The sequence below is a fragment of the Anabrus simplex genome, chromosome 14 (genome assembly GCF_040414725.1).
Source record: "Anabrus simplex isolate iqAnaSimp1 chromosome 14, ASM4041472v1, whole genome shotgun sequence".
Taxonomy (NCBI): Eukaryota; Metazoa; Arthropoda; class Insecta; order Orthoptera; family Tettigoniidae; genus Anabrus; species Anabrus simplex.
Genome location: NC_090278.1, coordinates 3,834,901 through 3,964,894, shown reverse-complemented (window position 1 = coordinate 3,964,894; position 129,994 = coordinate 3,834,901). Strand labels below are relative to the sequence as shown.

General features: G+C 40.8%; 1 protein-coding gene across 1 annotated transcript; it reads left to right on the top strand.

Annotated features, from left to right (window-relative positions):
- The first annotated feature begins 29,371 nt into the window (after positions 1-29,371).
- Positions 29,372-80,192, top strand: LOC136885464 (protein takeout). The gene is made up of 6 exons (XM_067158026.2): positions 29,372-29,471; positions 46,525-46,620; positions 49,421-49,568; positions 65,462-65,604; positions 69,671-69,820; positions 79,829-80,192. The coding sequence occupies exons 1-6, from the start codon at positions 29,396-29,398 to the stop codon at positions 79,981-79,983; spliced, it is 768 nt and encodes a 255-aa protein (XP_067014127.2). The 5' UTR covers positions 29,372-29,395; the 3' UTR covers positions 79,984-80,192.
- The last annotated feature ends 49,802 nt before the right edge of the window (positions 80,193-129,994 follow it).

Genomic DNA, 129,994 nt, shown 5'->3' with positions numbered 1-129,994 from the left:
CCATCCAAAGCGATATTTTTATCTGTGCGCGTCATGCTCATGCTTAGCCATATTTGAGTAATGTTTAAGAAGACGGCAGCTGACTTACGTTTGGCGTACGGACTGACGAATTTCATTGGTTGCGACAAGCAAAGAGTTGCGTGGCAGATACTTCTACTTCCATTTTTGAACCAATATTGAAAACTTAAACCATGTCTAGCTAAACACCGGCTGAATATTGTTTATGAAATGGGAGATCATGATCGACTTAGACGTTGTTTAGGTAGACGTTGTCTAAGGCTTAAAACTAGTCATTGTTTCTGCAATCGGCCCAAAGTCTTCAATATCAAACAAAACTGGATCAGATTAAGGTAATTACACCTCCTATTCTTTGGGCCGATTGACGACACGATGACTACCTAAACAACGTCTAAATCGAGCACGATCTTCCAATGCATCAACAATGTTCAACCGGTGTTCAACTAGACATCGTTTAAAGTTTCAATATTGGTTTGAAAATGGAGATAGAAGTATCTTTCTTATAAATCTTTTCTTGTCGTAACCAATGAAATTGGTCGGTGCGAGCGCCGAACGCCACTCAGCTGTTTGTCTTCCTGCTCAAATATATGGCTAAGCATGAACATGACTTGCTCACAGATAAGAAGATGGATTTCTGTGGAAATTAAATCTCATAATAATATCGAAATTAACACGCCACCGTACGGGGAAGTGTAGCTTTAATTATAGCGTTGTTACGGAGTGTAACCTACTCGTAAATAGCTTCGACGAAGGGAAGATGAAACAATAGTAATGTGTAACCGAATGTGTTGTACGGGCAATAGACGTAGCTTGTATTCTGGAGATCGTAGGCTCGAAACGCATCATTGGCAGCCCTGAAGATTGTTTTCCGTAGTTTCCATATTTTTACACCAGGCAAATACTAGAGCTGTTATTATGGCCACGGCTCTTCTTCGCCAGTTCTCCTCTTTAAACAATAATCACCATCATCACCACCACTTGCATTTTCCTATCTCACAGTTGCCAGAAACTTGTCTGAATTAGCGCGACGATTATACTGTACACTGTATATAAAAACCACATACAATACTTTTTAGTTTTCACCATTATGTGTGCTTGCTTGACAGTATATATAAATGAATCCCTCCCAGTTGATGTATGTGACAGCCCTCTGACGATTGGGACAAGTAATTCTGACATGTATGTAGTCGAAGTGATCTATAATTCCATGGAAATTACTTCATGTATAATCAAATACATCGGTTGCCAAGAATTGACAGTTACCGGACTGTCCCTTTGTCAGTCTCAAGAAACAAGTCTCTTGAGAAGCGAAATCTTATTTTAAGCTCTACCTCCCCGCACATTTCAAATGAATGGCTGCGATTTCGCAGCGGGCGACCCGCAGAGAGGCCGTCGGACTAACCTTCCTTCCCGGAAGCGTCTCAACATGATAATACAAATAACATGTTTCATGGTACATAACCTCTGAGTGTGATTCACTCCTCACATTTGAAGTTAAACAGTGTTCTCGGCAGTGTTTAAACATGGCAGTTTGAACATCGGTTTTAGACAGTGTCTAAATGGCAAATAATGTCTCTGCACAGCGGCAGCCATACTTAGACATTGTTTAACCGTAGACATCGTCTAAACACCGTTTCTTCCTTCCAATAGAACACTCCCATCTCCTGGAACTGAGAAGAGAGTAATAATTTATTGCAATTCATATTATTCTGTCCGGCTCCATGGCTAAATGGTTAGCGTACTGACCTTTGGCCACAGGTGTCCGGGGTTCGATTCCCGACAGGGTCTGGAATTTTAACCATAATTGGTTAATTTCACTGGCACGGGGACTGGGTGTATGTGTCGTCTTCATCATCATTTCATCCTCATCACGACACGCAGGCCGCCAACGGGAGTCAAATCGAAAGACCTGCATCTGGCAAGCCGATCTTGTCCTCGGACACTCCGCCACTAAAAGCCATACGCCATTTCCATTTCAGTAGAATCGATTTGAAGTTCTCTGGTGGCACATGAATTTTCGTATAAAGCTCATTTACACCCAACTCGTTAGTCAATAAATACTTACTGTAAGGGACAGTATATCAGTTGATACCTTGTCCTTTAATTTAATGAAGATAATATAATCTTCATTCACAAATATAATAGCTTCATCACCTATTATAACCTCAAAAGATATAGTAGTTGGGAAATGGATAGGCACCAACTCAGAGCTTTGGCGTTATTCGGATACATAACTACCAAGTACACTGAAAATATCCTCTCTAATGAAAAATTTACCCTGGAATGTTTAATGCACCCTAATTAATTAGCTGTAACAACCAAATCATCACGATGAGTGCACTTGATTTGAATGTGAGTGCGTCTTCTTTACTGGTTATGTAGACCAAAGGTATCGGCGGAATATCACTGTAATATTTGTCCCAAATGGAATATAATAATTCATTTTACTCAAATAAGTGTAAAATCTGCAGTAAATTAAGAAATAGTACGAAATATTTTACTTGCAGTGAATAATTTTTTCTGCTACGTCGCAGCGCTTCCGTATGTGTTTTGTTTGTCTAACACTTACGTGTGTGATGTATTTGCTCACTGAAGTTGTTTGAATTAATTAGGTGTCGTTTTCTTCGTGTTGCTCATTCCGCTGCTCGTGCCGTCTTTTGTTTCTTTCTTGTCCAGGACTTGCACCGACGAATGGGAGTGCTATGTCTGTGAATTGTCATTATCTTTGTCCATATGACTAGCGCGGGAAGTATAAACAGCAGAATATCATGATACGTGTGATCCGTGGACCAATAAATAATATATTGCTTTAGAGGCGGCAAACTATCGATAGTAATCGCCACCGATATTTTCCGATATTATGAGCTCTACTATCGATAGTTTTCAAAACATGGAACGAATCATATCATTATGCCCGAAAACATTGAACACAGTCCACAAAAAATCAGTAGAAAGCACAACTATTTCATGCTACGTAATTTCTGAAATTCAAATCGGAATCACTCATAATCTCATAAATATCTTCAGTGGCACGTCCGAGACATTCTCGGGCTGCACGCGCTTGCCAATAACATGACCGCTGCAGTGCTCATTTTGCGATCGCCCGACATTTTCTCGGGTATTGTAATATCTTTGGAAAATGTTTTACAGAGTTCTCAACAGATGGCAGGAGAGTTTTCAGTTGCTTTCATGAAGTCTTTAACCTAAGATGTGCCTTATCTTCTTTCGCCTACATACAGTAACTGACAACATATAAATCTCATTGTTTGTCCCGTATTGGCATCAACTCAACTAAGGTTAGGTTGAATGGAGAATTCCACCTTCCAAAATGCTAAATAGTCTTTCTGCCGGCACTGAAGTCGCAGGTACACAGAGATACTTCAATGCACACCTATGAATTGGAACAAACTCCTTACCAGTTAACTGCAAACAGCTGTACAATTTCTGTTAGCGCGAAAAATAAGCCAATGAGAGGGGAAAAAGAAAACCTATCGTTGACTATCAATAACAGGCAACTGACTATCGATGTATGACGATAGTGGTCGCTATCGATAACTATTGATAGTTTTCCGCCTCTATATTGCTTGTTTGTTGAAAGGAAAATAGCATGATCCCTGGACCAATAAATATATCACTTAATGAATGAGTTAAGGCATTATTAAACTAAGATTTCCTAATCAAACCAAACCCAACAGAAGAAACTAAACTGATGCTCCCCAAAGTCCGGCCATGATGCTTTGCACAAGCTCATGTTTACATTTGAACAAACCGAACGCGGCGCCATTTTAGCCAATGTCGATGGCTGCATTTAAGGTCTGATATATCAAGACCGACTCCAAACCTCAGACGCTAATGCTACTCTCGATCATTCAAAGATGGCGAATCGAGTAGCCGGAATTGTTGGAAATGTGGGTTTGTTTTGGTTTGTGTTATCGTATGTAGTCGGTGTAATTTTATGAAAGTTGACGATAAGTGTTAGTGTCTTTGTAGAATATTAGTGTGCGAGTGTATTTATATGAGTCAGTGCACACATAGGATCTGCAATTATACGCAGTAATGTGAGAATGTGCTTGTTTTGATCGTGATTTTACCCATTAAAGAATATCAGTGCACTAGGTGGACCAGGATTTAGTCTAACAATGGCAATGCCTCTCATACAGCTATTCTTAGGTTTCCTACGGAATACAACATTAAGAGAGAAATGGATTAGGAATATACATCGTGATTATTTTGAAGTCCATGACGAAACTGTAGCGTGCATACATCATTTTGAGAATAATTCTGAGGTTAGGGAGGACATTTCTCTATTTCCAAACTATTCGTGTTCCTCGAAAATATTAATTTAGATAGAACGTAATTGATACTGTGATATTCCGTCAGTGTCTATGTACTTCAAATTGTCGAGTGATTTAGATGCAAGTGCATTTTACAATAATCTGCGCTTTGCCTGCGGAAATGTTTGGCTCGATCTTAGAGTATATCAAAACTTATAAGTGTGACAGATGGAACAATCTGTATACTGTTATACAGAATAAATAGTGACAGAGGGATTAGCTGGATTTGTAACGTAGGGTTTTACACTACCAACACCTTCCGATTCATGCTGTGGTTATTTGTTATCAAGCTGACTGCGCCGAACTGAAGCTCGCCCATGTGATTGTTTAGTCAATAGAGTTTTTGCACTCGTGTTCTTTAATGGGTAAAAACCTATTAGGTATAACATTTCATTACTAAGGTTATCATCATTGTATGAAGTGCTGCTATGCCATAAGTCAACATTATGTTAACATTACCAGGGCCGTTTACTGGGTTAACATAATCACTTCAGGTGTACTTGGGCCGAGTGGCTCAAACTGTTAAGTAGCTGGCCTTCTGACCCCAAGTTGGCAGATTCGATTCTAGCTCAGTCCGGAGGTAGTTGAAGGTGCTCAAATACGTCAGCCTCGTGTCGGTAGATTTACTAGCACGTAAAAGAACTATTGCAGGACTAAATTCCGGTACTTCGACGTCTCCAAAAACCGTAAAAAATGTAGTTATAAAGCCAATAACATTATTATTTCGGGTGTATTTCCCTTTCATTGGTTGCTGAATTTAAGAAATTATCCACCACTTCAAAACTAAGGCAAACACATTATGTTTCATAGTTCTCATGAGAGCGAATAAATCGAGGAATTTCGCACCTTAATTTATTTTGAAACATTCAAAATGATGTTAGTAATATCATTTTAACAGTTTCATCGTGTATTTTCATCTATCCAGCGAAGTGAAATCTAAGAGGAAACGTTATTTGACGAATTGAAATGTCTAAATAATCAGCTTGTTGGTCTCTTTTCTAATAGAATATGTGATTCTAGTTTATTATATGTGGTGCGTACTTGTTGGCGAAGCGTTTTCATACGTGTAAAGTGATTTTCGCTGAGACGTTACATATATCATGTTAAATTACCGTCGTTTATATAATATGTACCGGTACGTGATATTTTCGTGTTAGCCAATACCAGCAATCCGGCTACTTCGGCCGCCATGTTTTTCTTATATTACGGTCTGAGGATTGGAGTCGGTCTTGGATATATGTACGGCTAGAATCAGGCAAACAACAGCTGCACAATATGCAATCTGAGAAGCAGGCAATCTACGTTCCATTATCCAATTATATCATGGAAGAATATCATGTGAACTCCGTCAGTCTATGGGTGCAAGAAATACATAACGGGGATGATGGCCGACTCGTGGAAGAGGTTTGTTTTCAAGGAAAGCTACCTAGCGTGGGTCCGTGCTTCTTTTATGGAATCATTTATATTAAAAAACATAAAAAAAATGTACAACACGGTGTCTTATGGTAAACCCCTTGAACGTCAGTTTCCCAAATAAAGGATTGTTTATAATGTAGGTGAACTACAAATTCTTCATTCTGTTTCATATCCTAGTTAATTGTGAAGTTTTATGGCTCAAGGAACCGAAACATGTACCACAGTTATGTAAAATAATCTAAGGGATATAAAATAAGAGTTTTGTTTGTTTATTGCTCAGAATTTAAAAATAATGTTATTTCTGTATCGGTCATGTCCTCAGTAACAAGGAAATGTACTTTTTTTTTTACTTTTCCGTAATTTCTGTCTGTCTGTCTGTCTATCTGTCTGTATGTATGTATGTGTGTAGGTATGTATGTGCGCATATCACGAGAACACGGCTGAAGAGAATTTAATTAAAATTGGTATGAAAAGTCGGAGAATGAGCCACTACAACCTAGGCTTTAAATTATTTTATTCACGCTGAGTGAAATGCTAGTTTAGGGGAAGGGCTAACATTTAATTCTCAAATATTTACAATATTAGTGGTCCTATCGATAAATACTACATAAATAAAGTTATATAGAATTAAATTTCCGATCATTCATGTCTTGTACATTTTCACCGTACCGGCTGTGATAACAGAGATATTCATGATTTTGTATTTTTGTTGCTAAGTCCATATCAACGCCGAGCTACGAGAAAATGGTAAAACAGAATTTAATGAAAATAGGTATATAGAGTCGGGGAATAGGAAACTACAGTCTGAGCTATAAGCAATTTTAATCACCCTGAATGAAATGGTTGTTTAAGGGAAGGCGCCTAAAATTTAATTTTTAAATTCCTGTTATTGGGCCTATCGAAAAGTATTACTTAACAAAAGTTGTAGAGAATACAATTTCCGATCATTTATGTTTTATTCAGTTTTACCGTACCGACTATGATAAGAGTGGTATTTCAGAGTCGGAAGAAAACTAAATTTGAAGGCCTACAATATCGAAAGCTCATAAAATTGATCAATGATAACATTACATTGACGATTGTTTGTTGTGATATTTTTTGTTTCTAAGTGCGGCCAATATCCAGTATTCGGGAGATAGTAGGTTCGAACCCCACTGTCGGCAGCCCTGAAGATGGTTTTCCGTGGTTTCCCATTTTCACACCAGGCAAATACTGGGGCTGTACCTTAATTAAGGCCACGGCCGCTTCCTTCCCACTCCTAGCCCTTTCCTGTCCCATCGTCGCCATAAGACCTATCTGTGTCGGTGCGACGTAAAGCAAAAAAAAAAATGTTTCTTATGCTGCCACTCAACTCCGATAGATGGGATTACTGCTGCGTACCGAGTATAACAGCCAGCCTGAATCTTGGCGGGAAATAGCTGGGGAGTTAGATAACTTTTTCTTTAGCATGCCATTCTTCTGGTTCATACGTTTTCTGATACGGCTGGGACGTAATGCACTTATTCAGCATGGTATTCCAGCTATTCGATCGCTATTTTGAGGCTCTGATTGGAATGAGCAGCGTCCACACTTGAATAATAGCAGAGGAGTGTTTACGGCTCACGGCTGTCTGCGGCCTGGTCATTCCAGCTCTGGAACTTTTGACTGTTAAATCGGCAGCGTACTACTGTTCGTTAAAAGTGAGAAATTGTGTGGTTTTTCACATTATTGAATATTTCATATCATAGCATTGCTTTTAATCGCGACATTCCTACTGGCGTCATTGTAATGACCTATATTGATATCAGTTGGGAAAACCACTAAGACAGTTTTTCTGAGGATGTAAAAAGGCAGGCGGAGAGTGAATATCTGCTATTATAATGAAAACTCCCCAACATGATCGTGACTGATGGTAGGCAAGAGGGTATAACAGTACAATGAAAATTCCCTAACCCAGTCTTCACATAAGAAAAGACGTTTTGGTGACTTCTCCGTCGCGTTTCTAGGGTAACGTTAAGAGCTATAAAATTTAATGCAATTTTACAACGTGTACACTACCTAACCTAAAATTCTGTATACAATGTAGAATTCCGTAGCGAAGCACGGGTACATCAGCTAGTATTATATTTGTATTGAGTAGGTGGACACTTAGATTCTACTTCTTTTGATCATTATAGTCAATAAAGAACCAGAAAAATGAATTTCGTAACTTGTAATACTTATTAAGAGGCAATCAATAGTTATATACACAAGGGCCACATAAAGTGATACAATTTTACGTTAGGAGTGAGATATTGAGGGCCGAGCGCATGGTGTGGCAGCGATTGCCGAGGCTAGGCAAGTAATGTGTGTGCGAGAGAAAGAGCGTGGCTACTCCTGTCTATGTGGTGCGCAAATGAGCAAACTTTTACCCCCCAACACAGATGCTAAATATACGACTGGACATCTAATTTTTCTGTAGATATGGTTGGAAAAAAAACATTCCTTCTGAAGTCGTTGTAGCATATCTCAATCAGATCGGAGACTTACAGATGGAGGGTTTCCTTGTAAGGTGAATGCCGGGACAGATCTTTCTTTTCAGGTCATGGCCGCTACCTACTCACCTTCTTCGCACCTCAAATCACCTTGGCCTGCGAGAGGGCGTTACCCTCTAGGTCCTAGGAGGCCGCCGTACGGAATGAAAACATTACTATCTGTCACTGCTAAGGGTCGTATTCAAGAACAAAACTTTGAGGTATATCGACTTTATACCTACCAAAGTCACCATTTTCCTATTCATAGTCGAGACTTTGCGGGAAGTAGACTGTGGACGAGACTTAGCTTCAAAGTCGCCGATGGCTCGTACTTTGACTTCACAAAGTCCACTCTAGAGAATAATACAATGGCGGACATTCTAAACATAATCCATTTTGTGAATGATTTTGAATACATCCAGGAGGTTATCCAAGCCGCACACACTGCTCGTAGAGTTATACGAGATGTACAAAACCCGACTGAGTTCTACACGGATAGCGAATTCAAAATTACGTTCAGATTCGATAAACGCACTCACGATATTCGAAGGTGCACTAATGAAGGAAAATCAACGAGGACTACGTTTTCCTCCAATACAAGGCTAATTGCTTTCAGATATTAGGTCAGGGAAATGTGAATTACTTGACTTATTAATTTAGTATTTATTGTAATGCTTTTACACGTAACTGATTGAGGTTATGTTAAATGAATATGCACAATGTTCTAGTTATCGGCAATTTTCAACTAGTTTCTGCTGACTTACGGAGTGTAAGCCGGTCAATTGTCAGCAGAATAATTATAAGGGCATCTGTACTGATTGCCAAGAAAAGGCCTTAGTTTGTCATGTTTTCACAAGCTGAAAATCTTTTTATTTTCTTCTATGGTTGAGAAAAGGAAAAACTCTCAATACGCTGGGCCTGATGAGAAATAACTAAACAGGCTTGACGGAAGTCGCTCTTCTCATGTTTTCTGTTATTATTACACAAATAATCGTTGCCAACCTCATAAAATCTCGACCTTGCAAAGTGCACTTCAGCTGAAGTCGACTTTGGAGAAAGTAACGTCTACGAAACAGATTTAGAGCCAAGTTATAGTTTTTTATCAAAGGAGACTTTGTAAAGTATCCACTCAAAGTCTTGTTTTTCAATACGATCCCGTAGTGTCTTGGAAAGACGTGCGTCACACACACACACACACACACACACACACACACACACACACACACACACACACACACACACACACACACACACAGCCTGATAAACCAGTCTAAAGTACTCGTCACTAAAAGGCAAATATCGCTGCCCTATTATCTTTTTTTAAGGGCTAACCACTGCTGCCAACAACATGACTAGTTATATATTGAAATCATAAGACATAACCAACAACAAACCAAGCTCACTGTAAGTATCGATAATAAAGGTTCCCTTACCCAAGTAATGATCAATCAAGATATTCATAATTAAGAGGGTTTTCAAGCTCAATGGGGATAATTTTTTGGTATTTGCTTCTTTACGTCGCACCGACACAGATAGGTCTTATGGCGACGATGGGACAGGAAAGGATGGGAAGGAAGCGGACATGGCCTGGTGTGAAAATGGAAAACCACGGAAAACCATCTTCAGGGCTGCCGACAATGTGGTTCGAACCCACTATCTCCCGGATGCGAGCTCACAGCTGCGCGCCCCTAATCGCACGGTCAACTTGCCCGGTCAATGAGGAGTTAAGGAAATAAACTATCTCTCTCCCTCACTTAGTTTAATGTTATATATTTTTGCCTTTATTTTGATATACGCATTGCAGTAAACCTATTCTTCGGAGTTTGCCTGGTGTAAATATTTCAACTCACTTCTTGTAATATGCTAATTTACTTGTCGGCTGAAGTGAAACCACGCTGTAATAATACACACTAGCAAATATATTACACTAGCAAAACCCGACAAACGTTGTCCCAATGAATGTCGTTTCTAAGATCAAAGGGTTTATGCAATCGGCCCTAGTATCAACAAATCTCACACCCACGTTCCCACATACTCATTCCATAGTCTCGTTTTAATTCCCAATTACCCTCCAGTCAGTATACAGATTTTTATTGCAAATACTTGCAGACAGAAAAAGCAAGCAAGATATTGTCTAATAAGAATAGTTATGCTACAATTATAAACTGCAGTTAAACTTATCAAACACTTGATTCTACTTACGGTGCTAATACTACATTCAATTGCTCACACATTTCGACCCGTACCCAACAAAACGTTCTTCAAGGAGTGCAAGATGTGCACTCGTCATGGCCTCTAGGAACATAGGCCGTAGCTAGGTGATTACTCTTAGAATGGAGTTTCATATCTGACGTGAGAGCCATTTTTGCGCTCACGTTATTCATCTCAGCGATCCCGTAAACTATGGATTCTACACTAATATTTCACCCCCCTTTCAACCCCACCCCTAGGGGTGCTATTCGGGATGAACTTGATTTAAACCGCATTTTGAGTGTCATAGTTCATCTCAGTGATCCCGAAAACTATGAATACGACACTAATATCGGTCGTTTTCGATTATTTTTACATTTCATCCTCTCGCATTGGGCTGGGAGGGGTGTCCTGCCCGCACACTATTTGATAAAAGCAGAAGTAAGTTTTAAGGAACACATCATAATCTTCATACACTGTTGGGTATGCAACCCGCTGATCGGACTTGTCTTGCGGTTTGCATATCTTCCCCTATTTTATTTTTCTCCCCTTGGGCCAGAGTAAAGTGTAGCTTCCACCGAAGTCCCAGTCAACATCCATGGCTGTGACAATATGGAAGCTGCTGGGGTATGAGTAGTGCTAAGTAATGACATTCAGAGCACGACTAGTGCGTCTGAGTGTTACGCAAGGTGCTGCTCATAGGATCAGTCGTGCTGCAATAGTACTTTCTGACCCAGTGAGGAAAGCAATGGCAAACTACCTTACTCCTCATCTTGCTTAGTACGCCTCATTTTGGTGCTGTCATTGGTTTTTGGGGTTTCCTTATAACCGCATAACCTTTAGTGGTGCTATTTGATGATCCAACCAGCCTCTGGGCTGATGACCTAACAGACAGACAGTGCCGAACTACCAATCAGATTTTGTTCAAACAACTTCATAATCCTTCTCAGATGTAATAAGAACAAACTGTGAACATTTCAGCGAAATCGGTCCCATAGTTTTTGAGTCTATTAGCTTCAAACATTGCAACCAGTCCCTGTTATGAATGGTGTGAAAATATTGCTCATAGGGTCGGTTGGTGCATGCATTTCAGTGGGCTTGGCAGACTGATATGTAATAGCAACTTCTGGCTCGGTGAGGAAAGCAACGGGAAACTACCTCACTCCTCATTTCCCTAGTACGCCTCTTCAGTGATGCCTAGGCCATCTATGACAGCTGATGGCGTAGCTGTTGAGGATCCAACCAGCCTTCGAGCTGAGGACTAAACAAACATACAGCTTCAAACATACCAACATCCAATTTTATATATAGATATGCATATGCCTTAAGGCTAAGTCTGCAAACCGTACCAAAGTCGTGAAAAGACAAGGTTAGGTTAAGTTATGTTGATAACGAAATTTGCTTCCATTTCTACTGAACTGATCTTTATAGAGGAGGTAATGTTACGTTCCTTTTCGGAGGAGTTCTTGCAGATTTTTCTTGCTCCTTATTCATCCTACTTGCATTCTATACATACGAACTGAACGGAATAGGACAGTATTATTAAAATGCTCCGTTCGTCATTTAACACCAACTATGTTTTTAAATCCATTATTCGAACATACCACAATTTTACTTAATTGGTATTACCCGAAGAGATTAATAATCCTACAGAAAAAGAAAATACGATGTACTTATAGTCGCAAATGTAACACTAGTGATTTTGACAATACGGCCGTGGCAAATGTAATTCTTGCAAATTACGAGAAAAACCGTGACTGTATAGCGCCAACGTCCCAGCTTAAGAGTAACTGTAAGACGTCGTGTCGGCAAGTAGGGTCCCTAAACTGTATGGTTAGCAACACTGAATCAAACACAAAAGTTGGAAAATAACCATAAATCACTGTCTTCGGTATTAACAGGGGAGAAAGAGTAAGATTGTACCCTTAGTGTATGCGCTTACATGGCAGGTAGTATATTGGTGTTATTTGTATGACAGAAAGGTTCATCAGAGGTAATTTGTTATCAGACTGTTCACTAGCGTTACCAACAGTATTTTTAGATTTCTAATTCTCACTTCAATGCGGGCGCAGCAGCGGGTATTGCTGGCGATTATTATACCTTCATTCACTTAAACATTGCTATCGGCCATGCGTTTGAACTCTCCCTTTTAACTCTTACAAATACTCCCGCATTCATTCTCGATATTGTTCCCCTTCCTCAACACAAGACCGACTCCAATCCTCAGACCTTAATGCAACTCTCGATCGTTCAAAGATGGCGAATCGAGTAGCCGGAATTGTTGGAAATGTGGGTTTGTTTTGGTTTGTTGTTATCGTATGTAGTCTGTGTAAATTTATGAACGTTGACGATAAATGTTAGTTTCTTTGTAGAATATAACTGTGCGATTGTATTTATATGAGTCAGTGGACATATAGGATCTGTAATTCTTCTTCTTCTTTTCTAGCCTATTTCAATCCACTGTTGGATATAGGCCTCTTCCATGTGCTTCCATCGTCTTCGGTCTTGAGCCACTTGGAACCAGCGTGTTCCAGCCAACAGCTTTATGTCGTCGAGCCATCTCTTCAGGGGTCTTCCAATGCCTCTCTTGTGTCCCCATGGTCTCCAGTGAACAATCCTAGAGGTCCACCTGTTGTAGTCTTGTCGAGCTACGTGTCCTACCCATTGCCATTTTAGTCTTGCTACTATCTCTAGGATGTCTGTTACATTAGTTCTTCTCCTGATGTCCTCTGAACGGATCTTATCCCTAAGGCTGATCCCTAGCATCTGTCGCTCCATGGCTCGTTGTGTTCACTGAAGCTTGCGAGCACTTTCCTTCGTCAGAGTCATCATTTCCAGACCGTAAGTTGTAACTGGCAGCACGCACGTATTATAAACCTTGGTCCTCAGGTTAATTGGAACATCCTTGTTGGTGAGAATGAATCTTAGTTTTCGGAATGCAGTCCAACTCGTACCTATTCTGCGAGGAATTTCTGCACGTTGGTTGTCTTTTCCAAGTTTTATCTTGTGTCCAAGATAGATGTACTCATCGACAGCTTCTATATATTGGTTTCCCATTTTAAGTGGTCGACTCTCTGGGCTTAGTATTTTTGTTTTATTAATGTTCATTTCCAAACCAATCTTAGCAGAAGCAGTTTTTAATTCTTGGATCATGCTTTCTAGCTCATCTAGATTTTCACTTATGAGCACAATGTCATCGGCAAAACGCAGGTGGTTCAAATATAACCCGTTTATTTTTATTCCTTTATTATCCCAATGAAGGGTTTTTAATACATCTTCCAAGGCAAGGGTAAACAGCTTTGGAGAGATTGTGTCACCTTGTCGAACTCCTTTGCCAACTGGGATTTTATTGGTGATGAGGTCTTCGTCCACTCTGACTACCATTGTTGCTTGATCATAAATGTTTTCCAGAAGCTTTATATACCTTGAGTTTATCATGGCATTTTGAAGTGCCTTCATGATTGCCCAGATCTCCACTGAGTCAAAAGCTTTTTTATAATCAATGAAGGCCAGATGAATCTTGATGTTGTACTCAGTGGTTTTCTCAAGAAGAAGACGAATAGTCTGGATGTGTTCAACAGTTGAGAAACCTTTACGAAATCCCATTAAAAATATGAGTACACTAGGTAAACCAGTTTTAGTCTAACTATGCAAATGCCTCTCAATAACTATTCTCAAGTTTCCTACGGAATAGAACATTAAGAGAGAAATGTATTAGGAATATACATCGTGATTATTTTGAAGTCCATGACAAAACTGTAGCGTGCATACATCATTTTGAGAATAAGGGAAGCCATTTCTCTACTTCCAAACTATTCGTGTTCCTCGCAAAATATTTAGATAGAATATAATTGATATTGTGTTATTCCGTCAGTGTCTATGTGCTTCAAAGTGCGAGTGATTTAGATGCAAGTGTATTTTACAATAATCCGTGCGGAAATGTTGGGCTGGATCTTGGAGTACAACAAAATTTCTAAGTATGACAGATGTAGCAATCTGTATACTGTTACACAGAAGAAACAGTGACTTAGAGGGAGGCCTAAGATTCACCGCCATCTAGCACCACGCGTGACGTCACGCAAAGCCGAACATAGCCGACTCCGCTCCGACAAGAAATACTATCTTACTCCAGCACCAGCACCCGATAGAGGCCAGAAGTTGCGCGCGCAATGGGACTCACATTAATGTCATAATTTACGAAAATACTGACATGTGCACTTTCACTATAGTACGCATTTTACAAATAATGAAATGAGATCATCCCCAGTAGTAATAATTATTGAAAATGGTTGAAAATGATTGGAAGTAAGTTATATTTTAAAATTCGAAGGTTTTTCTTCAGAAATACCTATAAATATAAAGTACGCCTACACAATATTTTGATATTACTGTAAATATCACTTTGTCAGAAACATAATGCTCAACTTCAGCGGGATAGGAAAATGGCATAAAATAATTGTATTGAGAACTGTTCTGTTAGTTTTGTGTCTTCAGTCAGAATCCTTGGAAAAATCTCTGTAAATAAAGAATATGCAAACGATATCTTTAAAATTCTGTGTAACGTTATTGTTAAAATAAAAGAAATATTCGGTTAGATATCAGTTCTCAGTAAATAATAAAACTGTACAAATAAAATTTACACAGTTTTTATTCGTGAATAGCTAGTTATCTCCCTAGAAATTATGTCTTTAATTAATCTCGGTTTCAACCCAAACTTCGTAATTATCTCTATTTCTGTTTATATCTCCATGACAATGAGAAGGTGGTGGTAATCATTGCTTTAAGAGAAAATACAACTGGGCAACCATCAACGCCTAACAAACTGATCACAGGAAGAGGTCCGACACTTCAACAAATGAAGGAATCGGTCAAAGAAAGACAAGGGTCACAAAGGGCGTGAAAATGAAATACTCCGAAGCATTCGCAGATGTAATACCGCCGGAGTCGGAAATGAACAAGAGTTGATCAAGAGAGGTTGGACGGGACTGATGGAAGTGTGGAGTCTGGCACAACAAAGTGGAAGCAATGCCAGGACTCAGCTAAGGGCCTCGTGGTCGCCAACCCACTCTTCAAAGATGAAAGCCCCAGGGACCCCTTTTAGCCGCCTCTTACGACAAGCAGGGGATACCGTGGATATTATATTCTACAGACCCCAAAATCTCAGAGGACTCCATGAAAGCTGTTACATATTACCAACAATAAGCCTATACAGTACTTCAGTGAAGCTTTAATATTAATGATTTCTAGATTGGATACTAATTCTGAATTTGACCGATGACCTAGCTGTTAGGCCCTTTTAAACAACAAAGAAACAAACAAACATTTCTGAATTTTTTAAAATAATGTGCATTGCTATAACAGATGCAATAGGAAACCAATAGTGCCATGAAATTTTTCTATTCTTCTTCCGTTTTACCCACATCTTGTGAAGTCGGGTGCCAACTGTGTAACACATGTGGACTGTAGCTGCTTTACGACTGGATGCCCTTCCTAACGCCAAATATATGTGGAGGGATGTATTCAATATTACGAGTACCGAGTTAGTTGGCCATGCGGTTAGGTTCGCGCAGCTGTTGGCTTGCATGCGGCGGATGGTGGGTTTGAAGCCCACCGTCGACAGCCCTGAAAGTGCGTTAATGCGACGTTAAACCACTAGCAAAATAATCCACCCAGTTCCCGAATTAAATTAACTAGACACAGTTAAAAAGCGACCCGGCCGGGAATCGAACCTATGACGTTCTGATATGGGGGTCTTGACGCTGACCATTAAGCTACGGAGCTAATAACAGCGTAGAATAATACGTGTTAAATAAACATTTTTATGTGTTATAGCTATGCACATTATTTTTAAAAATTCAAAATTATATATCCAATGTAGAAATCTTTAATATTCAATTTTCACTGAAGTACTGTATAGGCTTATTGTTGGTAATATACAACGTTTTCACGAAGCCCTCTGAGGTTTTTTACAACTTGCTTTACGTTGCACCGACACCGATAGGTCTTATGGTGACGATGGGATAGGAAAGGCCTAGGAATGGGAAGGAAGCGGCCGTGGCCTTAGGGTACAGCCTGATATGAAAATGGGAAACCACGGAAAACCATCTTCAGGGGTGCCGACAGTGGGGCTCGAACCCATTATCTCCCGGATGCAAGCTCACAGCTGCGCGCCCGTAACCGCACGGCTAACTCGCCCGGTACCCTCTGAGGTTGCAGGGTCTGTAGAACATAATATCCACGGCATCCCTTGCTAGTAAGTGGCGGATAAAAGGGGTGTCTGGGGCTTTCAGCTTGGGGGCATGATTGGCGACCACGATGCCCATAGCTGAGACCTGGCATTGCTTCCACTTAGATGTGCCAGGCTCCACACTTTCATCAGTTCTGTCGAACCTCTCTTAGTCAACTCTTGCTCATTTCCGACCCCGGCGGTATTACATCTGCGAATGCTACGGAGTCTTTCATTTTCACACTAATCACCACCACCTTCTCACTGTCGTGGAGTTATAAACAGAAATAGAGATAATTACGAGGTTTGGATTGAAACGGAGATTAACTAAAGACATCATTTCTAGGGAGATAACTAGCCATTCACGAATAAAAACTCGGATTGCGTGACGTCACACGTGGTGCTAGATGGCGGTGAATCTTAGGCCTCCCGTGACTTAGAGGGATTACCTGGGTTTGTAACGGAGGGTTTTACACTACCAACACCTTCTGGTTCATGCTGTGGTTATCTGTTATCAAGCAGACTGCGCCGAACTGAAGCTCATCCATGTGGTTACATATCAATGTTTAGTCAATAGAGTTTTTGCACTCATGTTCTTTAATGGGTAAAAACCTTTGCGTCAGAACGTTTCATTACTAAGGTTACTATCATTGTGTGAAGTGCTGTTATGCCATATGTCAACATTACCAGGCCGTTCATTGGGTTAACTTAATAATTTCGGGTGTACTTGGGCTGAGTGGCTTAGATGGTTAAGGCGCTGGCCTTCTGATCCCAAATAGGTAGATTCGATCCTGGCTCAGTCCGGTGGTATTTGAAAGTGCTCAAATACGTCAGCCTCGAATCGATAGATTTGCTGGCACGTTAAAGAACTCCTGGGGGACCAAATTCCGGCACTTCGGCGTCTCCGAAAACCGTAAAAAAAGTAGTTAATGGGACGTAAAGCCAATAACATTATTATTTCGGGTGCACTTCCTATTCGTTGGGTGCTGAATTTAAGAAATTGTCCACCACTTCAAAACTAAGGCAACAAATTATGTTTCACAGTTCTCATGAAAGCGAATAAATCGATGAAATTCGCACCTTAATTATTTTGTAACATTCGAAATGATGTTAGAAATATCATTTTAACAGTTTTATCATAATATTTTCATCTATCCAGTGAAGTTAAATCCAAGAGAAAACGTTATCTGACGAATTGAAATTTCTAAATAATCAGCTTGTTGGTCTCTTTTCTAGTAGAATACTGTATATGCGACTGTAGTTTATTATATGTGGTGCGTACTTGTTGGCGAAGCGTTTTCAACGTGTAAAAATGATTTTCCCTAAGATGTTACATATATCATGTTAAATTATCCCCGTTTATATAATATGTACGTGATATTTTCGTGTTAGCCAAGACCAGCAATCCGGCTACTTCGGCCGCCATGTTTTTTTAATATTACGGTCTGAGGAATGGAGTCGGTCTTGCTCAACAGTACTGTACACAGCATGCCTTTCTTGATATTAACGTGGACATGTTTTTAACGTACTCTTCCTTTACTCAACAATGGGTGCATGGAAATAAAAAAAAAATCTTTTTGTGTTTGGTTAGAACGCGTATATCACCAATGGTGTTTAATTTACGAATGTATCTATTGTCTCAGTTGACAGATAAAAGAGGAGGCTGTTGCAAATAAGAAAAAAATAATAAATACATCTGAAACGTAGATTTTATGAAATAGCGGTTTAAAGTAAGGCAACATTTGTGCTAAATATGTGACGTCACACGGATACTCTGTTATAAGATGGCGCTGTGTTGACTCGCGCGCTCATTTGGAAGTTAGCTGTCGTGAATACATCGTAGTCACTTGTATAAAATAACAAATTTAATAATAGAAAAGAAAGATTGACATCTTAAATTATGTCTTTTATTTCTCATATCACAGATCCATACTACACCGAGTTATTACCCACATTACAAGTGTAGGTCTACCACATTCTATTTAATAAAATGTATTATCCACATTATATTTGTCTTTTATTTCTAATAAGTAAGTCTGCGAAACCCGCCAATTTTTTTGGTCTATTTGGAATTTGCGTCATCATTTTCCGGACACCATTGTAACCATGGCAACCAGTTGTACACCAGGTCAGTAGTGCCATCTTCTCACTGTGCGCTTTCTTCCTGTAACTAAGAGCTTGAGAACATCTCGTATCAGTTGAACCTCGTTCTACACCTCATTCCAGAATTAAAATCCTTGCACTGGCCGGAAAACGAACCCAGGGCCTTGGATTAAGAGACAGGTACGTTACCTCTACACCACAGAGCTAGCCAATAATAATAATAATAATAATAATAATAATAATAATAATAATAATAATAATAATAATAATAATAATAATAAGTAGCAATCCAGAAAGGAGTGAGATAAGGCAGCAGTTTGTCTCCCATCTTTGAAAAAGCCTACAACCTGTTTTCCAGTCAGAGACCGAGTCAGGGATGGAATGAATGAAGCCCCATCTTCCGGCGAGGATGGAAACTGCGCCGGCTGCCGAGGCCTGTCGCACTCCTCTGTGGCAATGATTAATGACTGACAGATGAAATGAAATGACATTGGAGAATGTTGCTGGAATGAAAGATGACAGGGAAAACCGGGGTACCCGGAGAAAAACCTTTCACGCTCAAAACTCACATGGATTGACCGGGATTTGAACCACGGAACCCAGCGGTGAGAGGCCGACGCGCTCCCGCCTGAGCCACGGAGGCTCTCTCCCACCCTTATCAATGTTTATATAAAAGGGACGGTAGAGGAAATTAAACTTCCGAGATTTGCCGATGGTATTGTTATTTCATCTAAATCTGCAGAAGAACTGGGGAAATTGGTGAATATAAGTACAGAGTCTTGGACAAGGGGTATACGATGAAAATAAATAAGTCCAAACCCTTTTTTACACCGACACAGATAGATCTTATGGCAACGATGGTATAGGAAATGCCTAGGAGTGGAAAGGAAGTGGCTGTGGCCTTAATTAAGGTACAGCCTCAACATTTGCCTGGTGTGAAAATAAGAAATCACGGAAAACCACCTTTAGGGATGTTGACAGTGGAATTCGAACCCACTATCCCCCGAATTCAAGCTCAAAGCTGCGCGCCCCTAACCGCATGGCCAACTCACTGGTTAAGTTCCCAACAAAAGTAATGGAGTCTAAATAAGTCAGGCAGTGCAGGAAATACTAGATAACGAAATTACGTCTTAAAGGAAGTCGATGAATATTGTTACTTGGGTAGTAGAATAACCAACTACGGCAGAAATAAGGAGGCCAAGCAAGGCAGGCCTTTCTTAAGAAAATAAATGATATAGGAATTAGAAAGATGTTTTTGAAGGCTGTCGTCCCGAGCATGTCATTCTATGGAATTGAAACTTGGAGGATAAATAGCTCAGGAAGGAAGAATATAGAAGCTTTTGAAATGTGGTGTTACAGAAGAATGCTGAAAGTGAGATGTGTACATCGAATCACGAATGAAGAGATACTTGAATCCAATCGGTGAATGGAAATCGATTTGGCTAAATTTGACGAGAAGAAGGGATGAAATGATAGGATACATCTTAAGACTAAGGACGATTTGTAAGAAATGAACATCATAGAACAAGACATCCACAATAGAACCACATTCAGAAACAAGGTACAGATATTTGAGGGGGAACCAGGAACCAGAAACAGCGAACAAGAAGAAACAACATTTGTCGGATGAAAAGAAAGAAGCTGCAAGCAAGACGACGAAATAATACTAGCGCCAATGAAGACTGAAACCACAATGTGTTGCTATTCATGTGGCCTATGGATGGCCAAAATTGATTCAAAAGAATGCCATCACAGTGCAAATAATCACAGTTTTATTCTATTATTGCATAACGGCCTCTAGTCGTATCCAGTGACCGTACGTATATTTGACTTTATACCCCTGGCAAGACGCCTTGCATGTGCTAGAGCTCCAATGTGGTCAATCAATCAATCAATCAATCAATCAATCAATCAATCAATCAATCAATCAATCAATCAATCAATCAATCAATCAATCAATCAATCAATCAATCAATCAATCAATCAATCAATCAATCAATCAATACTGATCTGCATTTAGGGCAGATTCCCTATCAGTTGTTTACCTGGTCCTTCCTTAAATCATTACAAAGAATTTGTAAATTTATTGAACATCTCCCTTCGTAAATTATTCGAAACCCGAATGTTTCTTCCTATAAACGAATATTTGCCCCAATTTGTCCCCTTCAATTCAAATTACATCTTCACATTGTGATCTTTCCTACTTTTAAAAACACTACTCAAACGTATTCGTCTAACTATGTCATTCCATGCCATTTCTCCACTGACAGCTCGGAACATACCACTTCGTCGAACAGCTCGTCTCGTTTCTCCCAGTTCTTCCCAGCCCAAACTTTGCAACATTTTTGTAACGCTACTCTTTTGTCGGAAATCACCCAGAACAAATCGAGCTGCTTTTCTTTGGATTTTTTCCAGTTCTCGAATCAAGTAATCCTGGTGAGGGTCCCATACACTGGAACCATACTCTAGTTGGGGTCTTACCAGAGATTTACATCCCCTCTCCTTTACATCCTTACTACAACCCCTAAATACCCTCATAACCATGTGCAGAGATCTGTACCCTTTATTTACAATCCCGTTTATGTGGTTACCCCAATGAAGATCTTTACTTATATTAACACCTAGATACTTACAATGATCCCCAAAAAGGAACTTTCAGCCCATCAACGCAGTAATTACAATTATCCGCTGTCCACCTCACAACATTGTCGAGGTCATTATGCAGTCGGTCAATCGATGTATTACTCTATACAGTATAACATCATCCGCAGGTAGCCTTATCTGTTATTCCAGTTCTTTACTCATATCATCTATATATATAAAGTAACTTGTCCTGACTGACTGACTGACTGACTGACTGACTGACTGACTGACTGACTGACTGACTGACTGACTGACTGACTGACTGACTGACTCATCATCGCCAAGCCAAAACTACTGGTCATAAAGAAATGAAATTTTGGGAATATATTCATATTAACATGTAGGTGCTCGCTAAAAGTGGATTTTTGGATATTCCTTTGTTAAGGGGGTGAAATCGGGGGTGAAATTTTAAAATGAGTGCATCTATATCTCAAAACTTTAAAAGTTTACAGATGTAAAAATCGGCATTTAGAATCTTCTTTAAAAATAAGGAAACACGTATTTTTTTGTTTTCGGAAAACCCCAACAGGAGGGGTGAAAAAGCGGTGGAATTCCTTTAATGAGGATAATTATATCTCAGAAATTGAGAATAATATAGACCTCAAAGTTGGTATTTGGGACCTCCTTTAAAAATAAAGAATCACGTATTTTTTTGTTTCTCGAAAATCCACTTAAGGAGAGGGTGAAAAGGGGGGTGAATTTTTAAAATGAGTGTATCTATACCTCAAAACTTTGAAAGTTTGCAGACGTAAAAATGGGTGATTGTAATCTCCTTTAAAAATAAAGAAACAGGTATTTTTCTGTTTTCAGAAAATACCAATAGGAGGGGTGAAAAGGGGTGAAAAAGGGGTTGAATGCCTTTAATGAGGATACTCATACCTCAGAAACTGAAGATACTACGGACCTGAAAATTGATATTTGGGATCTTCTTTGAAAATAAAGAGACATTAATTTTTTGTTTTTAGAAAATACAATAATGGGGGGTGGGGGTTGAAAATGGGGTGAATTTTTAAAATGAGTGTATCTATATATCTAAACTTTAAAAGATTACAGATGTAAAAATTGGTATTTAGAATCTCCTTGAAAAATAAAGACACACTTTTTTTGTTTTGTTTTTGGAAAATCCCCATAGGAAGGGTGAAAAAGGTTGAAAAACTGTTGAATGCCTTTAATGAGGATACTTATATCTCAGAAACTGAAGATATTACAGACCTGACAATTGGTATTTGGGATCTCCTTTAAAAATAAAGAAACACGAATTTTTTGTTTTTTGGAAAATCCAATTAATGGGGGATGACAAGGGGGGGGGTGAATTTTTAAAATAAGTGTATCTGTATCTCAAAGCTTTTGAAGTGTACAGATGTAAAAATTGGTATTTAGATCCCATTTAAAAACAAACACATATTTTTTCGGAAAATCCCAATAGGAGGGGTGAAAAAGGGGTGAAAAGGGGGTTGAATGCCTTAAATGGTGATACTTATATCTCAGAAACAAAATATATTATAGTCCTGCAAGTTGGTATTTGGGATCTCCTTTAAAAATAAAGGAATGCGTGTTATTTGTTTTCGGAAATCCACGTAAAGGGAGGAGGGAAATTGAAAAAAAAGTTGAATTATTTGAATGACAATGAAAGATTTTTTCAGACGTGAAAATTGGTATTTGGAATCTGCTTTAAAATTAAACAAACACGTACTCTCGGAAATACCAATGAAGGTGGGTGGGGAGGTGAAAGAATTGAAAAATTAATTGAATTAATTGTATGAGGATACTTGCCTCTAATAAAAGCTAAAGATGTTACAGACGTGAAAATTGGTATTTGGATCTCCTTTATGAACAAAGAAAACAGCGTTTTGAGGGAAATCATCTTGGAGGGCGGGGGTGAAAAGGAGTTGAATTCCTTTTGTGAGGACATATATCTCAAAAACTGAAAATGTTAGAGCCGTAATAATTGGTATTTATAAGATTCCTTTACTATTAAATAAACAAGTATTTTAACGGGAAATTCACTTAAGGGGGAGTGTGAAACGAACATAAGGAAACACGCCTTCTTTTTTTGGGGGGGGGGGGGGCAAATGTATTTACGGCGGTGGGGTGAAAAGAGGAGTTGAGATCAATTGATTTTACTGTTCATAATGTACTTATTCTGATCATTAATCTTTCCTGGGCTTGTTTTCAGGAACTATCTTTTCCTTTGGAGAACATAAAGTTAGATTACAGTAGATTCTCCTGGCATATAAACAAAATTTAAACACATTTGAAGTAAACGATAGGAATGAAATTGACCGTGCAATTGTTCACCTCTGTAATAAGGTCAATAATGCACGGAAGTATATCATTCGTGCACTTGCCTACGCGTGACGATGGTGCTGGTCACATTGTCAGCAATGCCAATGGCTGCAGATGTAATTTACCGCCAAGTAGCGGTCTTGCATTTTGCTATGGGTTCCAGCCCATCAATAATAATAATAATAATAATAATAATAATAATAATAATAATAATAATAATAATAATAATAATAATAATAATAATAATAATATTCTGGACCGTCGTCAAAATGTGTGGATCGCGCTGGAAACGGGTCCTGGCCGGGTAAAGCAGTCCGGCCGCGGGTTCAGTACCGCCAAGGCACCCAAGACGACACCACGCCGGATCTCCTCAAGGATTTGATCCATATTAAAAATGCTTATAGAAAAAGATGGCAAAGATTTAGGGACCCTACTGACCGGGTGGAGTACCTGGACCTAGCCTGGGAAGTACGAAATCGATTGCTGGAAAGAAAGATTGAAAAGTGGGAGGAACTTTGCCGTAATCTCTCATAAAGCGAGTCAGATTACGAATTTTAGCGGATTCTCTCAGAAAACGAGTTAGATCTCGAATTTCGTCGAATTATATATAAGACGTTAAGCATTCAGTTATAAACTTCATTATAATACCGTTAGAATGAATAATCTCCAACATGGACATTACATGAGAAATGACGTATGGCGAACTCCCCGTGGTGTACCCCGTCGTGTTTCTCGGTTAACGCTAATAACATTTTACTCACGTGTATAGTATTTACCGATAATTCCGTAGCGAAGCACGGGCACATATATATAAAAGGAAGTATAAAGGTCCAATATTAGAGCCCTGTGGCAATCCCTCTTATTCGTTACAGGTTCAGTTAACACTTCAACTTTTGAGTTATATTTTCTGGTCCAGTTGCACTGTTTTTGTCAGTAGTCTCCACTCATATACCCTATCAAAAGCCTTAGATAGAGGTCAGTCGTGATACAGTCTGCGATGTGTATCGATTATCAGAATGTAATGATTATAATTTTATTTCGAGAAGTAAATTACGATTAAAAACAATCGGTAAATAGTAATTTGATTATAAGTAAAATTTACCAAAAAATTCGTCACAAGTAACTCAACAGCTTTTTTTCAATTACTTGCCAACTCTGTAGAATGTCACAGTAAACCACCGTGGTAAAATACACACATGAACTCTCACTTGAACAACTTTCTGTACTTCCTGGGAGACAATAGCAGATTACCTTGGCCGCAGGTCTGTTCACAGCTTCTGATGCAAAAACATTGTTTATTGTAATCTCGTACATCTGGAGTATGCTTCAGAATACAGAGTATTTTAGTAAGAATATGAACGGAGAGATTGCTATACACTCAGGAAAACAAAGCAAGTGACGGAACGTGAGTTCAAGTTGGAGGCACGCGCAATTCAATTACTGTATACCAATTTCTACATACATTGCAATAATATAATTCATTTAATATAATTTTAATGCGTATTAGGCCTACTCATACTCACATGAGAATAGGGAGATAAAGTTATTAGTATTTGGCGACAATATTTTGGTCTGGGGAACGAACAGTAGAGAACAAGGACAATTTGATGCACTGAATGAGAAAATTGAAAAGTATGGTGAGAGTATCAGCGCAGAATAAAGCAAGACCATTGTGATACCAAGAGGAGGAAAATTCGGTTTTCTCTGCCGTCTAGTAGGCCTGGAGTAAAACGGAAGTTGAAATTGACGTGCAAACAGCCAGACGGCATCAAATTAAAATGTCTGCACACGGTAGCTTAGGTCACACGATATTATTATTATTATTATTATTATTATTATTATTATTATTATTATTATTATTATTATTATTATTATTATTATTATTATTATTATTGTCTGTCTCTGTGGTGTAGTGGTTAGTGTGATCAGCTTCCTCACACCCGGAGGCCCAGGTTCGATTTCCGGCTCTTCCATGAAATTTGAAAAGTGGTACGAGGGCTGGAACGGGGTCCACTCAGCCTCGGGAGGTGAACTAAGTAGAGGTGGGTTCTATTCCCACCTCAGCCCCCCTGTCAGTGGTTTTGCGTGGTCTCCCACTTCTCCTCCAGGCAAATGCCCGGGGGTACCTAACTTAAGGACAAAGCTGCTTCCTTCCCTCTCCCTCGCCTATGCCTTCGGATCTTCCTATCCCCCCACAAGGCCCCCTGTTCAGTATAGCTGGTTAGGCAGCCTGGACGAGGTACTGGTCCTCCTCGACATTTGTACCCCCGACCCAAAGTCTCACGCTCCAGGAGACTGCCCTTGATGTTGTAGAGGTGGGTTCGATTCCTACCTCAGCCATCCTGGAAGTTGTTTTCCGTGGTTTCCCACTTCTCCTCCAGGAAAATGCCGGGATGGTACCTAACTTAAGGCCACGGCCGCTTCCTTCCCTCTTCCTTGTCTATCCCTTCCAATCTTCCCATCCCCCACAAGGCCCCTGTCCAGCATAGCAGGTGAGGGAGCCTGGGCGATGTGCTGGTTCTCCTCCCCAGTTGTATCCTCACCCAAATTCTCACGCTCCAGGACACTGTCCTTGAGGTGGTAGAGATGGGATCCCTCGTTCAGTCCGAGGGAAAAACCAACCCTGGAAGGTAAACAGATTAAGAAAGAAAGAAAGAGCGTCAAACTAAATATATTTTTAAACGCGTTTTAAACCGCAATGTAAAATTCGAGTGTAAAAATTAACTATAAAACATTGCATTATATTCTTACAGCCATTCAGGTGTTCAACTTGTCGGTCGAAATGTTGCCCCGTTTTGATGCCCTGCTGTGACTTTGAGATGTCTTCTTTAAGCACCAGCAATAATCCGCTAACATTGCTTCATTCAACTTGCCCTGTGTCTTAATGAAATCTTTCAAGCAATGAAATTCAAAACGTAGAAATGAATTGAGTTTCTGTCCTTGTAAGGAAAGGATGATAGGATACTTTGTTCATAATTTTTATTTCAGTTGTTTTACAATATTTTAATGATTCTATTATGTCTAAATTACCAGGTTTAACGCAAAAATAGTATAACTGAAGTAAAGATGTATATTCATTTCAGTACTTACACATTTGCATCAATTTCAAAAAGTTTTTTTTTTTTAATTTGACGTGTAGAAACGAAATTATATACAGGGTATATCCGTAATGATGTTACAAGCTTTCAAGGATAATGGAGCACGGAAAATGGATCAATTTGAGATAAGGAACCATATTCCAGAAAGGATCGAGTCAAAAATTCGCAAAATTCTACTCATTTAAGTCCGTTTACCTGCACAACTTTCACAAGCTGCTCCATTTACAACAAATATTCGAAGGGATTGTAAATAAAGGGCAGAGATCTCTGCACACGGTTAGGAGGATATTTAGGGGTTTTAGTAATGATGTAAAGGAAAGGGCACATAAATATTTGGTAAGACCCCAACTAGAGTATGGTTCCAATGTATGGGACCCTTACCAGGATTACTTGATTCAAGAACTGGAAAAAATCCGAAGGAAAGCAGCTCGATTTTCTCTTGGTGATTTCCGACAAAAGAGTAGCGTTACGATAATGTTGCGATGTTTGGGCTGGGAAGATTTGGGAGAAAGGAGACGAGCTTCTTAGCTAAGTGGTATGTTCCGAGCTGTCAGTGGAGAGATGGCGTGGAATCAGATTAGTAGACGAATAAGTATGAGCGGTGTTTTTAAAAGTAGGAAAGATCACAATATGAAGATAAAGTTGAAATTGAAGGGAACAAATCGGGGCAAACATTCGTTTCTAGGAAGAGGAGTTAGTGATTGAAATAACTTTCCAAGGGAGATGTTTAATAAATTTCCAAATTATTTGCTAAGAAAAGGCTCGGAAAACAACGAATAGGGAATCTGAACCTGGGCGACTGCTCTAAATGCAGATTAGTAGTGATTGATTGATTGATTGATTGATTGATTGATTGATTGATTGATTGCGGGCCCCTGCGTCAATTCAGCCATGGCATCGTCGCTCATAGTTTCGTCGTACCCTTTCGAATATCTCCTGTGTCGTTTGAACTGTTAAAAACTGACGATCATTAAACAACTTGGATTATTAATAACTTTTGACTAGAACGTTTCCGGACTAAATGAAATCAAAATCAAAATCTATTTATTTGCAAATGAGGTGTCAACCTCGGTGGCAAATGGTACACTAAAATACATTATTGTCAAGCACTAAATTTTAAATTAACAAGAGAAGAAGAAAATTTTCCTAGAAAACAATATTATACAATTTACACTAACAATTTTTCTATTAAACACACAGCTCATCCTTAATAAATTTATATTGTTCACAAAATTCTACTTATAATATCTCCTGTACTTACAAACATAGTCAACTCATATACAGTATGTGAAATTGCTTCTAATAATACTATACAACTGGTATAAGATTAAAATTAACATTGCATTTATTTACTTATTTATTTTTTACCCATTTTGGAACCTAAGTAGCATACCGACCTGCTGCGTCTTATCTCAAATTGACCCATTTGCTGTCCTCCATCATCTCTGAAAGTTTGTACGGAGAAACCCTGTATATCAGCTTTGTAACTACCCATAGGGGGAACAGAAAAATATGAGTTATAAAAAATGGTTGCATGTCAGTGTAATTGAAGCAATCCTTTTACATCAACTGGAAATATGTTGTTAGATGATCACTTGACTATACTCAACTGTTTTCGAGCAGTTTAATTACATTCATCTTGAGGCACGGTCTGCAAGACGTGGGTTCAATGATGAAAAGTCCGACTCGTTGGCTGAATGGTCAGCGTACTGGCCTTCGGTTCAGAGGGTCCCGGGTTCGATTCCCGGCCGGGTCGGGGATTTTAACCTTAATTGGTTAATTCCAATGGCCCGGGGGCTGGGCGTTTGTGCTGTCTCCAACATCCCTGCAACTCATACACCACACATAACACTATCCTCCACCACAATAACACGCAGTTACCTACATATGGCAGATGCCGCCCACCCTCATCGGAGGGTCTGCCTTACAAGGGCTGCACTCGGCTAGAAATAGCCACACGAAATTAAAAAATGATGAAAAACCTACAATCTGTTTTCCAGTCATTGACCGGGTCGGGGATGTAATGAATGAAGCAGTTATAGGCTATTAGTACGATGGGGTTGCCACTCCCAAAGTGATTTATTAATGACTGACAGATGCTATGAAATGAGAATGGAGAGTGTTGCTGGAATGAAAGATGGCAGGAAAAACCGGAGTACCCGGAGAAAAACCTGTCTCGCCTCCGCTTTGTCCAGCACAAATCTCACATGGAGTGACCGGGATTTGAACCATGGTATCCAGCGGTGAGAGGCCGACGCGGTGCCGTCTGAGCCACGGAGACTCTTGGTTTAATGATAAAGCACTTAATTTGCATCCAAGTACAATATTTTGTTTTTATTATAGCTACATCTCAGTTTTATGAATCTTGCCATTAAATGTACTGTGCTTGTCAACCTTCCACGAAGACATTTGACAGTTATTATCAGGGACTTTCGGAGGGAGGCGGGCCTCGGTTGTTTCATGTCCCAGTTTATGCCAACCCGCAGGACACTTTCGCACGCAACTCAAGGTGGCTTTGCCGCGTGTATAAAACAAAAGTTCAAGCGGGCAAAGGATTCAGTTTCTCTCGGCCTTCTGTATCGTTCAGTCATGCTGCGTAACGCTGTCGTTTGTTTAGTTCTCCTCGTGGCGGTATGCCAAGCTGCGCCATCTGCCTCAGCCATCGGTAATGTTGCATTATCTTATTCTATATATTAAAAAAATCTATGAAAATTAAAGTCAGTCAGTCCGGCCATTCTATCCGGTCGATTTCCTTCATTTTTTCTTTAACTGAAAGGTATCCATGCACACATTTGTCATCAGGTACTATAATTCACTTAACTTCCGCCTTCCTCAAATGATTAGAATTCTTCAATTTTTTGTCTCCTTGAAGCAATCATATCTTTGGTTCTAATTGAGGTACGGAGTTCGTTTTGGCCTAAGAACACTCAGTGGATCAAGCTCTTTCATTTCAGCTCTTAAATATTCAAATTGGTTTATTCTGAGGAAAGTTATGAGTGCACTTTCAATTTGACGTCTCATTTCTTCAACATTTTTTCTCATTTAAGCAATCATATCTTTCGTTATAATTGAGATACGCAGTTCGTTTTGGTCTAAAACACTCAGCGGATCAAGCGCTTTCTTTTGAGGTAATAACTACTTAAATTGGTAGATTCTGAGAAAAGTTATGAGTACATTTGTCTCCGTGACGAAGATTTTTGGACTTTTTAACAGTTCGGCGTGTAGTGTTTTTCCAAGGAACGCTTAATTCAATTTCTTTGTGTGATGTATTTTCAAGTGTTTTGTTGACATAATATTACATTCTATTACCACAGCAGATCATGTGCTTTATTTCATTAACTCGAAACTTTGCAAATACATCCGTGAGGATAGTAACGAACAACACCATACTTTGTACATTGCGGGCGGAGCCAGCGGGAAACTGTTAGTATTATAATATCTACATAAATAAAACCTTAACAGCCGTCTTTCTGTACCTTGACTGTTTTGGCGACATTTTCCTTCAGTTATTCGTTTCAGTTGTAGTAATGACCATCTGCATATTGTTTAGCTTTGGTGTCTGTCTGTCTATGTTCTTATAACTTGAAAACTACTGGATATATATCTACCAAACTTCATAATCCACCTGTCCTTGGGTAGGTTTTAGGGCCAACATTGTTTCTCAATCCCTGAAATGACTTGGAGGTTTATACGGAAACGAAACCGTGATAATTTTGCACTCCCACGAAATATACACAACCATACTTAATGGAAATCTACCTGCCTTATTGGAAATCAATTTCTAATTTTTTCTCATGTGCATTATTTCGACACGAGGATTAATAATGCAAGAAGCCTTCGTGGCTCAGACGGTAGCGCGCCGGCCTCTCACCGCTGGATACAGTGGTTCAAATCCCGGTCACTTCATGTGAGATTTGTGCTGGACAAAGCAGAAGCAGGACAGGTTTTTCTCCGGGTACTCCGGTCTTCCCGGTCATCTTTCATTCCTGCAACACTCTCCATTTCATTTCATTTCATCCGTCATTTATCATTGCCCCAGAGGAGTGCGACAGGCTTTGGCAGCCGGCACATTTCCTATCCTCGCCGCTAGATGGGCGCTTCATTCATTCCATTCCTGACCCGGTCAGATGACTGGAAACAGGCTGTGCATTTAATTTCTTTCATCATTAATGGACTGTTTTATAGGATGTCATCATTTCAAGGTGGATTAAAGGGTACGCCACTCCCGATTTCAGATTTCAGTAGGGAGAATTACGCACAACTTCGGACTAGGGCTGTATTGTTCAATAAATTCTGTGATCTACCCCATACTGTCTCCACTTTGTTCAGCTCTATCGTACTTCACGTTATTGCCACGGCTGCCGTAGAAGAATATCAGTTTAACAAGCCGTATTCAACGTTTGAATACAGACATGTAACTTCGCATAAATTCATTAAGGAATCGTGAATCGATTACCAATTACCGCGCGGGTTACGTGTACATGTGCCAGTATTATATTATATGCTATCTTTCTTTCTTTCTTTCTTTCTTTCTTAACCCTCAAACACACGCGTATGGGGTGGAATCCACCCCAGGTCATTTTATTTCCTAGTGAAAGGTACAAATAACTTTTCTGTGCTCTCCCCACTCTTGTACCTTCTGGCTGGATCCCTGCAGAAAGAGTCATTCGTACATAATTTATCTTAAAATCTCCAATTAATACAGTAATTCATATTTTACAATACAAAGATATGTGGGGTGGAAAGCACCCCCACGCGTGTGTCTGCGTCCTAAGATCTGGCGCATGTGCTTGAGGGTTAAAATGGATATGGTTTTTGGTCTTCTTCTTCTTAATCTGTTTACCCTCCAGGGTTGGTTTTTCTCCTCGGACTCAGCGAGGGATCCCACCTCTACCGCCTCAAGGACAGTGTCCTGGAACGTGAGACATTGGATCGCGGGATAAAACTGGGAAGGAGGACCAGTACCTCGCCCAGGTGGCCTCACAACTATGTTGAACAGGGGCATTGCGGGGGATGAGAAGATCGGAAGGGATAGACAAGGAAGAGGGAAGGAAGCGGCCGTGGCCTTAAGTTAGGTACCATTCCGGCATTTGCCTGGAGGAGAAGTGGGAAACCACGGAAAACTACTTCCAGGATGGCTGAGGTGGGAATCGAACCCACCTCTACTCAGTTGACCTTCAGAGGGTGAGTGGACCCCGTTACAGCCCTCGTAACACTTTTCAAATTTCGTGACAGAGCTGGGAATCGAACCCGGGCATCCGGGGGTCACACTAACCACTACACCACAGAGGCGGACTGCTTTTCTGTCTATCTGGTATTAGTGTCATCAACTTCCCGGTACCATTGTAACCGTGGTATTGTCATTAAATTCTCGTCCCATTGCTAATCCTTGGTTTCGAAAGCGCGGTTCCTTGACGCTCATTTTTCTCGCTATTATTCTCCTCGGAACTGTCCGGCTCTATGGCTAAATGGTTAGCTTACTGGCCTTTGGTTACAGGGGTCCCAGGTTCAATTCCCGGCAGAATCGGGAATTTTAACCATCATTGGTTAATTCCGTCGGCACTGGAGCTGGATGTATGAGCCGTCTTCATCACCATTTCATCCTCATCACGACGCGCGGGTCGCCTACTGGTGTCAAATCAAAAGACCTGCATCTGGCGAGTCGAATTTGTCCTCGGACACTCCCGGGACTAAAAGCCGTACGCCATTTCATTTCATTTTTTTTTCACCTCGGAACAAATTCAAAGTACTATACGACAGTCATGTGTTTCTAATTTATCCAATTCCCATTTGTTTATGTTTTGTCTGTAATCGTCAGGTGTCTTTTTATTTCTAGGACGAATATTATTTTACTGTTGTATAATTTTTCTCCTTGTAGCATCATTGTAGTAATTTTTATAATATCTTATATTACAGCCTTTTATTTCTAAGTTGAATTAATACCGGGCGAGTTGGCCGTGCACGTAGAGGCGCGCGGCTGTGAGCTTGCATCCGGGAGATAGTAGGTTCGAATCCCACTATCGGCAGCCCTGAGAATGGTTTTCCGTGGTTTCCCATTTTCACACCAGGCAAATGCTGGGGCTGTACCTTAATTAAGGCCACGGCCGCTTCCTTCCAACTCCTAGGCCTTTCCTATTCCATCGTCGCCATAAGACCTATCTGTGTCGGTGCGACGTAAAGCCCATAGCAAAAAAAAAAAAAAAGGTTGAATTAATTTTGTTTCGTTAGGTTAGTTTAAAGTTATCATTATCAGCCATATGGAAAAGCAAAGGCGAACAGAAACGTTTAGTGCACTTGAAACGGAAATCCTCACTGACTTAGATTACTTCTTGATGAAGTCATCTATTAATTGTAATAAGGATGCCACAGTCTCTTTCTCTGTGTTCATCATCCTCAAGATATTGTAGATATATACATGTGGTGCCAAATCCATTTTAACGTTAACATCACGGCACTTTGCATGCACTCAGTGTGAGGTTATATCGCTCACTCAAGACCGGTAAATTGTAAATCGAATCACGACACTTTTGATGCACAACTTACTAGTGACGTACGTAGGCCTCAAAGCCTCGGTTAACTGCTTTACCGCTCGCTCACGACCGGTTAACTTTTAACAGCGGAAAAACGTCACAGTCCGCCTCTGTGGTGTAGTGGTTAGTGTGATTAGCTGCCACCCCCGGAGGCCCGGGTTCAATTCCCGGCTCTGTCACGAAATTTGAAAAGTGGTACGAGGGCTGGAACGGGGTCCATTCAGCCTCGGGAGGTGAACTGAGTATAGGTCGGTTCGATACCCACCTCAGCCATCCTGGAGGTTGTTTTCCGTGGTTTCCCACTTCTCCTCCAGGCAAGTGCCGGGATGGTACCTAATTCAAGGCCACAGTCGCTTCCTTCCCTCTTCCTTGCCTATCCCTTCCAATCTTCCCATCCCCCACCAAGGCCCCTGTTCAGCATAGCAGATGAGGCTGCCTGGGCGAGGTACTGGTCATCCTCTCCAATTGTATTCCCCGGCCCAATGTCTCACGCTCCAGGACACTGCTCTTGAGGCGGTAGAGGTGGGATCCCTCGCTGAGTCCGAGGGAAAAACCAACCCTGGAGGGTAAGCAGATTAAGAAAGAGAAAAAAAATTGAGCTTTAACAATGTTGTTTGAAAAAGGAATTAGGGATCTGTAAGGTTAAAATTTAAAATTCGATCTTTTGGTAAACATTCGCAACATTTGATTCGTGACTCCACTTGAGCACACCGAACTGTAGTTTTAAGCATAGTATTATAATTCCCTCGTAACGTCACGTTATCTAGGCCGTCGTACGCTATAAGCCATGAAACACACACACGGCAAGGTCGTCATTTTTAACCAGGTTGACAGCATTACTGACCCCGTTGTACCTCAGTCCCTCGTAACTTTCTCTCGTTAACCCAGTCTCTGAGAAAAATATAGAGTAGTGCAGGAAGAAACCTTCATTGTCACATACTGTGAGTAGGCAGATCTTTTTCCTATTCATGAGCGGAAAGTTGTTAAAATCTGTACTCGGAGTTACATCTTTAACCGTTCCATGTATTTCTCTTCTGCTATGCGATAGGGTTAGCGCATCGTTAAGGGGATTCATGGTATGTTACAACTTTAAAATATAAAATAAATAAATAAATAAATAAATAAATAAATAAATAAATAAATAAATAAATAAGTAAATAAATAAATAAATAAATACTTTCACCTTAACTCTGCACGGAAAAAGGTGAGTTCACGATGTTTTTGTAGAATGGGCCGAAAGATATTGTTTTTATAGTTCATAAATAGAGGAAGTGTCAAATTATTATTATTATTATTATTATTATTATTATTATTATTATTATTATTATTATTATTATTATTATTATTATTATTATTATTATTATTTTATGCGCATTGTCCTACTAATTGGCTGACTGGTCAGCGTTGAAGCGTTCGGTTCAGAGGGACCCGGGTTCGATCTCCGGCCGGGTCGGGGATTTTAATCGCGTCTGATTAATTCTTCTGGCCCGGGGACTGGGTGTTTGTGTTTGTCCCAACACTTTCATCTTCATATTCACACACCACACTACACTACCAACCACCACGGAAACACGCAATAGTGATTACATCCCTCAATAATAATAATAATAATAATAATAATAATAATAATAATAATAATAATAATAATAATAATAATAATAATAATAATAATAATAATAATAATAATATAATGGCGTATGGCCTCCGGAGAGTCCTAGTGCAGGTCTTTTTCGAATAGACGGTCTATTACGCGACCTGCATGTCTGTGAAGATGAGGGCCGTACCTACACCCAGCCCCCGAGCCGTTGGAATTAACCAATTACCAATTACGGTTAAAATTCCCGACCCAGCCGGTAATCGAACCAGGGATCCTCTGAACCGAAGTCCAGTAAGCTGACCATTCAACCAACGAGTCGGACACATCCCTCCATATAGGGTTGGCGTCAGGAAGGGCATCCGGCCGTAGAACCGGGCCAAATCCACATGTGCGGCACAGTTCGCACCCGCGACCACACAGGTGTGGGAAAAGCGGTAGAAAAAGAAGAATTATATATGCCCATTAAGACTACGCCTTCCTTAGTGCCCATATTTCTTTCATTCTTTTACTGTGGGCTTCTTATCTGTCTATTTTTTTTTTTTTTTTGCTATTTTGCTTTACGTCACACCGACACAGATATGTCTTATGGTGACGATGGGATAGGAAATGCCTAGGAAGTGGAAGGAAGCGGCCGTGGCCTTAATTAAGGTACCGCCCCGGCATTTGCCTGGTGTGAAAATGGGAAACCACGGAAAACCATCTTCAGGGCTGCCGACAGTGGGGCTCGAACCCACTATCTCCCGATTACTGGATACTGGCTGCACTTGAGCGACTGCAGCTATCGAGCTCGGTATCTGTCTTTTCAGACCAAGCTGTTCCGGTCTTCTTTTTTGGTCTTTCCTCATGGTCAACTTGCCATTTGTGAATGTTGTATCTGAAGTTTACCCGATTCTGGACATCTGCTGGTGTAATTCCTGCTTGTTTCAGATCAGTTTTGACTTCGCCAATCCATTTCATTGTGTCTGTTTTAGCCTTATTCCTGTTTTCGTAGAATTCGACTATTTGTTTGGTAAGTGTGTCTGGGTGCATTCTTTTAATATGTCCATAGAGCCTTAACTTGCGTGTTCTAATGTCACTGAGAATATTTGTGTATTGTTTGATTTCCTGTCTGCCTCTGAGTCGGTATTGTCCGTCAGCGAGGTTTGGGCCTAGAATATTTCTTACGATTCTGTCTTCCTTTTTCCTCATTGTTTTCAATGTCTGCTTTTCTGTTCAAAATTAGCATTTCTGACCCATAAAGACACTCTGGTTTAAAGACTGTATTGTAATGTATTAGTTTACTTTTTTACTGTAGATATTTTGAGTTAGTAGGTACGCCGTTTCCATTTTTGGGCATCTAATTTCATTAGTTTTTGTTTCGAGTCCATTTTCCAGAATTGTTTCACCAAGTTATTTAAATTGTGACACTCGTTTAATTTTGCTAAATTTTGTCTCCATGACTTTTGGTGTTTATTTGTTGGAGGTTAATGTATTCTGTTTTTTTCAAAAGATATCTGAGGGCCAACTTTTTCTGCAGTTTCTTTCAGGAGTTCAATCTGGTTTTGGGCTGTTGAAATGTCTTGGGTTAAGACTGCTAGGTCGTCTGCAAATACTAAGCAATTATTATTATTATTATTATTATTATTATTATTATTATTATTATTATTATTATTATTCGATTAGGCCATCCTAGGACCACATGAAACAGTTTTCTTCTTCTTGTATTCCCAAAATTTGTGCATCCTTCTCGGTGTTGTTATTTACTGCTTAATTTCTTCTTGGCTTTCTCTGAAAATTTACCATCAAATATTGCTTTACTAAATTCTTTCCTATTTGCATGTTGAGTAGTTGCAACCGGTCTCGAAAGCCAAAAATAACGGCCGAGAGGATTCGTCGTGCTGATCACACGACACCTCGTAATCTCCAGGCCTTCGAGCTGCGCAGCAGTCGCTTGGTAGGCCAAGGCCCTTCAATCGCTGTAGTGCCATGGGGTTTGGTTTGGTTTGGAGTAGTTGCAAAATCTTCTTCGGCTTCTTTGAAAAATGCTGGTTTGGTTTCTTTATTTGCATAGCGTTAAAAATTTGTTTTGTTAATCTTTGTCCATTCTGTACAGGTGACCAAAGAACCTTAATCTTCCTTTTCTGAAAGCATGACCTATTTTTTTCTGAAGCTGTGTATAATTCTTGTTCTGGTCTCAATTTGTATATGCCATTCTCTCAAATAGGTACAATAATTTACCTTAGATTCTCTTTTCTGTTTTGCTTGCTCTTCTATCTGAGAAGGCATTTAACCACTCTGTTGCATAAGAATTATCTTATTATTATTATTATTATTATTATTATTATTATTATTATTATTATTATTATTATTATTATTATATTCGGAAGTGTTGAACGAAGAACTATAACAGTCTTTATATTGCTGCACAGGTTATTAAAAGTGTTCTCGAAATGCTCGCATGTTTTTGTTATTAACCTTGGTTTTGTGTTGTTAACCATGGTATCAAGGTCTACTTTTGAACATATACATGAGTAAATCGTTAGTGTCAGAATGTGCCTCGTTTAAACATCAAGGCCATCTGGTTTAGTTCTTTAAACCTGTTTTACTCTTCATATGACGAAAGAGAATACTCTTTCTGGATAAGTCAAGATGTAACATTTAGAAACAGTACATGCTGCCATTTTCCTCTAGAAATAATAATAATAATAATAATAATAATAATAATAATAATAATAATAATAATAATAATAATAATAATAATAATAATATTGTTGTCGTTCCTTTTAAGGCCTCTAACTGCTTATACCTATAACCTGTTTATACATACGACGTAGGAGTTATTGTTAAATTCCATGGTACCTGGGGAGTTGGCTGCGCGGTTAGGAGCGCGCAGCTGTGAGCTCGCATCCGGGAGATAGTGGGTTCAAACCCCACTGTCGGCAGCCCTGAAGATGGTTTCGTGGTTTCCCATTTTCACACCAGGCAAATGCTGGGGCAGTACCTTAATTAAGGCCACGGCCGCTTCCTTCACATTCCTAGGCCTTTCCTATCCCATCGTCGCCATAAGACCTACCTGTGTCGGTGCGACGTAAAGCAAATAGGAAATAGCAAAAAAAAAAAAAAAAAAAAAAAAATCCATGGTTTGGTGACTGTAGTAGGGGCGTAGCTAACGGGTGAGGGTTAATCCCTCCACTCCCCATGGAATTTTTACAAAATAAAATAAGCAGAAACTGACAATAAACACGCGAAAGTCGACCACCTCTCTGGTGTAGTGGTCAGTGTGATTAGCTGTCGCCCCCGGAGGCCCGGGTTCGATTCCCGGCTCTGCCACGAAATTTGAAAAGTGGTACGAGGGCTGGAATGGGGTCCACTCAGACTCGGGAGGTCAACTGAGTAGAGGTGGGTTCGATTCTCACCTCAGTCATTCTGGAAGTGGTTTTCCTTGGTTTCCCACTTCTCCTCCAGGCAAATGCCGAGATGGTACCTAACTTACGGCGACGGCCGCTTCCTTCCCTCTTCCTTGCCTATCCCTTCCAATCTTCCCATCCCCCACCAAGGCCCCTGTTCAGCATAGCAGGTGAGGCCGCCTGGGCGAGGTACTGGTCATTCTCCCGAGTTGTATCTCCCGACCCAAAGTCTCACGCTCCAGGGCACTGCCCTTGAGGCGGTAGAGGTGGGGTCCCTCGCTGAGTCCGAGTGAAAAACCAACTCTGGAGGGTAAACAGATTAAGAAGAAGAAGAAAGTCGACTGAATGGGTTGGATCTTTTGAACATTCACAGAGCTATAATTGCAAAACCAACGAATCTCTTGATCGATTTTCTACGAAACCTCAAAACATTGTTTTTATATTGTAAACTGAACATACCATTCACTGTAAAACTGTTGACCTTGCTGGTAATGTTCTTGATCTGTATTTTAATGTAAGTTTTTCTAGTGTACTGCAGTCTAAATGCCAACGGCCGTAGCCATGTTGAAACACCGGCTCCCGTGAGATCTCCAAAGTTAAGCAACATTGAGCGTGGTCAAGATTTGGATGGGTTGCCACGCGTTGTTGGGGGGTGGGGGTAAGGGAATGGAGGAGCGGAAAGGAACTGGCCACCCTAGCATACGGAAACTCTGGATCAGGCACACCTCTACGGAAGTTCGGACCTGCCTTCGGGCAGAATACACCCTTACCTTACCTTGCAATCTGAGTATCGTCATAATTGACTCGTATCAGTGTTCTTATGACACTCATACATGCGTATACCACACACCTTCATTGTGTTCTCTCCTCATTTTGTTGCTATAACCAACTCCCCCCCCCCCCCCACTCCTATCGGTCGATCCCGGCTACACTTCTGTATAGTAGTGAAAAATGTTATAATTTGCATTACGTCGCACGGACGATGGGATAGGAAAGGCTAGAAGTTAGAAAGAAACGGCCGTGGCCTTAATTTAGGTACAGTCCCAGCATTTACCTGGTATGAAAATGGGAGTGTAAAGTCTGGTGAACCCCTTTTATGTCTCAGGTAATCAGACTATCATTTCAACAAAACCTAATAATATTCAAGCCAATTTTGGTGGCCTTTTCAATGGTGAAATGACCAGTGTTTCTCCCCAGGATGGTAGCGGGCCCATCACCCGGGATTCCTCATATCAATCAATCATTCAATCAATCAATCAATCAATCAATCAATCAATCAATCAATCAATCAATCAATCAATCAATCAATCAATCAATCAATCAATCAATCAATTTACCTAGTCTTCTTTAATGATGTCAAAGAACTTGAAACATATCGATCATCTCCATTGATGTCCGCCTCCGTAGCGTTACGGTTAGTGTTATTAGCTGCCGCCCTCGGGAGCACGGGTTCGATTCCCGGTACTGCTAGAAATTTGAGAATGGTTGTAGGGCTGGTACGTGGTCGAAATGGCACCTGCAGCTCACCTGCGTTGGGGGTGGGCTTGAAAATAGCTGCTCCACCTCGGGATGAGGACACCAGTACACTTCACTTCATCCCCTTGCTAACGTGTTCCAATACCTATTTCCTCTTCCTATGAACGAATATTAACCCCAATTTGTTGTCTTAAAATCCTACTTCATTGCCATAGTGTGGTTTTGCCTACTTTTAAAACACACATCTCAAACTTATCTTCTATCATCATTCCATACTAACCCTTCACTGACAGCTCGGAACATACCACTTAGTCTAGCAGCTCTTCTCCTTACTCCCAAGTCTTCACAGGCCAAAGCTTGCAATATTTTCGTTACGCTACTCTTTTGTCTGAAATCACCCAGAAAAAGATCGTGGTGCTTTACAGTACTTTATATCTTTTCCAGTTCTCGAATCAAATAATCCCGGTGAGGGTCCCATACACTGGGACTAGACTTACCAGAGACTTATATGCTCTCTCCTTTACGTCCTTACAACAACCCCTAAATACCCTCATTACAAGGGCCCGGATTCATATGCACTAAAAACTCGGAAAATATGTATGCTCATATGCACTAAAAACTCGGAATATATGCATGCTCATATGCACTAAAAACTCGGAAAATATGCATGCTCATATGCACTAAAAACTCGGAAAATATGCATGCTCATATGCACTAAAAACTCGGAAAATACGCATGCTCATATGCACTAAAAATAAAATAAAATACAATTATTAGTCCGATTGTTTTATTTTAACTCAGTGTTAAGTTGATAAACATGTTTAATTCCTTACAAAATGATGCACGTCAGTAAGTTTCAACAGTTTTTCAATGTTTTCAGGAGTCAATGACTTTCTGTTGTCGGCCAGAATTAATTTATACCCTGAAAATGATCGTTCTACGTCGACGGACGTAAATGGGTAATACTTGAACACTGCTCGGAACATTCTTCTGGCAAAAATGTAGGCATTTTTAGAGTTTAATCAGGTGGAACACTGCAGCAGACGAAGAACAAGTTAAGAGATGAATGCACTTGTTTAAGCAAATCTCGGGAGGCTACTGTAAGGAGAAGGAAAGTGTACTGTCAGAAAGAAGGAAATAGCTATTGTGAAAAGCGTCATTATCCGTCTACCTGCTTGTATTGCGACACTGAGAGCTTTTTTCTTGATCTGGGAAGGCTTCTCATGTTGCCAAAGGATATACAACATACAAAGTTAATTAAATTTTTCATTTCGTTCAGAAATCCTAGATAATCGAGCACACATAAGAGAAAAATATGTCTTTATATGCACTGTCACTCAAAATATGCAGTGACGTTCAAAATATGCATTTGGATATGCGCAAATGCATTTTTAAAAATTCCGGGCTCTACAGTTATTACCATGTGAACAGATCTGTAATTTGTATCTACAACTTCGTTAATGTGATTACTCAAATGAAGATCTTTCCTCATAATAACACATAGGCACTTACAATGCACCTGATCTCTTGACTCAGAATTGCTGCGTTCCAGTTTGCCATAGGAATTATAATACTGCTGAGGACAATTATGTTTCTACATTCCGATCATTAGCCTAGTAATAATGAATATATGTTGGGACATTGCACGTGTTAAAAGAGTCAGTAATTATCAGCGTAAGAGGGGTGGTGATCAGATGTCGATTATTTATTTTTTCATTAATTTACCCCTAATCTGCATTTAGGGACTGTCGCCCAAGTGGCTGATCCTCTATCATTTGTTTCGCTTGTCTTTCCTTAAATGATTTCAAAGAACTTGGAAATTTATTGAACAATTCTCTTGGTAAACTATTCTAATTTGTTAAGAAGGAACCCATATTTTTCAGGGTCGAGTAAACTCAACACAACTTAAAAATTCTCGAGACTGTCGAACACACAGGTTAAATATAATTATAACATACATGTAACAAAACACACACACACACTATTAAACAAAGAATGACATGTTTCGTTCTAGCAGGACATCCTCAGATTCTATCAGATAATAAACAGTGTTTGTAAATAACGGACAAAGTTTCGGCAGATTAGACAAATACAGAAGTATTTCATTAAGTTAATACGGTGACAGTTAAATACTCGTACAACGATTATTTGTTAAAACCTGTTCAAATTTTCACCAAACTCTCAATCATTGACAAGTTTACGCTACGTAAACAATGTGCCCCAGGGACTCTGAACTTTGGAGCCTGGGTTGGCGACCAGAGGGTCCTTAGCTGAGTCCTGGCATTGCTTCCACTTACTTGTGTCAGGCTCCTCACTTTCATCTATCCTCTCCGACCTCTCTTGGTCAACTCTTATTCTTTTCCGATCCCGACGGTATTACGTATGGAGGCCTAGGGAGTCTTTCATTTTCATGCCCTTCGTGGCCCTTGTCTTCCTTTGGCCGATATCTTCATTTTTCGAAGTGTCGGATCCCTTCCATTTTTTCTCTCTGATTAGTGTGATATAGAGGGTGGTTGCCTAGTTGTACTTCCTCTTAAAACAATAATCACCACCACCACCACCACCACCACGTAAACAATGTTTGTTTGTTTATCCAACCCATGCCCCGTTTCTCTGTGGGGTGGTGGTGGTGATTATTGTTTTAAGAGGAAGTACAACTGGGCAACCATCCCCTATATAACACTAATCAGAGGGAAAAATGGAAGGGATCCGACACTTCGAAAAATGAAGATATCGGCCAAAGGAAGACAAGGGCCACGAAAGGCGTTAAAATGAAAGACTCCCTAGCCCTCGCAAACTTAATAGCGTCGGGGTCGGAAAAGAAAAGAGTTGACCAAGAGAGGTCGGATAGAATAGATGAAAGTGAGGAGCCTTGCACAAGTAAGTGGAAGCAATGCCAGGTGTCAGCTGGGGGCCCCGTGGTCGCCAACCCACGCTCCAAAGTTCAGAGCCTCTGAGGCCCCTTTTAGTCGCCTTTTACGACAGGCAGGGGATACCGTGGGTGTTATTCTACCGCCCCCACCCACAGGGGGTTTTCTCTGTGGGGTCGGGTATGGAGTGAGATGAATCTGTCGTGGCGGGTTTTTATTACCGGATGCCCTTCCTGACGTCAACCTCATCAGAGGACTTAATGAGATGAAATGAATGATGTGATATATGATAGTAGGGAGAGGGTGAAATCCGGTGCCGGCACATAGCCTACTCCTGTCGAATAGCACCAAGGGGTGTGCTCAAGGCTTAACGTCCCCATCCGACGGACGAATCTCCATCAACAGCGTCATATGACCTCACTCCATATGAGCACTGCGGAGAGGTTTGGAATTAAATCCACGCTTTTGGCATACAATCTAGTGATTAGAAATTGTATACCACCACCTCCCCTACCCTGCCGGCCAACATTCTGATGGTGAAAATGTTTTCGACCACCGCGACTCGAACCGGCTAACCTCGGCGTCAGACCGTTTAGACTTCAGCGCCTTAACGTTCATGGCCACCAGGCGGGCATGCTACGGAAACAATACTGTAGATATATACACATGATTTAAGTGATTTGATAGAGACTGAGGATGTTCTTGTGGAACGAATAGTTTAATAGTGTTTAATAGTGTGTAATTTTTTACAGGTATGTTATAGTGTAATAATTTATATTTTGTGTGTGTTTGACAGAATGCAAAGCTTTTAATACTTCTCTTGAATTCCAGTGATGATCATATGCACTTTCTAACAAATAACATGTGCAAAGTGCGTGGCTGATGACGCCAAATAGATGGATATTTCAGCTGTAATTAAAGCTCATTATACCAATTTTAGTTGCCCTTCAGCGGTAATTATATATATTTATGAGCCAATTCAGACAACGGTATAACGTTACGACAGGAAACTCGATTACTATTTAATATTATTCTATTAATTGTAGCTGTTTTCGCGTATACACTCGAGTCTCGATTAACCGGGATAATGCAAGGTTAAGGCTTCCTGGATAAGTAAAATCGCGGTTTACCAGAAAAAAAGTTTAAAATAGAACAGGTGTACTGAAAGTACAGTTAAAACGATAATAAATTATAAGTTACTACTGCGTTGTTTTTTTATTAACTTACCCAGTACGTTCCAGTAAAAGTAGCACTTAGGACAGTTAATAAATGGTAAGATAAACAGTATTCGTTGAAACTAATAAGGCAAAGAAAAATACTCAGACTACCTGACTTTACTGTTTCTCAAAATAACCAGTCATGGTCTTCTGCTTGTGTGCCAAGAAACACTTTTCCTTTATTTTGCTTCTCAAGTTTCTGAAAACAAGTTCTTCGGTGATGAGAGCATCAACCTGGCAATATTACCCCGACCCTTTGTAATTCTGTATTACTGGAACTCCTAATATTCGCGCTTTTTTAGCGTTTTTGTTATCGCGGTTAATCCGCAATGCGGTTGATCCGATTACGGTAAATCGAGAGTTGAGTGTAATTAAACATTTTTGTGGGTCTTGATGTAGAAATCTGTCAAGCACAACATGTGAACAGCAATAGGGATAGGCCTATTGGACATTTCAGACATTTTTCAAAAGCCGCGAAATCCATTTATTTGTATTTTAGGAAAATTGCAGAAAACTGTCCGAAAAACCATTATCTCGAGTAAGATAAGGTTAACGTTAAATTTTAAATTAGCCATTTAGCGTAGCATTTTAAAAATACAGAGTGTCTTTGAAATTTATTTTTGCTAGGGGCTTTACGTCGCGCCGACACAGATAGGTCTTATGGCGACGATTTGAAAACGTTTATCAGCTGACGTTTTTCGACTGCACTCCTTTTATTTTTATTTTGGACTTATTTATTTTCACCTTGTACTCCTTCTCCAAGACTGTACCCATACCATTCAGCAGTTTCTGCAGATCTTCTGCAGTCTCAGATAAAATAACAATATCATCGGCAAATCTCAGGGTTTTGATTTCCTCTCCTTGGAGTTTGAGTCCCTTTCCAAATTCCGCTCTGATACCCTTTACCGCCCGTTCTATATAAACATTGAAAAGGAGTGGGTGTAGAGTGCAACCTTGCCTCACCCCTTCCTGGATTGCTGCATCTTTATCAAAGGCCTCAACAATTATCACTGCAGACTGATTTTAATACAGATTTTAGACAAGTTTTCGTTCTCTCTATATGACCCCAATCATCTTTAGAATCTCAAATAGCTTGGTCCAATCAACTAATTGAACTAGTAACCATTAATTACGTGGTATTGAAAGTGTTGTATTACTCTTTCACCGTTACTGTATTTTCAAATCTGTCATACCTTGGTTTCAAAATATGCTACATCCCAATTTGACCATCAAAACCCGCAACATCCAAATTTCTTTAACCTTGTTTCTTAGATACAACCTGTGACAACAAACTTCGGTGAATAGTCCTGTACTATCAACATAGATGAACAATGCACGACAGTGACCTTACTGTCCTTCAAAATAGTCCCCTCCCATAACTATGCACTGCTGAGATCGGCGATACATGCCCTGGAAACTTTGCAAGAAGGCTTCCTTTGGGATGGTGTTCAAAAGTCTCGTCACGTTTCGTTGGATGTCAGGGATATCGTCAAATCTCTTTCCTTTCAAAGCGAGTTTGATGTGTGACTTTTCGGCTCTGACATTTTTCTGACGAGGGGATTCCGGAGAACCGTTTCGTTTGAGGGTCGTATCTGAGACACCAGGTTTCATCCTCAGTGACAATACAGTTCAAGAAATTTGGTGTCGCATCCGCCGTTTCGACAAGATCCTGTGAAGTCTCTAAACGTGCCTGCTTCTGATCGTCGGTCAAGTGATGTGGCACAAGACGAGAACACGTTTCCCTCTTCCCTAACTTCTGGGTAACGATTTGTCGCACGGATTCACGGTTAATCTGCAGTTCATCCGCTATTATGCGCACAGTTAATCGCCGATCGTTCGTGATTAATGTCCTCATCTTCTCAATGTTTTCGTCACTGACGGCGGTCGCCGGTCTTCCGTTACGGGGGTTGTCAGAAACATTTTCCCGGCCTCTTCGAAAATGGGCGAACCACTCCGTACACACACTTCAAGGACAGTGCTTGATCTTCATAAAATGTACCAGCATCGCTTGCGTTTCTTTCGGTGTCTTGCCAAGCTTAAAACAAATCTGTACATTAATGTTTTGGTCGTTCATGTTCCTGTTCGCGGTTCAGAAACGCACTGAACACGCACTATGTCAAAAACGGCACACACACGACGCTCAACTAAACAACGTTGGGAACAGATGGTCAAAACCTGCTGCTACGCAGGTGCAGCGTTGTGTGTCGCCAGTGTTGCCGGATCGACCGTTCTGACTTCATTCACCGGACTTTGTCACAGTTTGTATTTCAAAAACCATATTCAATAAGACTCTTATAGAGAGTGTCCTACTTTCCAATATTCTTTCAGCATTGCACTATGGTTTATTCCTCTCTCCTCAGACCAATTTGGACTGGGTTTACTTTCATTCTTCCTTGCTATCCTTCCATTCTTAAAACTTTCTTTTTGAAAGTTCCTCTTTCCATACTTTCCTCTTCTCTTATTTTATTTCTTTCTAAATCTTTCTTGACCTCTTGTATTCAGTTCGTTGTTAACTTTTTCTCCCAAAGGCACTAGAATATCTGTTGTCAATCTGTCATCATCCATTCTATAGACAGGCTATGTCCAAAACAATATCATTATTAATCATTATTAACTATTTCTGTTTCGTCTTTCTTTCTCAGGCAAGAAGCTGGGGCTATGCAGTAGACAGACACCAGACCTTGATGTTTGTCTGAAGAAGAGACTTCAGTTTGTTTTGCCAGATATATTTAGGAACGGTAAGTTCAGTGATTAAATTGTACATTCCTCTTACTGATAATATCTCAATATTTTTTCAACTCTACTACTTCTGTCACAATGACGAAAGTTTTTCTGTTGTTGTTGTTTAAATGGCCTAACATTTAGGTCATCGGCAAGGCAAAACTTTTCATTGACCTCCCGAAAGGGGAAGGGCGGACCACCTAAAGGGTAACGCCCTATCTCTGGCCAGAAGTTTTCGGTGGCCTGGTTTGAAAATAGGAAACCGACAGTGGGGTTCGAACCTACTATCTCCCGAATACTGGATACTAGCCGCACTTAAGCGACTGCAGCTATCGAGCTCGGTGGTCTTTTGATTTGACCTGCGCGATGAAATATGAAATAATGATGAAGAGGGCACATTCACCCAGTCCTCGTGCCAGGGGAATTGAACCCGGTGTCCCTGTGACCAAAGGCTAGCACGCTAACCATTTAAGCCATAAATCCAATGCCAGGACCCAGCTAAGGGACCCGTGGTCGCCAATCCACGCTGCAATGTTCAGAGCCTCTGAGGCCCCTTTTATTCGCCTCTTACGACAGGCAGGGGATAACGCGGGTGTTATTCTACCGCCCCCACTCACAAGGGGATTGGCTACCACGGGGCCCTTAGCTGAGTCCTGCATTCCTTCCACTTACTTGTGCCAGGCTCCTCACTTTCATCTATCCTATCCGACCTCTCTTGGTCAACTCTTGTTCGTTTCCGACCCTGACGCTATTAGGTTTGCGAGGGCTAGGGAGTCGTTCTTTTTCTCGCCCTTCGTGGCCCTTGCCTTCCTTTGGCCAATATCTTCATTTTTTCGAAGTGTCGGATCCCTTCCATTTTTTCCCTCTGATTAGTGTTATATAGAGGATGGTTCCTCTTAAAACAATAATTACCACCACCACCACTTGGCCGTGCGGTTAGGTGTGCGCAGCTGTGAACTTGCATGCGGGAGATGTCGGCAGCCCTGACGATGGTTTTCCGTGGTTTCTCATTTTCACACCAGGCAAATGGTGGGGCTGTATCTAAATTAAGGTTGAGGTCGTTTCCTTCCCACTCCAAGCCCTTTCCTATCCCATCGTCGCCATAAGACCTATCTGTGTCGGTGCGACGTAAGGCCAGGGCAGTAGCTTGTGAAGCAGCCTTGACAACACAACAGAGTTCTCCGTTGGCTATTGGATGCAGCCAGAGCAGCAGAACCTTCCGTACGCTTGGCAACGCTGTATCTATCTGTCAAGCGGAGGCCGAGAGAAATTTTGGATGACTTCACCCATATTCACTAGATTTATGGTAAAAATGGTAAAATGGTACTAAGAAACAAACACATCAGTAAATGCATTCACTGAAGTTAAAACATTTTACATGAATAAAAACCAAACACTTTAAGAACAGTACTCACAAGCTCAATAATTATGGAGCGTTGGCAGCTTTCTCCGCTTAGTTTTTTTATCCTCACTGCTGACATAACTCGTGTTCTTCATCCGCTTTCTGCACTTATTTAACACGACATTGGAAAATGTACACAACATACAATCTGTCGCACCATTATTGTCACGCCCAAAATGACGGCGTTCAAACCAGAACTGTTGATTGTCATCTCTTCCAGAAGCAGCTCAGGATAGAGAGAACAGAATTTTTTTCATAATTTTCACAATCCAGGTAGTCTTCGTATACCACTGTTCTGCGGACACACACAACACAATGTGATGGCACCACTAACCCACCTCTCAAGTTCTTCAAAATAGGGATCACCTGTTTCATTCTTCTGCAGGAGACTTTAACAAGTGTCACAGCTTATCCTTCTGGATTTTGTCCTTAGTGTATACCCAGAAATGTACAGCATATTGCCCTTGACATATCAAACCGACCACCAAAAAAATTAACATGATAAAAGTGAATAACTTGTTTATTACTTCCATATTGAGCCCAATGACATCTGTCTTGATGGAATCAAGACATTTATAATTGGCTATAGCCAAACTTCACTTTTCCATACAATCACCACCACCACCGCAACCCTAGAACAGCCTTAATCATAATTTTCATCTCACTTTCTAGTACAGTAACATTGTAGTTACAACCAATAAGCTATACGTACTGACTAAACATACTTTCTAAGTTATCACTTTGAAACTTTCTTAGCAGTAAATATTTTTGCTTTCACAGTTCTAAACGAAACTTTTTGACTAGGGCCTAACTCTTCTTCCTTTTGGTGCAAATAATAATAATAATGTTATTTGCTCTACGTCCCACTAACTACTTTTACGGTTTTTGGGAGACGCCGAGATGCCGGAACTTAGTCCCTCAGAAGTTGTTTTACGTGCCAGTAAATCTACCAATACGAGGCTGACGTATTAGAGCACCTTCAAATACCACCGGACTGAGCTGAGCTTAGAAAGCCAGCTCTACAGTCCAAGCTATTCAGCCGGGCTTAGCCTTCACATTATTTCGATATTAGGCTCTATGTATGCTTATTCTATCACTTACCTCGTTATATATACTCGAACCTATGCGTGAAAAATTAAACGAAACACGAGACGAAATTCACTAGACATCAACACACACGGACAGATCCCATGCTTTCACCTTGGCCTCCACTGGACGTTGCCAAATTTACATGACTCCGGCTTGTAACTGTAGTCGGCTATGGTTGCAGCTCATAACACTTGAGGCTTGACGTTCACTGAACCAAGCACAGAAAAGTCTAGTGGAAGCCCACGTCCTGATCCCAGCATACGCCACTGGCTACATCCACCCGCTTTGCATGAGCCGAATTGAAAGACAATTTAGTTTCCTTTCAGGATTTCCTGAACTTGACCTCGAGCCTTCGGACCCTGCCTACATCCGAGAGCTGTCTGCGAAGTACCTCAATGGGAACTGGAGTGCGAACATTGTTACCAAGAACACCAAAACTTGGGGCTTGTCAAGGATTCTGATCCACAACGTCAGGTAAGTCTGAACGAATATACCGAGTCCAGTGGCGTACACAGTGCGGAGGGATTTGGGGGGATAAATCCCTTCTTCCCGAAATTTTGAATTTTAAAACTTGTGATTAATTGTGGCAACCATGTAAATGAATATTTTAGGTAGCTCATTGTTTTGCCTTTAATTTGAACTACACATTTGCCAACAATATGCTGATGCATCCATTAATAAATATACACTCACTGGCAAACATGCGAAACACTACGTATTTCAGACGAAATGTAATATTAGTCCATTTGAAATGTGGTAAAAATATTGCAATGTATCATAAGTTAATTAGCCCATTTGAGAAGTTTCAGCGCAATAATTCATCAAGATTATTATCGTGACAATCACAACAGTCCACCAACACGACTTTGGAAATATCGAAATCTGGAGCTCTGCAATGTTTCGTATGCAGTCCATTTGTCCACATGTTTTGAACACATTTCCATTGCCTCAGTAGCAGGTAATACCACCTCTAGCCGCAGTTACGGCTGTGATTCGATCAGGCATGCTCAGTATGCAACCTCGAATGTTCTCTTATGGTATAAGTTCCCATTCTGCCTGGAGCGCAGCCCCAGATTGAGCCAGTGTGTCAGGGGACGACTCTTAGCGCATCTCCCAAGCATGCTCCAGACATGCTCTATGCTCTGTCGTGCTTAGGTCGGGACTACGGGCAGGCCGCACCATGCGCTCAATTTCGAGTTCATCCAGGTACTCACGTATACAAACGGCAACATGTGCGCGAACACATTCATGCATCAGGATAAAGTTCTCGCCGATGACAGGTGCAAAGAGGACTATGTGATCCACTAAAATATCCTCGATGTGTCTGTGGGCTATCAGACTTCCATTCTCGACGAATACCAGCTCCATCCACGCATCAGTTGTAACCCTAGCCCAGACCATCGCAGAGCCTCCATTGAATGGTGTCCTTGCAGAGAAAGTACAGGGTGAATAACGTTCCCCGGACCTTCTCCATGCTCTCTCCCTTCCATCCGGTGCCCTCAAACAGAATTTGGATTCATCCGTAAACACCACTGAGCTCCACTGCTTTACGGTCCAGTTTTCATGGGTGTTGGCGAATTGCATCCGAGAGGCACAGTGCTCACATGTAAGCAGAGGTCCTGCGGCGGACCTCCTGGACTTTAAATTCGCTTCATACAACCTCCTTCTTACTGTCCTTTCGCTGATGTTCGTGCCCCGTACTTGCTGCAAACGATTTTTGGTCTCCACATTTGTTGTGTGTCGATCACGAGGAACTTACATGACGAGAAGGCGATCGTCGCGTTCAGTAGTGCTTCACCCACGACAAGAACCAGGCCTCCTGGTGTAGATATAGTCCTGTCTTTACCTCATAAAGTTCTGTACACGTTATTACGTCTATTACATAGCGCGTGCTGTGCCCATCCTCCACTAATGCGACGGCCGTTCAGGCGAAAGAGCCATTATGACTTGACTTAGGAGAGAGACCAACTATTGTAGACAAGCAATAATGTCCACAAAGATACGCGGCACGAGAATTCACAGAAATAAACTTCAATACAGCTGTTTGTGGTTATTCTTGTCCAAAGGCGGGAAACGGCAATATTGGTGTTGTGATGGTCACGCCCAATAATCATAAATCAATTATTGCGATCAAACTTCTCAAATGGGCTAAATTGATACATTGCCATATTGTTGTAATGTCATAATATTTCATTTTTGCGAGGTTTCAAGTGGAATGACATTAAACTTTGTCTGAAATACGTAGCGTTTCGCTTCTTTTTGCCGGTGAGTGTATACAAGTTTTTCTTCTAAGAGCGATCATCCTGTACCAATGTATTTATTTTCTGCGCTTAACATTTTGTGACAGCGATATTTTTCTGTTCGCTGTCTTACTAGTATCCACCGCCACTCCACAATGCTCTTTCTCAAAGGTTATTTACAGAATATGCCTGTACACAAAAGATTGAATGTGTTAGTTCTTTTGTATACACATAAACATTAACATGTGAGCGTAGAAAATATAAACCATAAGCTGATAAAAAACCCTCCAGGAGACGTCTGCTGTTGTAATCATCAACATGAATACAAATGGTTCTTAATTAAATAATTGTGCTATTTTGAAAGTTATAATTTAGTGTTTATAATTTTACAATATAGACTCAACATTATTTTATATAAGTCCTCAAACTTTAATATTTAATACCTCCCCCCCCTCCTGGGAAATAATTTATGCATATGTACCTGAGATAGTCTATTCTAAAATGTCAGAATAGGTATCCTTGAAGGACGCACAGGCGAATGTGTACGTATCAGTTTGAAAACAATCGGTGAGTTCGTTGTAACTACAAAGACGCATACACGAAATGCTGACAATTGCGTACAGTTTTATTTACAAATTACACACACACACACACACACACACACACACACACACACACACACACACACACACACACACACACACACACACACACACACACACACACACACTAATAACTACCCTCTTGAACCAAACACTGCTAAGAAGAAGAAGAAGAAGAAGAAGAAGAAGAAGACTGCAACACTTGCATGTCAATCAACTCCCAAACGCAACAAAATCACAACATACTTGACTGTCGACTTCCACTACAAGTCTCGTTAAAACAACTCAACTCAACTCCCAAGACTCCTCTTCATATACATTGCCTGGCCAGGCTTCTAGAAGAATATGACACAACATGTTTTCTCGTAATTTCGAGAGTCTCCAATAGCCTGTTTACAATGAAAGGAATTGTTTACACAATTCCAGTGGTAAGATACGTTGCTCTGGGATATTACCGTGTGTGTTGCACATCGTTACGCTGGATTTATACATCATATTTACAGGTAATAATAAATTATATACTATTAATTACGCGTTCTTACATTAAATAAACTCATACTAATGTACACACAGTAGATGTATCATGACATAACCTCACAAATAATACGTCACGATTTGTACCAAATAAAGTCCGTACATAACTACGTAAATAATAGTAATACTAATAGACCTAAACCACTTTATAGCCACACCTCACAAGTAATAATAATAATAATAATAATAATAATAATAATAATAATAATAATAATAATAATAATAATAATAATAATAATCGAGCTAGATATGTCCATTATTTACCCATGGGTTAGATAATTGTTTCCAAGTTATACTAGTCTATTGCACTTGCCTGATGGACTAAAACTGTGGATTTTTCCATCAGATAGTAATGGCGCTTTCCGACTCCGTGGCTGAATTGTCAGTCTTCGGTTCAGAGGGTTTCATCTTCGATTCCTAGCCGGGTTGGGGATTTTAACCTTCATCATTAGCTTTTAGAACTCCATTACCCTTAGTGTGTGCTTTCTGCTCCACTCCTAATTAATTTCTGCACTATGAACAGCTGCAGGAAGTGAACACAACAAAACTATCCAACATTAAATATAATTCTGTTACATGTTACATACTTGCAGTTAGAACACAATATAATTAATCCTTGTAGTTTTTCATTGTGTGGTACTTTTGAAAATTGTTTTCTCGAACACGTTTTGCAGTAGTAACTGTTTCTTTTCTACCACCTTACTTGTTCCTCTTTGAACAGATAGCAATCTTTATGTTGTTTTCCAGGTAGGTTCTTCAACATCAGTTGTAGATGGTTTTCCTCGCTTTTGAACTTTGTTACGTTCTTCGCCAACCAACTCATTGATCACCTGTTTCCGGAAAGTCTTGTGCGATGGAATGTCCAGTGCAGTAATCTTCGACTATTGCCGCTTACACTTGCCAGACGTATAATTTTAAACTTTTTGCTATAAAAGCATAGCTTGTTGTGTAGAGGGCCGAACGATCAACACCTTCCATCTCTGACGTGTAGCCAATAATTACGTTCGTTTCGCTAATTGTTCAACGACAGTTTCGCTTCTTTGTGTTAATAATAATAATAATCGTATGGCCTCAGCTACCGTGTGCAGACATTTGAATTTGACGCCATCTGGCTGTCTGCTCGTCAATTTCGACGTTCTGTTTTACTCTAGGCCCACTAGATGGCAGACCGAGTAAACCAAAACTCTCTTGAGCGTCTATGGCTGAGATTTAATGGATTTTATCTGGTAAACGCCAAATGTGTCACCAGAGATCTTCTACATGCCGACATCGTACGACATGGATTGTCGAATGGACTTTCTTCCGCCCTTCAAAAATCCGACTACCTCTGCCGGGTATCTTGGAACCGGAGGCCGACACTCTACCACTGATCCACAGAGGCAGCTTTTGTGTTAATAACTGAAGTTGAATTCTTTCCAGATGTTCAAAGCATCAGTACTGTTCACTAACTGTTCTAGACTATCCATTTCCTTGAGCGAAGGTGAAGCAGAAGCCATGTGTACGTTCAGTCTACATCACTTCCTATACTGGGGAGAAGAGAGACTCACAAGAGGTTTATAAAGGAATTATGAGCGATAACGGCGTCAGGGGTGGTTTGTGAGGAAGGGCGCGATGGTCCTGGAAGCGGAATAAAGGATGAATCTATTTTGTGTAGGAAGGTGTCGAAGTTATGAAGTTCGCTGGTTGTTCGGCCATGGAGGTTTAGATCTGCGAGGAGGATGAAATGCCGGATTGAGGTATGGAGATAGGTGAAGATACTTGTTGGACGATGGATGTAAAGGGGGGCCTGTTTTGGTGTTTTTGAGAATAAATCAGCTTGGTCTTGTTAATATTCAAGGATAAACCGTAGGTTTCACTGGTCCTCACGATGTTGTTCATAATGATTTGAAGATCACTAGGCTTGCTGGCTAACACAATAGTGTCATCAGTAAATCGAATGTTATTAATGACAAAGCTATTGATCTTGATACCTAGATTAACATCTTCCATAGCCTCTCTGAACACAACTTCAGAGTAGATGTTGAAAAGGAGTGGGGACAGGACACATCCCTGGCGGACACCTCTTCGTATAGCTATGTCCTCAATAGTAGTTGCTTCTATTTTGACCTCTGCCGTTTGATTCCAGTACAGATGGGAAATGATACGAAGATCACCAACATCTACACCAGTAGATTTTTAAAATCTCAACAAGTTTTGCATGAGATACGCAATGAAATGCTTTTCGGTAGTCGATGGAACAAGCGTGCACATCTACATTCATATCTAGGCATCTCTGGGTCAAAACATTCAAGGAGAAAAGAGCCTCACGAGTACCCAGTTCATTCCTAAAGCCAAACTGAGTATGTCCAACTTGGTGTTCGCATTTGAGGTAGATTCGAGTGTGGATGATACGTAGAAATACCTATAGCACATGGGACATTAGGATGATCATACGATAATCATTACAATGTGATGCACCAGCCTTTTTAGGTATGGAAATAAATAAATAAATAAATAAATAAATAAATAAATAAATAAATAAATAAATAAATAAATAAATAAATAAATAAATAAATAAATAAATAAATAAATCAGTGTACTGTCACAAACATTCGAGAATAATAAGAGTTACAAAGTCATTACTAGAGCCCGGAAGTTCAGGCATTTATTTTTGCTAAAATAGGCAGTAAAATAATTTAAATAGGCATTTCTAATGAAAAAAATGGGCACTGAAATAAGAAATGTGCTTTAATGTAAGCTACGTAACACACATCTGCATCACGTTTTAGTACTTAATCTTGCATCCTCCTGTGGGTGGGGATGATAAAATAGCGTCAACGGTATCCCCTGTCTGTCGTATGAGGAGGTGACTTTAAGGGGAACCAGGGCCTCTCAACTTGGGAGTGTGGGTTGGCGACCACCATTCCCTTAGCTGAGTCTTATTTGCGTCAGGTTCCTCGCTCTTATCTTTCCTGTCTGACCTCCCGTGGTCAGCTCTTGTCCTTTTCCGACCCCGACGGCATTAGATTTGCGAGGCCCAGAGACTCTTTCATGTTTGCGCCCTTCGTGGCCCTTGTCTTTCTTTGACCGATACCTTCAACTGAGTAGAGGTGGGTTCAATTCCCAACTCAGCCATCCTGGAAGTGGTTTTTCCGTGGTTTCCCACTTCTCCAGGCAAATGCCGGGATGGTACCTAAATTCAGGGCACGGCCGCTTCCTTCCTCTTCCTTGTCTATCCCTTCCAATCTTCCCATCCCTCCACAAGGCCTCTGTTCAGCATAGCAGGTGAGGCCGCCTGGGCGACGTACTGGTCATCCTCCCCACTTGTATCCCGACCCAGAATCTGAAGCTCCAGGACACTGCCCTTGAGGCGGTAGAGGTGGGATCTCAGCTGAGTCGGAGGGAAAAACCGACCCTGGAGGGTAAACAGATAAGAAAAAGAAGAAGATGGAGAAGAAGAAGAAAATATCGTTTATGTAAATGCTATTTTTTTATCTATTAATTTAAATTCATTTTGTCTTTATTAGTAATAGGCTACAGTACATTGGGATTATATATTTTTTTATTTTCGTTGATTAATTTTAATACATAAATAACAGCAGAAAATACTACAACTTAAGAAAAGGCAAAACATATGTTACGGTAGCTAAAACAGGCAAAAAAAAAAATATAACTGGTCCTACCGTTCTCAAACGTACAGAAACATGTTTGTCTCTGTGTGACACTTCGATATATCCGCCCAGATAAAAAAAATGCATTTTCTCTAACTTCCGGGCTCTAGTCATTACAATTACCGCAAACTATTATTAAATAGGCACGGCCTACTTGATGCGTCGCTATAGCTAGCTCTTAGCGCAGCGAGGGATCCAGTCGGCTGTGAAATAGGGAAAGGTGTTCTCTCGGAGACAGCTAGATGGCTCTACAGTACTGGAACAGAGCACAGTTGTTATAGGAGCGCTGGAAGTACGAGCTATTGTCCTGTCAAGCCCCAGTGGTGGTGGTGGTGATTATTGTTTTAAGAGGAAGTACAACTAGGCAACCATCCTCTATATAACACTAATCAGAGGGAAAACATAGAAGGGAACCGACTCTTCGAAAAATGAAGATATCGGCCAAAGGAAGACAAGGGCCACGAAGGGCGTGAAAATGAAAGACTCCCTAGCCCTCGCAAACCTAATAGCGTCGGGGTCGGAAAAGAACAAGAGTTGACCAAGAGAGGTCGGATGGAATAGATGAAAGTGAGGAGCCTGGCACAAGTAAGTGGAAGCAATGCCAGGACTCAGCTAAGGGCCACGTGGTCGCCAACCCACGCTCCGAAGTTCAGAGCCCCTGGGGCCCCTTTTAGTCGCCTCTTACGACAGGCAGGAGATACCGTGGGTGTTATTCTACTGCCCCCACCAACAGGGGGATGTCAAGCCCCACTCGACGTTGGAGTGCAAAAGGTTAGATAGAGCGTCATCCTCACAGGTCGGCGGTTGAAGAGTGGGCTGCGGCTGGTCTGACAGCTCTGCACTCCGACTGACCAACCGAGCAGAGGAGGCGTGGCCGCGGTTCTGCTGTGGATCTACACCTCTGCATTCGGGAGACGGAGAGGGGCTGGTTCCCACCGTCGAGTGTCCTGAGAATGGTTTTCCGTTTTTTTCCCATTCTCCTGCACTAAGGCGAATTCCGGGACAGTTCCTAGTATAGGCCACGGCCGCCAACCCTCTCACCTTCTCCGCAAATCTCCCGGCCTGAGAGAAGGCGTTACCGTCTAAGAGGCCCGCCTCCCCCTTCAGGGGAGGAATGTAAACATTTTAGCATTAGTAGTATCCTCACAGACGTGCAGTTCGCCCACACGGTGTCAACTCGAAAGACACGCACCGGGCACCTTCGGAGGCCACACGTCAGCAAGCAAGCATTGAGCAAGCCAAGCCACGTGGCGATAACATCGTTGCCATGGAAACAGACCATTCTGGACCACAGTTAGTGAACTTTTTCTCTCTGCTAGCGCTAAACCTAGGACTCCAACTCCAGACCCTAGTCAGGCTCGGTGACAGGATTCTCGGGTCCCTGGGCGACTGAGGGGTCCGTGCCCCTAAATCCCGATCCCCCCACCCTCCATCTCACTTTATTTAGACCAGTACTGCGAATTGCAGGTTATTTTATAACCAACACTTACCTCATTATCGGCCCCTGGCGGCGGAGTTTCCACCAAAAATTGGTGCAAAATTTGTATCGGTGCAAACGTGATGCATTTGTGGTGCTAATAAGGTGCAAAAGCGACAAACGATGCACCGATTTAACACCAATGAACAGTGCACCAAAAATGCACCATAATTACACCACATATTTTTTCACATTCATTTACACCATTTTACATCAACAAAGTTGGTGCAAGAAAAGTGACATTTTACACCATAGTTACACCAAAAATGGAGTACATTAATGAGACAATTTCTGCAGCAAGTTCGCGCTAAAAGCATACCAAGGATTTTCTTTCAAACTCCTTTATTGTCAACACCTTTGTTGTTGAACCAAACTTACTTCAAAAATGCTCGAAAGTTACATGAAGGATTTAGGTGCATTTGTGGAATCACCTTGGTATCATTTTAGTGCAATATTTGTGCAATTTTCTTTGTATTTACCCCGAATATAATGGTTCAGAATTGGTGTAATCTTGGTGTAAAGTTGGTGTATCCTTCGAAGGAAGAGTTGTGGTATATTTGTGGAGTAACCTTTGTGCCACTTTGTTGCAAAATTAGTGAACATTCTTTCACATTAACTCCCCAAAAATATAGTACAAAAATGGTAACAACAACAACAATAACAACAAAGCTGCTGCACACTCACACACGATCTATCTTGAATTGTTTTTTCACTTTTTAAACAACAGAAATGCGTATTCTTATTGGCATTTACATTTATTTAAACTCTGAATTTTTATTTTTAATTCCCTGCGGGACCGGGCCCCTGAATATTTGCCCCTTCTGCCCCCTCGCCCTAGTTACTACGTATGTATACCTGGTGCAATGATCTATTCTGCCAAAGCGATTAAAGATCTGGGTCTTTTCCGTGCAAGGTGGGAAGCAGCTCTACAACAGGTCAATAGCTGTAACATCCTCCGTAAAGCTGGCAATAAGAACGTTGAAGCAACAAGAAACCTCGACCGGGCAAGTTGACCGTGTGGTAGGGGTGCGCAGCTGTGAGCTTGAATCGGCAGATAGTGGGTTCAAGACCACTGTCGGCAGCCGTGAATATGTTTTTCCTGGTTTCCCATTTTCTTTTTTGCTATTTGCTTTACGTCGGACCGACACAGATAGATATTATGACGACGATGGGATAGGAAAGGCCTAGGAATGGGAAGGAAGCGGAAAACCATTTTCAGGGCTGCCGAGAGTGGGATTCGAACCCACTGTCTCCCGAATGCAAGCTCACAGCTGCGCGCTCCTAACCGCACGGCCAACTCGCCCGGTGGTTTCCCATTTTCAAACCAGGTAAATGCTGTGGCTGGACCTTAATTAAGGTTACGGCCGATTCCTCCCCACTTCTAGACCTTTACTACCCCATCGTCGCCATAAGACCTGTCTGTGTCGGTGCGACGTAAAGCAATTTGTAAAAAAAATAAAAATAAAAATAAAACTTCGAAGCTGAAACTTTTGATTGTCCGTCCATCCTTAATATCGACCAAAATGCTGCTAAAATGCAGACACGTGACGGCCTGTTGGACACAATGAAACTCAGAAGATTTCTCAGAGACCAAGAATGTAAAAAAGTGGTGCCTATTAAACCAGAAAGGCAAAGGCGTATGCCTTTATAAAGAGTTTACTCCAGCCAACTGGTGGATAAGAAAACAGGAAGGGCTCACAAGGACCGAGTGGAAAGATGCTCTCAAAATGACAGCGAATGTAGCTCCTGTGCGCGACATACCAGGCAGATCCACCACTGCAGACGATGCGGTGAGATTGAAACTTTGGCACACGTCTTAGGTGCTTGCCCATTCGGCGAATGCCTACGGAAGACCAGACACCGTCACATCTGGTCTTCCTTGGCCGATACGCTACGTGGTATCTGGTATCTAGGGTATCTAGTGCGTGAAGCGGTCCATTGCCTCGCAGTTGACGGCGGAACAAGACGAATCGACATGATCGCATCCGGAATCAAAAAGGGTTTCATTCTCGACCCGACAGTCAGATTTAAAGCACATGTACAACAGCCCATTGAAGAAAAACAAGAGGACATATTCACTAACCATTCCATATTACCTCAGTAAGTACAACCTTGAAGACATCGAGGTCATAGGACTCATGCTGGATACAAGGGGAACCATTCCTAAAGTACTGGTCACCTACTTACGAAGCGCTGGTGTGCCGAATGAGACCATTGCGAGCTGGGAATACGAACACTGAAAGCCTTGATATCGACCTCTACGCTCCTCCTCCTAAAGTAAATTATCTGCTTCTTTGTGACTAAGTAATGTTTTCTCCACTTTATCAATAGAATTATTGTATTTTAGTCTGTACTATAATTTGATTAGGTACTACATTTATACTGGATGCTATTCTTTGTCGGTTTGCAACCTCAGTCATTTGAGGAAGAATAAATATTATTTTAACGGAGATTTCGATATGTAAATACTTAGATTGTTTGTATCCACCAAAATGCAATGTTAGATTTGTCAAATTCAACAGTGCTTGATTTTAACAAAAAATAAATTAGAACTTCAGTCCATCTCACGCAACATTAGTACCATGGTAGTACCATGGTTACCGCTTGCATCGGCAATATCTACGCGCGGTATGACTGTCCTATGTTTATTTCTCGCAGACGATTCGCACGACTCGCCGATGCTGCCAACCACTGTACTTAGGAACTAGTCCATCTGTTAGCAAAGGGGGTCTGCAGGGCATGAATAAGACCATTGGTCTGGATTGGTTATGGTACTGAGCCCTGAACCACAATTACATTTGTTTTCACTTGTTAGGGCAGTTAGCCCTGGACCACAGTTACCTTTCTTTTCACATGTTACGGTAATTAGCCCTGGACCACAATTACCTTTATTTTCAGATATTAGGATACTTAGCCATGGACCATAATTACGTTTCTTTTCACATGTTACGGTACTTAGCCCTGGACCACAATCACGTTTCTCTTCACATTAATACACCACGGCATTCTAGAGATGGGCACTATCGACTGATAACTATCGAACTAGTCGATAGTTTAAACTATCGTAACAGTCCAGTCAGCACCAAACAAGTCGACTGAATTCAGTCGCACTCCCGTCACAGCGAATGGAACTATCGGTTTATGGTCACTTCGGATATGTCATATATAATATGTTAACTTTATAGGTTCCAACTTAATATGGCGATTTTCTCTTGTCTTTTATGTGCTCTTTATTTCGTTGCACATTTGTTTATATTTATAAGGCATAACTATAATATTAATCTAGAAAATACAGTAGTACGATAATGTGTTTGGCTATTCTCATATATATCTTGATTGTGTACTACAGTAACAAGTTTTATATATTATTATTGTTAGCATTGTTCAGGAATAGAGCCTCATTGTCGTCTTTCTACGTTTCACTGTCCATTTAGCACCAAGAAAGGCCATTCGTATGATGTTGGTTCCATGGTTCGTATTAAGGGCATCTCTCTACTTGTTAGCCCCGTGTACTGACGAGTGCGTAAATCGAATTTTGATCTGCGCAACTGTGAATTCCTCGATAGTGTGATTATATAATCCGGGATTGGGGTATGCGCCCAAGGTACAGTACTATTGTGGCATTTGCCAGGAGTGAATGTAGAAACCTCCATGGAAAACTGGTATCCGCTTCTTATTCCTAATGTGGAGCGGAGTGGACTTCTCGGCTGCGAACGTGGGTCCCTTTGAATAAATTTGTAAGTCACTCAATATAACATTTTTTTTTCTAATGGGTGTCTATACAAGTGATTTCTAATTATTGGTAAATTGCGTTCAATTGAGTCGAATTCGTAAAAGTACGACTCTCCACTTTTGATACGGAGAGTTTCGACTGGAAACATTCGAATGTTTTTCATGAAATGATTACTTGCGTGATATGAATACTTTCATTCGACTGAAATCATTCGACTGTTCAGTCTTCTCAGGAAGTAATGAATCTTTTGTTCGACTGAAAACATTCGACTATTCAGTCGATAGTTCGATGGGACTATCGCCCGAATAGTCGATAGTGGTTTTCAGTCGATAGTGCCCATCTCTACGGCATTCTATGTCGGTTACTGGCACCGCCGTCTCAATCTCTATATACTGCCTGCTCTATGTTATGCGGTTAACATGCTTCTCAGCGTGAGCTGTTAGTGTCACGAACCTCCGCCAGGGGCGCCAGCTAACGCACCCAGGTTATCTCCGTACTCACATTGTGTTTCAGTGCGTTTGCATCGAGCTTTTATGTGTGTGTCTCTGGTTGTAAAATGATTAATTGTTGTGTTCCTCTCTGTATATCAAAGCAGGAAATCTAAATTCTTCAGGTGTGAGGATTCCTGTTATACCCCCAAGCAAAGAACTTTAGAAAAATTGGCTTAACGTTATATCAAGGCAGGGATCAACCAAGGGTAATCAATGGATTCCATCCAATTATTCTCGTGTTTGTAGCCTGAATTTTAGAAATGGAGTTAGATGATGAAATGAAAATGAAAACCTACAATCTGTTTTCCAGTCAATGACCAGGTCAGGTATGGGATGAATGAAGCCCCCAACTTGTGGCGAGGATAGGAATTGTGCCGGCTGCCGAGGCCAGTCGCACTCCTCTGGGGCAATGATTAATAATGGCTGAGAGATTCAATGAAATTATAGTGGGGAGTGTTGCTGGAATGAATGATGACACGGAAAACCGGAGTACCCGAAGAAAACCCCGTCCCGCCTCCGCTTTGTCCAGCACAAATCTTACATTGATTGACCCGGATTTGAACGACGGTATCCAGCGGTGAAAGGCCGGCGCGCTGCCGCCTGAGCTACGGAGGCTCTGAAAAATAAAACTAAATGTTTCTAAAGTTCGTTGCTTGGGGGATAACAGGAATCCTCACACCTGAAGAATTTGGATTTCGAATTATCCCCATTACCTAAACACCAGAAAAATAGCTCCACGAAAGACCAGACAGCGACAAGATACTTCTTCGGAAGAAATCTGTGATGAAACAAACTCTTCAACCGCAAGAAATACATTGGATGACAAGTACGAAATTTATTTATAATTATAATGGCGTATGGCTCCGGATAGGCCTGGTGCAGGTCTTTTTCTAGTAGATGGCCTATTAGGCGACCTGCATGTCGGTGAAGATGAGGGCCCTACCTAGGATGATTTCTAATGTTGAATACGCCACGCACACCCAGCCCCCAAGCCATTGGAATTAACCAATTAAGGTTAAAATCCCCGACGCAGTCGGGAATCGAACCCGGACCCTCTGAATCGAAGGCCAGTACGCTGGCCATTCAGCCAAGGAGTCAGACACGAAATTTATTTGAACAACGATCTATCAATCCAAGTCAATATTCCAACGAGTAAGAATGACAGCAGTGATGAGTGAATGATACATTAGAGGCTCCGATCAAGAATTCTGAGACTGAGAAAACAGCTGATGACTAACCATAACGAAGTTAAAAGACTACAGAGACAATACGAAGACAACCCAGGAATCGATCGTCTGAATAAAGTAAAGAAAGCTACCAAATAAAAATCAAATCCATGATTTTCCCAAGACAAAATCCGGGCAGTCAGAACAAATCAAGCGGTACTACGTGGCGTGGGGAATATTATCCCAAACGGTTACGTATATGGCAAGACTCCAGGGGTCTAGTGTCAGCTCCATCACAACGTACTCTGGACAGGTAGCCTAAATGGAAAATGTTGATAGTGTTTGTCGGGGTTTCCCAATTAGTGAAGGGAAGACTTAGAGCTCAATGTATAACTCTCATACCTACAGAGAGGAGTGTAATAGTGATCGCCGATTAAATAGCTGATTAGGTACGGCTCCTATACGACCGAACCAGTGACAAGTTCGTTTGCGCGGTCAATGTTGAAGGTGTATGCGGCACAGATAATGTAAAATTTCCTGCTCTCGCGAATAAACTGTTTTGTTTTCTTGTAATCCGATTTTCAAAGAAGTTCTCTAGTCCTGCTGCCTACTTCCTCGTTAAAAGCTTAGAAGTCTCCGAACTATCCCGTTTAGTTCCGAAATGAGTACTGTAATGCCTTTCGGTGAAACAATCCAGATTGTGTGCATTTCTATTCACCAGCAGATAAAATAATTACAACGGTTGAATGATGATTTCATCGAGTACCGGTACGTTAACATAATTCGTTTGGAATCAAAACGTGAAAAACTGAAGTGTCTGACTAATGAGACGGCAGATGCTGCCTCGCTGTGAAATCTACAGTGGAATGTGTGTCTTATCTGTAACAAAATCGGTTATTTTATGTTCTTACTAGACGATTTTCTGGAGACGCAATAGAAGCTTTATTAGGTCAGTGAGATTGGGTGGTGAATTTAATGACATGACGAACGCACGCACTGCATTTTGTGCTATAAAACGTATCCTGAAAACTGGTCATGAACAAAGGATCAGCGAAATAGTGATATAAATTTTTTGGCGTCCACTGCTGGTAAATACTCGTGTCGAGAAGATTTAAAATGTGTATGTAAGCCTACCATGCAGCATGGGATGATCCTAATACACCTACTGTAACTGGTAATATTTTATATATTTTACGTTCGTATATTTTAAGCCAAGCTCAAATGTGAAATGTTAGTTTCTGTATGTGCATTATCTTCTCAATTAGTAACATATTAAGGATTATTTTTCAATTTATGTTGGTGTTACGGACCAACTCTCATTTAACCAGCATGTGCTGTGGGTGCGGTAAGTACTGCCATCTGCAATGTCGCTGTAAACGCAATTCTCGCGCCATAGAACAGGCAGTATATAGAGATTGAGACGGCGGTGGTTACTGGTCACGAAATGATAGGATTGATAGCAGCAAAGCCTACTACTTCTTTCTTCGTACATAGCGCATCGAGTGCATCTGTCCATTGTTGATACATATCTAATTATATTGACATGGCATCGTGCGATGGATGTGTTATTAATGTAACCAAGTTTTTCAGCGAATTACAAGAACAACTTCAATGATTTAGTTCAATTCTATGTACGTCACAATTTGATTTCAAATAGCAGAGTATGTGAAAGGTGTGGCCGTGACGTTAAATTATTAGTGAATGAGAAGTTCAATCGTGTTGTTTTTTCATGTCGTCGCCGATCCTCCACTACATTAAGGTTGGTTCCATTTACAAACATTCTTCTTGTCTATTATACATTGTTTAACATTCACGTTACATTTCCTTGTGTTTTTTCTTCCGGTGTCGGGAACGCTACGTACTACTAATAATTAGGCCTCTATTTCTTTTTAATATTCAATCATGAGTCGCGCGCGCGGATTTAAGCCTCTATTTCATATTCATATTTAAGCATAACTAGCGCAATCTATGGTTTCTAGTGTTTAGAATCGTAAATTACTGCATCGAAACGTCTCAACTATTTCATCACGTTCTTATATAATCGTGGCTGGCGTTGGCACGAATGAACTCTGCCATCGCCTGAAGATTTGCCCTCTGAAATGTCACTACCATAGTTCAACATAGCCAGATATTCTTACTCTTATTTGTTTCATATGGTTATTCTTTGACATTGCCTCACTCTTAGGTCTTTCCATCGCGTAAGTTGGTCATAACTTCTGTCTGTATTGAATTATGGGAACGACATTTCATTGAACTAGCCTTCAACCAATGGTAGTGTTCATTCGCCCACCGTCAGCCATGATTACTATAATACAAACTTGCGTAAGTAAGACTGAAGTTTTACCAAAAATAAATAATTCCTTCGGGAACAAATCAATAATTCAAGCTATACTCTTTCAAACTTTCAGAGATCAGTGTTCGTACATGCCTGCTTTAGGAGATGGGTAAAACAGCTTTGTGATGTATCATTCCAGGACTCAGATCCAAGACACCAAACATTTCCACGCCGAGATTGACTTCACGATTCCCACCATCATGACTGAAGGAGATTACAAGTTAGAATCCACTCTTCTCGGAATTCCTATCAACACCAAGGGATTCTTCAACATCAGCATGAGTAAGTACAAGTTAGCAGGATGTAGAACCAATAACTTTTTTAAAATTTTAATTTTCGTTTCGGCCATCTATGGAGCTCTTTTGAAAATATTTGCAGTAGTTTTAGCCTTCTGTGCCTTCACATTCTGCCAGTATCTTTCCATCCTTTCTCCTACTTCTGCTATTCTGTATAGGACCTGGATTCTCACTAGTGTTTGCCCAGTCTCCTGGAAACCACGGAACTTTATGACGAGTTTTTTTTTTTTTTTTTTGCTACTTGCTTTACGTCGCGCCGACACTGTTAGGTCTTATGGCGACGATGGGACAGGAGAGGGCTAGGAGTGGGAAGGAAGCGGCCTTAATTAAGGTACAGCCCCGGCATTTGCCTGGTGTGAAAATGGGAAACCTCGGAAAACCATTTTCAGGGCTGCCGACAGTGGGGTTCGAACCTACTATCTCCCGAATACTGGATACTGGCCGCACTTAAGCGACTGCAGCTATCGAGCTCGGTGACGAGTTTTCTAAAGCGATTTCTGTTCACGACGTAATCTTCCGTTAATCTCATCTTCGTCAAGTCCAACCTCACTTCTCACTTCGTCTTCCTGAAGAATTCAAAGCTTCTCTTCGACAGTTTGTCACTGTCCATCCGCAACAAGTATTCTCAGAACTGTAACCTTCTCTTCCTCATCAATTCAACCACTCCTTCTGTTCTTTGATACATTCTTTGTCAGACGAGTCTCTTCTCCCCATTTTTTACATTTGGGCCCAGAATTTTTCTTACCATTTTTCTTTTTTCCTTCCGGATATCTTCAAGTCCACGTTTTCCAATCATGTGCAATGTTTCCGCTGCATAGAGGTACTCAGGTTTAACAACGGTTTCAAGATGCCTTCAATTTAGCTCCATAAGATAGAATTTTTTTGTTGTAGGTGTTCCTTGTCAGTTGAAGTGCAATCTCCATTTTTCTCGCCCGTTCCTTAATGGCATCTTTTCCCGACCCATTCTCTTTTAATTTTTATAATAATAATAATAATAATAATAATAATAATAATAATAATAATAATAATAATAATAATAATACTTACAAATGACTTTACTACGCACCGACACAGATAGGTCTTATGGCGACGATGGAATAGGAAAGGGCTAGATGTGGGAAGGAATCAGCCCTGGCCATAATTAAGGCACAGTACCCCAGCATTTTCCTTGTGTGGAAATGGTAAACCACGGAAAACCATCTTCAGGGCTGCCGACAGTGGGGTTCGAACCCACTATCTCCCGAATCCAAGTTGATAGCTACGAGACACAAACTACGTGACCCAAACCGTGAGGGCACTTGCTTGGTGTCTTCAACATCAGCATGAGTAAGTACAAGTTAGCAGGATGTAGAACCAATAACTTTTTTAAAAATTTTAATTTTCGTTTCAGCCATCAATGGAGCTCTTTTGAAAATATTTGCGGTAGTTTTAGCCTTCTGTGCCTTCACATTCTGCCAGTATCTTTCTATTATTATTATTATTATTATTATTATTATTATTATTATTATTATTATTATTATTATTATTATTATTATTGTGGATCAGGGGTAGAGTGTCGGCCTCCGGGTCCCAAGATAGCGGGTTCAAACTTGGCAGAGGTAGTCGGATTTTTGAAGGGCGGAAAAAAGTCCATTCGACACTCCATGCCGTACGATGTCGGCATGTAAAAGATCTCTGGTGACACATTTGGTGTTTACCCGGCAAAATTCATTAAATCTCAGCCACAGACGCCCAAGAGAGTTTCGGTTTACTCGGTCTGCCATCTAGTGGGCCTAGAGTAAAACGGAACGTCGAAATTGACGAGCAGACAGCCAGATGGCGTCAACTTGAAATGTCTGCACACGGTAGCTGAGGCCGTACGATTATTATTATTATTATTATTATTATTATTATTATTATTATTATTATTATTATTATTATTATTATTAGAAGAATAAACATGAATATACGTTTATATGTAAGCAATAGCAAAATGTGAAGATAAAGTTGGAATTTAACAGGAAAAAATGGGCAAATGTTCATTATAGGACGATGAATAAGGTGTTGGAATAATGTATTAAGGTTAATGTTCGATAAATTTCTAAGTTCTTTGTAAACATTTAAGAAAATGCTAGGTAAACCAGGGCGACAGCCCTAAATCCAGATCATTGGTGATTCATTGGGACATCTCTTATACATTGTGTAGAACTTCGAATCGCTTGAAAGCAGATGTATCAAGATGTAAGGTGAACATGAAATGAGGTGATTTAGGTACCTTGTGCGCATGTGGTGCTATTGAAGATTCAAGTCGTATGCCAACATGCTCCTTGCTCCAAGCAAATGACAAGGCGATATCAGCCGATTGCTATTGGATATTTCAAGTTTGAAACAAATACGGAAGGGAGAAGATCTGGAGAACGAGGGGGAAATGGACCAGTACTAAACACTCTGTCTGCAAACACTTTCGAGATTTTAAGGAGGGAATCTTCTGCTGTATGACTGATGGAAGAACGGCGTCAAAATGTCGCCTTGGTACCTCTGTGCATTTACTGTCGTCTTCAGGCCCAATTATTCGTCTTGCACTAACAGCACACCAAACACCAATCATAATGAGGGACTTAATAAACACCATTAGGATTTTCTACACACCAATAGCGAGAGTTCTGACTGTTCACACGGCCATTAAGATGAAACCAGAACTTTTAATACGAAAATACGGTGTTGCAATGATAACTAACTGTCTTACCATGTTATTTTATTTATATCGTGTCAGAAGCATACATAAGTTTAAAATTAAATATAAGGAAAAAACATAAAACAATATAAATACTTCAATGACGAAGAGCCACATTAAACTATGTGAGCCCCAAATCTTGCAACATCAAGTGCATTTGGCTTCGCTTTAACCAGGTCCTCTGTTGTGCAGATGAATGGGCATGAACTACATTGCAGCAAATGGGCTGTGGTCTGCTCTTCTCCACATACACACAAGGTACTGTCGACTTCGAAACCCCATTTCTTCTGGTTTTCCCTGCACCGCGTAACACCAGAGCGCAGTCTATTCAGTGCTCTCCAATTCACCCAATCTGTGACATGGCCAGGAGGGAGTTCCCCTTTTGGGGTCATCCAGACTGATACTCGTATGTTGACTCCTGACGCGCCATTCTTGAATTCTTGCTTGCTGCGCTGTTCCTGCAAGTGTTCCGGTTACTCTCAAGAAGCTTTTCCTAGACTTAAGCCGCTGGCGGGGTGACTCATATCCAAACAAAGGGTGGGCTTCCGATGTCAACACCTTTCTCTTTCCTTTCTTGGCTGCCACTTCACGGCGAATATCGGGAGGTGCTATCCCTGCAAGGCAATACACTTTTTCCAAAGGTGTAGGTCTCAAACATCCAGTAATAATGCGGCAGGTTTCATTGAGTGCTACATCAACTGCTTTGGCATGGCAAGATTTGTACCACACCGGGCATGCGTATTCAGCTGCGGAATAGCAGAGCTAAAGGTCGGATGTCCTCACTGTGTCTGGATGTGCTCCCCAAGATGTTCCAGTTAGTTTCCGCACAATATTGTTTCTAGCAGCCACTTTCTGTTCGATGTTCAAACAATGTTTCCTGTAGGTTAAGGCACGATCCAGAGTGACTCAGAGGTACCTCGGAGTAGGATTGTGTTGTAATGCTATGCCTTTCCAAGTGACCTTCAGAGTTCGGGAAGCTTCTCTGTTGTTTAGATGGAAAACACAGGTTTGCGTCTTAGTTGGGTTTGGTGTTAGTTGATTCTTCTTGTAATAGTCTTACCATGTTAAAATCTGAGATTCAGACTGGCGGCTGATGCTTGCCAGGTCGAACACGTGCAGGCTGCTTGTAGGGTGTGCGTCCCATACTGTAGCTGCCGTAGCCCAGAGTACAAACACCGTGCGTTCGGTTTGGATTTATCAGAGAAACACTGTAGTGTCTTATCTATTCCCAGTGTTAGGTTCTTTCCACTGCCTTCTCAGTGTATGTAGATCAAGGAGGCAGTGGTTCTCTCTCGACTTCTCTGATCTATACTCTTATGTTTTTGTCTGTTCCATGCAGTCAACATCACGGGCACTTACGACGTCACCGGAGTCCACATTAACAAAGGTGGTGAAGATTACGTGAAGATTCAGAAGGTGGACATGTTGCCGTACGTAGGAGACATGAAGGTGTACGCCTCTAACCTCATTCCTGGAAACGAGGAACTCAGTAAGTATTCCTTATATTTTTAAGATGACCGTAATCATTGTTGTAATCAAAGGTAGAGCATCTTTTCTTTGCTTAATTTGAGTGATTTTCAATTTCAAACTTTTGGTTCACAGGACGTTAGGTTCGATTCCTGGCAGAGACGGGGGTTTTAACGAAGTTTAGGTTATGTGTATGCAACGAATTTCGTTACTATCCTTGTCCTAAATGAAGGATAATAATTGCTTTCACGTAAATTAACGGAGGATTGATAAACACCATTATTATCAGAGAACTATACATACGTATGTATGACGACTGTTTCGATGTAGACACGGCTTTCTTCTGCGGCACTGCGCTTCATCGCACCCTTTCTTGTTTTCTCTGTTGAGGCGTTGCCCAACGGTTGAGGTCGTTGCAACACCACCTATAGAGAAGGCCTCGCAATACGATTCGTGACGTCACAGCGCTAAGGCCAAGAACGGGCCATGGGCGTACGTCATGCCATTCGCAACTTAAACACTTCGACCGGATTATTTCAGTTCGAATCTACAGTTCAATCTTTATTTTTACCGAGCAGTTACCGTACCAAACCATGTAAGATGTATTACTGATCATTTCTAACGTAAAGATTATTCGGCAAAAACAACCAATATTTAAATAACGAAATTTTACGCAAATAGGTACCCGGCTATCCCTATACTTCGTTTGGTAGTTTCCAAAATATTCATACTCTGTTCAAGACAAAAGGGAAATAATTAGTAACCAACAGATTTTGCAGTAGTTACTGATGAATTCATAGGCTAAGATATTTTACAAAAGAATTTCTAAACAAGAACAGCAGCATCTTAAAACACACCAACTATAAGAATGGCACGCACAATAAATGACTCCACATATTTGCCTTAATAACAAAATACAGTACATGTCACACAAGCTTAGCACTAAAACATGAACAACTTAAAACACACCAACTAAAAACTGGCATGCACACTCAATCATACTATAATTACCTTATCAATGAATGAAGTCCAGTAGGGGCCTACATGGCTTAGACATCAATGTAGAAGTTTAAAATACCAATTACTGACAGTTGCGTACATCATTTACAGAAACATATCAGATAATTTAATTTACAAACTAGTTGTCTGCTTTTAAGTTTAGTCATAGTTTTTACACTAAAAGCAGTCTGTACTCTATTTACAAAATGGTTGTCATTTTCAGCACTAAACACTATAATTCACTGCATTAGTTTTCTTCTTTTATGCTGGGCGAGAGTTTTAGATTTAGCATCATCATTGAAGTCCTTTACAAAATTATTAATCAATATATTGCTAGCTGTATGAAGAATGTTCCGTTGAATGAGATCTGTTGTATGACTGGGGCACTTGTGGCCCATAAAAATGTCAGAGGGCAAACATTTCATAGTTACTTGTAACAACACATTCAAGTGACTGGAATGATGTAAATACTGTGTTTTGAAATCCTTCTCTAATAGTTTATTCATAATTATGAAACAGTATGATGTGCACAGTACCACATCACTGTGCGGATGACACAATCCTCCCCTGTCATTTGCATTTATTAAGCTTGAATGGGCAGCAGCACTATCACCGGTTTCACTGCAGATAAAAACTTCACAGTAATCGCAGCTGTATCTTTTCATTATACCATAGGAACAGTATCCACTGATGTAATGTAACAGAGGCCAATATTCTTCTTCAATCCCATCCACATCATTTTCATCTGCTGTACATTCCACAAATACACCAACGTCACACTCATTGTCTTCTACACAGTCAGCAATAGCAGCATCCAATTCCATAACAGACTGAAGTCGCAATTTATTTTCAACTTCATATATTTGTCTGAGAGATATATTGTACTGACTACCAGCAAGCTGTCGATATTTACCAAACCGAGCTTCCAAGTTATCCGTCTGCACTTTTCCAGGCAAGAAAAAGCTGTGGCCTTTATCAATAAGAAAGTAATTTGCCATTTCTAATAAACCCTTTGTAGAGAGAGTCAATGCAGTGTGTGTCCCTTTACTGAGTCTTCCATAAGAAGTACTCGACCTCCAATTATCTAACCATTGCACTAATTTCTCCAAAAACTCAATATGACACGAGACTGTGGTTATAGGCTCCTGAAAAGGATTCCTGAGACGTTTACCTTTCCATAAGGTTTTGACATTTACTATGTCCCACCACGTAGAGATTATTTCTATAAAATTTGCTGTACTTTCCCAGCATTCCAAGTTCTTCTTAGGTCCTATTTCCTTCAGGGCAATAGCTAGTGGATGATTAAAAATTTTTAATGCCCAAGAAACATTTTGACGTTCCAAATTTGTTGGATACAAAGCTTTCAGTGTCAGGGAGAACCCATATTTTCTAATGAATGCAGATGTTTCAACACACTAAAACATGCAATATGCATCTTCTCATAGTCAGTTATATCTGGGAAATAGAGTTGCTGGTCCTTTACATTTAACCAGTTATTTCGAACACATTTTAAAATGTAGACGGTGTCTATGATAAAGAAGAGCTTTCTCTTCTTGTCTTTGGGATGGCTGTAAACATGCTTCAATTCAGGCGGATCACTAAGAAAAGACACTGCTTTCCTGTTCAGAGCACTGTTATCTGCAATAACTGCTACTACTTCAAAGCCTATTTCTTCCAAACCAAGGATTATTGTTTTCATAGTGTTGAATAATTCCTCACCATGAATATTAGTGACAGGTACAATATGAGCAACATCTTTATAATGTGAAAGTACACTATGGACCATGAAAACATATGCACTTGTGGCACATTCATCACTGTTCATCGCAGTACCTACTACCCTGCCCTGTTTGAAATCTAACTGGGGTTTGATATGAACCTCATCCATCGACAATAGTACTAATTTGTCTTCTGGAGAGAGTAATGGAAATTTACTCTTCATATAGAGCAGATAATTGTCATTCTTTTCCTGAAGAGGGTTTGTTACAAGCTTTGAGCATATTATTTGCAACGTACGTGGAGCAGGAAGTGTTAAGTTACCAGATCCTCGAATAAATTTGTAACAATAGGAAGAAATTGAATGAGCTAATGAAGAAAATACCATTAACTCCCAGGAATAATTCTTCACCCTCTTCTTAGGTAACAAGAATAGCTGTTCTTTTAAGAAATTCAACATATTTTTCTTCTCAGGAAACTTATTTTCTAAGTGTTGCAATAAACCATCAAGAACAGTAAAAGTTTCTTCTATATCCTGGCTGCTAGACATAGTAGAAGATACATACAGAGAATGGGCATTCTGTATTAATGTTTCAATTTCAGTAAGATTCTTAACATGCTTGGGCAATGACACCCATTTACAACGTTTAACTTCTACATTATTGACAAATAATGAAGCATATAAATCTTGTGTTATTTTAACACAACAAGAAATATGAGGGTTGGGTTCCTCTTTCATTAAAATGAAATATAAACCTGATTCCTTCTTGAGCAAGTCCCATTCAGTATTAAATGTAATGCCATTCACTTTCAGCTTTAATTCCTTAAAGTCTTTAAATGTTATTGCCTCAGCATGTTCACTATAGGTACGTAAACTGTCAGTAATAGCATTTTCTAAACACTGGTTTTCCACTCTGCGCCGCCTGTTTTCTGGATCTTCACGGGAGGCAGTAGTGGTTCCAGAGAGATATTGAGGGCAGTTTGGAAACTGTGATGGAACTGCATCTAAAATGTTTAAAATTAGTTGTTACACAGTTGTACTGAAACTGGCATTCTATTATGAAACAAAGAATATGCCTAAAGCATCATAGTGTTCTATCTAGGAATGATGAACTAACCTTTCACCAATCTGGGGTTTGACAAAGGAGCAGTCAGTAACCTCCCGTTCTTTTCATCGAACATGCTCGTGGATCTTTCAATCTCATCATCTTTAAAATGAAGTTCGCATACCTAAAATACAATGAGATTGAAACGTGAATGCACATGTTCGTAAACTATGCTGTTCGTAATTTCTTAATGTGATTTCCGTGTCAAAAGGATTTAGTAAACAAAAACTATACATACCCTAGAGTGTTTCGTAGGAATAAAATCCTCCCGATGAATAGCTCTTATCCATTTTAACCTCAATTCTTCATTAGCAGGGAAAGAGAACACACTCACCTTTGGTCCGTTTAAATAGTTGCCTTTACAATTTGGCACACTGCACTTATGAGGCATTATGCCTTTTACTATGATAGGTAGGCCTACCACCAAGTAAAGAACATAAATTCAAACACTAGTCAAAAACTACACTTGTTCACACATCCAACAAAATAACATTCAAAACACGCTGCCAGCTGTTTACAGTTCGGATAGGACGTAGCAGCATGACGTCACACGAGGATCGTATTTGTATTGCTAGGCCTTCTCTATAGGTGGTGTTGGCCGTTGCCTACGCTATAATACAAGGCCTTGAAATGCACTCATGGAAACGGGTGGCATCCTAGTTCACCATTCAGCCGCTAGGATCGCGTTTTTGCCCCCTTGTATTCGCATGGCCGTATATGTCAATAAGTAAATTATAACGTAAATAAAACGAACTGAATGATTTTGCGAGCATTGACAGTACTTTATTTATAGAGCGATGCTGCATTGCCTTGGATATGTCATCGAAGTTTTTGGGCTACTTATGAAGTTTCAAAACTTTCTCTCTTCTACTTGAGTGGCTCGAACCAATGTTGTCTAATACAGGTCTCAGAAATTTTCATAGTAGAAAAAGAGGAGGTTTGTCGTCTTTACACTTTCTACACTTAATTTCACTCTTGAACGTGTCTTTCGAAAAAAAGTACACCTTTTAGTAACTCTTCGGGGCAAGTACTGCGTAGCGGAGGTGACAAATTCCGTCGTTCAGTGCAGAAGTGCAACAGACGATGATTTTCGGTATCTGAGGGCTCCTCGATCTTGAAAACGAATAAGACACAATGTTGGACTTTGAGTAGCTGGAGATGTTCTAAACAGCCCTTATAGTCTGTTTGTTCTTTTGCCACACGAACCATAATGTCATTGTATTCCGCTTGGCGTCTTAGGTAGCTGAACAAGACCTCGATGTCATCGCTTGTTAGGTTCCTCGTCAATACATAATGTAAACGTATACTTATGAGGTATTTTACGCAGCCACAGTGGATTGGGTACCGTAGTCAAGATATATGCCTGATACATTTCCCTCATGAATCTTTTTTACTTTCTCTGAATGCATTTGGATTTTCTTAATATCTGACAGGAAATCATTAATTAACCAACTGAGGCGTTCATCTTCAGTTGAGGCGTTGCCTACGAGATACATAAGGCCGAGAAATACAGCACACTAGACTCGGCCTCGAGATACTTCCGACAAGCGCCGCTAGAGTTCTCTTTACTGAGCTGTCCCGTCCTCTCATTGCAACACGTTCCAGTACGAAAACCTATAAACATTCATTAAAACTAGCAATTTCAGAAGACACAAAACAAAAGTGAGGTAAAAAAATAGATCAAGAGCAGTTGTATGACTTACTTTCTACAACGTATTTCTTACACTTTGCTTAAACGAAATAAGAAGAGAAGTCTATTAGCGAGTGTGTCACTTCTTCCCGTTTTCTCTAATTCTGCCTCAATGTATCCGATAAACTGATCGAGATTGCGGTCATAAATAACTTTGGGTTTAATCACAACCTTATCAATTATCGGCTATCCTACCTTTTCCTCCACACATCTGATGTTGCAACATTCGTATTGAAGCCGCTGTTTGAAGAGCGCGATGTTATGGCCGTTTCGCCATTAGAAAATCCTATATAATTTTTCAGCACCTTCTGATGTGGTACAGTTAGGTAGAGCAAGGCTCTCAAATCTGTAGTCGCTAGGTGCTTTTCTATGCCAGAGGACGCAAATTTTTAGCGTCGTTTCTCCGTATTTCACTTTTCCTTCCCGTAAGATTCAGTTTGTTCTAACATGAATAAAGCTCCTAAATGATCATTTGTACCATTATTTTCAATTTGATTTACGTTTTGGTCAAGTTCAGATACCTTAAATATTTTTTCTGATTTCATCACCGCATCCAACTTCTCAATATAAAGACTGTTTTCCATAATCTGGCATTTGAAATCTCATCAATATATAAAAGAAACGAGACTTGTAGGTACTTCTTTTTTCTTTGTGGGTGACGTAGATCAGTTATATGCTGAAGATATGGTATGTTCATCGTTATCTGAATCAGAAATTTTACTAAAGTTTGATGGCAATACGTCATTTCTTGGAACTGGAGCCTTCCTGCGTGTGATACTCCTCTGTTGTGCACAGGATAAACACTAAAAACAGAAAGAAATTCGTTGGGGGATAATTCGCTTGATCGATGTGCTTACACTGAAATATGATATATTAAAATGCAAGCTACATACTCGTGCCTCGAAATAGCTTGTCTGCATTTCTGTCTTAAACCGCACTCCGAAGGAAAATTATGGAACGTCGCATTTTCTTGCTTTTTAGCGGTATCCGAAGTACATAGAGGTACACAACAGTACACAATGCTTTTCACCCCCACGGACACTCACCGACAAAAACAATACGCCCAATAATTTTCATAAAATCAATACAACATCACAATTACTCCGTATATCACAATGTTAAGTCCGCCAAGAGCAGAACATAAACCTGAAATCTAGCGGCCCAACCGTGTTCACGGTTGGGCCGTCTTTTCAGCGGCAAATTAGTAACTATGTCCTGGCCTTGAGTATCTCGTAGGCAACGGTTGAGGTCCATGGATAGTACCAACGAATGGGAGTGCTATGTCTGTGAATTCTCAGTATCTTTGTCCATCATGTCTAGATTGGGCAGTTCGAACGGGGAAATGGAGGTGAAAATTATAGAGGATATAATTACCTTCTTTAGTGAGAACATTGAGCGTATTTTACGAAAATTGCAAATGTGCGGAAATCAGAGACTTCCTTTTCGCATGGAGCTGTAATTATTTTGTGTGTTAAAAAAAATACAAATTACTTCACGAATATCTTGTATGGATTTACCTCAGTTGCCTTTGCAGTATATCACAACTGTCATCTCCAGGTTCGTCGGTTTTCAGGCAGCACGTTGGGCACCATCGAGAAACTTCTCACAACATCGCCAGATATTAAGAGCTCATACTTGAAGCAAATGAGATCTTCCTCTTCAGAAACACTCACATCAAAATTTTCTCCTATCAATATTTGAGTTATCTTGAACATAATTTGATACCACTGTTTTTTTCAAGCACTAGTTTCATTTTTCATTTTATTTCACTTCGTTTTCTCTCTTAATACAGAAGAGATGTTTTGGACGAACTAATGATTATTCGAATTGAGAATGGGCAGTAAAAATGTAGTGGAAAGAAGGTGGAGGTAAAGACCGAAAAAAGGCAAAAAAGGACAAATATATTTAAAAATTATTTTACGCCACACCGACACAGATAGATCTTATGGCGACGATGGGATGGGAAAGGCCTAGGAGTGGGAAGGAAGCGGCAGTAGCATTATTTAAGGTACAGCCACAGCATTTGCCTGGTGTGAAAATGGGAAATCACGGAAAACCATCTTCAGGGATGCCGACAATGGGGCTCGAACACACTATTTCCCAGATGCAAGCCCACAGCTGCGCGCCCCTAACCGCTCCGCCAACTCGCCCGGTACAAGGGACAAATAAAACTCACTATTTTCTGGCCTACAATGACCCAGAACGAAGATAACTTATATTATGTTGGGCCTCTTCTTCGCACACTCGAGAAAAAAAGGACTTTTCCTCAACTTCCGACCTTAATCATAACGCAAGGAAAATTGAACGGAAAAGTAATCGTGCATGTCCATAATCTACCTTTCTTTATTAATCCGTTTACCGCCCAGGTTTGGATTTTCCCTCGGAATCAGCCAGGGATCCCATCTCCACCGCTTCAAGGCCACTGTTCTGGAGCGCGAGACTTCGGGTCAATGGGATACAACTGGGAAGGAGGACCAGTACCTCGCCCAGGCAGTCTCACCTGCTATGCTGAACAGGGGCATGGAGGGTGGAGGGGAAGTTCAGAAGGGATAGACAAGGAAGAGGGAAGTGGCCGTGGCCTTAAATACGTACCATCCCGGCATTTGCCTGGAGGAGAAGTGGGAAACCACGGAAAACCACTTCGAAGATGGTTGCGATGGGAATCGAACACCCCTCTACTCGGTTGATCTCCCGAGGCTGAGTGGACCACGTTCCAGCTGTCGAACCACTTTTCAAATTTCGTGGCAGAGCCGGGAATCGAACCTTTTCCTTCGCGATTTCTTGCAAATCACACTAACCACTACACGATAATCATGCATACATCATCATGCTGATCACGCAATCCGAGAGTGCGAAGTCAAACTAGATAAGGGGAGAGGAAGGTACAGAGAGAAACAGGTTTGCAACCCCCATCATTCGCCCACAAAGTATAAAAACTTGTGGCATGGGTCTGAGAGACTTTAAGGCCGCTTCACGCTAGGCGACTGGAATCGGCAACAGAAATCGGCGACCAGCCGCCCGTGCTTGTGGAACATTGTTTTAAATGGAGCCCCTCACACTGGGCTACTCAGTAGCCGAGCTACAGAAAGAAGCCCGGCCACCGACCTTGCAGTAGCTCTCTCGCTACCGGTCGCCGAGGCAGATTCCGCAACCCCGGCTGGCGACAGCTGGTGAACCATTGTTTTGTAACGTAAACACGGAAAGTCATAGATATTACAGTATAAATCAAGGAACACCTAACTTAACCTTGTTGAATTATTTCCCCGCCTGATTTCAGCATCGCGGTTTCGTATCCATTTATACAAAAATGGCGTCTCTACATTTCCAGCTCAAACAATCTGCCGCCATCACAATGTATAGATTAATCCATTTCTGACAGATACATATGAAGATTGCCGGTCATTTGCTGTCACTGAGATAAACTTGTGCCCACTCACAGAAATTTCCCAGCAGTCACAAGACATTTGCGGTTAATGCAGCAGTGGGCGGGCGTCATTAGCTTAACCTCTGGGTATCCCCACTGACCTGCCTGGGCTCATGCTCGCTCCTTCTAGACGTCACGAACAAAGTGACGGAAGTGTAACCCTAGCAACCGTGCAGACTGTGGTGTAAGGTATGAATGGGTGGTCGGACAATGTTACCTAGCAACCGTGCAGGCTGTCATGTAAGGTATGGCTGGATGGTCAGACAATGTTACCTAGCAACCGTGCAGGCTGTCATGTAAGGTATGGCTGGATGGTCAGACAATGTTACCTAGCAACCGTGCAGGCTGTGATGTAAGGTATAGATGGATGGTCAGATCATGTTACCTAGCAACCGTGCAGGCTGTGATGTAAGGTATGAATGGGTGGTCAGACATTGTTACCTAGCAACCGTTCAGGCTATGTCTTGTGGCTGGTGGTTATCTGAAATTAGCAGCCGTTGTTGGATGACCATGACTGAAAGACATATTTACCATCATTCTATTTTCGCAAAGGGAAAAGTGGTTACATTTATTTTTTAAATGTTAAATTACTTATGTCAAAGAAATTAACTTAGACCATGGTATGTATATAATTAAATTCACAACGATGCAAACTTCCCTGTAAATATCTTACATAGTTTTTGAATGACGATGATAACTATGTATACAACTTTACAACCAAAACGCGCCAATACATTTTTCCAACAAATTAACCCAAGCCAAACCTAGCTAGGACCACAACAGTTCCACGAAGTGAAGAATTTCTGACACACTTCCACAGCATTTCCTGTTGAGCTACAGTACTCCATGTTACATATAGCTTATACTCATGAATACTATTAAAAAGAAAGCTTTCTTCAGCTTAGTTATTTCCGGGCTCATTTTTGTTATGGTTTCTCTCATTGCCAAAAACGTTATATTCAATATTCTTTGAGGAAGGTCTTCAATTAATTGACTTCAACAGATTTAAGTCGAAAGTATATTCCATGGAGGAAGGGAATTACTGAATAAAAAAGTAGGTAGCATATCTGATAAATTCGTTTTTGTTTCTTTCAGGTCAAGCAGCTATAACATTCTTTAACCAGAACTGGAGATTTGTTTACCAAGAACTTCTGCCTGTCGTCAATGAGGCTTGGAGCAAGTACATGGCGGATGCAGCAAACCTCATCTTCCTGAGGGTACCTTTCAAGGAGCTGTTCCCAGAAGCTTAAGACTTATTCTCTTCGACACTCAATGAAATCAAATTGTGTTCTTTATTACCTGTGGAAAAATAAACTGTACAATCTCTGATAAGAAAACAATCTGATAGACCGAAAGTGGTCGATTATCTGAATTTTAAACGATCAGTTGTAATGTTTCCTTTATTTATTGTATCAATGTGACCTGAATTTAAATACAGTACAATCCAATACATACAATATATACAGCTTTGCCTTTCATTGTGCGGTCTGCAAACCTCTATTTTCATGTACCAGACGGCTCGCGAGTGCGATTACGAATCATTACTGCACGATAACCTATTATCGATTACCTATGCTAAAGATATTTACGATAAGTTACAAACGTTGAAAAGTAGAAAAGCAGGAAAGGGCTAGGAGTGGGAAGGAAGCGGCCGTGGCCTTAATTAAGGTACAGCCCCAGCATTTGCCTGGTGTGAAAATGGGAAACCACGGAAAACTATTTTCAGGGCTGCCGACAGTGGGGTTCTAACCTACTATCTCCCGAATACTGGATACTGGCCGCACTGCAGCTGGAATTGATAAGATTTCTGGGGATATAATAAAGACAATAGGCTGGGTTATAGTACGATATCTGAAGTACTTATTTCATTATTGTTTTTATGAAGGAGCTATACCAAATGAATATAGAGTTGCTATAGTAGCCCCTGTGTATACAGGAGAGGGTGATAGACATAAAACTGAAAATTACAGGCCAGTCAGTTTGACATGCATTGCATGTAATCTTTGGGAAAGCATTCATACCGACTATATTAGACATGTTTACGAAATTAATAACTGGTTCGATAGAAGGCAGTTCGGGTTTAGGAAAGGTTATTCCACTGAAGCTCAACTTGTAGGATATGGTAGATATTTTGAATTCAGGAGGTCAAATGGACTGTACCCCGATTGACCTATCTAAGGCAATTTATATGGTAGTTCATGGAGACTACTGGCAAAATAAAATGCATTTGGACTAAACAAAAACGTGACTGTTGGGTGGCTATATTTCTAGAAAGTAGATCTCAAAGAATTAGAGTAGGCGAATCTTTATCTGACCTTGTAATGACTAAGAGGGGAATTCCCCAAGGCAGTATTATTGGACATTTATGTTTTCTTATATGTATGAGTAAAGAATTGGAATCAGAGATAAGGCTTTTTGCGGATGATGTTATTCTGTATAGAGCAATAAATAAGTTACAAGATTATGAGCAGCCACAAAACGGCCTCTATAATGTTGTCAGATGGACAGTAGGCAATGGCATGATGATATCAGGGTTAAAATCAGATTGTGAGTTTCACAATTAGGAAAAGTCCTCTCAGTTTTAATTACTCAGTTGATGGGGTGAAAGTTCCGCCTTCTTCTTATTATTATTATGAATATCCAACACAAATGAACCCTATTTTACAAAGTATTTTATGGTTATAGTTGAAACATACAATTATAAGTTGAATATAATGATGGTGATTTAAAGAACCAATTTACGAAAGATGCAATGAATGAAAATGAGGAAATGTTTGTAACAGCATATCCGTATGAAAATATGGTATAGTGGTTGTGAAAGCTGAATATTACAGCAGTTAAAATGAGAGTCCAAATCAAATCTTGCTCTTGCAAACACAGGACAAGCAAATTTTAAATGATCAACTGTTTGAGTAGGCCCACAAAAGCAAGAATAGTCACCTATCAAAATAAGTTCGATACCTTCAAAATATGGTTTAAAATTTCCATGGCCTTCCATATATTGTGTTAACTCAAAATTTGGCACCAAAAGTTTGCTTTGAAGTCGGTTGTAACCTGTGGCAAAATATATTCTTCTAGTAAGGGATCCGTTTGAAGCAGAGGTCCAAAAGTGGTTCCATTGATTCAAGATATGTTCTTTGATTTGTCTTCTTGCATAGCATACGGAAGAACTGTCATATATGACTTCCAGATTTGATTGAGCAGCAGCGTTTGATGTTGATCAGCTTTCTCATTGCCGATGGATTCAGTGTGTCCGCGAATCCAGGAAATGCATAAATGACAGTTGTGGTGAACTATAGTTCTTAGAGCAACTGCTAACGGGTTCATATTATATTTCTTTTCTATAGACTTAAACGCAGCTTGCGAGTCACTGAGTATTTGGACCCTTTTATTTTTGTCATGACACCACTGTATTGTACATTTGATGGCTAGTAGTTCTGCCTGAAAGACCGAACAGCAGGAGGATAGTTTATATTGCGCTGTTAAAACTTCACTTTCATTTTCATAGACTACAAAAGCACATCCAACAAGATCCTTACCGTCGTTGCTTTATGTACGAGAGCCATCAGCATAAATGATGCAGTCATGAATGTCTATGCATTTGTTACGGAGTTCTTGAACAATCTTGGATGACCAGACTGTAAAAAGTGACATTGTTGTTCTTTAACAGTGTTAATGATTGGCTGAAGTGATGGTCTATTTTTCTTTAGTAATGTCAGTTCGGCTAGTCCAATTGCAGTCAAAAAGAGCGGCTCAATTCCAGAAATAATAAGTGCTGCATCAGTAGTTGTCCGGTAAGCTCGGGAGATCCGGAGAGCAAAGCCTCTTTGAATTTGCAGTAATTTATTCCGGACCAATTTCTTTCCCAGTGTGTTTCGGAAAGAATAGGCACAGTATAGAATCAGTGGCACACATGCCGTATAATAAATTATTTTAAATACTGAATCAGTGGCACACATGCCGTATAATAAATTATTTTAAATACTTCTGAATTCAGTCCCCACAACGGTATGCATGCAAGAGTTAGTCCCTGTATAAAAATTTACTGGCTTTAAGTTGTAAGTTGTTGAAGTGAGTTATGAATGTGGGTTGTTTATCCAGGGTAATGCCCAAAAATAATTGATCCACAGTTTTTATCTGATGTCCATTCATAATTATTCTTGGTTTTTCTGTTTTCTTCTCCTCGTAAGAAACATTGCTTTGGTCTTAATTGCGTTAAATTGCAGTTTGATAGGTTCACCCAAATTGAAAACACTACACAAGGCAGAATTTGTTCGAACAGTGAGATCTCTCACATTTTCAGCTTCGATTAGAAGGAAAGCATCATCTGCGTAGGAAATGATTGGACATCCCGTTGGAAGAATTAGCTGTAAGAGGTCGTCATAAAAGATATTCCAGAAACCAGGGCTACATGTTGATCCTTGCGGACAAGATTTGGAAACATATTTTGTGGAGACTGCTGTTCCAATCTGAAGCTTCACTCTTCGTTTACAGAAGCAACACTGAATTAGTTTATAGAGATTTTTTGGGCATCGTTTTTCCCTTAACTGGGACATTTTGGACCACCAAGCATTGTCAAAAGCACCACTTATGTCCAGAGAAATTAATACAGCAACTTTCTTCATTGAAAATATGCCTTGGATCCATTCTACTGCGTCAAGAATAGCATCTTCGGTTGACTTCTGAGGGGTAAAGCCATACTGATTGAAACTTAGAAAACCATAGAAATACATGTGATGCATAACTCGATCAATGAATAATTTCTCTCAGATCTTTCTAAGCACAGGTAGAAAAAATTGGTGAAAATGATTTGGGAGTATAATTAACTAGAGAAAATCGCCAACTTCAGATAAGTTAAAAATTGCTTTAGATGGGGATTATTGTAAGTACCTAGGTGCTAATATAAGGAAAGATCTTCATAGGGGTAATCACATAAAAGGGGTACAGATCTCTGCACGTGGTTATAAATGTATTTAGGGGTTGTAGTAAGGATGTAACCTTCCGAAGGTACCACCACCTTGACGAAGGCAAAATATATTTTGCCGGGTGTTTATTGGAGGCTTGCGTGGTCAAATGATCCTTAGAGCTATGCCGGCGGGAGCATCTGCTCCTGGTAGGGCCACCCAAGCCGGACAGGCCTAAGGTGATGATCCAGACTAACAGTGATACTCTGGTCCTCCAGGTTGGGGGTTGAGCGTAGGGTTAACTCCCCTACCTCGTAAAAAACAACTCTTACGGATATCTTAAGAATGAATAAAGCAGGCCTGGAAAACTTGAATGGAGGCAGCTGATAAAGGAGGCCAAGGAGCTACAAGGACTGTAGCGCCGACCAGTAAGTAAGTAAGTAAAAGTAAGTAAGTAAGTAAGTAAGTAAGTAAGTAAGTAAGTAAGTAAGTAAGTAAGTAAGTAAGTAAGTAAGTAAGTAAGTAAGTAAGTAAGTAAGTAAGTAAGTAAGTAAGTAAGTAAGTAAGTAAGTAAGTAAGTAAGTAAGTAAGTAAGTAAGTAAGTAAGTAAGTAAGTAAGTAAGTAAGTAAGTAAGTAAGTAAGTAAGTAAGTAAGTAAGTAAGTAAGTAAGTAAGTAAGTAAGTAAGTAAGTAAGTAAGTAAGTAAGTAAGTAAGTAAGTAAGTAAGTAAGTAAGTAAGTAAGTAAGTAAGTAAGTAAGTAAGTAAGTAAGTAAGTAAGTAAGTAAGTAAGTAAGTAAGTAAGTAAGTAAGTAAGTAAGTAAGTAAGTAAGTAAGTAAGTAAGTAAGTAAGTAAGTAAGTAAGTAAGTAAGTAAGTAAGTAAGTAAGTAAGTAAGTAAGTAAGTAAGTAAGTAAGTAAGTAAGTAAGTAAGTAAGTAAGTAAGTAAGTAAGTAAGTAAGTAAGTAAGTAAGTAAGTAAGTAAGTAAGTAAGTAAGTAAGTAAGTAAGTAAGTAAGTAAGTAAGTAAGTAAGTAAGTAAGTAAGTAAGTAAGTAAGTAAGTAAGTAAGTAAGTAAGTAAGTAAGTAAGTAAGTAAGTAAGTAAGTAAGTAAGTAAGTAAGTAAGTAAGTAAGTAAGTAAGTAAGTAAGTAAGTAAGTAAGTAAGTAAGTAAGTAAGTAAGTAAGTAAGTAAGTAAGTAAGTAAGTAAGTAAGTAAGTAAGTAAGTAAGTAAGTAAGTAAGTAAGTAAGTAAGTAAGTAAGTAAGTAAGTAAGTAAGTAAGTAAGTAAGTAAGTAAGTAAGTAAGTAAGTAAGTAAGTAAGTAAGTAAGTAAGTAAGTAAGTAAGTAAGTAAGTAAGTAAGTAAGTAAGTAAGTAAGTAAGTAAGTAAGTAAGTAAGTAAGTAAGTAAGTAAGTAAGTAAGTAAGTAAGTAAGTAAGTAAGTAAGTAAGTAAGTAAGTAAGTAAGTAAGTAAGTAAGTAAGTAAGTAAGTAAGTAAGTAAGTAAGTAAGTAAGTAAGTAAGTAAGTAAGTAAGTAAGTAAGTAAGTAAGTAAGTAAGTAAGTAAGTAAGTAAGTAAGTAAGTAAGTAAGTAAGTAAGTAAGTAAGTAAGTAAGTAAGTAAGTAAGTAAGTAAGTAAGTAAGTAAGTAAGTAAGTAAGTAAGTAAGTAAGTAAGTAAGTAAGTAAGTAAGTAAGTAAGTAAGTAAGTAAGTAAGTAAGTAAGTAAGTAAGTAAGTAAGTAAGTAAGTAAGTAAGTAAGTAAGTAAGTAAGTAAGTAAGTAAGTAAGTAAGTAAGTAAGTAAGTAAGTAAGTAAGTAAGTAAGTAAGTAAGTAAGTAAGTAAGTAAGTAAGTAAGTAAGTAAGTAAGTAAGTAAGTAAGTAAGTAAGTAAGTAAGTAAGTAAGTAAGTAAGTAAGTAAGTAAGTAAGAGTAAGTAAGTAAGTAAGTAAGTAAGTAAGTAAGTAAGTAAGTAAGTAAGTAAGTAAGTAATAAGTAAGTAAGTAAGTAAGTAAGTAAGTAAGTAAGTAAGTAAGTAAGTAAGTAAGTAAGTAAGTAAGTAAGTAAGTAAGTAAGTAAGTAAGTAAGTAAGTAAGTAAGTAAGTAAGTAAGTAAGAAGCAAGCAAGCAAGCAAGCAAGCAAGCAAGCAAGCAAGCAAGCAAGCAAGCAAGCAAGCAAGCAAGCAAGCAAGCAAGCAAGCAAGCAAGCAAGCAAGCAAGCAAGCAAGCAAGCAAGCAAGCAAGCAAGCAAGCAAGCAAGCAAGCAAGCAAGCAAGCAAGCAAGCAAGCAAGCAAGCAAGCAAGCAAGCAAGCAAGCAAGCAAGCAAGCAAGCAAGCAAGCAAGCAAGCAAGCAAGCAAGCAAGCAAGCAAGCAAGCAAGCAAGCAAGCAAGCAAGCAAGCAAGCAAGCAAGCAAGCAAGCAAGCAAGCAAGCAAGCAAGCAAGCAAGCAAGCAAGCAAGCAAGCAAGCAAGCAAGCAAGCAAGCAAGCAAGCAAGCAAGCAAGCAAGCAAGCAAGCAAGCAAGCAAGCAAGCAAGCAAGCAAGCAAGCAAGCAAGCAAGCAAGCAAGCAAGCAAGCAAGCAAGCAAGCAAGCAAGCAAGCAAGCAAGCAAGCAAGCAAGCAAGCAAGCAAGCAAGCAAGCAAGCAAGCAAGCAAGCAAGCAAGCAAGCAAGCAAGCAAGCAAGCAAGCAAGCAAGCAAGCAAGCAAGCAAGCAAGCAAGCAAGCAAGCAAGCAAGCAAGCAAGCAAGCAAGCAAGCAAGCAAGCAAGCAAGCAAGCAAGCAAGCAAGCAAGCAAGCAAGCAAGCAAGCAAGCAAGCAAGCAAGCAAGCAAGCAAGCAAGCAAGCAAGCAAGCAAGCAAGCAAGCAAGCAAGCAAGCAAGCAAGCAAGCAAGCAAGCAAGCAAGCAAGCAAGCAAGCAAGCAAGCAAGCAAGCAAGCAAGCAAGCAAGCAAGCAAGCAAGCAAGCAAGCAAGCAAGCAAGCAAGCAAGCAAGCAAGCAAGCAAGCAAGCAAGCAAGCAAGCAAGCAAGCAAGCAAGCAAGCAAGCAAGCAAGCAAGCAAGCAAGCAAGCAAGCAAGCAAGCAAGCAAGCAAGCAAGCAAGCAAGCAAGCAAGCAAGCAAGCAAGCAAGCAAGCAAGCAAGCAAGCAAGCAAGCAAGCAAGCAAGCAAGCAAGCAAGCAAGCAAGCAAGCAAGCAAGCAAGCAAGCAAGCAAGCAAGCAAGCAAGCAAGCAAGCAAGCAAGCAAGCAAGCAAGCAAGCAAGCAAGCAAGCAAGCAAGCAAGCAAGCAAGCAAGCAAGCAAGCAAGCAAGCAAGCAAGCAAGCAAGCAAGCAAGCAAGCAAGCAAGCAAGCAAGCAAGCAAGCAAGCAAGCAAGCAAGCAAGCAAGCAAGCAAGCAAGCAAGCAAGCAAGCAAGCAAGCAAGCAAGCAAGCAAGCAAGCAAGCAAGCAAGCAAGCAAGCAAGCAAGCAAGCAAGCAAGCAAGCAAGCAAGCAAGCAAGCAAGCAAGCAAGCAAGCAAGCAAGCAAGCAAGCAAGCAAGCAAGCAAGCAAGCAAGCAAGCAAGCAAGCAAGCAAGCAAGCAAGCAAGCAAGCAAGCAAGCAAGCAAGCAAGCAAGCAAGCAAGCAAGCAAGCAAGCAAGCAAGCAAGCAAGCAAGCAAGCAAGCAAGCAAGCAAGCAAGCAAGCAAGCAAGCAAGCAAGCAAGCAAGCAAGCAAGCAAGCAAGCAAGCAAGCAAGCAAGCAAGCAAGCAAGCAAGCAAGCAAGCAAGCAAGCAAGCAAGCAAGCAAGCAAGCAAGCAAGCAAGCAAGCAAGCAAGCAAGCAAGCAAGCAAGCAAGCAAGCAAGCAAGCAAGCAAGCAAGCAAGCAAGCAAGCAAGCAAGCAAGCAAGCAAGCAAGCAAGCAAGCAAGCAAGCAAGCAAGCAAGCAAGCAAGCAAGCAAGCAAGCAAGCAAGCAAGCAAGCAAGCAAGCAAGCAAGCAAGCAAGCAAGCAAGCAAGCAAGCAAGCAAGCAAGCAAGCAAGCAAGCAAGCAAGCAAGCAAGCAAGCAAGCAAGCAAGCAAGCAAGCAAGCAAGCAAGCAAGCAAGCAAGCAAGCAAGCAAGCAAGCAAGCAAGCAAGCAAGCAAGCAAGCAAGCAAGCAAGCAAGCAAGCAAGCAAGCAAGCAAGCAAGCAAGCAAGCAAGCAAGCAAGCAAGCAAGCAAGCAAGCAAGCAAGCAAGCAAGCAAGCAAGCAAGCAAGCAAGCAAGCAAGCAAGCAAGCAAGCAAGCAAGCAAGCAAGCAAGCAAGCAAGCAAGCAAGCAAGCAAGCAAGCAAGCAAGCAAGCAAGCAAGCAAGCAAGCAAGCAAGCAAGCAAGCAAGCAAGCAAGCAAGCAAGCAAGCAAGCAAGCAAGCAAGCAAGCAAGCAAGCAAGCAAGCAAGCAAGCAAGCAAGCAAGCAAGCAAGCAAGCAAGCAAGCAAGCAAGCAAGCAAGCAAGCAAGCAAGCAAGCAAGCAAGCAAGCAAGCAAGCAAGCAAGCAAGCAAGCAAGCAAGCAAGCAAGCAAGCAAGCAAGCAAGCAAGCAAGCAAGCAAGCAAGCAAGCAAGCAAGCAAGCAAGCAAGCAAGCAAGTAAGTAAGTAAGTAAGTAAGTAAGTAAGTAAGTAAGTAAGTAAGTAAGTAAGTAAGTAAGTAAGTAAGTAAGTAAGTAAGTAAGTAAGTAAGTAAGTAAAGGGCATATACACTCATGTTCATAAAAACCAGAAGACTAGAGATAGGAAGTTCATATTCACAGGATATGTGCATTGGTATGTTCTGAAGATGAACCATGTCGGCCCTCAGGTTCAAGGTTCACATCGTTATCTCGGCGCACCACCACCGACTGGTAAAATGTGTCTGCGTCTCTCGTTGTCGCTATAAGCCGAAGGTAACGGATCAGTGTGACTCGAGCGGACGTGCGGGATGCCTCGCAGACGTATGCGATAACCGTACCGTCAAATGACTGAGTGTGAAAGAGAGCGCATTATTGGTATGAAAGAACGTGATGCATCCATCCAGGAAATTGCTGCTCGTGTGGGACGAAGTTTGTCGGATGTGTACAGAATGGTTCACAGAAGGCCGTAGAACACGACGAGATGGGTCTGGTCGCACCACCTAGACCACCCTGGAGAAGGTCGAAACCTCATCTGAATGGCATTGCAGGACAGATCTGCGTCCTCCTCGGCTCTAGCGTGAAAGTGGAACAGTGTAACATATCGTACACTATCAGGAGTGACAGCCCTTCCCCGTGTATTACGGTCTGGGTTACCGGCTCATCGTCCACTTCTCCGCCTACCTTTGCCTAATGTGCATAAACATGCTAGATTGCAATGGTGTATGGAACGACGTCACTTGGGACAGGAATGGAAGCAGGTAGTGCTTTCGGACGAATCCAGGTTCTGTTTGTTTGAAAATGATGGCCACATTTTGGTTCACCGCAAACAGGAGTAGAGGCATCACATTGATTGAATTTGCACAGGACATACAGCGCCAACTTAAGGCCTTATGATATGGAGTGCTATTGGGTACAACTACAAATCACAGTTGGTGCGTGTCCAGGGCTGCATGAATGACATACTGTGGCCCGTAGCCATGCCCTTTCTGCAGGACACCCCAGATGCATATTTCAGCAGAACAATGAGTGACCACATGTTGCTGCACGAACACGAGCCTTTTTGTTGTCAAAGGATGTCAGAGTGTTGCCCTGGCCCGCCAAATCACCGGACTTATCGCCAATCAAAAATGTGTGGGAATGATGAAACGACGGGTGCGGCGCTGTAACCCAGTGCCAAACACCAAAAATGAACTGTGGAACCAAGTGAATGCAACATCCATGGCTATACCCCAAGACGCCACTCGCGGCTTATATGCGTCGATGCCATCTCGCATGGAACAGGTTATCATTGACCATGGAGTGCCTACTAGGCAACAGGACACATGCTGAACCAAGGTGACTGAAATGCTAACTTCCTATACCTAGTTTTTCAAGAATGTGTTGGAAATTTTACCTACTTTCAGATTAATTTACTCTTAGAAGCACCCTTAAATGTTAGATTATTAAGTTAAATGAATAGAATATATATGTAAGGTTAGAAACTTTATAGTTTATATTTTTCGAGATGTAGCTTTAATAATAGTAAATGCTATAAATTCATTTTAAAATCTTAAAATTATTTTTATGATGCTTTAAATTTCAGTTAAATTACATTTCACGTTAACTTTAAATTATAATAAACTATACCCGTAACACGGTTCTCAGTTAAAGTCCCCGATGTGTGTGGAGTTATGTTACCCGCCGAGCGAGCATGTCAGCTGCGAGCAGCGGGGAAGTGAGACCTCACAGCTGGAGAACTTGGTCAAGGTTGTATTACTTCAGACGACGGAATGTTCTATTCCTTTCCATCATTAATGTCTTCTAAATGAATTAAGATATGAAGAAATAAACTACATCACCGTATAGCCTAATGTTTCATAATCATGATTCCCAAGTTTCAAAGAGATCTGTTGAAAATTACGGAAGATATTAGCCATTACAATTTCTTGGGGATACCGAATAAATAGGCACACATTTCGCTTGTCAAGCCAGTTCACTTTGTACCACAGCCGAGATCGGACGGCTGGCTGTTGGGTATTCTGCGGTCACAATGTAAGTCGTCAGTTCGACTCTATACGAAAGTTTAAGTCCGCGTATTACGACGCACTGCAAGACTTAGAATATATTCAGTGTCGTGTGTGTGGTGACAGATGAAATGTGAACAGTTGAGGAGTGTTATCATTTAGGAGAACAGCGTGACTGAAACTTACATTTTCTCACCAATACGATGTTACGCTAATATAATTTGAAGTTCGTATTTGAATGAGAGTGATTAACTTTACATTGAATACTGAAAGTGTTGAAACGTGATTGTCAGAGAGACATCAAACTGTCCATGATTTCATATTCGATCTTGACAAATGATAAACTGTGCAAGTAGTGGAATATAATCCAATATTTTCAGACTGTTCATGTTATTAAATTTACGGTAGTGAAGCATCACAGTGCATAGTAGTTCTACCGAAGGTGTTGGAACATTTTTCAAACTGTACGTCTATGTTACGAACGACTGATATGACTAATCATATTTAACAGTATCGTCGAACTTTGATTCTCTTTTACAAGTGTCCAGATTATTAAGTGAGCATAAACTCAGTACAGTATTTGAAAGATCTAGTGCATTTAATATTCCATAATTACCCCAATAAGACTTGTGTCGAACCCAGGACGGTTCCAGGAAGGACAGTGTTTTCTTTTACCATTTCCGATAGTGCACGGGACTAAATTCACGGAACTTATTCTTTTTCATTTGATGTCGTTAGAAGTGGTATTAAAACGGGATACCTTGTTTTCTACATCGTTATTCGAACAACACTCTCACACTTAACTTTAATAAGGTAACTTTTGTTTTACGTGATTAATAAATCACAAGTTTAATTTTGAGTTCAATTTTGACTGTGTTCTTCTAACTAATCAGTGAAACCCCACTGTGAAGACAACTGAGTGCAGCTTGTGACTTGTTAAAGATCGCTACTAACCATTATCTCATTTGTGCAGACCAGTTACTTTGAATCCATTTCGTACCCCAGTGTCACGTTACAACCAGGACTACGAGTGCTCCTAGACCATCCAGACCTCCGAGATCTTCGAGACCTTCCAGATATTCGAGACCGGCTCGGAAGATGGTGGCACCATGAGCAAACATTGCTACCCCGAAATGTATCAGGACAAGTTCAACCCCAAGGAGAAGTACTCATTGTAACTGATGTGCTGAGGTGATGTTAAATTTTGACTTTGTTTCATGAATAAACTTTTTAAAATAATTAATGTTCCATTATACTTATCTTACTTCCCTCTCCTCTGTAACAATTCAGATAAGGACCGGTCATCCCTGGGCCGAGTCTTGTGTTCAGCTAGCCATCGAAACAAACTTTTACGGTTACAAAACTTATGTATAATTGTAAGTAGTTATAATGTTCAGTATATTATGTTTATGCAGGTGCATAATTATATGGTTTGACAAAATAGCAGGCTTCATAGCCTGAGCTCCGCCATGTATATAAATGCATATAAATAAATAAATAAATAAATAAATAAATAAATAAATAAATAAATAAATAAATAAATAAATAAATAAATAAATAAATAAATAAATAAATCTCTGGTAAGACCTCAACTAGAGTATGGTTCCAGTGTATGGGACCCTGACCAAACTTGATTCAAGAACTGGAAAAATCCAAAGAAAAGGAGCTCGATTTGTTCTGGGTGGTTTACGACAAAAGAGTAGTGGTGGTGGTGGTGATAGTTGTTTCAAGAGGGGTTACAACTAGGCGACCATCGTCAAAAGAGTAGTGTTACAAAAATCTTGCAAGGTTTGGGCTGGGAAGACTTGGGGGAAAGGAGACGAGCTGCTCGGCTAAGTGGTATGTTTCACGTTGTCAGTGGGGAGATGGCGAGGAATGGTATTAGTAGACGAATGGGTTTGAGTGGTGTCTTTAAGTAGGAAGGATCACAATATGAAGATAAAGTTGGAATTCAAGAGGACAAATTGGGGCAAATATTCATTTATAGGAAGAGAAGTTAAGGATTGGAATAACTTACCAAGGAAGATGTTCAATACATTTCCAATTGTTTTGTAATCATTTAAGAAAAGACCAGGAAAACAACAGATAAGGAATCTGCCACCTGGGCGACTTCCCTAAATGCAGATCAGTAGTGAATGATTTGAATTTTCTAGTTGGTAGGCACTCCCCTTCCTCCTCACTTATAATATTTCGGCCACCATGCAGTGAAGTTCTAACAACATTCTTGCACTTTTACAGCCACCAGAACACCCAGAAACTTCTTTAACCAATGCAGTAATCTTGGTAATCGAGGTTAGTAAAAATGTGAACGTGTACTCAGCTGTGTGACAAAAGAGCAGGTAGTTATTCCTTCCTACAATAAACGAAGTCACTCAAGAAAGGGCACTTCTTCGGACATGTGCTCTTTCTTAAGGACACGTGGTTGGGTTGGGAATTGAAATAAGCACCAAAAAATATATGTTGTTATGATGCCGCCTTTTCCCTATATTATTACAACAGAACACTCAAATTTTGCACACGCTTGTTATAGTTCTTCTTTAACCCAAAACAAATAACTATGACTTAATTTATGCATTCATTTCTAAAAATGTTTTTTAATGTACAGTATAAAATACGAAGGGAGTTCAATATATAAGGCAACAATTTTTTTTCTAAAATCAGGTTGGTTTTATTGAGTATTCAAATGCACCATGTTATTCCCCAATCCTTTGTCTACAATTCCCTGTTTGTTAACATAATCTCCGATCAATATTACGGCCGTACGCCACCGTAATGTGAGGGCCTGTATGCTGCATGGTACCACTCGACTGGTCGATGTCGGAGCCAACGTCGTGCTACATCGATAACTTCCCCATCATCCCCGTAGTGCTTCTCGCGGAGTACATCCTTCATTGGGACAAACAGATGGAAGTCAGAAGGCGCGAGATCCGGGCTGTAGGGTGGATGAGGAAGAACAGTCCACTGGAGTTTTGTGAGCTCCTGTCGGGTGCGCAGACTTGTATGAGGCCTAGCGTTGTCGTAGAGAAGTTCCTTTGCATTTTTGTGGCTACGAAGACGCTGAAGTCCTTTCTTCAATTTCCTTAAAGTAGCAAACTACACTTCAGAGTGATGGTTTCACCACGTGGGAGGACATTGAACAGAATAACCCCTTCAGAGTCATGATGAAACACGCCTCGCCCAACAACTCACTGTGCTTTTGTCCACTGCCACGTCTCCGTAGACATTCTGCAAGCGCCTATGGATATCTGTGATTCCTTAGTTTTCCTTTAAAATAAACTCAATAACTCAATGCGCACTTCTTTTAAAGACGCCATTTTGAAGGCTAGTTATAGCAATGCCACCTATCGGAAATTAATGAAACTCCACCAGACGAAAGGGGAATATTCAAAGAAGTCTGAAACAAAATTCCATTTTTAAACCGAAATTGCCGAGAAATAATACGAATTACATTATACAACCTGTGACAATAAAGTTCGGTGAATAGCCCCGTTCCCCCTGTGGGTGGGGGCGGTAGAATAACACCCACGGTATCCCCTGCCTGTCGTAAGAGGCGACTAAAAGGGGCCCCAAGGGCTTTGAACTTTGGAGAGTGGGTTGGCGACCACGGGGCCCTTAGCTGAGTCCTAGCATTGCTTCCACTTACTTGTGCCAGGCTCCTCACTTTTATCTATCCTTTCCGACCTCCCTTGGTCAACTCTTGTTCTTTTCTGACCCCGACGCTATTAGGTTTGCGAGGGCTAGGGAGTCTTTCATTTTCACGCCCTTCGTGGCCCTTGTCTTTCTTTGGCCGATACCTTCATTTTTCGAAGTGTCGGATCCCTGCCATTTTTCTCTCTGATTAGTGTTATATAGAGGATGGTTGCCTAGTTGTACTTCCTCTTAAAACAATAATCACCACCACCACCACGAATAGCCCCGTACTATCAACACAGATGCACAATGCACCATTCCTTCGAAATAGTCCCCTTCCATAACTATGCACTGCTGAGATCGGCGATACATGTCCTGGAAACTTTGCAAGAAAGCTTCCTTTGGGATGGTGTTGGATGTCAGGAATACTATCAAATCTCTTTCCTTTCAAAGCGAGTTTGATGCGTGACTGACCTTTTTCCGACGAGGAGATCCCAGAGAACGCCATTCTATGCTTTGCCGTTTCGTTTCAGGGTTCTACCTGAGACACTAGGTTTCATCCTCAGTGACAATACAGTTCAAGAAATTTGGCGCATCATCCGCCGTTTTGACAAAATCCTGTGAAGCCTCCAATCGTGCCTGCTTCTGATTGTCAGTCAAGTGATGTGGCACAAGACGACAACACGTTTTCCTCTTCCCTAATTTCTGGATAACGATTTGTCGCACGGATTCACGGCTAATCTGCAGTTCATCCGCTATCAAGCGCACAGTTAATCGCCGATCGTTCGTGATTAATGTCCTCACCTTCTCAATGTTTTCGTCACTGATGGCGGTCTCCGGTCTTCCGCTACGGGGGTTGTCAGAAACACTTTCCCGGCCTCCTCGAAAACGGGGGAACCACTCGTACACACACTTCAAGGACAGTGCTTGATCTTCATAAACACGTAGCAGCATCGCATGCATTTCTTTCGGTGTCTCGCCAAGCTTAAAACAAAACTGTACATTGATATTTTGGTCGCTCATGTTCCTGTTCGCAGTTCAGAACCAACGCACTAAACACGCACTGTGTCAAACAGGTCTTACACGGCACACACACTATGCTCAACTGAACAACGTTGGGAGCAGGTGGTCAAAACCTGCTGCTACGCAGGTGCAGCGTTGTGTGTCGCCACTGTTGCCGAATCGACCTTTCTGACTTCATTCACCGAACTTTATTGTCACAGGTTGTATATTGAACGCCTCTCGTATTTTTTCTCTAAAGGTACACTTTTCTCTGAACACTTGAACCAACGGAAGTAATATTTGTTGAGAAGAAGCTAGTAAACAGGCGAGGTTAAGTTCAATTTTGATCACAAAAAATCAAATACTATAAAAGGTATCAAAATGTGGTGGTTCAAGTTGAATATTTTTTATGAACAAATTGTGAGGAAAATTAATGTATTTATTTATTAAATATCCTGAAAGTTTGAACCTACATGAGTATATTAGGGTTATAGTTTTGATATTTTTTTAAAAATTATTGGTCCTTGACACAAAATTAGTTAACTAAATTTTTGAAGATGTGATGAATGAACTTAAGGAACTGTTTGTAGCAACAAGATTTCCTGAACAGGTGGTATAATGGCTTTGGAATTTCCACATTACAATTGTTTAAGTGACACTTAAGTTTGAATCTTGACCTTCCAAACATGGCGCAGTTGAATAGTAAATCGTCCACCGTTTGTGAAGATACACAAAAGCAAAAATAATCACCTGCAATGTTAATTTTGAACCGCTCAAAGAAGCACTTAAACTTTCCATGGCTGGAGAGGAACTGAGTGAAAATGAATTCGGACACTAATGTTTTGCACTGCAGTTGGCTATATATGTCTAGAAAAAACAATTCTCTTGGGACAGACCCTTTTGTACTTGATGTCCAGAGGTTGTCCACCGTCTTATTAGATGTGTTTTGATTTGGCCTTTTGCGTAGCTTGGGGGTGATTTGTTGTAGGTGATTTCTATATTGGATGAGGAGACTGCATTCACGAGGATGTCTGCCTGTTCATTTCCAGGAGAACCAGGTGCCCTCGGATCCAGAAAAGGCAGGCATGGGGGCACTGCTATGCTCTAGATCTTATAGTAGCAGCTATTTGGATTGACATTGTGCTTGTCGTTGATTGTGATCAACGTAGCCTGAGAGTCACTTAGTATCCGGCCGCTACTATTGTGTTCACACCACTCCACAGCAGACTTGATGGCCCATATCTCGGCTTGAAATACTGAATAGCTGGATGACAATTTGTATTGGAATGAAAACACTTCGCTGTTGTTCTCGTAGACAAGGAATGCGCATCCCACTTTGTCAGATTCAATGTTATTAGGTGCGACAGCTATTGCAAACGTAAGTCTTGAATTTACTAGAGTGACCGGATTCCAGGAAGGGACAGTTCTTCTCCATTGTGGTTTCGAGAATAGGTGCAGGTGATGTTATGTTTTTCTTCATTAACGTGAGTTCAGCCATTCCGATGGCAGTAATGAACAGGGGCTCTATTTTAGCGATGACAATGGCTGGTTGTGTAGATATTGTGCGATACGCACGAGCAATTCGAAGGACGATTCCTCTCTGAATCTGCAGAAGTCTTTCCTTAGCCCACTGCTTTTTAATTGTAGAATGAAACGATGAAGCACAATACAGTTTTAGTGGAACAAAGGTTGTGTAGTATATAATGCGGAGTATATAACGATGGCCTGCATGTAGTAGCAATGGCCTAAAGAAATTTATCTGATTTAAGCTTTAGTTTATTGAAATGTGGCCTAAAAGTTAAATGTTTGTCCAGTAGGACCCCCAGGCGTAAAAGCTGATCACACTGTATAGTGCGATTTCCTGGCCGATCATCTTGAGTTGTGGCTTTATCATGTTTATTCTTCTCGTGACAACCATAGCCTTAGTTTTCAGTGGATTAAACTGCAAATTGTTTTTGGAAACCCAGTCAAACAGAATATGTAGTGCTGTGTTCGCTCGAGTGTTTAAGTCAGCGTTGTTGTCAGCTTCGATTAACAAAAGTGCGTCGTCAGCGTAGGCAACAATCTTACAGTCCGTAGGAAGAGGTACTGTGAGGACGCCATCATACAAGATATTCAGAAATCCTGGGCTGCAGGTAGGTCCTTGGGAGCATTCTTTGTTGATGTATTTAGTTGAAATTGCTGTCCCATCTGGAAATTTCATTTTTCTGTTGCTGAAGTACGCTTGAGTGATTTTGAACAGATTACTTGGGCATCGCTTTTTCTTTAGTTGATACAAAATTTTCGGCCACCAAACGTTATCAAATGCACGAAAGAGATTAATGTCTATTTTTCGCCTCGAGAAGATGTTCCGAATTCGTTCAGTTGCATAGAGAACAGCATCTTCAGTAGATTTAGCGGGGTAAAGCCGTACTGAAATTGGAATAATAGGCCGTGACGATGCTTGTGGAACATAATTCTGTCGGCTAATAGCTTCTCCAGAATCTTTCCCAGAACTGACAGTAGGCAGATAGGTCTGAATAACTTAGCTGTAAACGTTGTTAAGGTGCTTTCTTTAGGAATTATCTTCACTACTGCAATTTTTCACGAGGCACGGAAATGATTCAAAAATAGGCGCTTACTGAACAGTGTAACAAATAAGGGTGGAAAACAGAAGTGATTATTTTTTATTATGTTGGCGGATATTCCATCCCAGTCTGGCGCTTTTTTTATCATTTTGTTATAGAATGATTTGCTCAACTTCTTCATGTGAGAACGTCATCAGCTGTATCAGGAGGGATTGTGGATGAGATTCTCACTTCTCTTTGTGCTTCTGTATCCTTTGTTACACGTGGAAAAAACGTGCTTGGTGGAGCATTTGCGGTATCGGAAAAGGTTGTAGTATATGTATGTTCAGTCTCTATTGAGGTTAGGTTACTGAGATTTTTTGGCTTCCTGGTTAGCTTCTGCCAACTTCCCAAGGTTTAGCTTTTGTAGGGATTGAACAGAATTCTTTCCAGCATTCCGATTTTCTTTTAAGGATTAAGTATTTTTATTCCTCTTTGACTGCTAGATAAATGTCGTAGTATCTCTGACGCAGGACTGTGCAGCGGCTTCGTTTATATCGCCTATCATAGGCCAGTACACGTTTTCGCATAATTGTCAGTTCTTCATCCCACCAGAAGTTTTTACACGGTTTCTGAGAATTTTTGGTAGATTTGCTTCTGCCCGTTTGTTTATGGCGTCAGTTAATTTCTCTACTAAGTCGTCTAATTCCGCGGCATTGTTGCAAAAAGCTATTTCTTCTGCTATCCTTCGTAGGTTTTTTTTTGGCAGCCTACTGGAAGTGAGACCATTTGACATATCTTGTTCTGTACGTCTTGGCTGAGTGGTTATTAGCGTTTATTGGTAGTATTTCTGCAGTCGGTTTTAGGGTCCTTGTAATTAAAGAGTAGTCGGAGAGTGTTGGTACGTCACTTATGTTCCAGTCTTAGATAAAAGGGAGAAGTGATGGACTGCACACACTTACATCTAAATAACTCTGTGAGTTGGTGCGCCTGTAAGCCGATTTATCGCTGTTGTTTAGTATTGTTAAATTAGAAGAGCTTCAAAAGTCATAAAGTAGTTTCCCTCGTGCATCTACTACGGGACTGCTCCAAGCCCCATGCTTAGCGTTGAAGTCTCCGCTGATCAGGAGTGGTTTACCTTTTAACTCGTCACATATCTTTAGAACGCCATTCGTGTCAGTGTCTCGTTTTGAGTCAAAGTAAACGTTGCAGATGTAGATGTCCTGTTGGTTAAACGTGGTGCATATGACGACCCTGTCAGCAGTGCAGTATTGTGAGAGTAAGATGATGCTTTTAGATTTCGTTACGACTGCAGCTCGAATCCGTTCCGCGGGTGTGTTCGTTTTCATTGCGTGGATGTAGAAATATTTTCCAAAACCCAAAACTTGGTTCTTGAACACATACAATTGTTATTTCGTTATGCTCGAAATTTGAAATTAGTTCTTAGGTAGGCACAACTGATTTATGTAAATTTTGTTGATAGTCTTGGAGTTCAACCATAATTAATTTTTAGGCAGTACCATATGGCTGATAAAACAGGCATGAGGGAGTTTGTAAAAAGTAATTATAATCGGTGGAAAACGGTAAATAAAAATGTAAACAGACTCTGGGATGGGTTTAAAGCAATTGTTGAGGAATGTGAGTGAAAACAGATTCCTACCTTTAAAGTTGCTAAGGAATGGTAAAGATCCGCTGTCTTATAATATAACAGAGAAGTAAAGAGACTAAAAACGAGGTCCAGGATGGAAAGAAATAGAATTAGAAATGGCTGTGGAAGTAAGGAGGAATTGAAGGAACTTAATAGGAGCTTGAATCTAGCAAAAAAATAAGCTAAAGATAACATGATGGAATGTTATGTATAGGTAGTTTAAGTTTCTTTCCAACAGGTTCCAAGGACATTGCAGGAATCATTAATGAACAAGGGGAGTGTTTATGCCAGGATCTTCAAATGGCAGAAGAATTCAGTCAGCAGTATATAAAGATTGTTGGTTACAAGGATAATGTCCAGATAGGGGAGGTGACTAATACTCAAGAAGTATTAAAATTTACCTATGATAACAACGATATCCACATTAAGATACAAAAGTTGAAAACTATAAAAGCGGTTGGGATTTGTAAGATTTCGGGGGATATACTAAAGAAAATGCCATATCTGTAGTACTTATTTCATTATTGTTTGCATGAAGGAGCCATACTAAATAAATGGAGGGTTGCTATTGTGGCCCCTGTGTATAAAGGAAAGGGTGATAGACATAAACCTGAAAATTACACGCCAGTTAGTTTGACATGCATTGCATGTAAGATTTTGGAAAGCATTCTTTCTGATTATATTAGACATGTTTGCGAAATTAATAACTGGTTCTATAGAAGGCAGTTCGGGTTTAGGAAAGGTTATGCCACTCAAGCTCAACTTGTAGGATTCCAGCAAGATATACCGGTAGGAGATATCTTTGATTCAGGTGGTCAAATGGACTGTATACTGATATACCTATCTAAGGTATTTGATGGGGTAATTTATGGGAGACTACTGCCAAAATGAGTGCAATTGGACTAAACAAAAACATGACAGAATGGGTGGCTATATTTCTAGAAAGTAGATCTCAGAGAATTAGAGTAGACGAAGTTTTATCTGACCCTGTAATAATTAAGAGGGGAATTCCTCAAGGCAGTTTTATTGGACCTTTATGTTTTCTTATATATATGCATGATACGAGTAAAGAAGTGGAATAAAAGATAAGGCTTTTGGGGATGATGTTATTCTCTACAGAGTAATAAATACCGGTAAGTAACAAGGTTGTGAGCAACTGCAAAATGACGTCGAGAATGTTGTGAGATGGACAGCAGGCAATGATACGTTGATAAACGAGGTTAAAAGTCAGGTTGTGGGTTTTATAAATGGGAAAAGTCCTCTCAGTTTTAAATACTGCGTTTAGGGGGTGAACATTCCTTTTGGAGATCATTGTAAGTACCTAGGAAATAATATAAGGAAAGATTTTCATAGGAGTAATCACATAAAAGGGATCGTAAATAAAGTGTATGGTATGTATGCTCTTTGATGTGTGTGTTCCTTGGACCTTTCTGTGTCCTTTTGCTTTGTATATATATTCTTTGGGGATTTTTCTGTTGCTTTATGGAATAATAAAACCATAGATGGAAAATGAAATTAGGATCGTGTCCTCGGATATTTTAATTGGCGATGAGGAATGTCGAATCCTAACAGTAAAGTTGTGAAATCCACGACTAACGACAAGCTGGAGTGTTGGTTTCAACAAAGCCGAGCCCTTCGACAATTATATTCAAAGACCTCAATATTATTTTAATGTGCCATCTGTAGCGGAGGCAAGTCGTGTTTCAGTATATGTTTGGCGTTAGGCGCGAATGTCTACGAAGTCTTAGAAAGTAGTCTGTTACCTCAGCTAAAAAGCTCCTATGAAGTATGTATTGATAGGCCCTAAGTTGAAACTGGTTTATTATTCACCAACGTGAAATTTTGGCAGCGACCCCCTGTGGCGACTAAAACAATAATCACCACCACTACCTCCTCAATTTCATCTATCCTATCTGACCTCACATGGTCAACTCTTGTTCATTTCCGACGCGGACGTTATTAGGTTTGCGAGGGCTAGGGAGTCTTTCATTTTCACGCTCTTCGTGGCCCTTGTCTTCCTTTGGCCGATACCTTCATTTTTCGAAGTGTCGGACCCCTTCCATTTTTTCTCTCTGATTAATGTTATATAGAGGATAGTTGCCTAGTTGTACTTCCTCTTAAAACAATAATCACCACCACCACCTGAAGTATGGTATCTACAACAGTATAATTTAATCTACAACCTAGCATCAGCGCCCATGTGACAGTTTGTAGGGGGGGGGGGGGCAGACCTGCGGGTACGAAGTATTTCTAATATTTTGGAAGATAAATGGCGACTTGTATTCTGTGGTAGAATATCCCACGGTGTTCCCTGCCTGTTGGTGGGGAACGGTACTACCGCTTCTACCTAATACTGACTTAAATAATTTTCTTGAAAGGAAAACACTTGACTAAACTAGATTTTCTCCTTTCCCTGAGAGCTAGGGGACGGCCCCACCCTGCAACCCAGTACGCAGCACAAACGATCCATTTCGGCAAATGCTACAGCACAACAATCGACTCTGTTATGCACAATTACCAGGTGTATGCATAAGTTTCTGCCAGTTTTTGTGGTAAAGGAACAACGTAATTTTCAAGGGAAATTCATGTTTTGTTTCCCCCTGTGGGTGGGGGCGGTAGAATAACACCCACGGTATCCCCTGCCTGTCGTAAGAGGCGACTAAAAGGGGCCTCAGGGGCTCTGAACTTTGGAGCGTGGGTTGGCGACCACGCGGCCCTTAGCTGGGTCCTGGCATTGCTTCCACTTACTTGTGCCAGGCTCCTCACTTTCATCTATCCTATCCGACCTCCCTTGGTCAACTCTTGTTCTTTTCCGACCCCGACGGTATTACGTATGGAGGCCTAGGGAGTCTTTCATTTTCACGCCATTCGTGGCCCTTGTCTTCCTTTGGCCGATACCTTCATTCTTCGAAGTGCGGATCCCTTCCATTTTTCTCTCTGATTAGTGTTATATAGAGGATGGTTGCCTAGTTGTACTTCCTCTTAAAACAATAATCACCACCACCACCACCACCACCACTCTTATTATTATTATTATTATTATTATCATTATTATTATTATTATTATTATTATTATTATTATTATTATTAGAATAACCTTTTTGGGGTACGATACATCAACTTTGGTTAATTTTCTTTGCATTTAACTTTACCGGGCGAGTTGGCCGTGCGGTTAGAGGCGCGCGGCTGTGAGCTTGCATCCGGGAGATAGTGGGTTCGAATCCCACTGTCGGCAGCCCTGAAGATGGTTTTCCGTGGTTTCCCATTTTCACACCAGGCAAATGCTGGGGCTGTACCTTAATTAAGGCCACGGCCGCTTCCTTCCCACTCCTAGGCCTTTCCTGTCCCATCGTCGCCACAAGACCTATCTGTGTCGGTGCGACGTAAAGCAACTAGATAAAAGAAAAAGCATTTAACTTTCTTCGTTTCCAAACTTCCTTCATTTTCTGCGAATGTTGTTCCTTTTCCTCTTGAGTCCATTTTCTTCCAGTTCTTAATTTCTTTCTCTCCTGAAATCCCACCTTTCCTGTTACTTCTCTGATACGTGTTCTGTTTTCTATCGTATCCTTTTTAATTCTAGCATCCTTTTCAATTTCAATGAACCACGTTGGCTTGGATTTGTAACTGTCCAATAAGTCGAAGATTTGTTTACTTAGTCTACTATTATTCATTCTATAAATGTGCCCAAAAAACTGGAGTCCTCTTTTCCTCATTACAGTTGTCAGTTTTTCAACTTCTAAATATTGCTCTCTGTTTGATCCCAGTCTAAATAGAGCATAGGCCCCAGTATTTTTTAAAATCCTTATTTCAACTTTTTCTAATTTTTTAAGATACCCCAATTCTTGTAAGATTAGAGTTTCTGCTGCGTATAATATTCCTGGCCGGGCCACTGTTTGATAATGTCTTAATTTCAAGTTCCACGATACAGATTTCTTATTGTATATATTTTTGTCATATGAAACATCATTTCCATTTTGTTTACTCTTATATCTATAGCTACCTTTTCTTTTGTGTTGTTTGTTATCCAGGCAGTTGTGGAAGGCAGAGGTGAAAGAAGGTGCGGGCTGGAATGGGTCTAACTACAAGTTCGAAAGATGAATTAAAATTTCAACAAAGGTTATATTTTCAAATTTAACAAGTCAACAACAAGCCAAAATCAGATACAAAGAAATTACAAGTGTTAGAGGATTATTACAAGGTCTGGGCTTCGAGCCCCACAATCACAATCCTTGAGCTATTAGCCCAACTTTACCAAGGTACAAAATTGAACAAAGGGGCAGAAAACCCCATCATGCCAAGGAGCACTTGCTCCTAATTACAATATTAAGCCTCCTAGAGGCACACAGAGATCAAATTTAGGAAAGAGCAGACCCGCTCTCAAAGTTCAAGCCTATCAGGAGACCATAAGCAGACTTCACACTAACTGCCCTCAAGGCACACATATAATGGTACAGGGGTACCTCGTACCCAATCTACTGGGCCTTCTCAGGAAGGAAAACAAAACGAGTTAAATAAATGGCCCAAAATACAAAATTGAATGGAGGCGATTACTTGCACTCCTACACAACGTTTTTGTCTAAAAACCTATGTGGCGCTAGGCCGATAATACAGGGGCTAATCCCAATCTATGGAGGTGACTAGTCGGCAAAATAAGTTTAAGACTTTAAGAAGGAAGAGAAAAACGGTTACGAAAACATAGTCACCTCAAATTCACAATGAAGGGGAGTTCGAGAGGGTGAAGCACTCTCTATCCCAATTTGTAGTTAAAGAGACGGAATTTTTACCAAAAGTCTTTTACATTTTAAAGGTAGGTTACATGAGAAAAGTTTGGAACCTGCCCCGAGGGTTAAACTGCTGAGCTAGCAAGAAATAAAGTTATTAAACGGCCATTACCTTGTTGATGAACTGCTGCCCGAAGAAAGAGGCGCTACCCGCCCCCTGCTACATATTCACATACTAAGCAAGATGTCGATGGAGTGGCCAGGAGACATGAAAATCAGCAGTTTTATACCCTCAGGGAATGTTCGAGGCCTTTCAGGAAGGAAAACAGCCACACCCACTTCGTTTATTGGTGGATGGAAAAATTACATACAGAATCGAAGAAGAAATACCTCATTGGTAGAAAATTAAGTCCAGAAAATTAGGGATTGGCCGAATTCAAAACTGGCGGAAGCAGAAATCAATATTGCCAACCCAAAAACAAAAATGAAAGAAATTTATCAAAGAACAAACTTAAGAATACAAAATTTCTTCAAATACAGTTCCTTCACTTCGCGACAGGGTGCATAATCATAGTCTTTAGGCAGTGACATCTAGAAGAGAAAGTCCAAACTTCTTACTAGATAGCCAACAAAACACTTCGAAATTGACACAGTTCAGAAAAACTTCAAAATTACACAATTTACTGTAGTGCCATCTTCTGAGGAAAGTTCAAATTAGGTGAAGGCCTAGTTCACAGTTTCTCCAGTAAAGGAGTATATTTAGGCGCACAATTTAAGCTTGCGGCGTAGGGGTGTACCTCCCGGTACAATTATTATTATTATTATTATTATTATTATTATTATTATTATTATTATTATTATTATTATTATTATTAATATTATTATTAACCAGTAAACATGGAGAACGTAACTATTACCATATCATTAAGAAATTAACACGTTCCTGCAATTTAACAACTTATTTCAGCAAAATAGATTTACTAGAGTAAAGTTATGAAACTAAGCTATACAGTATATAGGTATTCTTTATTATTTTATTAAGTTGACTTGAACTCGCATCACCCTCGGGAATAAATGCAGACGATGATGACAATTCTTCCTCGCCCGTAAATGATCATCTATTGCTCCATAGTTACTGAAAAAATTATATTTTCTCAAATTACTGCTATTTAAGACGGCAAGTAATTCAAATGAGGCTGTATTGTCAGCTCATATCACAACATAACAAAACAACCAGATTTCGGAATGGTTACAAGAGTCATACTCAAAGTGAGAATTGTACCACTTCGGAAATGAAGGACCAGATGAACTCAGTGGTTCTTTAGAATCAAAAGTTTATTTTTGCTGGGGAGGCCCTCCCCTCCGGGGGAGGCCACAGCCTCGCCTCCCTCCCATGGCGATCATCCAGTAACATCTGCCGCCTCTGTTTTTAAAAATCTTATTTGTCCTTCATTCAAAACACCCCTGTGGGTGGGGGCGGTAGAATAACACCCACGGTACCCCCTGCCTGTCGTAAGAGGCGACTAAAAGGGGACCCAGGGGCTCTGAACATTGAAGCGTGGGTTGGCGACCACGGGGCTCTTAGCTGAGTCCTAACATTGCTTCCACTTACTTGTGCTGGGCTCCTCACTTTCATCTATCCTATCCGACCTCCCTTGGTCTCCCCCTGTGGGTGGGGGCCTAGAATAACACTCACGGTATCCCCTGCCTGTCGTAGGAGGCGACTGAAAGGGGCCTCAGGGGCTCTGAACTTTGGAGCGTGGGTTGGCGACCACGGGGAACTTAGCTGAGTCCTGGCATTGCTTCCACTTACTTGTGCCAGGCTCATCACTTTCATCTATTTTATCCGACCTCCCTTGGTCAACTCTTGTTCTTTCCCGACCCCGACGCTATTAGGTTTGCGAGGGCTAGGGAGTCTTTCATTTTCACGCCCTTCGTGGCCCTTGTCTTCCTTTGGCCGATACCTTCATTTTTCGAAGTGTCGGATCCCTTCCATTTTTTCCCCTCTGATTACTGTTATATAGAGGATGGTTGCCTAGTTGTACTTCCTCTTAAAACAATAATCGCCACCACCACCACCTCCCTTGGTCAACTCTTGTTCTTTTCCGACCCCGACGCTATTAGGTTTGCGAGGGCTAGGGAGTCTTTCATTTTCACGCCCTTCGTGGCCCTTGTCTTCCTTTGGCCGATACCTTCATTTTTCGAAGTATCGAATCCCTTCCATTTTCCCCTTTGATTAGTGTTATATAGAGGATGGTTGCCTAGTTGTACTTCCTCTTAAAACAATAATCACCACCACCACCACGGGGCCCTTAGCTGAGTCCTGGCATTATTTCCACTTACTTGTGCCAGGCTCCTCACTTTCATCTATCCTATCCGACCTCTCTTGGTCAACTCTTGTTCTTTTCCGACCCCGACGCTATTAGGTTTGCGAGGGCTAGGGAGTCTTTCATTTTCACGCCCTTCGTGGCCCTTGTCTTCCTTTGGCCGATACCTTCATTTTTCGAAGTATCGAATCCCTTCCATTTTCCTCTTTGATTAGTGTTATATAGAGGATGGTTGCCTAGTTTTACTTCCTCTTAAAACAATAATCACCACCACCACCATCAAGATAATACATTAATAAATCCAAGATCCATTCACTTGTCCTTAGGCCAAAATAATTGCGATTATGAGAACGACCACAGAGAATACAGTAAGAGGATATGAAGCAGTGTCTATGGACACAATGACGCATGCATGCTTCATAAGATAGCTAATAATAACACACAGATAAAATTTAAAATAATGTAACAATATGGTGTTTAAGTACAATTTCGTCACACCACAAGCAGAGAATGATGTATTCTCACGATTGATGCATTTTTGATTATTCTGTTCCCTTCTGCAGAACTTCCACTGTGTGAATCACGAGAGACGACCTGTGCAGGACTTCCAGGAAGATTCCGATGCCTTACACGGACTGCTCCTGTCGGACGAAAACTTCAAACTCCTTATTTGGTGCCAGAATGAGTGCCTCAGACGATAGGGGCCCAGGTTGACAGATTTGAATCTGGTCCCGTCCGGTGGTGTTTAAGGTGCAAACATCCACCAGCCTCGTGTCATTAGATTTACCATTACATAAAAAAATTCCTTCGGGAAAAAAGTCCAGCGCCGCGACTTCTCCGAAATTCGTAAACATATCTTGTGGATGTAAAACCGTTAATATTATACTAACCTCAAGCTGTACACACCCCTGTGGGTGGGGGCGCTAGAATAACACTCACGATATCCCCTGCCAATCGTAAAGAGGCGACTAAAAGGGGGCTCAGGGGCTCTCAACTGTGGGTTGGCGACCACGGGGCTCTTACCTGAGTGTTGGCATTGCTTCCACTTACTTGTGCCAGGCTCCTCACTTTCATCTATCCTATCCGACCGTCCTTAGTCAACTCTTGTTCTTTTCTGATCCCGACGCTATTAGGTTTGCGAGGCCTAGGGAGTTTTTCATTTTCATGCCCTTCGTGGCCCTTCTCTTCCTTTGGCCGATACCTTCATTTTTCGAAGTGTCGGACCCCTTCCATATTTTCTCTCTGATCAGTGTTATATAGAGGAAGTGCTTCCTCTTAAAACAATAATCACCACCACCACCACCCCCACCTCAAGCTGTACAAAATACTTTACTACCCACATTATACTTTTTAATTAATATGTTATAATAGGTATACACAGGCACTATAATGCGGTAGTAAAACCATCTGTTCTCTACGCATCTGAATGTCCTGTTATGACGAAGAAAGGCCCTCTCCGACAACTAGAACTCAAAGAGAGAAAGATTCTGAGAAGAATACTGGGACCCGTAAGAAAGGAGGAAGGCACTCACAGAATTCGGCACAACGATGAGCAATACAAACATCAGAAAGACATTGTTACTTGTATAAGAAAGGGGCGCCTGGTCTTCTATGGGCACCTAAGCCGCATGGACCCTTCCAGACTTACCAACAGGCAGGTAAAGGGAAGGCATCCAGGAACAAGGGGATCCCTTCGGTCAAGTCGGATCTGGAACAACTGGGGATTACAAACCATTAATCTCATCATTATTCCGTATTAAAATAGCTAATCACAAAGTTTACACAAGGAGTAATTTTAATACCACCTATTCAGTACAATTTATTCAACTATTGTGTGGTCAAATACACATAGAAATTACGAGAATTTTAAAGGTACATGTTTCGCCCACTTTTTATTGGGCATCATCAGCCTCGTTCAACCTTAAAACACACACTGGTCTGAGGAATCTTAACAAATTACATAAAACGTATTGATGAACACTTAATGGTGTTGATACTGTGGTTGCATAATGATTACAGCACAAACAATATTGAATAAAATAAGTACATATACTAAAATCACTTTGAAAAATTAAAACGTTCGTCTGAAAGTAATTGTGTCACATTGTATTTTTAAAAATAATCCATGTCTGACGCTGAAATGGATCTTTTTGATAAAAAGCTTGTTCTTTTGCCTGCAGCTAATAGACGGGACCGAACATAAAGTCACAATTTATATGGAGTTCATCCAATTTAACATGGTTAATTGTAACTTTTTTTAAACATTAATCTTCTTTATCTTCCCTCAAAATTGTCATTGTGTATTATTCTGTGGCATGGCAAATCTAGGGTGTCCTGGATCAGACTAAATAAATAATAAATAAATCCACTAGCGTGAGTAAAGGGGAAGCTCACAAAGGCTGAGATTGCCGTGGCCCAGAATCGAAATGTTCAACTCTAGCTTCACAATTCTCCCCCTAAGCGTGTCTCTACGTGTTCGACTACAAAGGTGAATGAAGTATGTTTATTAAAACTAACACGCCCGTCATTAATGAGAATAAGGATGTTGATCATATTGTTGTCTTGACGCTTTGTCGTCGTGGCCTTTGAGGTGGCAATCTACTGCGGATGGGCCCGAAGGCTCTTTGAACATAAAGAAAAATTGGGACAAAACAACAGGTAGGGATTTGAGAGAGAAAGTTGTTGCGCGTATGGGGGTAGCACTGAGGTTCAATGTGGAGGAGCTTAGAGGGATGTTCAAGGATTGCCACCTCGCATCACCCCGCCTCACCTCCCATGTGATGCCAATATGAACTGACAGCTCACCGAGCGTGTGGGTAGCCATTCTGTGCCTGCGACTCCGAGAAACCCCTGATTGCCGATGTGAGGTTGGCGTCAGGAGTCGTCACCACTTGCCTACTGATATTCGGCAATCTCGGAGGGACGAGGGAGCGCCATTTGACAGACTGGGGGAATAGAGAAGATCACTTGTTGGAGGACAGAGGAGGAATCGGGGAGGGATTTAAGGACACCCGAGAATGGCTGCCACACGCTACCAACCTCTCTCGCGTCTTTTATTCTACATCGTTCATGAAATCATTATCATTTAGCAACATGCCTTTACGTACTTCCTTTACCTTAGGTTCTGGAAAATAAACCAAACCATTTTGGCAACACGAATTAAAATGTCAATTTACCACACCGCAGGGAAATGTCGTGCTTGGCAGTGCATGCAGATTGCATTTAATAACCCTACACTGAATAATTCAACGTAAATTTCATAATAAAGGCCTTTTTGAAATTTAGAGTAACCTGAGGGGGATTTCTTTCTTTTTCTCGCTTCAACATGGAGCAACTAGTAACATTCTGGCATTCTGGTGATAACTTAATTTCACAGTCATCTATCAGACTAACATAGAACGATCTGCGTACACACTTTCAACGTATTGTTCGAATAAATGGCTATTTTACGCAAATAAAGGACTTAATGAAATAAATAATACATTTCTAGTAATCCTGAGATGGAGACCTTTCTTTTGATGTACAACACATAGGTTTTAGTATTGCGGTTTTCTCACACTATTGTATTACACGTTCAAATTATATATCTATATACATATAGATAGATAGATAGATAGATAGATAGATAGATAGATAGATAGATAGATAGATAGATTTATTATGCATTTTATTGTGAACACTGCGTCAGCACATTTGCGACGCACCAACGTCATCTTAATTTCGAAGCCCTGTAACTCACCCACTTCATAAATTTTACTTGCACTCTCTCTAGCGAGACAACTAAGTATTGTTTCCAACATTGTTGGGGTGGTATCCAGATCTCAGTACCATATTCCAACCCTGACCTAATATAGAAAATATATAAAGTTTTGAGGGTTCGAACAGAAACGCAATCCCTACAATTTCTATTAAGAATACCCAAAAACATAAGATATTTTAAATATCAGCCATTAAAAGCATAATAATACTCGACAGGTGATTCCTTACGAGTGAAGCTGACTACATTGCACTTCAAAACATTCACTATTTTTATTAGTATTATTATTATTAACCAGTAAATATGGAGTATTATACTATTACCATGTCATCATTAAGAAATGTACACGTTCCTGTAATTAAGAACAATTTATTTCAGCAAAATATATGTACTACAGAAAACTTATGAAACATCAAGCTATATATTGGTATTCTTTATTATTTTATTTCCTAGTTGACTGGAACACACGTCACCTTCGGGAATAATTGCAGTCGATGATGACATTTCTTCCTCGCCCGTAAATGGTCGTCTGTTGCTCGATAGTTACTGAAAAGAAATGTATTTTCACAAATTATTGCTATTTAAGACAGTAAGGTATACTTCACATGAAGCTGTATTTTCAGCTCACATACAACGTAACAAAACAACCAGATTTTCGAATGGTTACGAAGGGCCATACTCTAAGTGGGAATTGTACCATCTATGGAAATGAAGGACCGGATGCACTCAAAGGTTCTTTAGGGTAAAAAGTTTTTTATGCTGGGGAGGCTTCACCCGCCTCCCCCTCGTGGCGATCATCCAATAACATCTGTCGCCCCCATATAAAAAGTCTTGTTAGTCCTTAATCCAAAGTTAATTTTTATTTATGCCGGGGAGGCCCCACCCGCCTCCCCACTGGGGGAGGCCCCAACCTCGCCTCCTCCACCGTGGCGATCATCCATTTACATCTGTCGCCCCCGTTTTAAAAAGTCTTGTTAATCCTTCATCCAAAGTTAATTTTTAATTATACCGGGGAGGCCCCAGCCTCGCCTCCCCTCCGTGGCGATCATCCATTTACATCTGTCGCCCCCGTTTTAAAAAGTCTTGTTAATCATTCATCCAAAGTTAATTTTTAATTATACTGGGGAGGCCCCACCCGCCTCCCCACTGGGGGAGGCCCCAGCCTCGCCTCCCCCTCCGTGGCGATCATCCAATAACATCTATCGCCTCCGTTTTTAATATCCTTATCAGTATTAGCACAGCATTCTCAACTCAATTACTGCTCTGTTTCTTCTCGAGACTTCGCAATCCATAGATACAGTATTGGTAGTGTGGTCGGTAATTGAAGGCACTGTCGAATGCTTAATAGTTTCTCATCTTATATAAGAACTCTACTAGAGGACAGCGTCAGATTCAGAAGTATGTACTGAAGACCAGTGGAACAGACGTCTGGAAACATTCGGTCAGTGACTCAGCCTTACGAAGACCGAGTACCTGCAGTGGGGTTCCCAAACGGACAGCTTGTTCATGGTCAGTATCACCTCACTGTTGCACGTAAATTGTTGGCGAGACATTTTCAGACGTCTTTAAATGTTTCCTGATTGAAGTGGTACCAGATCACAGGCATTCTGTACGTCCAGAAGATCCGTGTACTTGAAATCCAAGAAGGTCGTCTGCCCAGTAGAACAGTATCAATCAGAATGTTGGCCTACAACAAAACAGAATTAACAGGTGCTCACATAATAAAAAGAGGAATGGCACGTTCGTCTCTGAGAGTCACTCGGTGGAAGACATCCAGGACATCACCAACGTCGTCCCCGGCGAAGCTGTGAACACGAGGGCAAGATGTGAGAGCAGAGACTGAGTCCATCCTCCATTCCTTGGTTCGTTATACATCATATAGCTAGTCACAAAGCTCGCTACATATCATTAGTACAACATGTTAATTTATATTAGTGAATGTAAGTTTCCTGAAGATATTTCATCCTGGAAGCTTACACTTTACAGTATTTCGTAGGTGTTATGATTAGTCTACTCTTATTAAAGATTTAGCAGTAATGGCACTACAGACTTCAGAAACACTTCGAAGACATAAGTGCACTCAACCACCCAGATAGCCGAGCACATTAACTCACGCTTAACGATAGGATTGGAAAGAAGCTATGTTCATAGATTCTGCTCTCTATGCTCACATCTGACAGCTGTTTGTTCGAGTGTTTCCCTCACTGACCCTAGCAAGATAATGCATTAATAAATCCAAGGTCCATTCACTTAGCCTTCGGCCCAAATGATTGCAGTTACGAGAACGACCACATACAATATAATAAGAGGATGAACCATGTGACCTTGCCCGGTGGGGAGGCTTGCGTGTCCCAATGAAGCTGATAGCCGACCCGCAGGTGCAACCATATCGGATGGGTATCTGTTGAGAGACCAGACTAACGAATGGTTCATCGAAAGGGGGGTAGCAGCCTTTCGGAAGTTGCAAGGGCGGCAGTCTGGATGATTGACTGATATGGCTTTGTAATAATACTCAACATGGCTTAGCTGTGTTGGTACTGCGACACGGGTGAAAGCAACGGGAAACTACAGCCGTAACTAAATCCCAAGGACATGCAGCTCTCTCTGTATGAATGATGTACAGATGATAGCTTCCTCCCGGGTAAAATATTCCGGAGGTAAACTAGTCCCTCATTCGGATCTCCGGGTGAGGACTACACGAGAGTGGGCGATCATCAGGAAGATGGATACTGACATTCTGCGAGTCGGAGCGTAAAATGTTAGAAGTTTGCATCGTTGTTGGTAGGTTAGAGAATTTGGAAAGAGAGATGGAGAGACTAAAGTTAGATGGTATAAGTAAAGTACCGGTACGTTGGCAGGAAGAACCGGATTTTTGGTCAGGCGACTACCGAATTATTAACACAAAATAACAGAGGAAATGTAGGCGTTGGTTTAGTAATGAATAAGATAATAGGGCAGCGGGTAAGCTACTATGACCAGCATACCGAAAGAACTATGGTCGTCAATGTAGACACCAAACCAATGCCCACCACAATAGTGCAGGACTATATGCCTACTAGCTCAGCGGGTGATGAGGAAATCGAAAGAACATATGAAGAGACAGAAGTTTTCATACAATATGTAAAATGTGACGAGAATGTAATTGTGATGGGATATTGGAATGCAGTGGTAGGCCAAGGAAGAGAAGGTAATACAGTAGGAGAATTTGGATTGGGACAAAGGAACGAAAGAGGAAGTCGGCTGGTTGAATTCTGCACTGATCATAATTTAGTCCTTGCCAATACTTGGTTCAAACACCACAAACGACGGCTTTATACGTGGACGAGACCTGGAGACACTGGAAGGTATCAAATAGACTTCATTATGATTAGGCAGAGATTCAGAAACCAGGTGTTGGATTGCAAAACTTTCCCAGGAACAGACGTGGACTCTGACCACAACTTGTTGGTCATGAAATGCCATCTGAAGGTGAAGAAATTGAAGAAAGGAAAGAATGGAAAAAGATGGGATATAGACAAGTTGAAAGCAAAGAGCGTGAGGGATTGTTTCAAGGAACATGTTGCACAAGGACTAAATGAAAAGGCTGAAGGAAACACAATAGAGGAAGAGTGGATAGTCATGAAAAATGAAGTCAGCAGGGCTGCTGAAGAAATGTTAGGAAGGAAGAAAATTACAACTAAGAATCAGTGGATAACTCAGGAGATACTAGACCTGATTGATGAACGACGAAAATACAAGAATGCTAGAAATGTAGAGGGCAGAAAAGAATACTGGTGATTAAAGAATGAAGTGGACAGAAAGTGCAAGGTAGTTAAGGAAGAATGGCTGAAGGAGAAGAGCAAGGAAAGGTAGATGCTGCATACAGGAAAATCAAGGAAACCTTTGGAGAAAGGAAATCTAGGTGTATGAATATTAAGAGCTCAGATGGAAAGCCGCTTCTAGGGAAAGAAGACAAAATAGAAAGATGGCAGGAACATATCCAACAATTGTATCAAGGTGAAGATGTAGATAATTTGGTTCTGAAACAAAAAGAGGCTGTTGATGCTGATGAAATGGGAGACCCAATTTTGAGATCAGAGTTTGATAGAGCTGTGAGAGACCTAACTAGGAACAAGGCACCTGGAATTGATGACATTCCCTCTGAATTACTGACTGCCTTAGGAGAAACCAGCATGGCAAGGTTATTCCATTTAATGTGTAAGATATATGAGACAGGAGAAGTCCCATCCGATTTTCGGCAGAAAGCCGGTGCTGACAGGTGTGAAAACTACCGCACCATTAGTTTAGTATCTCATGCCTGCAAAATTTTAACACGTATTGTATACAGAAGAATGGAAAAATAAGTTGAAGCTGGGTTGGGAGAAGATCAATTTGACTTCAGAAGAAACGTAGGAACACGTGAAGCAATCCTGACTTAACGTCTGATCTTAGAGGATCGAATCTAGGACAAGCCCACGTACATGGCATTGGTAGATCTAGAAAAGGCATTCGATAATGATGATTGGACCAAGCTATTTAAGATTCAGAAGGGGATTGGGATCAGATACCGAGAACGAAGAATTATCTACAATCTGTATAAAAATCAGTCTGCAGTAATAAGAATCGAGGGCTTTGAAAAAGAAGTAGCAATCCAGAAACGAGTGAGGCAGGCTGCAGTTTGTCCCCTTTCCTTTTCAATGTTTACATAGAACAGGCAGTAAAGGAGATCAAAGAGGAATTTGGAAAGGGAATCACAATCCAAGGAAAGGAAATCAAAACCTTGAGATTTGCCGATGATATTGTTATTTTATCTGAGACTGCAGAAGATCTCGAGAAGCTGCTTAATGGTATGGACGAAGTCTTGGGTAAGGAGTACAAGATGAAAATAAATAAGTCCAAAACAAAAGTAATGGAGTGCAGTCGAACGAAGGCAGGTGATGCAGGAAATATTAAATTAGGAAATGTAGTCTTAAACGAAGTAGATGGATATTGTTACTTGGATAGTAAAATAACTAACGCTGGCAGAAGTAAGGAGGACAAAAATGCAGATTATCACAAGCAACGAAGAGCTTTCTTAAGAAAGTGATGGAACCAACCAGAGGGAAAAGTATCCTGGATGTGGTGCTGATAAAACCAGATGAGCTCTATAGGGAAACTGAAGTAATAGATGGTATTAGTGATCATGACGCTATTTTTGTCGTAGTTAAAAATAAATGTGATAGAAAGGAAGGTCTTAAAAGTAGGACTATTAGGCGGTACCATATGGCTGATAAAGCAGGCATGAGGAAATTTCTAAAAAGTAACTATGATCGGTGGAATACGGTAAATAAAGATGTAAACAGACCCTGGGATTGGTTGAAAGAAATTGTTGAGGAATGCCAAAACAGGTTTGCACCTTTAAGGGTGGTAAGGAATGGTAAAGACCCACATTATTATAATAGAGAAATAAAGCGACTAAAGAAGGAGGTGCAGACTGGAAAGAAGTAGAGTTAGAAATGGCTGTGGAAGTAAGGAGAAATTGAAGGAACTTACTAGAAAATTGAATCTAGCAAAGAAGCGAGCTAAGTATAACATGATGGCAAGCATAATTGGCAGTCATACAAATTTTAGTGGAAAATGGAAGGGTACGTATAGGTATTTTAAGGCAGAAACAGGTTCCAAGAAGGACATTCCAGGAATAATTAATGAACAAGGGGAGTGTGTATGTGTGGATCTTCAAAAGGCAGAAGTATTCAGTCAGCAGTATGTAAAGATTGTTGGTTACAAGGATAATGTCGAGATAGAGGAGGAGACTAAGGCCAAAGAAGTATTAAAATTTACATATGATAACAATGACATTTACAATAAGATACAAAAGTTGAAAACTAGAAAAGCGGCTGGAATTTATTTGATTTCTGGGGATATACTAAAGACAATGGGTTGGGATATAGTACCATATCTGAAGTACTTATTTGATTATTGTTTGGTCGGAGGAGCTATACCACCCCCCTGTGGGTGGGGGTGGTAGAATAATACCCACGGTATCCCCTGCCTGTCGTAAGAGGCGACTAAAAGGGGCCTCAGGGGCTCTGAACTTTAGAGCGTAGGTTGGCGACCACGGGGCCCTTAGCTGAGTCCTGGTATTGCTTCCACTTACTTGTGCCAGGCTCCTCACTTTCATCTATCCTATCTGACCTCTCTTGGTCAAATCTTGTTCTTTTCCGACCCCGACGCTATTAGGTTTGCGAGGGCAAGGGAGTCTTTCATTTTCACGCCCTTCGTGGCCCTTGTCTTTCTTTGGCCGATACCTTCATTTTTCGAAGTGTCGGACCCCTTCCATTTTTTCTCTCTGATTAGTGTTATATAGAGGATGGTTGTCTAGTTGTACTTCCTCTTAAAACAATAATCACCACCACCACCGGAGCTATACCAGATGAATGGAGAGTTGCTATAATAAGCTCTGTGTATAAAGGAAAGGGTGATATGCATAAAGCTGAAAATTACAGGCCAGTAAGTTTGACGTGCATTGTATGTAAGCTTTGGGAAGGCATTCTTTCTGATTATATTAGACATGTTTGTGAAATTAATAACTGGTTCGATAGAAGGCAGTTCGGTTTTAGGAAAGGTTATTCCACTGAAGTTCAACTTGTAGGATTCCAGCAGGATATAGCAGATATCTTGGATTCTGGTGGTCAAATGGACTGTATCGCGATTGACCTGTCTAAAGCACCTGATAGGGTGGATCATTTGAGACTATTGGCAAGAGTGAGTGCAACTGGACTAGACGAAAGAGTGACTGAATGTGCTGCTATATTTCTAGAAAACAGATCTCAGAGAATTAGAGTAGGTGAAGCTTTATCTGACCCTGTAATAACTAAGAGGGGAATTCCTCAAGGCAGTATTATCGGACCTTTATGTTTTCTTATATAAATATAATTGATATGAGTAAAGGAGTGGAATCGGAGGTAAGACTTTTTGCGGATGATGTTATTCTCTATAGAGTGATAAATAAGTTACAAGATTGTGAGCAACTGCAGCGTGACCTCGAAAATGTTGTGAGATGGTGAGAGACAATGGTATGTTGATAAACGGGGTTAAAAGTCAGGTGTGAGTTTTACAAACAGGAAAAGTCCTCTGAGTTTTAATTACTGCGTTGATGGGGTGAAAGTTCCTTTTGGGGATCATTGTAAGTGTCTAGGTGTTAATATAAGGAAAGATCTTCATTGGGGTAATCAGATAAATGGGATTGTAAATAAAGGGTACAGATCTGTGCACTTGGTTATGAGGGTGTTTAGGGGGTTGTAGTAAGGATGTAAAGGAGAGGGCATGTAAGTCTCTGGTAAGACCCCAACTAGAGTATGGTTCCAGTGTATGGGACCCTCACCAGGATTACCTAATTCAAGAACTGGAAAAAATCCAAAGAAACGCAGCTCGATTTGTTCTGGGTGATTTCCGACAAAAGAGTAGCGTTACAAAAATATTGCAAGGTTTGGATTGGGAAGAATTGAGAGAAAGAAGAAGAGCTGCGCGACTAAGTAGTATGTTCCGAGCTCAGAGAGTTACAATAATTGAAAATCTTCCATTTCTTTTCTTAAGAAAGCTCTTCCTTGCTAGTGCTAGTCTGCATTTTATATCCTCCTTACTTCTGCCATCGTTAGCTATTTTACTACCCAAGTAACAATATTCATCTACTTCCTTTAAGACTTCATTTCCTAATTTAATATTTCCTGCATCACCTGCCTTCGTTCGACTGCACTCCATTACTTTTGTTTTGGACTTATTTATTTTCATTTTGTACTCCTTACCCAGAATCGTAAAGAGCTTGGTCCAATCAACATTATCGAATGCCTTTTCTAGATCTACGAATGCCATGTACGTGGGCTTGTCCTTCTGGATTCGATCCTCTAAGATCAGACGTAAAGTCAGGATTGCTTCACGTGTTCCTACATTTCTCCTGAAGCCAAATTGATCTTCTCCCAACTCAGCTTCAAATTATTTTTTCCATTCTTCTGTAAATAATACGTGTTAAAATTTTGCAGGCATGAGATACTAAACTAATGGTGCGGTAGTTTTCATACCTGTCAACACCGGCTTTCTTGGGAATAGGTATAACAACATCCTGCCGAGAATCGGATGGGACTTCTCCTGTCTTATACATCTTACACACTAAAGGAATAACCTTGCGATGCTGCTTTCTCCTAAGGTAGTCAGTAATTCAGAAGGAATGTCATCAATTCCAGGTGCCTTGTTCCTATTTAGTCTCTCACAGCTCTGTCAAACTCTGACCTCAAAATTGGGTCTCCCATTTCATCAGCATCAACAGCCTCTTCTTGTTCCAGAACCAAATTATCTGCATTTTTACCTTGATACAACTGTTGGATATGTTCTTGCCATCTTTCTGTTTTGTCTTCTTTCCCTAGAATTGGCTTTTAATCTGAGCTCTTAATATTCATACACCTTGATTTTCTTTCTCCAAAGTTTTCCTTGATTTTCCTCTATGTAGCATCTACTTTTCCCAGGACCATACAACCTTCGACATCCTTGCACTTCTCCTTCAGCCATTCTTCCTTATCTGCCGTGCACTTTCTGTCCACTTGATTATTTAATCTCCTGTATTCTTTTCTGCCCTCTTCATTTCTAGTATTTTTGTATTTTCGTCGTTCATCAATCAGGTCTAATATCTCCTGAGTTATCCACTGATTCTTAGTTGATATTTTCTTCCTTCCTAACATTTCTTCAGCAACCCTACTGACTTCAGTTTTCATGACTATCCACTCTTCCTCTATTGTGTTTCTTTCAGCCTTTTCATTTAGCCCTTGTGCCTCATGTTCCTTGAAACATCCCTCACACTCTTTTCTTTCAACTTGTCTATATCCCATCTTTTTGCATTCTTTCCTTTCTTCAATTTCTTCAACTTCAGATGGCATTTCGTGACCAACAAGTTGTGGTCAGAGTCCACGTCTGTTCCTGGGAAGTTTTGCAATCCAACACCTGGTTTCTGAATCTCTCCCAAATCATAATGAAGTCTATTTGATACCTTCCAGTGTCTCCAGGTCTCGTCCACGTATACAGCCGTCGTTTGCTGTGTTTGAACCAAGTATTGGCAAGGACTAAATTATGATCAGTGCAGAATTCAACCAGCCGAGTTCCTCTTTCGTTCATTTGTCCCAATCCGATTTCTCCTACTGTATTACCTTCTCTTCCTTGGCCTACCACTGCATTCCAGTCTCCCATTCTAATTAGATTCTCATCACCTCTTACATATTGTATTAAATCTTCTATCTCTTCATATATTCTTTCGATTTCCTCATCATCCGCTGAACTAGTAGGCATATAGACCTGCTCTATTATGGTGGGCATTGGTTTGGTATCTATCTTGACGACAAGAATTCTTTCACTATGCTGGTCGTAGTAGCTTACCCGCTGCCCTATTTTCTTATTAATTATTAAACCAACTCTTGCATTTCCCCTGTTTGATTTCGTGTTGATAATTCGGTAGTCGCCTGAGCAAAAATCCTGTTCTTCCTGCCAACGTACTTCACTTATACCAATTACATCTAATTTAGTCTATCCATCTTCCTTTTCAGATTCTTTAACCTACAACAACGATTCAAACTAACATTTTACGCTCCGACTCGCAGAATGTCAGTATCCATCTTCCTGATGGTCGCCCACTCTCGTATAGTCCCCACCCGGAGATCCGAACGGGGGTCTAGTTTACCTCCGGAATATTTTACCCGGGAGGAAGCCATCATCAGTACATCATTCATACAGAGAGAGCTGCATGTCCTCGGCAGGTAGTTACGGCTGTATTTTCCCGTTGCTTTCAGCCGTGTAGCAGTGTGAACACAGCTAAGCCATGTCAAGTATTATTACAAGGCCATATCAGTCAATCATCTAGTCTGCCGCCCTTGCAACTTCCGAAAGCTGCTACCCCCCTTTCGATGAACCATTTGTTTGTCTGGTCTCTCAACAGATGCCCGCCCGTTATGGTTGCACCTGCGGCTCGGCTATCTGCGTCTTTGGGACACGCAAACCTCCCCATCGCGGCAAGGTCACATGGTTTATAGAGGAAGGCATTCTTGATTATTCTGGGGAATAAAGCGTTGATTATTCTGTTGCGCAGCGTTTTGCAGAATTTCACTGTGAGAACCATGAGTGACGACCTGTGTGGAACTTCCGATGTGAGTTATTATTTGTTCCCGTAAAATTTTAATGCTGTACATGGACTGCTGCTGTCGGACGAGAACTTCACACTCCTTATACGGTGCCTGAAGCCATAGGAGCCGAGCTTGTCACTGGTCCAGTCCGGTGCTGTTTAAGGTGCAACCGTCCACCAGTCTCGGGTCGGTAGATTTACCATCACATAAAAGAATTCCTTCGGGAAAAGATTCCAGCACCTCGACTTCTACGCAATTCGTAAAAATATCTTATGGGATGTAAAACCATTAATATTACAAAAACCTCAAGCTGTACAAAATATTTTCTTACATATTATACTTATTAATTAATATATTATAATAGGTACATACAGGCACTATACAGTGGTAGTAAAACCATCTGTTCCCCACGCCCCTGAGTGGACCAAGAATGGCCTTCTCAGAAAACTAGAACTCAAAAAGAGGAAGATCCTGAGGAGAATACTGGGACCCGTAAGAGATGAGGGAGGCACCTAGAGAATTGGGCACAACGATGGACTGTACGAACATCAGAATGACATCGCTACTTGTTTAAGGAAAAGACGCTAGGTCTTCTATGGGCACCTAACCCGCATGAACCCCTGCAGACATACCAACAGGATCTCCGCTGTGGGAGGTAGAGGCAAGGCGTCCAGGAACAAAATCTCTTCCGTCAAGTCGGACCTGGAACAACTTGGGATCCCGCATGAGTCCATACAAGCCCCCTCACGGTTTCGGCAAGCCATCCAACGGGGAACTTTTTCAGTGTCTCTTATGAGTGGGAAGAACACGGGAACCAGAAGACCAATGAGGACGGAGGAAAGAAAGGTAGCTCACAGCCAGAAAATGAAGGAATACTAGAAAAGGAGAAAACAGAAGGCCAAAGTGACGAGAAGAAGTCGCGTGGTCCTCAGTAGGCCCAAACAACAAAGAAGAATAAGGTATATACAGGCTGTAACAAGAGTTATGACCAAACATTCAGGATACGTACTTCACACGTAGAAGAAGAAAATTTGTTATATGGACGTGGGTCCGGAAATGCTTTATTTCAGTGTTGGAATTCATTGTCTACAACTCTACGCAGTACATTAATGATGGAAAATAAACCGGAACAGAACATACAACCAGAAGAATATTTCAAGGAAAACAGAAGTCAAACACTACAACACAGTAATCAAACCAGAGAGCCCGTACGCCACAAAATGCAAAGCGGTGAAATAGAAGAAGTAGAGAAAAAGGAAAGGAAAATGTTGGAGAAAATCCTGGGACCATTGAAAACGGAGGAAGGTGAGCATAGACATTGGAGGAATATTTATACAAGGACGAAGAAAATGAAAGGATATCAAAGGGAAAACAACTTAGGCTACTGAAATCGCAAAAAAAATTCTCAAGATTTTCCAGGAGAAGGATAAGAGAAAAGGTAATAACACCTGGACACAAGAAAGGAAAAAAACAGCCAAGTGGAAGGATGAAGAAACCATCGGAATGTAAAAAAGAAGGGTCAAGATGAACGCACAGGGTTCTGTTCCTATGAGTTTCTCATGATTAATGTACTGTATTATGTAGAGTTGTAGAGAAAGTTCTAACATGGAAGTAAAGTGTTTCGGCACCCACGTCCATAGAACTTAGGTTTTACGTGTGAGGAATATTTGCTGAAAATTTGGCCAGTACTTACTGTTAACCCTATATATCATTTGTAATTATAATGTTAAAATCATTGCAGTGCAACGTACAGAGTTTTTATCACAAGAATAAACATTCACAAGTTCACAAAGATACCTTTGCTTTGAAGAGAGTAGTCTACCTCGAAAAGTAGCCCTACTTAAACTTGTCTCTTATTTAAAAATTAACAATAGAATTTTTATCACAAGAATAAACATCCGAAATTCACAACGTTAATTTTGTCTTAAAGAGAGTAGTATACCTCGAAGAGTAGGCCTACTTCTCACTTTAACAAACCTCCCTAATTTTAAAGGACTATTATGTACAGTCACTTCAAAATAAAATAATGAACCCATGGTATCGTAGGTTCCTCGCACTTAATACGCTTTTTTTTACTACTTTTTAACGTCTCAAGAACACTTCGAAGATTTGTGCAAAGAAGGGAAAAGAGTAGGATTGTGAAGGAAGCTGCCTCAATTAAGGTAGAATCCTAGTGTTACCTGGTGTTAAAATGGGAAACCACGGAAAACCATCTCCAGGGCTGTCGACGGTGGAATTCCATCCCACCATCTCCCGAATGCAAGTTGACAGCTAGGTGACCCTAACCGCAAGGCCAACTCGTTCAGTACTTAACATTTTATCAGACTTAATAAAAATCCACCTCCTATGCAGAAACAAACCCTGATAATACCCCGAAAAATCATTGATTCAATTGTATCTGAGAAAAGTTAGCCCACCCGCCAGGAACTTATACAATCCCATGTGTTCGTTCTTCTTTTTGAGCGACTGTACGTTCACTTATATACTGTCCTAGAAGCTGGTTGACAAGTGATCTCACATCCACTAATTGAGACCAGCAGTACTGTGGTATAGCTTTATGTAAATACAACTGGATTTATTTTACCTGCGGCTAATATACGGGACCGAACATAAAGTATCACTCCACTGAAGTAAGTAAAGGGAAAGCACACAAAGGACAGACAAGTGTTGAAATTGCCGTGGCCCAGAATATAAACTTTCAACTCTGGCATCACAATTCTACCCCCAAGCGTGTCTCTACGTGCTCGACTACTAAAGTGAAGTATGTTCATTAGAATTGACACATACTCTTAGAATAATAATGATGATAAAGATGATTATCTTGTAGTCTTCACGCTTTGTCGTCGTGGCGTATGAGGTGGCAATCCACTGCGGATGGGCCCGAAGACTCCTTGAACATAAAGAAAAATTGAGACAAAATAATAGGTAGGGAGAGATTTGAGAGAGAGAAAGTGGAGGAGCTCAGAGGGATGTTCAAGGAATTGCCACCTCGCATTACCCCACCACACCGCCCGTGTGATGCCAAGATGAGGTGACAGCTCGCCGTATTAAGGATTGCCACCTCGCATCACCCCACCTCGCCTCCCGTGTGATGCCAACATGAACTGACAGCTTACCTTACCTCGCATCACCCCGCCTCACCAGCCCGTGTGATGCTAAGATGAGCTGACAGCCCACCGAGTGTATGGGTAGCCATTCCGTACCTGCGACGAGGGAGCACCATTTGACAGACTGGAGGAAAAGAGATCACTTGGAGGACAGAGGAGAAATCGGGGAGGGATTTAAAGACACCCGAGAATGGCTACCACACGCTACCAGCTTTTCTTGCGTCTGGAACATGTAATCCTCTTCGCAATTAGCACACAACAACTACACTCACTTCGCGCACAAACAATCTATTATTGCATACTGAGGAACCTTATCTACTGATGCTTACCACATAACTTACGTGCGGACCACACAGTAAACGTGGAGCCACCTAACAATACATCATGAAAGGTTTCGCATTTTTATACTTATATTCTGCCATAATGTGTAAGGAAAATGTACGATACTCATATTTATTAATTATCTTGATGTCACCGTCAAAAACACCGATGAAAATTTCTTTGTTAACTACTTAAGTGGCATCTAAAGCGCCTCCATTCTTGCTTCAGTTGTCAATTCATGAACGCGTCTACTAACAGTAAGTTCGTTTTACTTTACAGAGTGCTTTATATTATTTCATCATGTTTTACGTGTAAAGAAACTCGTTCATTTTGCTAAAGTTCATGATTTGTATCTGATAAAATTTCTCACCGGTGGCCAAAGTAACAAACTATGCCAGTTTCCTCGGATACGAAATAGCATTATTGATAAGGAAAATATTTTTTGTTACAACTATAATAAGTGATGCAAAGAGAAGAGTTCAAGAGTTCGATGCATTCCGTAACACCTCTGGCTGTTTGTAATGGCAGGCTGAGAGCGAGTCGCAAGCCTAGCTAACACGAGGACGAGAAAGTTGATGTTCCAGGTGCGCGTTCGTCTGAATATAAACTAATACACGAACTACCATAACTTAGGAATTTCCTGACGAATTACAATGATACTTTCATTGAATTTGTAACGAGCCCTTTTGTGCCCTTAACTAGTCACAACTTACACAGTCTTCTCCTTCCTCTTCCCCCAGACGTTGGCGATCAGCCTGGAGAAACACCCCTTTCTTTAGCTCACGTTAAGAGTATTTCGGCGTTATTGACACAAGTCCAGTCTTTGATGTTTTTGGGCCATGGCATCGGTGGTCTACCAGCTCCACGCTTGCGTTCTACAGTGAGCTTCTCTCATTGGTTGGCCGGCAGGCGTGCCCAGCTTGACTCATCACTTCCCGCTTCACAGTGCAGCGACAGCGCGGTAATGCCCGCACTTCGCAGTTCAGGTCCGTGCTTAGAACGTGTATTACTTGTTGATGTGTCGCTCCAACTGTTCTCGAGTTGTGAAGTGTTACTTCGGGGTGTAATTCTCATAATGTCTCCACATGTGTGCACGGTAGAGGAAAGGGTATTTATATAGGATAATTTCAATGTTTACATAGAAGAGGCGATAAAGAAAATCAAAGAGGAATTTGGAAAGGGAATCAAAGTCCAAGGAGAGGAAATCAAAACCCTGAGATTTTCCGATGGTATTGTTACTTTTTTCTGACTCTGCATAAGATCTGGAGAAATTGCTGAATGGTGTGGGCAGAGTCTTAGATCAGAAGTTAGGATGAAAATAAATAAGTCCAAAACAAAAGTAATGGAGTGAGGTCGAACAAGGTCAGATGTTGCAGGAAATATTAGATTAGGAAATGAAGTCTTAAAGGGTAGAAGTAAGGAGGACATAAAATGCAGACTGGCACAAGCAAGGAAGGTCTTTCTTAAGAAAATAAATGTGTCCACCTCGAACATTGATATAGGAATTAGAAGGATGTTTTTGAAGACTTTCTCTGGAGCGTGGAATTGTATGGAAGTGAAACATGGGCGATAACTAGCTCAGAAGGAAAGGGAGTACAAGCTTTTGAAATATGGTGTTACAGAAGAATGCTTAAGGTGAGATGGGTAGATAGAAACGCGAATGAAGAGATACTGAATCGAATTGGTGAGAGGAGATCGATTCGGCTAAATTTGACCAGAAGAAGAGATATGACGATAGGACACATCTTAAGACACCCAGGACTAGTACAGCTATGTAGTTATGTAGAAATGAAAAGGTTAGCACAGGATAGGTGTTACGGAGGGCTGCATCAAGCTAGTCTCTATCTGGACTGATGAATCAAACAACAATTATGTGAAAACAGAGTCTGGCAGGGAAATCGTTCAAAGGCGGTTTGTAACACAATTTCCAGGTGTACTCCCTCCACATAGGGAGACCGTGAGGGAACTCATAAACAAATTGAAAGGAATTGGTTCTTTACTCGATAAGAAGCGAAGTGTTAAAAAACGTGTACTTAAAGATGAAAAAGTAAATGAAATCGCAAAAGGATTAGAACGTACGCCCACAAAATCCCTAAGACGATTTGGACAAGAAGCGGAGGTTAGTAGTATAATTGGACAGTTCGGCGGCCACCACCCCCACCGGCTCCCAAAGGCCACCTCCACCACCACCACAGCCAGAGGCCTCTCAGATGCCTCCTCCACCACCACCACAGCCAGAGGCCTCCCAGAGGCCTCCTCCACCACCACCACAGCCAGAGGCCTCCCAGAGGTCTCCTCCACCACCCGCGGCAAATTTGAATTTGCAAACATAGCCACGTGCTTTTTGACAGCTGTCATCGACAACAACGCATCGCTAACCTCAGTACTGCCATCTTGACGGGCCTAAACCTCAGTAGTACCAACTTAAGCCAACTAGCGCGAGGTAAACAAAGCCACATGTTTTTTGACAGCCACGTGCTTTTTGACAGACAACAACGCATCGCTAACCTCACTGCTGCCATCTTGACGGGCCTAAACCTCAGTAGTACCAACTTAACCTAACTAGCGCGAGATAAACAAATCCACGTGCTTTTTGACAGCCACGTGCTATTTTGACAGCTGTCATCCGCCATCTTTAAACCACAGAGCACTGTGCTGCCCTCTTTATCGTAGTAGATGTAAATTCGTCACCTGTCATCGGCAGTGCTGCCATCTTGGCGGGCCTAAACCTTAGTGCTACCAACTTAACCTCACTAGCGTGAGATAAACAAATCCACGTGCAGCTGACATCCGCCATCTTTAATCTATAGAGCACAGTGCTGCCCTCTTTAGCTACTTACCTTTGAAATATGGTGGCGGATAATTTGAAAAATGCTTTTTGACAGCAGCCATATTGCATCGCAAACCTCAGTGCTGCCCTCTTTAGCTAGATACCTGTGGTGGCAGACAATTCCACGTGACAGCAGTCATCTTTGAGCACAGTGCTGCCCTCTTTGTGGTGGCGGCAAATTCCACGTACTCTACAAACTCACGTGCTTTTTTCTGACAGCTGTCATCCGCCATCTTGCATCACAAACCTCAGTGCTGCACTCTTTAGCTAGATACCTTTGAAATGTGGTGGCGGCTAATTCCACGTGCTCTTGTTTGGAAACAAACCCATGTGCTTTTCTGACAGCTGTCATCCACCATCTTTAATCCAGAGAGAACAGTGCTGCACTCTTTAGTTGAAATGTGGTGGCGGCAAATTCCACGTGCTCTTGTTTGGAAACAAACCCATGTGCTTTTCTGACAGCTGTCATCCGCCATCTTTAATCCAGAGAGAACAGTGCCGCACTCTTTAGTTGAAATGTGGTGGCGGCAAATTCCACGTGCTCTTGTTTGGAAACAAATTCTACGCACTCTTCAGCTGTCATCCACCATCTTTAATCAAGAGAGCACCGTGCTGCCCTCTTTGTGGTGGCGGATAATTTGAAAAATTCTTTTCGACAAGCAGCCATCTTTAATCCAGAGAGAACAGTGCTGCCCTCTTTAGCTACTTACCTTTGAGGCGGTTAATTTGAAAAATTCTTTTCGACAAGCAGCCATCTTTAATCCAGAGAGAACAGTGCTGCCCTCTTTAGCTACTTACCTTTGAGGCGGTTAATTTGAAAAATTATATTTAACAAGCTGCCATCTTTAATGAAAAGAGCATCGTGGTGCTATCTTGCGGGTAAATTTTACGTCACAGCTGTCATCCACCATCTTGCATTGCTAACCTTAGTGCTGCCCTCTTTAGCTACTTACCTTTGAAAAAAAATCTATTTGACAAGCTGTCACCCGCCATCTTGCATCGCAAACCTCAGTGCTGCACTCTATGTGGTGGCGGATAATTTGAAAACATATTTTTGACAAGCAGCCATCTTTAATCAACAGAGCACCGTGCTGCCATCTTTAGCTACCGCCATCTTACATCGCTTACCTCGCTGCTGCACTCTTTAGTTGAAATGTGGTGGCGGTAAATTCGAACAAGTTTAATCACGCATCGGGAAAGCTAGAGTAAGCACGTGCTGCAGTGATGACGTCATCATGCATGTTTAGACTTGTCCGTTTTCTTAAGAGTAAGTCGGTGTAAAGGAATGCAATAAGTATGCATAATAAAAACAAGAGTTTGCATGTGCTGCAGTGATGAAGTTATTGTGCATGTTTAAACCCGTTCGTTGACTAAAAGCTTTAGTCTTCGAGTAACAGTGATAGAGAGTGGAGTGCAAACATGACGAAAACGTTAGTAGTTGATGTGCAAGGCTTTAAAGTAAACGGAAACAAATTGGTGTTTAAAGAGGTGGCTGTGTTAGATTGCAGTGTGTTGTGGGCACCAAAACTTGTTAGTTTAGTATTTAGTCCACCGTTCCCTTACTGTTTGCAAACAGATGAAGATAAAAAGCAGACTTAGTGGATTGAAAACAATTTAGGTTTGAAGTGGGAAGAAAAAGCAATACCTTATCATTTTCTACCTTTAATGATGAATGCACATTTGTCAAGAGCAGGTCTTGTTCTTTTAAAGGGTTGTGAAAAGAAAGAATGGTTGCGTGATTTTCTACCATCATCGTGTGAAGTTATCGACATGCATGAATTGGGGTGCCCATCATTTAAAACTCTTCCGAAAGTGCATAGTAGAGAAACAAGTAAACAGTCTTTACAACATGTATGCATGCTCTTTGATTGGTTGTGTTGCAGTGCATGCCGGGAAGTGAACAACGTATGTAAACTGCAATGTCGAAATAACCTTAGTGTAAAAGAAACATTTGTAGAGTAAAGACATCATGTCATTTCTAACAGATAATAAGTGTAACGCAGTTGAAAAGGCGATCGTAAAGTTTTATGCATGCAAAAAGAAACTAAACACTTTTACTGAAGAAGAGTTAAATGCATTACCAAAGGCATTTTTGGTTAATGTAGCTGCGAATGCTGTAAAGAAGATTTAGGATAAGGTGCCTCGTGAGTGGACTCAAGATCCTGTTTTGTCAGAGCTTCAAACGTGTAGTTTACATCATGAACACGTGAGTTTGGGTAGAAGACCTTCTGTGAGACAGTGCCGTACATGTCAACTAATTAAACTGTATCACGGACCTAAAACTAACGAGTTGTCTTCGCTTATAAACACTTATCATGGCTGTGGAGAGAGTAAACTAGGAAAAGGTGAAGAAACGTGCTGGGAAAAAGACGAGGAAGCATGTTGGGCGTGGACTCATCAATAGAGTGATTGATCTTCTTTTCTTCGTGCTTTATCTCCCCTGCGGTCCTAGAACACGTTCGCCTGACATGTAGTTACATGCTGCCTGCATAGAGTATGTTGTGTAGGTGTTAAAATCTGCTTCGTAAAGTTGTGCTGTGTGTGTGTGTTTATACCTAGTGCTTTAGCTGCTCAGAAGAATATAGCAGCACTTGTCGTTGTTGGTGCAATAAAACGAAAACTGAGTGACAAAGACCGTAAAATAAACAAAGGATAAAAATGTATATATATATATATTCTAAAATAAATATGAATTGTCAAAACATATTACAGGTGTTGTTTAATCCTACAGCATGTCCTAGTGACTTAGAAGAAAGGAAACGTAGCGGATTAAAAGAAAACACACATAAGATTTAAAGTACATCCTCTTTATTAATCCATGAATTAAAGCTGTTATTAAAACCAAGCCATTTAACATACAGTTTATTGCCACGACGTCGAATAACACGTTCAACTAAATAGTGATCAGGATATTTTGTTTTCTGCAGTTCTTCGATGTAGAATCCTCCTTCGATAGGCTGTCCTCTGAGATCGCGAAGTAAATACGTAACTGGATTAGTAAGCTTAACACTTCTGATTTGAAAAATTTCAGTGCTCCAGTTAGGTGTGTATCCTTTTGCAAAGATAGACTTGTGTTTGCTGATGCGAACGAAATCACCTTCTTTAAAGCGATGGCGACGTGGATCAGCTGATTTAATTACAAGATGAATAGCATCTAGACGAGGTGTATTCTTTGTAACAAGACGTGGCTTTGTTCCGATAGTGCGATGAGGTGTATCGTTGTAGGTAGATAAAAGTCTAGGTAGCAGATCAATCCAACGATATGAACCTTGCGCTGTAAATTCTCGCCACATCATTGTTTTGAGTGTACGATTAAAGCGTTCTACAACACTTGCCTTGAGATTGCTGAACGTAGAGTAGTGTTGAATGCCAAGTAACTTGAGGTAAGAAGAAAAATCCTTGTTGTAAAACTCTTTACCTTGATCAGTTTGAAGAAGCCTTGGGCAGCGTTTCGATTCTTCAACAATATGTTTAAATGCTTCTTTAACTTGAGCTGCTGTTTTAGAACGCACGGGTTGTGCAAAAGCAAACTTCGAGTACACATCGATAACAGTAAGTAGATACTTATACCCCTTATTACTAGAGGCATATGGAATCATTTCTACTAAGTCTGCTTGCCAGAGATCATCTTTTCCTCGTGTAATAACGCGTCTGCAACAGTAGGTGCGACGTGCTGGTTTATGTAACTCATGTGCGATGTTTACCTTTACAGGTGAGATCTTCTCTTGACGAGCC

What these genes read in the sequence shown, in the direction of transcription:
- LOC136885464 (XM_067158026.2), top strand. Translation starts at nt 29,396, where the DNA reads ATGCTGCGTAACGCTGTCGTTTGTTTAGTTCTCCTCGTGGCGGTATGC. An exon ending in GCCAGATATATTTAGGAACG is followed by an intron (nt 46,621 to 49,420) that starts GTAAGTTCAGTG and finishes GTTTCCTTTCAG; the next exon opens with GATTTCCTGAACTTGACCTC. An exon ending in ATTCTTCAACATCAGCATGA is followed by an intron (nt 65,605 to 69,670) that starts GTAAGTACAAGT and finishes TGTTCCATGCAG; the next exon opens with TCAACATCACGGGCACTTAC.